This window comes from Poecilia reticulata, chromosome 10, assembly GCF_904066995.2.
Source record: "Poecilia reticulata chromosome 10, P_reticulata-male-v2, whole genome shotgun sequence".
Lineage (NCBI taxonomy): Eukaryota > Metazoa > Chordata > Actinopteri > Cyprinodontiformes > Poeciliidae > Poecilia > Poecilia reticulata.
This window is the reverse complement of record NC_088839.1, coordinates 12945531-13087925: the sequence shown is the minus strand read 5'-3', so window position 1 is coordinate 13087925 and position 142395 is coordinate 12945531. Positions and strand designations below refer to the sequence as shown.

The window sequence follows — 142395 nt, the reverse complement described above, 5'->3', positions numbered from 1 at the left end:
ACCAATTAGGCCTTTCCCTGGTTGACAACAATTTCCAATTTACTTTTAGGTCTGACCTTCCAAACATTTATAGCACTAATTTTGCAAATAGGAGGGATGTTTGCAGTAAATCTCCATGGGAAGGTGATCCATGAACATTTGGAAATAATTTCAAATTGGAACCTTGTTGGAATTAAATGAAAATCGTGGCCAATTTTATGCAATGTAATCTTACCCCTGTCATTGGCCAACATAAACATAAATGTATCGTTTGTCGTAGGCAAAGATCCATGCAAAATAATGCCATTAAAAAAAAATCAACAGATGTATTTATTTGCAAAACCTTATCAAAATTGAATTATTTTACTGGTCATTCAGTTCTTAAGTTGAAGAAAGAACAAAATAGGAATATCAATAACATTATTCAAGTATGGAGAATGGGGCAGAGCACATTCAGACTTTTTAATGGATAGCTTTTTTTTTGGCTCCCTTAAAGTTAAGAAATCTAAATGTGGTCACAATTGTAGCATCAGTAGTACAAGTTTATAAAGCTGTGTCTATGTGAAGAAGGAATGTGGCGACATTTGGGCCTAAACCCCAACAATATGCAGTATGCCATGTGCATGTGATTTGAATAACATTAACTTGCTCAAGATTAACGGCATTAAGTCTGGTTGTTTTAGTCAACGTTGTGCCAGAACCTGCTTTCCTCGACTATATTTAAAATCTCTATTAAAGCGGTGGCCATGCATGCTAACCTGAGCATTCATGACAGACTCTGCTGACAAGAAGAAGCTGTAGCACAGCAGAGAGAAAGCAGGAGGGTGTGAGCAGCACGTACACAAGGATGATTGACAGAACTAAGATACTGCACCAGACTGTGAATGTTTTGTTTTATTTCTGACGGAGCAGCTTATTTGTGGACTTGACAGCCTTCTCCCTTCTCTGCGAAGGGAGAAGACAGAGAAGTTCATTATGCTTTCAGAACATAATGTTAGTTTGAACAAATATGTAAAATACTATACACGTGTGTGTATGTATATGTATATATATACATATATATATGTATGTGTATATATATATATATATATATAAACCCTGTAGGCCAGCCTCCAGGGTTTATATATATATATATATATATATATATATATATAAACCCTGTAGGCCAGCCTCCAGGGTTAATAATCTTGGAATGGTTCCAGATCTAAAAATTTCCAAATTATGCATCCCTATCTTAGACTATAACAAGCACTAAGTGCTGTATGTTGCTTAAGAAGCAACAGTTTTGAATCCAGCAGAAAGTAATCAAATGCAATCTTAAAGGTGTCTCCAGCTTTTATCACTTTTGGGAAACTTTTGGGAAACTAAAAAAAAAAGTGCATCAGAATGTCGGAGTTAAATCACAAAACAAATATGTTAGGAGTTCTTATGTTTTTTTTATTGAATATAAAATAATGGGTTTGAGTTTTTGTTTTTTGTTTGTTTTTTTGTAATGCTTGAACTTCTGATTACCAATCAAATCCTTTCACAGGAAAACCAACAGATGAATTAGTCCACTCTTGTTGACTGCATTGCACCTGCTGACTTGACTGTTGAGCAATTGTTTCTGTAGTAACGGGGTTCGGTTACTGGGTAAATAAAGGGCTCATGTTGGGATTACGGCTCCTAAATTCTGAAAACTGGATGTTAATGGCTTCTCACTTCTCTGTGGAATGAATTATTTTAGTTTTTTTTTTTTTTAAACTTCTTAGTGCTAACTTTACAAAGCGACCGCACCACATCATTTGGCTGTGCTTTTATAGCAAAAACTTTAAGTGAAATGGGATTGATTAATACTTGGATAGCAAGCAAGGACAACAAGGGCTTTGGGAAGGTTGCACCAATTCGAAACAGACAGTGAAATCCTCTCGATTTTCCTCAGTCTCAAAATAACACAGTCTCTCAAATGTCGCTCGCACCTATCGTCGCACATCTGAATATTAGAATAATAGTCAGCAGTGTTGATTGCTTTCGTTAAGCTGATTTATGTAAACTAATAACTCCATTGAAGGAAAAAAGAAGAAAAAAAAAGCCATATGGCTAATATGTCTGAATTAGCTTTTGTTTAGAATCTGAGCTATGCAAATAAAAAAAAGCAAAGACTTTGATGTTTCATGTCTGAGTGCAACAAGTGCACCATGATCACAAGGCATTCCAGCGTCTGTGGCGTGACACTGAATACTTGGGGTGTGGCGGCGGCGGGGGAATTTAGTGATTGTGTTTAAATTAGAAGAAAAAACTCACCTTTGAGAGTTTCTACATAAATCAGTAACGTCCCGAGCCTCTAAACACTAATCATTCCCAGGTCTTTCCTCTACGCCGAGCGCACAGACAAAGGCTTTTGTAATCTCAGCCTTAGATGTGTGCTGTTTTGTGTGCATTTATGTATGTGTGTCCTTTTTCTTTCTTTTTTTTTTTTTCTTTTTTTTTTGCATGTGTGTGTTTGTGTGTGTGTCTGCAGCGCTCCTCTAACGGGCACCAGATTCCAGATAGGGCTGCTCGTTAAGAGAAATCTACGCGGATGCATCCAGTCATTTAGCCAGGGGAGAAACGCCGGCCCATATGTTTGAGGGGGGACTCAAACTGTGAGGTTTTAAGGTTAAATGGCCTTTGTAGTTCTAATGACATGGTAAACATGCACAAAAGGGCTTTTTGAAAGGATTCCTCAGCTGAGCATATATGTACGTGCGCGCATTTTAACTCCGGAGCAGTGACATCGATTCCCCGTCGAACATCCGGACGTGTGCGGCCGTGCACGCAACGGCGACGCAGGGCACGGGGGCTGGGGGCGGGTCGGGAGGGGGGGGTTGGTTGCCGGTGGTGAATGTATGCTTAAACAAACCCATGCACACATGTACACACACTTTCATCTGTGTTCTCCATCTGGGTCTAATTCAAAGAAAAGGGATTTTGGCAGGATAAAGTATCTCTCTAATGATCTTCTCCAGTTCCACTGCCTGCGAATGCTTAAGGCACTTGTTCATACAGAGGAGGTGAAACCGCACTTACAAATTACTACACTACGAGATACCGCAGACTGACATACCTCCACTCCAGTGGGTTTCGCCGCGCACCGTCTGAATCTGGGAAACCCGATTATGGGATACCTGCGCAGAACGAGGCGGACGCTCGGGATGGTGTCCAAGACGGTGATTGTTCATGAAACTATTTCGGGAATAATCATGCTGCTGTTTTTTTTGTTGTTTTTTTTTACTATTTCAGAATCAAATGGAAAGGAGAAGAGGAAAGAGAGGAAAAAAGGTACTGTGCCTTGCAAGATGTCTATTGGGATTTTGTGTGATGGACAAACACAAAGTAGTGTAACACTAGAAGGAAAACTAGATTGTTTCAAACTTTTTTACACAAATGTGTGAAATATGTGTGTTGCATTTGTATTCAGCAATCTTTCCTCCGATACCATTAAATAAATCCAGTACAACCAATTAATCAGCTTACTAGTAAATAGTCTACACATATTTACCAGTAAGTTAAATACTGGTAAATATTTAACTCTAGTATAAATAGAGTTGTTCTGTGATGACCTCTGGGGTCATGAATAGGTCAGGTTTGGATTTTCTTTAAAGTGGTTCCAGCAGGCTTAAAGCAGGCGTCATCCCCAGCTTTTAGCATCTCACTGGACTAATTCTTCATTTTAAAAAATGAAAAGATCTTTGGACAACTGCAAATGTAACATTAAAAAGGCCGTCAACATAAACAGAAAGGCCTGGCAATCTGAGAAACTGTCGCCGTGGTAACTCTGGAAGAGCTGCAGACATCCACAGCTCAGGTGGGAGGATCTGTCAACGGAACGACCTGTGAGAGAGAAGAGCAGTTGTTGAAAGAAAGCAATGAGAAGTCCAGCTTTTTATTTGACACACATAAAAATAAATACATAAAATTAAGAAAGGCTATGTTGAAGAGGTTTTAGCCAAATGAGGCCAAAAGTGAACTTTTTACAAAACATGCCAAAGTCTGCGTAGCAGAAAACCTAGACCCCAGCGCTCCATGCCCACAACGAAACGTATTAAAAAATCTGGCAAGACATGAAAATTAACATCTCCACTCACACTCTCCATGAAGTCTGACTGAGTTTCAGTGATTTTGCGTGTCCTCAATTAAACTAGAACTTTTAACTTTATTCACTTTGAAGTTATTTTATTAACTGTTTAAAAAAAAAAAAAATATGCATCTTTTTTTTCACTTCCAAATAAACACAAGTTTGTGTTGATCTATCACATAAAAAAACCTCGTAAAATACAGTGAGGTTTGTGGTTGTAACGAGACAAAATGGAGTATTTGGAATATGAACATACTTGCGTGTATTTTGTTTTATGCTCTCCATCAAAACCTTCGTGGCTCTGGCCCGTCTTCATATCGCCACATCTCTTAAGATCACGAAGATTAGATTCCAACAAAAGTAACTTTATTGTCTTTCTCTTTCCACAGCGAAGAAAAGGCCTGGACCGCCTGGTCTCCCGGGTCCCCCGGGGCCACAGGGCCCGCCGGGCATCCCGGGGATCCCCGGCATTCCAGGAAGCAACGTTGTGGGGCCCGTAGGACCTCCCGGGCCCCCTGGGCCACAGGGACCTCCAGGCCCTCAAGGTCCGGCAGGTACAAAGACTCCGCGCAACATACGCTGAGATAACCGAGAAAACAGAGCTCGGAGATTTTCCACCTAGATTACAGTGCTCCCCCATCACATCGCCGCTTTCCCACACTAGAGGGGGGCTCAAGTTGTCAAAATTGATTAACTCATTGCCTCCACTGTGAGGCTGTCTGATTCAGGTTGTCAAACATTGTGCAGAATAGCAGTGATTTATCCTTAAACTATGTCAGTGTTTGTTTTGTTTAATCACCGCTCCTCCTTTTGTTTCTCTCCAGCATTGAACTGCAGGATTTAAAAAAAAAAAATCATGTCTGTCTTTTATTGTTGCAGGGGTTTCTGATAAGTCAAAGAAATTCCAGGTAAGAGTACACCCTTCATTGAATTAAATCTAATTCTACAAATATTTATCAATGTGAGGGCCCGCCTGCCCCCCTTGCAAATTATTCACCTGGGGTTCTTTGCTTTCCAGCCGGCAGTGGTTCACTTACAAGGACAAGAAACAACAATCCAAGTGAGGGAAGGTGGGTGCCTTGCTCATGCTCACTCGGAGATATACTAGCGTGTTTGACACGAAGCAATAAGCACGAATTATCCCTGTCACTGCTGTTTGTCAAACACACAATTTTGGAGTTATACCAAACAGACGGGCCTGCCAAACATTGAAATTACAAGAAAACAAATGACATTTCTTTAGATTGTTGGCACGCCTTTGATGGTTCGCTCGAGAGATCCAGCACGCCACATCTGAGGGGATTATGGTCTTTATGTCGAAATACGGAATCGTCTACAAGCCCCTGTTAAAATGGAAAGCTTGTGCTATGTAAGAAAATAAAATGAAATAAATCATTTCATTTTTTTACACATATCAGGCAATGTAGTGCGTTCCGATTAACTAAGAAGAAAAAACTGCAAAATTAGTGCCAATCCTTTACCTGATACTTAGTTGAAGCACATTTCCATTCTTTGGCACATACCTAAGATCAATTATAGTCAAATAACCTAACTGAAATGAAGTCGACCTGATTTACAACCTCTAGCTAAAGGCATACATTGCAGGAAGGTTACAAAGGATCTCATTGTACAAAGATTTGGGTGAGGACAAGAGTGTAAGAATTCACAGTAATGTATCTTGGCACAGTAAAGAAAATCTTTAGTTATTAGAGAGAGAAAAAAGGGACAATGGTTCTAAAAGCTGAGGGTTTCTCGAAAACTAAAGCTACACAACAGAAATCGAGGGAGGCTGCTTGACCGCAGCACCGAAGAAATCTTCAGGAATTTCCACTGAACGCTCCTTGTGAGAAAAGTCTTATGTATTCTCCATATGTCTGGACTAAGGAATAGGTTTACATGAGAGAAGCCTTTTTCTTTTGTCCAAAGAAAACATCCACGTCTGACTAAAAGCTCTCAAACCGTGTGGGGAATCTTTATAATCTTTACAAACTGAAACCTTGGGCAAATATTTTAGCACTAAAAGAACGTCATGCTAAGTGAAACATGGTGATGGCTGTATCATGATCTGGGATTAGCTGGAAAATTTTGTTTTGTCAAGATGGATGAAGATATGAGTAGCTTTGACCCAAGGACTTCAGGTGCTTGCGAGAAAGATGAGGAGCAATTTTTATTTTTTCTGTGTCAAACCAAGTCCAACAAAATAAGAAAATTCAGGATTTGGTACGGATGAGCCTTTTTTCAAAAAGCTTCAGTCAGAGTTGCAATTTTTTTAAGCTTTATTTTTGCCTTTGTGTGGTTTTACAGAAATAGTTGGTATTGCTGCACATAACTTCCCCAAAAAGGACAATATTATACCATATTTAATAATTAAAATGGAAATGGCATTTTCAAGTAATTCCACCACTCGTAATTCATAGTAAAATCATGTTCTGGGGAGTTGTCAAAGTGCAAAAGTGTAATTCCATATTGGTCAATCAAGTTAACATGAACTGTATTTTCAGTATAAGAAAATCCTACAAAACATCTCAAAGGTTTTTGCAAAAAATAAGACAAAAAAAGGCAAATGTTACCGTTTAGCATCACATGCTTTCATCTTGCAGGTTCGACCTTCACAAGATGCCATGAAACATGAGGTTGAATTAGAAGTGGGCTAAGATTATTGGTCAAAATCCAACAGAGCTGCAGTGATTAGAGACGTTAGAGAAGAAGAAAAGACAGAAAACGTTAAATTGCTCGGAAAGATTTGCAGAGAAGTGAATTTGTGAACGATGAGGTCATTTGCGACAAGTTTCGACATCACAACTTCCTGAACACTGCCAAGTGAAGGAGTGAGGCGCTCACAGACCGCCACCGATGAAGACTGATTGTTCACAATATTCAAACAAATTTCATTGTTTCACTTTTGGTCCTTTACACAGATTTATTTCTTATTCAGTTGAATTGCGAAGGATGTACGTCAGAGCTGCTGTCAAATGAGAAAGTAAATTTTCCAGCTGGAGAAATGTGTGATTCCGCGACTTTAACATTGTGCAGGACGATAGTGGCCTAACTGTAATCTCACTGCTGTTTCATGTTCATTCAACACATGTAAGCCTGCTTTAAATGTCAGAGCCATGTGGCCTGACGTCAGGACTGAACGGCTCGCATGCTACCTCAGTCCTTCTCCTAAGACGGAGCACAAGCATCATTAAGCAGGTTTATATTCTGTCAGTGCCAAGATCTGTTTTTCGTTAAAACATCGCCACGAGTTGTTTATGTTGACCGTTTGTCTCGCCCTGTGTTTGTTGTGACATGTTTAGATCTGTCTCAAGGCGTCCTCAGGAACTGGAAGATGGTGTCCATCAATAAAGACGTGTTCAGGATGAACCCTCGCACCGGAGAGCTGGTGGTGCTGCTGGACGGTGTCTACTTCATATATAGTCAGGTAGAAGTGAGTACGGTCCTTGACGTAACTCCTTTAAAATTACAGTCGAAAAGAGCTGGCAGCTGATCTTAAAAGAAACCCTGCCTGCTTTGTTAATGTCTGAGTCATTCTCTTCCCTCTGTGGCTCAGCGTGCAGCTCTGGAAGTCGTGCTTCTGCTGCCGCTCAGGCTCTCAGAGAACCCCCTAAATGCTCTCGCCGCCCTCGTTTAGATTACCCCTCTCAGTCTCGTGCGGATCTCCTTTCTTTTCTCACCAGGTGTACTACCTCAACTTCACCGACATTGCCAGCTATGACGTGATGGTGGACTCCAGCCCGTTCCTGCGCTGCACGTGTAGCATCGAGACAGGCCAGCGCAAGTTCAACACCTGCTACACGGCAGGCGTGAGCCTGCTGCGCTCGGGCCAGAAGATCTCCATACGCATAGCCCACGAGTACACGCTCATAAACATGACCAATCACACCACCTTCCTGGGCAGCGTCAGGCTCGGAGAGGCTCCATCTGCTGGACAGAACGGTTAACTGCACTCGCCGTCTGCTGTCTTTTTTCATCCTGCCTGATGTGGGATTGCTGGGTTCATTTTAAGGCCAATGTCTAGAGGACACTCGGCGAGCTTTGGTGACTTTTGTTCACTTTCAAACGTTTGCCTTTAAAAAAAAAGAAAAAAAGGACTCTGAACACTTCAAATACTTCCCTTCCACATAAATATGTGCAGAAATACGCCTTTTGGAACCAAATATCCTCGTCAAACTTCAAAATCTCTATTTATAGTCACCCTCGATGCGCAGCAGCTCTCTTTATAACAAGGAAGGACACTGTGCTGATAGGTACTTAGTAATTACGTACTTTTACGTGCTGTTGAACAATGACAAAAAAAACACCAGTGACGGTGCCTTGCAAATTTATTCATGGTTCACACTCCTCCTCAAACCTTTCATCACGTCACAGCCACAAAAATGAATATATTTTATGAACATTTTACGCAATACACCAACATAAAGTTGTCCTTAGATCTGAAATGGAAGGAAAATAATTAAGTTTTTAGCATTTTTTTTTTGTTTTTTACAAATAAAAACCTGAAATGTTTCTACCAGCTTTAAAATGTTAGCTACTTTGATTTTGCAAAACATGTCAATCTCACAGATTGAATGAAGAGCATCTGTAAACAACAGGTTTTAAGTGTTGCCACAGCGTCTCAATTGGATACAAGTTTGGTCTTTGGCTCATTTATGCATTTGGCATGAATATGCTTTGATCCAGACCGTTCCATTGGAGCGCTTGCTTTGTTTGGGATTATCTTGATAAAAACTGAACCTCCGCTTACTAACTAGTTTTCTTTCAGAATCGCCTTGTACTTGGCTTTAGCCAGCGTCCAATCAACTCTGACCGGTTGTTCTGTTCCTGCTGGTGGGGGAGAAAAAAAAGTCCTACAACATGATATTGCCATTGGGATGACATGACATTTTTATTAGTAAAGTTTAAATCCGTTGTACAATTTTCCTTCCATTTCACAGCTCTTTTTCAAGGGCCATCAAATAAACTTCCAATAGCAAAAAAAAAACCTTAAACGTTTGTGATTGTATTGTGGTAAGATATAAAAAAAGGTACTTTAGCGAGGCACTGTTTCTCTCATGATTTAGTTTCTGTTTCTATTATTTAAGCCTTTTCTATAAGTCATGGAAGGAGGAGTTGAAAACTCCACGAGATGCAAGGACAAAGGAAGGTATTCAAAGAGCAACAGCACTATATATATATATATATATGTGTATATATATATTTTTTTGCGCACATTTGCACTACAGCATCCCTGCAAAATACCAGTGATATGTCTCCCAGTGCTTTTGTTTAGTTACCTTATGACTGAATCCATGTAGAGAAACAAGTTGTTAATACATGCTTGTACATAATGTATATAAAATGGAATATACTTTTGTAAATGGAGTTGATTGATGGATTAAAATGTTTTCGTTTTCTGCCTAAGTGCGCCTCCCTCGTCTTCTGTGTTTGTGCAGCCGGTGGTGTTCATTTAAAGGCCTCCAACCTCCCTTTCATATCAGCCCGAACTGGCACGAGCGCTGACAAGGATAAATGACGCTGTGCGAGCGGGGTCTTTGTTTTTATTAAAATGTGGCTTTTTACGTTGTCTGCGAGTTTCACAACAAGCCATGGAGTTGGCTTTAGTTTCAGCAGTTTAAAAAAAAAAAATGAGCTCCATCTCCGAGAGGCAACAAGAGGACAGTTCCTCATTTAGAAACTCATTTTGAAACTGCAGGTTTCCGGCGTGCACTGATGTGCGACCTCACCCATTTGAGTAGCTGGGGGGGGGAACATCCCGTCAGCAGGTCTCACTATGCTCTATAATGCTTTATTCTCGCTAACGGCGATCATGTTTTGTCTTGGCCTTTTCCTCGCGCACAGGGTCAGTGTTTTAGATAAAGATTTTCAGAAACTCCGAGGGGACGTAAGTCAGCAATTAAATCAGCAACGTTTTGAGGGAGTCCATGGGAAACCGGCCAAGACGTCTAAAACAAGGGAGGTATGTCAATGATTACGCATTATGGCGTCATCTTGGACACTGTACTACTGAGATTTATACTATTAGCGAGTGTTCAGATAGTGCTGCAATAATAAATTTCCTCTCAATGCTTTGTTTTCTCCCAGGGCATGAAGCAAAGTGTTTTCCAAAGAGCTCAGAGTTCTCTGGAGAGCTTTTCTAGGAGAGTAAAAAGAGAACAGAGCAGCTGCGGAGGTGGGTTTGGAGCCGAGAACGAAAAAAAAAAAATCAAATGTGCTTATTAGCTATGCTCTGCACTGTAAAACCCAAGTAGTCAGGCGAAAACTCCTCTTGCTTCAAAGCAGTTTATTAACCAACATGCACATACACTTTTGATATGATTACAATGACACGCATTGTTTGATTTCAAAAGTACTTACGAGTGAATCAAGCTAGAACCCAACTTCTCTGAGTAATTTGAGGTAGCTATACATAATATAGCCTGCTGTTAAGGTGTCTGTCAACTTGCCAAGTTCACAAAACTTTAGATATTTTCTAACGTAGAAATTAATCATGTCTACATTAAGTGAAGCCAACTAAAATTGTTAGTTTGTATTTTTTTGAGGTGAGGTTCTTTGACGTTATTAGCTTTGGTTAAATATTATGAGTAGTGTTTAGCTAACAGCTAGTCAGATGGCGGCTGCTTTAGCTTAACTGTTTAAAATAACTGAATGAGAAACGTGTCAGTGCAGTACAACACTATGGTAGCAAATATTAACGTTTACAATCAGCAAACTTATGTTTGTTGCTGTTTTTTAAGCCAAGCACTGTCTGTTTTCCAATATGGAGTAACTTTGGGTTACCTTACTTCAAAATGTATGGTTAAAGGCTTTTTCTTTTTGCCTTATATTTAATTTTAAATAATTGTAAATTTTTTAAGAACACAAAAAAATCTTTTAACAGACTTGGTAATCATGTATGTTGTCTATTGTATCATACTTACTGAATCTCATCAGTTGTTTTTTTTTCAGATATAAAACAAATTAAGTAATATTTTTATAGTTGCTAATTATTAAAATATATGAATTATTATAAGCACAATCAACTTTTGTTCCATAACTTGAAAGCAAGATACTGTCTCCAAAGTTTTATAATACACTTAAAATGAATTAGTCAAGACAACGCATTTAAGTCATGAAATGTAAACATGTGCAAAAGTTAGTTTTTTCAAAACTAAGTTTTTTTTGTTTTTTTTTTTATCATTTTGATGGAACATCTATAGACTTTTTGTGAAAAGCCAAGTTATGGTAACTTATCTCATTCATGAGTTGAGATGTGTTGCTGGGTTTTACAGTGTAATCTGGTAGTGGGATCAGAAATGATATCTTCACAGTTAATACAATTAAAAGCATGATTTTTATCTGCCTCTCTTGCCAGCTCCGTTATCATTCCTACAGTTGAGAGCTAACACTAACAAACAGCCAGAGAGAAGAGGTAAAACGAAACTCAAGTGCTTGGCCTCGGCTCTTCTCCTTTCTGCCATTATTTTTGAATAAATGTGTTTTGCCTTTCCCCCCAGGAAATATAACTGTGATCCCCTGGACTGTTTCTGCGCAGCGAGGAAATACAATTTCACAGAGGGAAAATAGGATCGTTGTCCAAGAAGATGGTTATTACTTGGTGTTTGGACAAGTATTGTGTCATTCCAAATGAAGCGTAACTAAGTTGATATCGCATATGATTTATTCCAAGTATTCAGCTAATGTTCTATTTAACTCACAGGTTTTGTTTCAAAGTCAAAGCACGGTTATGGGTCATGTCATTCAAAGCTGGAGCTCCACTGAGGCAGAGACGAGGCCCACAGAGCTCTTGCGCTGCCTGCAGGATGGAACAGAGGAAGCGTATGACAATACGTGCTACACCGCAGGTCAGTAACAAACAGCTGCTGCTTTTTGTTACATGTGAGCAGACAAATTCAAGGGTTCACTAAGAATTGCTATATTTTATAGTAGGCCAATATTTGCAGGCCACAGTGCTTTACAAAGATCAATATATATATATATATAGAGAGAGAGAGAAAGATAGATAATACGCATGAAAGACACAAATCTTTTCGGAATTCAAAGAATTGAGGAAAACAAATGGGTTTTAGGCAAAAGTTTATGTGGTCAACAGTCCGAGCTGCTCCAACGAGGGCCGTCCTGCCGCCGAAAAGAACAGGTCCAACTTTCCAGAATGTCAGAATAACATATCACAAGTCTAACTTCTTCCAAAGCCAATTTTTATATCAATATTTTATGTGCAGGACTTTTACGACGTGAAACTGACTTATTGTTGTTCTGATCGTGAGTTATTTTGGATAGCCCACATGAAAAGTTAATGTGGTTGTTGAAAGTACTTTTTAAAAAAAATAAACACCCCATAACTTGTAATTGTAAGGAATGTGCACCTGCAAGAGTTATTCTGAATACCACAAGCAGCATTTTAGTTAGAAAAAGGAACAAGTTGGGAGGTCGCTTTAGTCTTATTCCAGGTGAAATTAAATGAATAGTAAAAAATTTTTTAGATATCTGAAAAGTGTTATGTCAAATACCCACAATGCTAATTAAAGGAATTATCCAATTATGGTTATGTGGAGCTGTGATCACCCACATGAGTTAGGACAAAAGTCATTTGTTGACTAATTTGTCCTGAGGAGAAGAATAATGGTTGAAATATGTAAAATGTTGTGGGATAATTAAAAACTCCTGCTGGATATCTAAGAGGTTCCTTTTGACCTGGAAAAAAGATTCCTGAATACTGGACTGAAATAACTATAAATTCTTAGCATTTGTAGACATAATAATGTTTGTATTTCCAAATACAATTTTAGATTTAGAAACTTTGTTTTACTTTAAGTTTTACTATTTGGAATTTGATTTTAGGTACCGTTGATTTTAATTCTAACCAGCAGGACGTCTAAGCAAGAAGGATAAGATAAGACTGTGCTATGATTACAGAAAATGACCTGTCACTGTCGGTGTAGCTATCAAACCGGAGAATAAAAAAGCTTTTACCTAAAAAATTGGTTCCTATTCTTTAAAACCTGAACCTCAGCTCGTCTTTCAGCACCAACCCACATATTTAAGTAGTTACACATAAGAGTGAGGAACCATAACAATTACTCTTTTGGGCAGATGTTTTCGCTAAATGATTTAATGCGTGTCGAAATACATATACACTCTTCTTTGAACTGTGTTGTACTCAGTTTGTGTCAGGCCAACCGCAACATGATATACGTGGATAAAATAGCAGGAATCACAGCCATTTATGAAGTTAAAGGTAAAACTTTAAAAGTATTCAGAAATAGTTCTAGAGCCATTTTTCACGCCGCCCTTGAGCGTGAGGTCAAGTTGTGAAATTTCAATATACTCTCAAAATAAACCATGTAATAAATATGTATGTTAAGCAAAAATATAAAGTAGATCGTTATCATTTTTAATCATTTTTAAGTATGATTATCCGGTTTTAGGTACGTGTCTAACCAAACGATACAAATTTCTTTATTGATGAGAAAGCAGCCTCAATAAGCCCCTAAATTATTAAACACACAGTATTATGTAAAGTTGATGTTTTTTAGCTTTACATAATGTTAGAATGTTATTTCCTCATCAAAAATATACTTGGAATGTTGCCTTGATTCTTTTATGCATGTTTGAGAAATCCTCTAGTCTCCCGTGGCAACCACTGAGCTGTGCAAAACGCCTGGGTGGCCCAAGCTCTGTCTCGGAGCTCCTTCAGACTAGCCAGCAGCAATTAGCAAACACCTGGTGGAACTGAGCTCGTACTTCTCAGATAATGGCAGGTGAAAAGTTGTTAAAGGGCTGATAGGGGAGCACTGTTGTGATGACTTCCTGAAGGCGGAGTTTCAGAGAGAGCAGGAGTTTTTAGAGACAGAGCATTTTCATAACTGAATGTAATAGAGTTACTTAAAATGCTACTGTGCCCAGAAAATACACAATACCACCCCTTTGAAGTTGTTGAAAGCCTATCCAGACTAGTTCAAGAATAATGATAAGTTGTTCATCAAGTTATATTTTGTCCGTTAAAAAAAAATACTGAAAAAATGGGAAAACGTATAAAGAATAAAAAACCATTTCAGTTTGAACTTGTAGACAACCTCACATGTTTCTTTGTTCCAGGCACCGTGCACTTGCTTCAGGGTGAGGAACTGGAAATGCTGATCCCTTGTCGACCGTCGACTCTGATCTCTCTGGAGGCTGACTCGACCTTTTTTGGTGTCGTACAGCTAAACTGAAACAAGTCCACATAAATAAATGGCGTTACTGCAGGAAGTGGGGAAACTGCCACAGAGCTGTGTGAAAGGATGCAGATAAACAACTATCAGCAACTGGAAAACAGCTGGAAATGATATGCATACAAAGCTGGACATTTAATTTGAGCACATTTATAATGTTGGGAAAATAAAACTGACATTAAGAAGGATTTTTTTTTAACCAAATCAAATGAACATTTCAATTATTTGTATATTCACTGTAGATTATTTGTATATAACGTCGCACAAGCTTGGAGCGTATGCAGAAAGAAGGATTTTTGACCATTTTCAATCACCCAATCCTGAGTCTTCTCTCAGCTCACCCCACTAGTTACCCACAGATCAACTCAGAGGAAAGGGGGATTGTTGATTTGTGTCCAATCAACAATTTCTGTGTTGATGTTGACATAAATTTGAGATAGCTTTGCTAGGACGTGGTATTTCAAGAAACACATTAGGCTATGACAGATCCTTCACACTTAACAGTAGGAATGTTTTAGAGAGTTTTTGTTTCACCTCTCTCACCTTTGTGCTCGCTGTGTGTTGCGGCACAATAAATGTGGCTTAAAGAAATGAACCTTTGTGAAGTTATAATTATACCCCACAGAAACACAAACCTCCTGGATAAGTAAAAAATAAAATGTTCAGCATAAAAAAAAAACTAATTTGAATTCTTTATCCTTAAAAATGTATATTTTAAAACTTTTTCCCCCTGTGTGGTTGTCTGCTGCTGCTCTTTTTTTTGCCCCACTAGGATCTTTCATCACTCTATTTTATAAAGTGTCTCTTTATGCCTCGCCGGTCCCTCCTGCTCCACCAACGCGTTGTCTGTTTATTTGTTCCTCTCCTCTATTTTAGGACTGATTTCCGCTTTCCTCAGACTTTGGCAGGAACAAACAGATGTTTAAATTTATATCACTTTGTAAAGGCTTTGCTTGGTTGAAATGAAGCTGCACAAGGCAATGTAAATGCTGCAATGTCTTTAATCAATTAAAAATTGAGGCAATAATTCAGCCTATGCAAGTGTCGTAATTGTTAACCTTTTTACAGCTCTTTTTGTTTTCCCTAACTTGCAAGAAACTAAAACCAAAAGTATGAGCCTATGTGTTGGAAATCCATATATATATTTTAAATTAAAGGAGATCTGTTTGCTTCATAAAAAGAGACAGATAATCGGTAGCCTCTGTCTAAAAATAGAAACCACGCTGTCTGTATCTATTGTCCACAGCTGTTTACTCTGTTGCTTTTTTTGTGAAGCATGGGATATAAGAGGTGGTGTGTGTGAGCTCTGAACACAGCAGCGGTACAATACAGCAGAGCAGACACAATGGTTAGACATACGTTCTCTATTCTCATACTTCTTTGGTCAATTACCCATGGCTTTTACGGACCTGGAGGGACTCATCATGCTTCAAAGGTAGGTTCAACAGCAAATTCTTAAAAAAAAGTCCATTTAGGCCTGAGTTTTCTTGGGACGTCTAGTTTATTTTAACCATGATTAACGTTCATTTCATTTCAAGAGTCAGTCCTGGAACAATCAGAACCTTTCCTCTGTCCCCTTGGATCTGGATGGAAGGCTCCGAAGGCTTGACCTGTCAAATAACTTCATCACACAGTTACATGCCTTTGCTCTGCCGTGCTTGGAGGAGCTTGACCTGAGCGGCAACCAGATGGACCTTATCTCCGAGGCGGCTTTTGGAAACCTGGCTCGGCTTGAACATTTGAATTTGTCCAGGAATCGACTGAGCGTCAGCCTTGGCAGCAACAGCAAAGCCCTCAGATCCCTCGGCGGACTCAAGAGCTTGGATATATCAATGAATGGCTTGAGCAATGGCGCTGCTGAGCTATTGCTGAGAAACAAGTCTTCCCTTGATCAACTTAAGATGACTGGTAATGTTTTAATAAAACTGTCACCCAGCCTGTTTGGAGAGAGCAGAAGTATAAGGAGTCTTATTATTGAGGATAATCTGATATCAGAAATAGCACCGCAGACGTTTGAACCACTAAGCCGATTAGAATCTCTCAACTTGGCGAGAAACAATCTTGCATTTATCTGTGATTTTACGTTGCACCAGGTGAAATATCTGAATCTCAGCAGAAATTCAGTGGAGTTCTTTGTTACTCCAGAGGATGCTGTGTTGTACAATATTGAAGTTCTTGACCTCAGTCACAACAAGCTGTTATACTTCCCAGTTCTACCAAAAATGAACCGACTAAAGTATCTACATTTACAGAACAATTTGCTTGGTGCTCTGGATTCGGAGGCTGCGATGGTAACTGAAGTAAACTCTCTTTATCAGGACGTTGTAAATGAGACGACAATTCAAAAGAATTATTTTCATGCAAACTGGAGGCTGATGCCGTTGGTTTACATTGACCTGAGCTTTAACCGCTTTGCCTCTTTTCCTCTTGAGACGTTGAGCTTGCTTAACTCTTTAGAAACGCTCAATTTTAGCCACAACTGTTTGCAAAACATAAACTGGGATGTTAGAAATTATAGTGATCCGAGGCAAGTTCGTCAGATAATTTTCCATTCCTTAAAGCACCTCGACTTACATGGCAACATCCTGACCCGTCTGCCCCTGCTCTTCCTCAAGGCGCTCGCACAAATCGAAACACTGAATCTACAAGACAATTCATTGCAGCCTTGCGGCATGTTGAGTGGGTCTTTGTCAAAAAATCGTATAGATTTTGATCATTTCTGCACTGCGTTTGGGCAGCTGAAGACTCTTAAACACCTCAATCTTGGAGAAAATAACATAAAAATACTTCCGCCAAACGCCTTTCAGGGGACCTCACTCGTTTCCTTAAATCTTGCCAAAAACCTCCACATGCTAATACATGAGATGGCGCTGGAAGGTGTGCAAACGACTTTGCAGTCCCTGATAATCAGTGGGCTAAACATAAATAGCTCAGGTCTGTCTTTACCCTGCATGCCTGCACTGACTGAGATCAACATATCAAACAACAAACTTAATGCAACACCTAGCAGCTTAGGTTGCTCTCCTCTTAAAGTGATCAATGTGAGAAACAATGACTTTATGACCCTAAACTATTCTTTGGTTGAGGTTGTGTCCACAAATCTGACTACAGTGTATATTAGCGGCAGCCATTTCAACTGCTGTGACAGCAGATGGTTGACAGTCTTGATTGACATGAGGGTTAAGCTGCCTGACATTAGCCAGGCCGATTGCTTTACACAAGCGAGGAACTTGACGATGTCAGAATACCTAAAAAGTCCTTTGTTTTACTGTTCCTTTGAAAGAGATGGGCAGGGAGTTCATTTTGGAAGAATGGTCGTAACATTGTTATTTGTGACTGTATTATCAATAGTGCTCATTTTTTTTAGCAGGAAGCTTTGTTGCACTCAAGGATCTTCTGTGGTGTGATATTTACAAAGTCTGCACTGTGTAAAGCTCCAGCTAAATGTTTAAATGCTGCTCTTTTTACCACGTGGAATGATGATGGAACATAAAATTGCAATCATGTTCAAAAAACAAGACCTGGGTGGTTTGAGATAATTTGTCCTTGATGTTCTTGAATCCATAGTGTCAACAACAAAAAAAAGTCTATGTTTGTACAGAAAGTATAGTCTGTATAGCTTTAACCAATAACTGATCAATTTTTAAATACTTTTTGATTGTTGCTTTTATCCTGATTGGCCATGGGCAAAACACTCAAATGTTGTTTATAAAAAAAAAAATCCCTGAAATTGTTTGTTGTTGCTTATAAGTAGGTATGATTTTTAGTTTTAATCAAAGTTTAAAATGACAGTAATGTCTTTGATGAGTGCATGTTTAACCTCTGGCCAGAACTTTACGTTTAAAGTCGGCAATCAACACTCAAAGGCAAACTGGACAACAGATCAGCTTTCCTGATAACTCCTGGGAGTTTCACTTTGCTTGACTCCGAAAAGTGTCTGCGAAAACAATTGTCTTCTTTTGAACTAAAGGAAGCAAAATTTCCTGTATAAATTGGCACATGTGAAGCTTTCTGCACATCTTTACAAAACATGTCACTTCACATCACCAACTCAGTGCAAAAGTTGTGCTTTGAATCGACACCAAGGCTCCCAATATGTGTTGACTACAGAGGGACAGATCCGCTGCCCGAACTTTGTGAAACATTTGTTAGCATATCAAACTGCAGCTTGAGCTGAAATACTTTGGATATGAAGCCTTTCACAAGATTCCCAGAATAAAGAATGGAGAAATCCAAGCAAGAATCATCAAAAGGAAAATTACAGTAACACTTTCAGCATGAACCCTTGCGAAAATGATATACGGTTCCCTTCAAACATCAAACATCAATCTGAGTTTTGTAACTGACGTAGATTTAACCCTGGAAGATGTCATTCTGCATCAGTCTTGCTGCACTTAATAAATATGCTGTACTTAATAATTACCACAATATGTTGGCAGTCTTTATTTAAGAGTCTGAATCTTCTGGTTTAATACCTACAGATAAATCATACGAAGTTGGATGTGGATCAGTTTCCCTTTCTGTGAATTTCAGCTTCTATTTAGTTGTTTTTGTTTTTTTTAGTCCAGCAGATGTTCTTCCTGTAAACCATAAAATACGGTAGCGTAAAAAAAAAAAGAACAGTTGTGTTAAAACGCAAAGCTTTTGTGCACTAAAAGAAATGCAACATAATAAATTACTTTAAAAAGTTGTTTCCACCTATTATATGACATGTCCTGTACAGTTAAGCCAAAACAAGAATAAAGGAATTCTGCTAACTTGGAAAATGTAAAGACCTGCTTGCATAACTTTGCACACGCTGAAGCACCATTTAATGGATTTATAGCATTCATTCATCTTGTGTTCACACATATTATTTTTAAAGAATTGAATTAGCATAAATAAAATTCAGCTGTGCTAGTGGCATTCCCTGACTTTTTCTTGGCTGAGTCTTTAAAGCTTTGAAAGAGGTTGCAAAGAATCAGAAGAATCATAGTTTAAAGGCATCAACCAGGAAAGAAGAACCTCCTCAAAAGAAAACCTGTTCTGAAACCTGATGGGCACAGTTTCATGTTCTTGGATTATGTGAAACATTATTTATTTATTTTTTTATGTCAAGAAAGATGAACATTGTCAAATATCCATCAGATTAAGCTCAACAACATGAAGAGGAACTTTATTGTCCATCATCACATTGATTTTAAATATACATCCAAGTGAACAGAAGAATGGTTCCTTCTGTGAAAAAAATTAAGCTTTAGAACGAAGTAGAGTCCAGTACTAAACTGACCATAAATAAATCTTTGTGGTAATCTGGACAGACCTCGCTGGAACTGGAAAACGTTATTAGTTTCCAGAGAAGGCAAATTTTGCTAAGTCAAGATCTGGCATGCTGGCCTGGCAGAGCCCTTTGAAAGAAAATTTCATACTAGAAGTAAACCAAAAGGTGCTTAAACAAAGTAATTATGTCAGTAATCTTAAGCAACTTATTTTCTTTGGGTCTTTCTCCAAAGAAAAGGCTTTTTCTTTTCACTTTAATAGTGCAGGATTTGTGTCAGATTAACAGAGCTTTAATCAATAATTTAAGATAAATTATTTATTGTGGTCTTATTTTTTTTTTCCATCATTCAAAACCTGCCATTTTAACAGGGGTGTGTCGACTTATGTGAATCACTTGGGTGTTACCGGAATTTGTCATTGTCACTTGAACCGTATCATATTTACTCAACTAAGAGCCCATTATTCAACTTTAATTATATACTACAGAAGCATAAACAATGGAGTTTAGCAGTGTTGCAGAACATTTTGTCTTCACCTCTCCCCCTGCTAACACTGTCCTTCCAAATGGTGTAAATCAGCAATATAACGCTTTCTTTTTTTGTGTCCTTTGAATTTTATCCACCTCTAGTGCTGAGTCACTGACTCCAGCAGGAGCATCAGAATAGCCAGAGTGCTTATCACTCAGGTCTTGAGCCACATAACAGCCCCACCCCACAAGTTTTCTAGATCAAGTAGCAGCTTGACAAGTTTGAGCAAAGAGGACTCCGAGAACACAATACGGAGTGGATGTTAGGTGTGAAACCAAAGGAATGCAAGTGGTAAATTACATTCATTCTTCTTGGTGGTTGTAGTAGCATGGCATTTAGAAATGCTGCAGCTTTTTTAGTAGCACATGAGAGCAAGCAAGTGAAACCTAGAATCCCAACTAAACTGCTTATTGCTGAAAAAATGTCAACACAAATCTGCAACTTATTTATCCAGTAAACACTTTATTAATGAAATCCTTCACATTTTATTAATTTTTTTATTTTTTGTATTTGTACGCTTCTGAGAGAATCCAAGCAGGTGAGTGGAGAAAGTCTATACACAAAATGCCAGACATAAATGCAACACTGACCTAAGCCCTTTTCACGCATTGGCTCCATCTTATCAGCGCGAAAAATATGGCCTTGTGAAGCCATATGTTTTTTGTGTTAGTGGTGGATCAACTTCCAACTCCCCATTTCGCTGGAGTCGTTTCACACATGACAGAGATTCAGTAAGAAGGTGTCTCGGGCTGGGTTGAAAGCCTCGTGCGGAGAAAGCTTCAGATATAGGCGTGGAGGGGCTGGGATGATATGCTTCATAAGGCTGAACACTCACTAGAGAGAGGAAGGGCTCCCTCGGAGGGCTGAGGCAAGGGATAAGTCCTCCATTTATCACCACCTTTATCCAGGGCACCGCAGAGAGCAACCTGACAGGCTGCATTACATCTTGGTATGGCAACTGCAGAGCAACTGACAGGAACACTGCATCCTGGTGGGGTGAGAGTGGCTCGGGAGGTCACCGCTTTAGCCAATCTCGGCAGATAACATTTTTAAGGAGGGATAGAAGAAGAAAAGTCCTAACACAGAGGCAGATCCAGTTCACCTCTCCTATTGTCTTTTCCAGGATGAATTACAAATAACCAGAATATAAAACAACAGCGTTCCTCTGGACCATATGGTTGCTCAAGGCCCAGTAACATTCAGAAAAGAAAACTGTACTTTAATTTTAAAATCCATCCATCCATCCATCCATCTATTTTCTTACACCCTTGTCCCTCAGTGGGGTCGGGAGGGTTGCTGGTGCCTGTCTCCAACTAGCGTACCGGGCGAGAGGAGGGGTTCACCCTGGACAGGTTAATTTTAAAATAGATTTTATAAATAAAACTGTATCTAATTATCTGAGTTAACAGGTCATTTGAACAAATGATGATAATCGCAGACTTCAATGGGTTCCCCTGTTTCTATATTAAACATATGTCATGTTTTAAATGACGGCATGTGAAACATGCCGCCGCCATGTCATGTTTTAAATTGCAAGGTCAAAACAATTCAAACCAACCGCTTTCTGAGCCAGTCACGTGGTACAGCCACCTTACGAGGCTCGTCACCAAATCCTTCCGGAGCCACAAGCCTTCGTAAAAATCTTTCTGGATTACTCGACACAAGCCCGGTCCATCAAAACTCGTCAGAAAAACCAACAGCACTCCGAACCTTGTTGCTCATGGTTCAAGTCGAACTAAAACTCCTCAAGACGAAGAGTGAAAACCAGCAGCTGCTTTTCATCATGGCAAACACCGAGTTATCCGGCCAGAAACCAACGGCTGCTGCTGAGAACTGAGAGGAGGATTACTTGAGGGAAATGAGCAAGAAACCAGCGTGGGCAACCAGCAGACATTCAGAGGGACTACAGTGGCGTGGTAACAGTTCGCACCACGAGGAAGTTGTATTTTTACACTCGGAACAATATTTTTGTTCTAATTTGGCAAATTGCTCAAGGAAAGAACGTTCTGCCGAAACTTGCAGCTCGTCGAACCGCAGTGCGCACACGCAGGAAAATAACGAAGAAAAGCGGCAGGGTCAGCATGGCTACTCAGCAGATTGCTGTCTACCAGGAACCGCAACCGTCCAGAATCATCCAGAAAGCGCAGTTAACCTACAAACTGTACTTGCTGGAAAAGGCTCGAAATAAGCTGGAGGAAGAGCTTCGGGACTTCACTAACCAGGTATGAACTACAGGGATGAAAAAAAGCTGACGCTCACAAATCACCTTGGTGTTAGCTAAACAATTTTACTTAATGTTGTCGGCTATGTTAATGCTTTAAAAAAAACTATTGAAGTCAGAATGGGGACAGAGTAATCAAATGAATACAACATAGATAATGGTACTCATTAGCAAAATTCTTAAGGATAAAAAAAAATGACTCATAGTTGAGGTGTATTTCAGATGAAAAATGCAGACCTTTTCATTCTTCTTAGGTGGGAAAATTAGAAAAATCATCAGTGTGGGTTTTTTATTGTTGTGATTAAAATCATGACAAATTGCACTGTAAACGTTGGGATTGAAATTATTGCTGTATCACCTCACCCTGGTATGAAAGGGGGAAAAAACAGAAGTACAAAAATGCCTCCAACTCCTATAGAGATGTGGGGAACCATCTAAATAGAAAGTGTATTTAAATATGATCTTTCTCAGATAATGCAAGTAGAACAGCTAACTAATTTGGCAAATGTTAACTTTTTTAGACTACATGTTTTTACGATCAGTTACTAAGAACATAAAATTAACATCTGGCAATATTTTTATTTTGTGCCTTCAAAGGCCAGCCAATGTCACTGGTATCTCCCATTTCTGCTGCAAAATATACACAAACCCAGACAAGTTATGGTCTTCCTACAGTGTGATGGAACCCTTTAAACTAAAAAAAAAAGATCCCAGGAAACAAATTAATCCACTCTTGCTTCATAGTTTGATCCAAGATGGAGAGATTTATGAGCAGCTGAGTTCAATGGGGGCACTTTGCTTTCCACTTTTTTTTTTGTTGCTTTAGGTCTGTTTGTTTTGATACAATTTATGACTGGTGCTCAGTATTTTCTTCCTAACAATATTAGTTAATTCCCAGAACTTTTTAAAATCTTTTATGTTTCTTCTTTTCAGCTCATAAGACAAACCTATTGCCTTTCTCCCCCCCCCCCCCTCTGATAAACCCCTGTGTCCTATCCACCAGGCCTATGAAGATGCACATGGTGTCCTCAACTCGTCTATCCCAAACCTTTGGTTCAAAGATGTCATAAAGGCTCTGGACAGAAAGTGCAATGAAATTGTGAAGCTGTCGGCTTTGTTAAAGAATCACAAAGCTGGTAAGTCAAGTAAATCAAATCAAATCATTCAGTTCTTTTGAAGGTTGAAGTGAAGGGAATCCTTTCAGGCTTTGAAGAATAAAATCTTTTCTTGTTTCCCCTATGTTCACAGACTACCAATCATTTGATAGGGTGAGCTTCAACTACTTTCAGCCACTCAAAGCCATTCTGTCCCATCAGCAGCTTAAAGTTTCCCACAATTCCCTGCGCCCTTTAAGGCAGCAAGATGGTGGCAAGTCATCAGACTTGGTCAATGCTCCTCTGACTCCAAGCTCCTCCCGTTTAAAGCCGGAAAAGGAAAAGGCCACGTTTGAAGATAAAAACAAAGATGTCTCCATGCACATCCCAGCTGCCATTCTTCAGAGCAACGTGGTGAGTGAGGGGAAGTCAGAAATCCTACTACCTCCTATCCAAGATGCATTCTCAGAGAAGTCACAGTGCAACCTGAAGTCTCAAGTAATCTGGGGCCACGGCGATGACGTCCAGGTGCTGCACCAAAAGCAAACGTCCTCCCAACTGCTGCACTTTCTCAAAGAGAAAGCTAAAACCAAGGGTTCACTCAAGGTCACTTGTTTGGAGCAGACTAAAGGCAAATACAAGGCAAACAATTCAGGGTCTCTCCTGCGGTCGTCGCCTACCGTCAAAACAAAAGGCTATCAATTCAGACATGTTGTGACAGACGACTCTGTAGACGAGCGGGGTCCTAAAACGTTGCACGCAAACGTTAACCAGGCTCCGGTTTTCCAAGTGAAAAGAGTCCACTCCTGCGGATCTTTGATCTACAGTTGCGTCATCGCCACAGAAACTGAATTGTGGGACATCGGAGACATCTTAACAGAGGTTTTGCTGGAGGAATCTGTTCATAGCACTGTTTTGGATACTGAGAAATGGCAACAAGCACTTGCTCAGGTGGAGAACTCTAGTATCAGTATAGAATTAAAGCCCCAAACCCCGCAGCACACGCAACCCCGACTCGAAAAAAACGACTCGGATCATCCAGGTCGCCTGGCAGCTAATATTGTAAACATTCCCGAATTTGAGATCCGGAAGTTTGAAGAGACCGAAGTGGTGGTGTCTCATGTTGTCAGCCCCAGCCACTTCTACATCCAGCATGCAGACTCCCATAGGAAACTGGAGGCTCTTTTTACAGAGTAAGTCATTTGTTCAGTCAATAAGTCACGACCCCCACGTCATGTTTACATGTTAAATACACTTTCACCTTATCGTTTTTGATACCTTGGATCTTCCTCATGTAATTGTGTCTTGTTTTTGATTTGCAGCCTTAAAGTCGGTCATTTATACGCCGAGCAGAACTGCATCCCAGACATCGGAGCTCAGGTCGTCTACTGGTCTCCGCAAAGTGAGCAGTGGTTCAGGGCTCAGGTGGCTGGGATTTCTGGAGTGAGCAGCAGTGAGTCTAGTTGAATGTGAAATGGTTTTACAAAGACTTGCCTCTAGATGGTAGCACTGTCACTCAGACAGACTGTTGCCTCTTGGGAATTTCAGACTAACCTGTTCTGTCTTGGATGATATAGATGGGACTGGGAAGAAATCATCCATAAACGTGGAGGTGAACAGGCTGGACTACGGTGACAGCTCCTGTGTGTCACTCTGCAATATTAAGCAGCTCTCCCCAGAAATGGCGGTGCTTCCACTTCAGGCTCTGCAGGTCTCTATGGCAGATGTGAGTGGTCCAATACTCCAAACCCAGCAGCTTTCTCTTGGGGTTCACCCAGCTACATCACTTTCTGGAACTAATGTCTGCAACTTGTATTCATGGAAAAAGTTAACCAACAGCTCTGTGACTAAGAGAGGCTAATTATTTCCTTTACTTAGTCACAGTTTTATCTATTGCTTCATAATGAAGGAAATTCACTCAGCTCACGGTAGTTATTCTGCTTCCTCCCCTTCAGGTGATGCCCATTAATGGCACAGATTGGACTGAGGAGGCAGTGGGTTGGTTAAAAGCAATGATACATGACAGGACGCTGTATGCCAGACTGTATCCACAGGGGCCCACGGTTACAGTTGAGCTGTTCCTGGAAAAGGGCAAACTTGGAGCTATGAGGTACTTAATGATAAACCACTCATTAATTAGGGAAATGCCCTAATTATTTTTTATTTAAGCAAGCCTATTCTACCTCCACATGATTTTTATGATGCTGATTTTATCTATGATTTTAGTTCTACTGTGTAGCACTTTGAGATTTTTGCTAATGAAAAGTGCGGTACAAATTAAATTGATTATGATTATTAAATGCCATAAGTTTGTCATTAGGGGGATAAAATGGTGTTTTTAAATTGGGGAGCCAGATAGAAGTGGTGGATTAGATTACAAGGTAAGTCCAAATCATCTGGAACTTATAGTGGCTGTGTACAGAGCCTTCAAAAGTATTCATGGTCCTTCACATTTTTCCTTTGGTCACGTTATAAACACAAACTTGTGTTTTCTGGGGCATTTTTTATGTCTTATACCAACACAAAGAAGTGCATAAAGCACAAAGGTGTATAATTGGCTAAATAAAGCCTTAACATGAAAATGGTAATACCCCTTAATAAAGCAGGTAGTGGACGTTTACAAATTACTGACCTGTTTCTTTATCTTAGTTCTCCAAGAAGAGAATCTTTACAGATGGATTAGATGATTAATTGAGAAACAAAATTTTTTCTCGAAAATCAAAGCTATATCATAAAAAATATCCACATTTCCAGCATTATTGGTATTGGTTAAAGAAATCTTGAAACGCTACAATAAAAAAAAACAGTATGTATACTTATAGACTAAGTATTTATACGATTGATCATTCCCAACTTACATGGTATTGCATCAGTGGTCGGACTGAACATGGCACTAAGTTACCAAACAAAAAAACAAAAAAAAAAAAAAAACGGTTAATTAGCACAAATGGGTGAAAACAAATAACATCCAAAACAGTCTCAAAGAGACTGAAATTTATATTACTTGCAAATGATACCAATATTTTGTTTTTCTATGTAGTGGTTAGCGTAGAGTTAAGTGAAAATAACATCAGAAATGAGTAAATAAGTTAAAACAGTGGGTTGGTGTGAATAAATTATCTATTCACTTAAGTAAAAAAACTGAAATAATGGAAATCAGAAAATAATGAAACAAATAAAAGTAATTGTTAATATGTACTGAACAGGTATATTTATATAAATTATAAATGTATAGGTGTTGCACTATAAGATGTGCTGACTCGTGCACAAGCAAAAAAAAAGCAAACAGTCAATGTACTAAAGCAGGAATTCCCAAACATAGTACACTGCTCCATGGTGTTATCATACACCATTGATTATTACCGTAGGAAGATCTCAGAAAAGCCATACAAATGCACTTTATAGTGGCGTGGTTTCAATCACAGAACCGACATTTTAGAAAAGCCTAATTAATGCCCAGAACCAAGTCCAGTTAAGAATCTGTCAGTACATCACAGTTGCTCTGTCCAGTCAGGTTGAGTTTATGTAAACTTGATAAAAATGGACAGAATTTGCCTTTTTTTTATCTTTTTTTTTTTTTTTTTTCTTTCTTTCCCCAAAGCAGGTAGAGACATCACTTAAATGACTTGGAACTAACAGCATGAAAGTGATTTTTACAAAGGATTCACGCTGGCTTAAATACAAATGCATAACACTTATCAGACTTTTACAATATAAAAAGACTTTGTAATTTTCCTTCTACTTTACAATTACGCATTGCTCTGTTGATCAGTCACATAAAAAAAAATCTACTAAATACGTTTCATTTTCTTGTTGTAAAGTGATACTTAAGCAAGTAACTGTAAATACGTGAAAACACCAGCAAGTCTGTGTTTTTTAGGAGGGGTGCATCTCTGTCTTTGAGATTAGCCCAAAATGGACATGCGAGGCACAGCAAAGTGAAGAACAATTGTCTTCTGAAAAAGAGTAAGTAGAGCAAGTGAATCTCCTCCCAGTTGTGTTGCTCGCATTGCTTACGATTCTTATTTTTGTCACCTTTTTTGATTTTTGTGCGCAGGTGCTATTCAACGTAAAATGAAGGAACAAGAATCTGAATGGGAAAAATATCTCATCTCATGCTACTCTCAAAATAAAAAGTAAACCGTGTGAGCCGACACTGAAGGAGATTGTAAGCTGGTGTGAGAAAGTTTGCCATGTCGTAAAAGAAGCTTTTAATGTACGCAATCTGTAGCTCTGAAGTATTGATTGATTTGCAGTGTGTGAATATATACGGTGGATTCAAAATGGGTTTCAAAAGCCTTTTAACTTGGAGAACTCACTCGGGGTTCAGTGTTTGATCTGTGCATCGCCTTCCGAAAGCGAGTGTTCACTATGTGTGTAATTTTTATACAAACTGCAGTGATTGAATTAATATATATTTTTATTTTAAATAATTAAATCCTGAGTAGAAACTTCACTTTTTTTTTTTGACTGGACTTGGTGCAGAACTACATTCTTTGCAAGTTTGCCTTTAAATTGAGTATTTTATTTTTATTTACAATTTTTTTTGTTTACAACGAATTTTAGTGAACACATTGTTGAAGTGTGAAAATCTACTTGCTACTGTCAATTAGCCTCCTCAATAAACAAATCGACCAGCAAATCCAGCTGGGTTTCAGACTTGGAACTGGACCTTTATGAAGTTCCAACTTCAGAATTCTTTAGAAAATGGCATAAATTGGTTCACTACATTACAATTGATAGGTTTGTACTTAAATGTGCTAATAGTTTTTGCTTTAGGATTGTGTCCATGTGCCATTAAAAGCCAGTCCAGCAGTACTGTATTGTATTGGTGCCTCCACAGAGAAACGCTGACCTACATAACGGACCTGATTTCTTCCCTCAGCATCTTGTTCTATTCTTTTTGCTGAAAGTTTTTAATGTTTGTAACTCATATTCTCACAGACTGAGATTTAGTGTTAAAAAAAAAAAAAGCATACGTGATATTTAGGCTGAAGGAGGGACATAAGGTGCATAATTAAGCAAAACTAAAAAAGTCCCCCTGGATCGTGTCTGAACTGATGGTGCACCTGGATTCTCTGTATTATAAAATTCTACTTGACGTGTCTGTACATCAGATTTATTTTATTTCTTAAATTCATTTCAAAGTTCCCTGCTTAAGATCAAAAAGCCACATTGGCTTTATGTCCAATTGCATGTCGATTTCCATGTGTGTTCCTGCTTTTGAAATAAAGTTACCATCATTGGCACAGTTTGTGCTCGTCTCCCGTCATTTGAATGCAAATGAGTTTTTCCGAGTTCATTCAAAGAATCGGCTTCTCCACGCAAACCCTCCCACTTGCCCTGTCAGAAGTGACGCAGAAATGGCACAGTGTCCTGCTGTAGATTATTTGGATGTATGCGAGTTGACAAACAGGCATTGTTTTCCGCTGGAGTTCAGTTTGTTCCTCTGAATCTTTTTTTTTTGTTTTTTTTCTTGACCAACTGTAAGGAATCGCTTCGTGGAGCCATAAAAGTTTCTGGGTGGGTTTAAGAGCCCGAGCAACGAGTGATTCATCTCGTTTCGCTTTCAATTCGTGTGCAGCAGAGACTCTTTCATAGACTGCACAAACTGTGCTGTTGTAAATTACTGATAATTTGTTATAATTTAACAAAAGTGGGCTAAGAGTCTGGCCAGGGTTTCTGCCAGGATGTTTTGAAAACAATTCAGGAACGGCACTGAACTGTGTAACGCATTAAAAGGAATGTGCTGGAACAGTTGAGAGGATCATCACGTTATTTATCCATAGATTATCTGAACAGTCATGCTTTTTGTAAACTGCCAACCTGACTCTCCGCAGCGGTGGCCCAGGTCAAAAGCTTCCTTCACGTCACTGAACCGCCAAGCACAATAAATAATGTGGCGAAGCTGAGGCCTTTTGTGTCCACACAGATTCCTTCTTTTGCCCCGGGGTGGGCGGAAATCGAGGCGTTTGATCTGAATTCTAAAGAGTCTTGTTGCAGCCTGATAAAGGCCACCATTGTATGTAAATAGTTTATATAAGAGCATATGACTGCTACGGTGCAGGGCAGCGGCTAGTGGCGGAGGGATGATTTGCATTTTCCTAACGCACGGTGTTTTCATTCCAGCCTTTTGGCTTGCTGTAAAACAAAATATTTTATTCATTTTCTTCTCGTTTTGTACACATTTTTGTGTACCACCACAGCTGAAGGTAAAATACACACTCTGGTTTTAATTTTGTATAGACTAACATCAATTGAGAATGGAGATGTGATTCGATGTAGCTGATGTGCTCCTAACATCCAACTAGAAATTATCCTAACAGATAATTCAGGATAAGTATTTGTGTGGCATATTCTTTGTATTGTTTGAAAGGAAATTATTGTATTTTTTGTGGTATTTTTGCCTTAGGACAATGGTTTTCTGGCTCCTTGAAGGAATTACAGCTGTCCTTCTGTCGGTCGGTCTGTCTGTGAATGGGTGGTTGGCCAGTTTTGGAGTACAGTATTAATATGGGATCAGCAAGCCACGTGACTCGGCAAAAGTTTTGCAATTGGCTTCGATTTCTTGCGTCTTGTGATGGTGCTTTGTGTTAGGCCATCGCCCCTGCTTTTATAGAGCCGGCAGGGCTACTTTGGCATTTCTTGTCAGCCTGTGTCCGACGAGTCCAGCTTGATGTTCCTGTCTAGCCTCAGGATGGTGATCTTTGGCCCCGGTGCTGCTTACGCCGCTTGCACAGCCGGATGAGCCTGGTAAGGCTCTGAATACTAGATTCTTTCAACAGTTTGCTTTGATTTAATCAAGATAGTCGGTGATGGAGGGTGGTTAGGAGACCAACTACTGGCAGTGTGATGGAAAGTCTTATGTTGTTTTATTTTTCTTGAGGGGCTTTTAAAAAATTGAATGCATTCCTTTTAATTGCAGTGTAATTAAATAACTAGAGATGTACTCTACCTTGACCTTTCTGCAGACCTGGAGTCGAAGATGAACTGGGGAACCTTTTATGCCGTGATCAGCGGTGTAAACAGGCATTCCACCGGCATCGGACGCATTTGGCTCTCCGTCATCTTCATCTTCCGCATCCTGGTGCTGGTGGTTGCCGCCGAGAGCGTTTGGGGCGATGAAAAGTCCGGCTTCACCTGCAACACCCAGCAGCCCGGCTGCAACAGCGTCTGCTACGACCAGTTCTTCCCAATCTCGCACATCCGGCTGTGGGCTCTCCAGCTCATCCTGGTGTCCACCCCGGCGCTGCTGGTGGCCATGCATGTGGCCCACAGGCGACATGTCAACAAGAAGGCCCTGAAAAGGTCGGGCCGCGGCAGCCCCAAGGAGCTGGAGCACATCAAGAACCAGAAGTTTGAGATCACAGGAGCTCTTTGGTGGACATACATGATCAGCATCGTCTTCAGACTCATCTTTGAGGTGGCGTTCCTCTACGTCTTCTACTTGATCTATCCTGACTTTAAAATGGTGCGTCTGGTGAAATGTGACTCGTACCCTTGCCCCAACACGGTGGACTGCTTCGTCTCCAGACCAACAGAAAAGACGATATTCACAGTGTTCATGCTGACCGTGTCCGGGGTGTGCGTGCTGCTCAACCTGGCCGAGGTGGTTTACCTCATCGCGAGGGCCTGCAAACGGTGCATGAATTGCCCCGAGGACGAGGCCAAAGCAGCTTGGATAACTCAAAGGTTGTCTTCATACAGACAAAATGAAATCAATCAGCTGATAGCAGATCATTCGCTCAAGTCGAAGCTAACTGTGACCAAAAAGAGCCCGACCGAAAAGGGCGAGAGGTGTTCTGCCTTCTGAAGCTTCGTTAAACTAATAAATCATGCCTGTGATATGGTATTCTCTGCATTAACGACACCTTAACTGTATATTTGTTTATTTTACTGTTTATTTATATAAATGCATAATAAAATCATTTACTTGTTTTCTTTTTATATTCACTTAATTGTGATGTTTTTTCTTGCCTAAATCATCGGCAGCATATGAAGACGTAGTAATGATTTCTTACAAATCTGACATAACAATGCATTAGGTTGTGGCGCTCGGCGTCTCGCACTCGTTCCCACACGAGTCGACACTGTGGGAAACCTGGCTGATTTAAGAAAACCATAAGAATTTGTTTCGTTCACGGCTGCATATTTGTTGCATGACGGAGCACTACAAGCAGGATGCATTTGATGGGCTCTTGCAGGTGCAGTTGGTCCAGGCTCTCAAAGCTTCCAGTTTACTGCCAGCATAGTCGTATATATGAGCTGTGAAATAGAGGGACTTCTTCCAGAACACAAAAATATGATAAAAAAGTAGGTGCTGTGGAACATTTACATTGTAAATGTATCACTTTGGAAGCCAGTCCTCGATCAGTTTGCACACAAGGGTATGGTACAGCAGCTTCTGTGATATTTTACAATTTTTTGTTGTTGACACTTTTAAGGTTACAAAACTACAACCAAATAGTCCTAAATAAGGATGAACATCACTAGAGCAATCATAAGCCAGATGAGGAAATATGCTTTTATATGTAATATTTATTGGTGCCTTTCTCTAATCTGGTGCAAGTGTTCGGAGACAAGGCTGTTTACTCTCAATGAAAATGTCTAACTTTGTGTAGAAGCGGCTGCATACCTTAGATTGTGTTAAAATAAAAACAAATTATTGCTATAAATTCAGGTGGGGTGTAGACTCGGTCAGACTCATGTAACAAAAAAACTATTATATAAAAAGCTAGAAAATGGCCTGTAAAATTAACATGTCATAAATAAACCATATTTTGACCAAATGCTTTTAAACACAGGATTTATTCAAAAGAAAAATTAGAACATTACTTTTAATCTTTTGGGGGTCCCCCCGCCCCCCGCCGGGTCACCCTTAGTTGTTATGCTGCTGTACTGTAAATATTCATCTAAGAAAACTCCTTATTTGCAGCCGGCTTAGTGTGTTGGTATTAATTATTTATGAGGTAAAATAAACAATCTGTGATATAGGGTTAATAAATACAATAGTAATGATTTTTTTGCTTAATCACAAACCTCTTGAAACCTTGCAGGTCATAAACTAATGGGATCTGCTCAATAAAGTGCAGCAACCAGGCTAACTGCTGTTAGCAATAGGAGCTAACAGTCTTTCTGCATTTTGTGTTTTGAAACATCCTCAGGAAAGGTTGTCCAATACTTTGTATGAAACATTCAATGAGAAACAATCTGCCAGAAAGGCAGTTAAGCAGTTTTTATTTTTCCTGTTAGGATTTATAAGAAATCAGACACTTTGAATTTTGAGTTGGTGTGCAAACATCATCTAACTTCAACTAGTAGGTTAAGTTGAAGAAGTTCTGCTCTGTTAAATATTCAACATTTGAACTGGAAATTTTGACTTCTGAGTAAAAATTACAATTTCTTTTATTTTCTCTTATGACCAAACAAACTGAAAACGTCAAAGTTTAGTTATACTAATGGTATAAAATACTTGGAAATAAAATGAAAATCAAATTTTGCATTTACTGAGGTGGGTGTTGCTTTCTTCTTGACTCTAATAAATGTTTGACGTTGACCAGCTTTTCAACTGATCCTGTTTAGAACGTGCATCTGTATATTGCTTACTTTGCATCAGTCGAGGTCTGAAAATTTCATGTCAAAAGACACCATCATTGTTTTCACGTTGTTGTTGTTGACTCAACACATTTTTATGCTCTCGAATGCATAAATGCACCGGTTCACACCCAGGCAAAAACCCTACATGCAGTATGTTGGGTTATTACGCACTGTGTAATAAAGAAACAAACTACCTGATCAATTGACTTGTTGTCATGTCATTTTACAACCAATAGCTGGCTTTTTTCCCTCAGGCTGCAACACAAGGATACCACAGGCTGCTCATCTCCCAGCCATGTCCCCCACCCACCCTCTGTGATAGGAGATAGGCCCCTGTGCTATATTTAGTCCCCAGGAGCTCTTTTGGCTAGACAGGCATAACGGACAAACATCATTGGCTCGCTTCCCTGTCACTCAGTGCAACAGCTGAGAAAGAAGGTCTTCAGAAGTTTACATTAGAGAGAGCCCACTGTGCCAAATTTAACCTCAGAAGGGAGGGGGTGATGTGGAAGAGCGAGCTGGACATGGTTAAGAGGGTTTCCAATGCGCTAGGTGTCCATGGAAGACCCCTGGGCCGCAGCCTGGGTCCTGATTTCTGTTAGCAGGCTTTGAAGATGGACGACTGAGTCGGATGGATTTTTTCAGTGTGGAACGAAGCGTATCGCTAGACGGACTTCGCTTTTCCTGTCCATTCAAGGGCATTGCTTGAGGGCCCTCGGATCAGGCGCCACACCGAGGCCTGTCTGCAGAACATGACGGCTCCATGGACCCTTCAGGACGTGAAAAGCTTCACTCCATGAGATGTTTTGAGTTCACAAAGTGGTTTTCACCAGTAAATGTGAGTTGTATCATTCGAGTGTTTGTGACCTTTTATGTTTACAGTCAACAGCTTAGATTTATGACCAGTTTTTCAGTCATTTTAAGACGAGCTCTTTCTAGCCTTTAATCGGCATCAATTATTTGAGCTTCTGTTTTGTTACCTTGAAGTAAGCAGGACTGATATTCATTTTTGTTTTTAACAAACTGCTTTACCTGTAATTGTTAAAGTATTTAAGAGCTGTCTTCGCAGTGGCTCCCAAAACATCAGTTCAGTTCACAGAAGCATCATTCTGCTGAACATTAAATCTATCTGAGATGGGAAACATTTATAGCACAGCTTTTATCAGAAGCCGACAGTAGCAGCATCACTCAAATGTCTCCGGTTTGGACCTCCAACACATGGCCAGTGTTTGATTTCACCTTCTTAAGGGGATCATGTTGCCATTGCTTGGGCCATGAAGGCCAGGACATGCAGAATCATGCCCGAAAACTGCCTTGCTCCTGTCTGCACCCACCAAATATATACTCTCCTAAAGTAAATATAATCTTGTCTATATCCACATGGATGAGGCCACTCGTTGCTCAGCTCGTCAGGGACTTGCCTGTCTGTTTTGAGTTTCCTGTAACTCCTTGTCCATTTAAGACAAGGAAAACATACTCTAAACTCTTCATTTCTATCTTAGTGACCTGTCACAGCCATGGGAGACTGGAACCTGCTGGGGAAGCTTCTGGAAAAAGCCCAGGAGCACTCTACTGTGATCGGAAAGGTCTGGCTCACTGTCCTGTTCATCTTCCGCATCCTCATCCTCAGCGCCGCCACCGAGAAGGTGTGGGGGGACGAGCAGTCGGGGTTCACCTGCGACACCAAGCAGCCCGGTTGCGAGAACGTGTGCTACGACATCACCTTCCCCATCTCCCACGTCCGCTTCTGGGTGCTGCAGATCATCTTCGTGTCGACGCCCACCCTCATCTACCTGGGACACATTCTACATCTGGTGCGGATGGAGGAAAAGCAGAAGGAGAAAGACAAAGAGAAGCAACAGCAAGTCGACAAACAAGCTCCCTTTGTGGATGCTCATCACAAGAAAACTCTCGTAAGGGACGAGAAAGGACGGGTGCGGATTCAGGGGGAGCTCTTGCGCACATACGTCTTCAACGTGATCTTCAAGACACTGTTTGAGGTGGGCTTCATCGTAGCCCAGTACCTCTTGTACGGTTTTGAGCTGAAACCCATGTATACGTGCGACAGACCACCTTGTCCTAATGTGGTCAACTGCTACATATCCCGTCCTACAGAGAAAACCATCTTCATCATCTTCATGCTTGGGGTGGCCAGTGTTTCGTTGTTGCTGAACCTCATAGAGATCTACCACCTGGGGTTCACCAAGTGCCGCCAGGGCATCACCTTCAGGAGGGGTCAACAGAACCTGCGGAGCATTTCCAAGGGCCACAGGGAGACTCCTGTGCCTCTGGTACCAAGCTACGACGACTACTTCCGAGAGCACAGCCAAGTCCAGCCATCTTACCCTCCGGTACCAAGCTACAACCTCACCCCCCTGTCTGAGGGAACAGACTCGTCCTTCCACCCTTACCACAGCAAGGCTGCCTACAAGCAGAATAAGGACAATTTGGCGGTGGAGAGGAGCAGCAGCAAACCAGAGGAATGTGACGCGAAGGGAAAAAAAGGATCAGTATCAGCCCCCGGGTCTCCTACGCAAACTAGGTCCAGTCATGGCGGCAAGCACAGCAGCAGCCGGACTAGAATAGAAGACCTGAAGATATGAGGAACCATATGTTTCTTGGAAGGGTCTTAAAACAGTTGTGAGGGGAAACTTACATTGTCAGGAAAGCTGCTGTATACGCTGAACTCACCCTCTCACACAAGACGACTCAGGTTTGACTCATTCCAACTTTGGGCGTGGGGTACATTTAAGAGTAGAGTCGAGTGTATTTCTACACTCAACACACGTGGGTTATCTTTTTCAGATCAGCTTTCTGCTTTGCTGCCATTAAATTCATATTTTGTGAAACTTAATAGTTTTTTTTTTGTTTTGTTTTTTTCTCATCCCAAATCACATTTGTTTGTGGGACACAAATTACACAAATGCATTATGATGAAAAATTGATTTGTATTGGAGATTATTGAGTTGGGTTACATGGTATGACTCTTTCTGCATTAAATTACATGGTTTCATCAGGTTTAATTTTGTTTTTTGTTTCTTTCTTTCCTTGAAGTTCAGAAAGTTCTCAGACTTCAGAGCAGGAATGTGTTTGGGCTCTGGCTTGACTTCAGTGAATGAAATAAGATAGGGTGAAGAGTTAAGTTTAGCTTCCTTTGCCTGTTTTGAGGTCACAATCAAGTTCACTTGCTCTGACTTGAAGCGAAGAATTGTGCAATACGTGACAGCTCATTGAACGGGCGGATTGGCTGTCTCTGATTCCAGAAGAAGTTGGACTGGTGTCATGAGTTCCCAGATTTGTGCTGTCTCTTTTGTTTTTGTATTTTATTTTGACAGCCATGAAGTAGATAATTGTGAACACATTTATTTTTTATTTTTTTGTGGGGGTGGTGGGGTCGATTCTTGTTTGTATGTGTATTTGTGTTTGTTTCCTGTAAAGCACTTGGTGACGACTGTGTTTGTTTAACTGCTCAAAATAAACCTGTCTTAAATTTGCACCGCCGGCGGTTCGTTTGTGTTCCAGCTCCGAATTGAGAAAAAGGGGAAGTGATTACATTGGAAAATGACCGTGGCAGCTGTTATTTTGTGTACTTTACATTACCTCATGATTGCTCATCCTGACTTTTACAGTGCCTCGCAAAAAAAATTAAATAAACTTTTTAACATTCCATTAGATTACAGCCACAAAATTCATTGCATTTTATTACAATATTAACTCACCCCTGGCTGCTCATGAAGGCAATAGAAAACTCGGTTAGGGCACAACTTATACACAGAAGTTATTTTTTATACGCTGAACTTGAGCTTCTCTTTCTAATGCAGGCCATCAACTGCCCAGACGACCTTCACTACGAACCGATACTTCCCCTCTGCGTAATTTAATCTTGTTCTATGAAGGATTCAATGGAACAGATGAGTGAACAAACTGCAGATCTACAAATTACAGATCAAGAAACTATGTGTTGACATGACCTAGGTCTAAGCTTAATAAAGAATCTGAGGTAATTCTTGAAATTTTCTGTTACTGAACACTCTCAATTCAATCTGAGCCTGAGCTTTTTCGCAAAGAACCTGAAGAACATTAGATTCGTCTCTATCACTTCAGATTTTTGATTGTAAAGTATGCAATCAAAAATGGGTCATTTTCGTTCTACCTTACATTTTTGTTGCAAGTTTTACTCGTCTGTCATAAAAAAAAAAAATCTATTTAAATATTAAAATGTTTAAAGAGTAATATTACTTTGAAAGGTAGTGTAAATGAATTGGGATCAAGTCCAGAATAGAAAAAACAGATATCATTGCTTCGGCCTACAATGTTTTATTTAATCCATTTGAAATAAGAACCCGTCAAGTGCGATGTGGGTCATCTATATATCACTGTTTCAAAACGACATGGCTATGCGTGAAAAAAAACACATCATGTTTAAAGATTCGCGCTGTTCTGCAGACGGAGCACAGAACAACACACACACCTCCAGGAAAACCTTCAGACTGCATGTCCAGGACGATGAACCACTCTCGTTTCTTTAGACCGATCATGAATTCCTTTCGGTTTTGGCTCTGTCAGCAGGAAAAAAAATCAGGTTATTTTCTTTTTTTCCTGAAATATTAAAACCAAGAGTCATGCCTCTCATAAATCATGGTTTTCCCAGTGTTTTCACATACATTTCAAATTCTGGCCAGGTTTAAGGGCTTAAACCTGGCCCTTGTTGGGGTGCCAGACAGCTGGGAGGGGGCAAGTCAGTAAAATATAACATTTGAATACTCAGGAGTGTTATTTGCAATATAAAACACCATAAGTCAGCAAAGAAAAGAAAATATTCGACAATATCTACTTTTGAAATGAAGATGAAAAATGAAAGTTAGTTTTACACAGAAAAAATGGCACGTGTTCTTATGTTTTATTTTTTTATTTTAAAAAAGGGGTATATGTTTTTAAAATGATAACAGATGTGCAGATGTAAAGCCATGATTTCATGCAGCACATAGAAACAAAATTATTTACCCCAAAACTTTAAATCACTGCACATCACTGCAAATTCTTACACGTATTAAGGCATTTTTATCGCAGAATTAATTTACACCTGCTACCCCAGATTTAAAAAGAGAAGCAGAAGATCAATTAATAACAGATGAACTGTAATTCAGGGCTCTGTCAACTATAGAGTAGCATTTATTCTGGGTTATATCAGTACACTTCCTCTTTATACCAGCTTGTCACTTCTGCCTTTCAGCATTCTTTAAACTGCAGAACAAGTGAAGGTTTTCACAGAGAATGCTCTGAGTGCAAACGTTTTGATTTGATCTCAGAGCATCCTGCGAGGTTTGGACTTCACGAGGCGTAGTTCGGATGCTGCATCTTAGACAGATTTAGCTCTGCATTGCCTTTTAGTATTAGTTGTCAAATGAATGAAAGCTGACTGCCAAGACCAGGACAAATCAAACAACTGTACTTCGTCCCCATAATGTAATCTTATTTTCCTCATTAGTATTCCAGCGAGGCGTTTCCAACATGCCAGCGTGAGTGTTGTTAGGATGCGTTAGGAATACTATTGTTTTGTCAGTGATTATAGGCTCTGCTTCATAGAAGATCAAGTGTTTGCTTGTCCTGCCTAATTGCTCACATGGCTCCAGTTAAATGTTATATTCTGTGGAGAGCATCCCAATCAAGAAGCATGAGATACAGACAGTTTCATTTGATCATATCCACCTTGAACAATAATTATTCACCTAGATGAAGTGAACAAGCTGGACTGAGCTCCTGCAGCGTGACGCACTACTCTGCTGCCCTCTGACTTTACTTTTATTTCAAACCTCTCCTTCTGCTTGTCATTTGTGCATCGACTGCGCCATCTGCTGGACATATCAACTTCCTCTTTACTTTTTATTTATTAATCTTGGTCAGTGTTTATTTTAGAATAAAAATGTTATTGATTTTTTTTATGTCTATTGAGCTGAAGAACCAGAACCATCAGATGTGATATTTTTTTTAATGCAAAACATAAAACATGGTTGATAATCATTGTAAAAAAATTAGCTTCCAGTTTTCATGTCCATCACTTTTACAGATTTTACCTGTGTGCCTAAAAAAAAAGACTTTGAAACCACGTTTACTCTCAGTCACAATATTAGATTTTTTTTTTCTATGATTGTCAAATATTACAATGATGATATCAGTTTGTGTTATTTGACATTTTGTTCAAGAAATTGTTTTATTTTTCCAAGATTATATATATTTTTATAGACAGTATAATGTTTGGCTGCAATATTTCATCAAAAAAAGATCTGTAGATGATATCACAAACTCACATAACGTCACATGACCAGAAGGCTGAATTGACATTATCTTGGGTATTATGAATAAAAATGGAGAAGTTTCCACAGCATTGAAATGACATATTACATTTGTCTCCAAAAGCAGCTAACTAGCGCACTGAATTAGCAGCAGGCTTTAAGGTTTAAGAGGAAGAATTGTAGGTGGTTCAAGAGTGTGTTTTAAAATCCCAGACACAATTATCCTCACTCTGACTTCTTTTCCATCACGCTGAGCTGCCCTGTAAATGTGTGATGATGACCCAGAAGCAAAGCCTGCCCTTGCACCAACCCGCTGGTGCTGCAGGGCCAAACTCATAAAATATCAGCCAAAAGGAAAAAGGGGGCAGACTTGTGATGTCCCATAGCCGAATCAGTCAGTCTGCTCACAGGCCTGTCACCGCTAACGCCGCCCTCTGTTTGTTACCAATTTATCTCCGGGTTCGCTACCAGCAGAAAAAACGGAAAGTTAGAGGGAGAGTGGGGGAGATGACCTGAAGTCAGCTGCTGTCACGGTTTCCGACGCAGAAAATGTCATTATGGCATCAGATTTGTCTGCGCTCCTCTCGGCCTCCTTATGGGGATACATATGGATGCTCTGACCATTTGCTGCCACCATGTGACAACTCCAACCCTCTGCTCAACTTAATAAAGCATCTCATGGACTCTTGAAAGATTGTGTTGTTATCACGACTCAATTGATTCACTCCACTGCAGTTTTTCTGCGGCCACAGAAAATCTGGGATAATTTTGTGTGAAAGTTAAGTGTGCTTTTTAATTCCGAATGATTAGAATGTTTTTTTTCCCTCCACGTTTTTCTTTTGAACTAATCCATTTTGGGTGTGAATACAAGTTGTTTTTATGCAGTGCTAGATTACTGCCTGGTGGGTTTATTAACCCTCCTGTTGTGTTCGTTTCTGAGGTACAGCAATAATAACTCCGTTGAGATCCAGATCTCATTTTCAAGAGGGTCTCCCTTTGTCTCAAAGGGGAAAGGGCACCCGCATTGTCAGTGTGGCCCGCTTTTTAAAAAATATATATATCAATTTTTCCATTAAGCTGTGTTTGCACTTGTTTCAATTGATTTACACTTAAGCTTCCCCCTTTAGGAAAGTCATGATTCTGTTTTCAGCATGCTAAACAGTCGTTCCCTTTTTTTAATTTTCATTTTTGCCATTAGGTCATAATGGCAATTTGTTTCTTTAGGCACGAAAAAAGAACAAAAACACCACTATCTTCCGATAGTTACTTTTTTTACTTTCTCTCTTGGAGGTGAAAAATAATTAAAAATACCCACTATCTGCCTTTTAGTTACTTTCTTTCGTTAAAGGTGAAAAAGGAATGTAAACAGCCTTTTAGATAGCTACTTTCTTCACGTAAAGGTGGAAAAAGAATAAAAACACCCACTGTCTACTCTTTAGACCAGTGGTTCTTAAGGAAAACGGTCCCAGTAATCAACTGGTTGATAAATCAGTTGACCAATGAATGTATCCTTTTGTAAACGTATGTAATGTAAACAGCACTGCCAGAGATGCATTAAGTTTATAGCGGGTGTGTGAATAATCTGATCTGACTGCTGATTGCAGCCATTCCGCATTACTGTCCAATACTGAAAAACGAAATGTTATGTAAGTTGTAAGACTTCTACAACTATCTTAAACACACATTCTTTTTATATGAAAAATATACTATTGTACTCTTAGGCTACTCCAAAAAAATAAAAATAAAATAAAAATAAGAAAAACTTTTTTGCAAATATGCAATCTTAGGATAGGAGGGTTGATGGGGGTGCGGGTTAAGAGGGCAGTCAGAGTTAAGAAACACAATGTAGAATCTGTTAATATAATTTTAGTTATTTATTAATTAAGTACATTGCCTAGATCAGATCGTGGATCTGCAACGGACAAAATGGCAGCAGCAGCCGAAGCACCAGAGCAGACAGAGTGAAAGCCCCGAAGGCTCCACAGATTTCATCTTCATGACAGTTTAAGACTAAAATATCGGAATATGTTGATGACAGGAAAAAAAGTGTAGGTCTGCATCACATTGTCACAGTTATGACTGGAAAAAGCCATCGGCTTTACAGACTACTGATTCTCATGTAATAGATAGACTTACATAGTTTTTAGACTATAGATAGGGAGGCTGCACAGAGCAGTAGATGACTAGAAGACTACAATATGTCTTATCCTGCTGTTACATGCAGCACTGATGTATTTTCCATTGAAGCTATCAGTAGCAACATTTTAAAGTGAAATTGTTGTAATTTTATTGTTGTATCGTTTAGTCTTGTGCCTCTAACTGCGATCGATTTTTCCAGTTTTCTGCTGTGTTGCCTCTGTGAAGCTGTGGAACACTCTAAAAGGCAATACCTATTCTTACTTAAATTAGGTTTGTATGCTTTACTCAAGTCTCACTAAATTGTTTATTCAACTCAAGTAATGTGAGCAATGTACATGTTTGGCCTGAGAAAAGTACAACACTAAGTTATTTTGAGTAAACTGGATTTGACTATTTTTGTCACTGGAGTGAATGCTTCAGCTCAGCGGTGCGCAGTAAAGTGCGGGAAGCTTCCATTGGAAGAAACAGAGCTTCTTTAAAGGTGAGTTATTCGTCTTCAGTATATTTTCATGTGCCATGTATGCCTTTACTACTCGCATATATGGATACAGGTTAATTTTTCTTTGAAAAGATGACGCATAAAAGTCTTTGCAGGCTAATATGCTAATGTTAGCATTGGCTCATGGGTCCAACATTAGCTAAAACTGCTACGCCTTTTACTTGAGAGCCTTTAATGTTTTTGTCCATTGTGGAAAAAAACTTACCAAGCACTGTTCAGGTACAATCACTCAATCAGATTTATTTATGAATTATGCACAATACAGAGAGCTTGTAGGACAATCAATCATGAAGCAATTCTGGATGGAAAGCTCTGCCAGGCAGAGACAACACATGAGTCTTTTACACACATTAAAGTTAATTTTAAATTGACTTCTCTTATGTCTAGAAGAATGAATTTTTAAACTCTTAAACATCCTTAGGAGTCAAACAACTAAGAATGATCATAATTAAGCTACCCAATTTCATGGGTTCTCTAGAAAACCCAACAAAACAAAAAAATTACATCAGTGCAGTGAAGGTATAGATAAGTGTCCGTTCAAAACCCAACAAGAAAGCGCAGATTTTCCATCTGGAAAGTAGGTAAAGCGTAGAAGCAGATGGGAAGAGTTGAGGTCAGAGGTCAGATGCACCGCGCGAGGCTCAGACAGAGAGAAAGAGAAAAAGCAAATCGAAATCAATTAGGGTTTGTTTTGTCATTTTCCTTGTTGTTTTCTATACATATATATTTATGAATCTTATTTTAACCTTTTACGTGATCATATAGTTTTAGTCATTTATTATCCATCCAGTATTATGGCTCCTGTTTGTGGAACAGTTTATTATTTCCAATAAAGGTCTTTAGGATTCCAAAAAAGTTTGGTTCCTTCAATTTAGAAAACTCAAGGAATCACCTGCCTTATTTACCTTCCCTATGACTCGTGTCTAGTCAGAATGCTAGATTTGGGGTGGAGCCCTCCACGGATGGTCAGTAGTTTCCGAGTGTCTTAACATCGGTGGTCTTCATCTCCTCCTTTGGCCAGTTGATTATTCCTGCAGGGTCTCTGATTACTCTGGTGAGTAGCTGTTTATCGCACTGATCTTGTTCTTGCCATTAAGCTGGCTTCTCAGGACTTGCCTTATTCGCTGGAGGTACGAGGGGGTACCCAAAAGTTTCCAGAATGACGCTGCTGCACGCGCAGTTTTCGTAGTACACGATTCTGCCTCTAGGTATTTGTTCAACCACGCCTTCTCAATCAGTGTGCCAAGCAGCATTGATGTGGAAGGTTTCATCTACCCACAGTGAATTTTCTTGTAAGAGCTGTTTTGTCCAGCTGTCGTTTTTCTTCATGGAGAAGAAGTTCTATGAGCAGCGCGCGGCTGAAGCTTTGCTTCCTGCTCGGGAAAAAAAGCATCGGAAACCATTCAAAGGTTGAAGACCGCTTACAAGGATGACGCTATGTGTCAAGCTCAAGTTTACTCGTGGTTCACCCGCTTTAAAAATGGTGAAATGTCAATTGATGATCAACCACTTTTTTCCGGCTTCACATCGCGGCTGAGAAGTTTTGCTTCCTGCTCCGGATTAGATTAGATTAGATTAGATTAGATTAGATTATATCATATTATGGGCTGCACAGTGGCGCAGTTGGTAGAGCTGTTGCCTTGCAGCAAGAAGGTTCTGGGTTCGATTCCCAGCCTGGGGTCTTTCTGCATGGAGTTTGCATGTTCTCCCTGTGCATGCGTGGGTTTTCTCCAGGTACTCCGGTTTCCTCCCACAGTCCAAAAACATGACTGTCAGGTTAATTGGCCTCTCCAAATTGCCCCTAGGTGTGAGTGTGTGTGTGCATGGTTGTGTGTCCTGTGTGTCTCTGTGTTGCCCTGCGACAGACTGGCGACCTGTCCAGGGTGTACCCTGCCTCTCGCCCAAAACGTTGGCTGGAGATGGGCACCAGCAACCCTCCCAACCCCACTGAGGGAAAAAGGGTGCAAGAAAATGGATGGATGGATGGATATTATATTATGTTATGTTATATTATTTAGATATTTAGGAGAACAGCAGTGTAGAATGATGTTGAAGAAAGGTGAAGAAGCTCTGGTGAGGTCTTCATTTAGTGTGGTGAAATATGTATGAATTGTTTTTAATTTTTAATTAAACTAAACTATTTTATTATGAGAGGAGCAGGTCAGTGAAGACATAGGAGAGTCAGGTGGAGTTTCAGAGTGTGAAGATATAAAAATTATATTAATTACAATAAAACCAGAAAGGAGAACAGATGAAGACTGATGTCAGGTTGATTTCTTTCAATGTTTCAATTTTTTTTCATTATTTCCACACTATAAGGGTAATGGATAGGAGAAAATAAGAAAAGTGCTTGAGGAGAGGTTTAAAAATAGTGGAAATGTTTGCTACAGAGTAAATAGAGTTGAGATGTATAATAATGTATACATCTGAAAATGAAGTCGTTTAAATTCTCATTCTGTATGATAAAAACATACTTTTTATATTTAGTTCACATTCTGATCCTGTAAATTACTGTAGTGTCTGTTGTAAATCCATGAATCCATGCAGGAACATCAGGCTGCAGAGAGTCAGAGGGAGGCAGAGACAGAAACACATATCTGTAGATATTTTAGTTAAATGTTTGCGGCTGAAAATGACAGGAGAATAAAAACATTTAGGCTTTTTGCTTCAGTGTTTTTTATGGCTCATGTTTGGTAAGTTACTGAATGCAGAGCTGGAAAGTGAGACTGAGTTAACAGTGAGGAGCTAAAGGTCTGTTAGACGTGAAAAGTATCATTTTTATTTATTTTGTAGATCAAACTGTTGCACTGATGTAGAGAGTTGTTCAAGAAGAACAAAACTTGTTTTTTAGATTTTATTTTTGTTGGTCAAACTGCTGTATTGAGTTTAAAGCTGCTGAGTCCTATTTTACGAGCTGTTTTCTACTTTGGTTTTAGAAAGAAGTAGAACCAGTTCAATTACCAGTCAATTTATATCAATGCATTTTGACCAATAATCAAATGTCTTTTGACCAATAAAATATATCAGAATCTGTTAGCCTGTCTGTGCTACTGAGTATTTAGCTTGCTAGTTGTGAGGCAAATGCTAAAGTGAGTGTTCATCCTGGAATGACGGTCATTATACTATGCATAACTTTAATCTGATTATTGGATTGTAAATAGTAACATGTTAGAATACTTGTTACTGAAACAAGGGTCAGATTAGAGTAACACATTACTGATGTGTTGATGGCATAATTGTTTATGACATTTCTGCTCAAGCTATTTACTGATCTTTCAGGTTGCCGATATGCATCCCCCCCAATGACAGACTCGTTTCTACGCCCTTGCACCGTACATTAATAAATATTATACATAAAGATTAACCTTAAGAAAAACAATTTATTGTAAGACTTTGAAGTTTGTTGTTGATGTTGCACACTTAATAATTAATCAGTGTGGTTCTGCGCAGGTTCTTTTATTTTGATGAGCACGGCTGAGACATGAGAGCGACAGCGAGCGCCTTCGCTGACCAGCCGTTACTGCGCTTAACTGCCGTTGGCTCGCTGAGTCAGGAGCGGTCACTGTGCTCTATGTGCCCACTAGTGGTGAACCGTTGTAACTGCAGTACAGCGCATCTCAGTAAGAGATGCGCTGTACTGCGCATCTCTTGCTGCGAGCTCATCCGCAAACTCAGAGACGAGGGAAAAGTAATCGAACCTTTGAAAGATTTTCATTTTCATTAAAGATTTTCAATTTTTCTCTGTAAATGAGAAAATTTTTTCTCATTTTTCAGCATGAGAAAAATGAAAGCAAATAAACAACAACAAAAAAAAGGGAGGGAGTGTAATTATTTCTGATGTCCATTCTGTCACATTGAGATGAAAAATAAACACAATTGTAGGTTTGCTTTTAGGTTTATTCGCACATTAATTATCCTATCTCAAAATGCTGACTTATAGATATGAACTCACCCAGCCACTCTGACACATCCTGTTATATTTGTACTGTTCACTGACTAGACATCCTGTGTTATATTGTGACATGGTTGGTATTTTTGTAAAATAAAGTGTGACACATCCATCTATCTTTTCATAGAGGTGTTTGATTGTGAGTGTGTGAGATTATTTTGCAATATCTACCTAAATTAAGACACTAATTATACAGAAAATTTTTTTACTAACACAGAGTATAATGTAGTGAATAAAACAGCTGGATTTGACCTTTAGCATATACATAATGGAGCTGTTTCTTAAACTTGAAAATACTGTTCTGTTACCCTTATTATTAGCCAGAACGGTCTCTTCGGTAACACTTTGATGGGTTTTGAATAAGACTGTCATGACACCGTCATAAACATGACATAACACCTGTCATGAACATGAGTAAGTCTTCATGAATATTTATGACTTGTCATAAAGTGTCATTCAATAAATTATGACACTTTTAATATAAAGTTGACATTATTCAAAAATGTCTTTGTTATGACAACTTGGCAGAAATCCTGATTGACATAAATTTGTTATGAAGGTATTACAGATTAAACTTTAGCTTTAATAACATAAAGCTGCATATTTTTTTATAGACATTGAGGAATGAATGTTTGAGAAATTAATATTCTCAAACAGGCAAAAACAGGGGACATTTAACATGCTATAAATCTCAAAAATGGCAATTTTACATACTATGCCCCCTTTAAGACCGAGTTTTATTTTATTTTAATAAATAATAAATTTATTTTAACAATTAAATTAAATTGGACTTAACATAACCAGGTTTTTGTGGGGTAAATGTAGAACACAGGACTAAATCCAATCAACTCCAACCTTATTATATTTCCTCTGGAGTTGTTTCAGTAAATATAACATCTTAATTGTATTTTTCATTTTACCACCAGACTGTAATTTCAAACTGGGTATTCTAGAAACTAGAATAATTTTCCTTATGTTCAGTAGGGTTAGGTTCTGACAAGGTTCAGTTCTAGCCTTTGTCCACTAGAGGGAAGTGTTGCATCTGATTTTGGGAGCAGCTCTTGAGTAGCTCAAGATTCAAGAGCTCCGGTTGAAAAACTGCATTTATATCTGACAGGTTGAAACTATTAAAAGTGAAATGTCTTATTGTAAAACACTTCCTTTCCAGCTTCATCATTTCATTTCGGTTTTCCTTGTGCTTCCAATCCAGAGTTTCACAAGACTGGCTCATGAACACAAGTTGTGACACAAACCTGGGCTGAGAACCCAAAAATGTCCCAACTAATACCAAGTGAATGCCAGCCGCCCAATTTTTTGTGTGCTGACAACAGTGAAATGTCACTGCCAAAACAAAGAATATGCTAAATCATGATATAATCAGTGAGTAGGCCTCATGAATCATTTGCTGTTTAACTTTTTTAATAGATATTTCTTGATTTGTACCAATTGTTGAATGATGGTGAGAAGAATCAACATAAAGACCAGCCAAAGCAATAAATCAAGTTCATGATCTGTCAAAAACATATACATTTGTCTGTATTTTTTAACAAAAGCTGCAAATCTCATAGTTGTTTGTGATGTTTCTTCATAGCTGCAGGAAGCACTTCATGAAACATACAGTTTATGTTTGTATAATAAATAACATAATTATTTATTCTTTTAAAAACCTAACAAATTGCTTATAACAGACCTGGGTTAAATTGTATCTGCTGAATGGTTTTATTAATCTCTCTCAGCTAGACGCGTTTTCTTTAAGACGGTGAACAGTGAGGCAAAAATGATCGCAACATTTTTTTACTTTTACTGTGATCGACTCAGTTGCTATTAACAACACAGATTTTAGCCTTTGCTTTGTAAATCTACAGTCAAATAGACTTGTAAACTGAAATGCTGTGTTTTCAGAAGCTGTGGTTTACAGTGCATCTGTGGTTTGGGTCCACAAGCCCGCTTCTTTGTCCTAATATGAAATTTAACACATCGTAATTCTTTTTCCGATATAAAATGTTGTGGATGGCCTTAAAAATAATCCCTTAAATTACACATTGCAGCAGGGCAAATGTGCTGTCTGAAGGTTTGGGGCTAATTTTATTGTAGTTTTGTGGTTTGATTAGGCTGAACATAATAAAAAATGTAAGGAGAAAGCTGAATTCAGTGAAAGTTACTGGATAGTACCTCCTAATTCCTTTTTAAGCACTAAGTACTCAATTGCAATAAGAAAGGACTAAAGTTCCTGTTAAACTAAGGCTGTTTTATAAAAGTGATCATTTGGAATAGAGAGAATATTAAAATACAGTTTAAACTAGCAAGAGATTCTACTTATATGTAACTTTCAAATTGCATTAAATTTACTTTTGATTAGCGATATCTTGTGGTAAAGTGCCAAACTGCAACCGACTGAATATTGTTCACTTCTCTTTCCAAACATCTGACAATTATTCAGTTCCTTCAGTAGAGAAAAAAATGCACTATGAAAGACATAAAATTGTTCTGTCTTGTGGGTTGTGGTCATTTGTCTTTGAATGCTATAAACCTGAATCACTGCTTAGTTTAAGTCTGGTTGGATTCCAGTATTGTTCTCTTATCTCAATGGCAAAACATTAGCAAGGTAAACAGCCAGTATGACTTGCATAGATGGGATGATGTGAAAAAATCTTTACAGCTCTAATATTTTATTCTGTTTTTGCTTTTATGTCACATTTAAACGTATAAAGCTATCAAACAAATTATCCAACTCCTAAATCTTTGTTTTGTTTTTGCAGCCATTGAGTGGCAGACACTTCAGCTTATCGTTTCAAACAAATGGCCGGCTTTCTGGTAAAAAAATGAATTCATGGTGCCATCAGTTTGTTAGTCAACAAGTTATTCAAGAAACAGGAAGTTTTACACCATCACGTGTTTCTTTGTGGAAATGCCGTTTTAGTTTTGTGCCAAATGTAAACGGATGCATACTTCCTGAAAAGTTCCACTTTTGTCTTTCAGTCCAAAAAAAAAAAAAAATCCCCCCAAATTTTGGGCATCATCAAGAACATCTGTTTGTAATTTTCTTCAGATCACAGTTGACTGTAAATCTCTCAATCTGTCCTCTGATGGCTTATTTCTTTACTGAGCAGGTTAGTAAGTAATTAAGCCTTGGTGGAATGAGAAAAGCTGAATTTCAAAGGTTGTTAATCCCAAGCATTAATAATCTATTAAGAAGAAATATCATTTTCACATAGGACCAGGTTAGTGTAAACAGTTTTTCCATTACAAATAAACTTTTGTGTTTGTATTTATTCTGGCTATCTACTTCCTTGACGGCCCTCAATATGTAACTGTAGCAAAACATAGAAACATAAGGAAACTAATTTCTTTTACACAACTCTATTTTACTGACTAATTACACCACACAATAATATAACTCTAATTTTAAATATCTGGAATCAATTTATATTATACATCTGATTGCCAATAAATTCTAATAAATGTAGCAAACTGACCAAGTTTTGCAGCTCTTTTAAACTGTACGGGTAACGGTTTTTACTAGGAGAACATTTCTAATTTACAACTATAAAGTCTAATGCCTTAATAGTTGCAAAAGAACACATGTACCTCACCAAACTGCGTTTTTTATAAGAACAACAGCTGATTAAAACCCCTTCACTATCATGTTAATACTTCAATGGCTAAAACTACTTGCAGATACTCTTTGACCCAGTTCTGGTGTGCATACATGCAGTCCTGATACTTTGACACAGACAAGAATAATTTACTTTGTGCAGAGCGTGAGAAGTCATTGGTGATAAGTTATGTGCAGAAACACGCTGGACGGCATTTTAATGCGTCCATCTACATCGTGTTCTGTGTGCCAGGAGTGAAGACTCACTCTATGGGCGAGTCTTCACTCACCCACTCACCCGCCCTTTTTAGGGCGGCTGATCGCACACACACACTCCGCGTTGATCCGAATGAACCTCCAAGCCACCGTTGATTCGAATGAAGTCATTGCTCGGACGTATATATGCGTGTTCATGCAGTGGGAGTTCCACTTCTTCGCGTCAATTCCCAAACATCTCGTGTCTCCAGATGGGATGTAACACGTCGTCTCATAGAAAAGCTGTTTCACTTTAACATTGTTTACGGTCACATACTCGAGCACTGTCACCTCCCTTCCTGCCTGGTCTGTGGCAGTGGTTTTGTTTTGCACCCAGTTACTAACACTGTTACACACCGAGAACACCCCCCGTTGTGGAGGATGCCTTCGAATCCTCCCGCTGATGCTCTGTAGCCCTGCTGGCTCCTCATCGGGGGGATCTGCGCTGAAAAGCACCCTGGGTGAGAGATAGCGGTGCTTATTGAAGAGCTTGGGGTCCACAGAGGGGATGGAGGCGTCGTCATCCTGTTGCGCTGTTGTGACGCTGCACAAGACCCCTATGATGGGGAGGACGAGAAACAGGGCCAGCATGGATGACCTCATGGGCACACAATCTGAGATGACCAATGAGAAGAGCGAACACAACTGTTACAACACAATCAAAAAACATCCAAAGGACAGAAGAAGTCAGCTTCTGGTACGTTGATGTGAAAACCACTGTTGTTGTAGTTGTTTATGACTACTGATGTTTCTGTAAAGTAGCTACAAACAGAAGTCACCCTTCAGCTGTGTTTTCTGCTTGTTTTTAGCCAACTCTAATGGATTTAAAACCTTTGTGTGTTCACTAGTTTATTTACTGCTTGGTCGTAGGCAAGACCATCTGAATAGCAGCATTTATACAAAAGGTGACTCAATCTGCTTCACAGAAGAGTAAACAGATGAAGATAATCAAAAACATGACACACTTAAAAACAATGATAATAAAGTTTAAGCTTCACATTAAAAAAAAGCAAAAATTAAATTGGTGGTTTAATAAGGTAATAGATAAATACAATGACCTATTAAAATAAAACTTGACCTTTATGTGCAGAAAGTAGCAGAGAAACTATGTTTTGTCCTTCTTGTTTAGATTTGGTTCTGGGATTTCCAGGTTAACAGGTTTCAGATTATTTTAAGCAGATGTGTCCAAACTTTTTAATCAAATAGGTCAGCAGTTTCAAATGTAATGCACTTGGAGGCCACTATAGTCAATTTGTTCAAAATAAAATCTTAAGGATAATTTCTTTGTGCTTTTTTCTCAGTAATGTATTTGTGACTATAAATTGCATATAAAATAATATTTCTTCTTGGCAGTGATTTTTATTAGTTGGAAAATCCTAGGAAAGCAGCAGAAATAGTTCAAGACAAGCATGAGAAACACATTGCTGATGTTACCTCAATGGACTTCAAATTATCTTCATCAAGTATTTCTGTACGACAAAGACAAATTTTTATATTCTTTTTTATATGCATATTTTTACACTTCTTCATATTTGGCTGAATGATAAAGACTAACAAGTGTATAAGATCACAGCTTTTTAGGGAGGATTTTACCTCTTCTGCAGTAATTAGGACCCAATGCCCACGTTTCAAATAAAGTATAAAAGTAAAAACTGTCTGAAGTACATGGTGAACAAATACCCATGTATTTGTAGTAGTTTATAAATGGTTTATAATCTCCCCAACTAAAAGTAACCAGTTTGTCATTCAAGTACTTGCCACAGTTTTGATGACAACTAAAAATAATAAATATGTAACTAATTAACAATTTTAAAGTCAGTCATATCTGTAGAAACAAAAAATTATACCATTTTAGACTTCTTAAAAAAATCTATATAAAAAAGATTTATTAAAAAAGCTGTTGGAGCAAAGGCTTAGCTGCATAAACAACAAATCTGGCACTGACAAAATGGATATTTAACAGTAATGGAAGCACATACCTGATGATTCCATTTGTGTAATTTAATTTCACCTCAAACTATTACATTTTCAAGCACATACATGGCAATGATGTTATTAACTTTGGTGAAGTATTTGACCGGGAGGCGTTAAATAATTCAAAAATTCTGCTTTGAATGTTTCTAATTTTTCAGTTCATTCATTTCATAACTATCTGGTCTATCCTTTATAACTTATACTCTATTCCAGATAGAGTGGGTCACTAACAGGGGCAACACACTGGACATGCTGCCAGATCTTTAAACGACCAAGACAAAGACAAACAACCACGTAAACTCATTCATATGGTTACGATCTATAATCGCTTATTAACCTGCAACACTTTGCAGGCCCAGAGGAAGACGGAGCACTCTGAGAAAATCCCTGTAGGCACGAAGAAAACATGCCTGGTCCAAACTCCACGTACTCTTAAATTTTAAGAGTATAAGAAGTTCAGCCTTAAGAGCAACAGAACCATAAACAAAAATACTTCATGTCAACTTAGAGGCCATCTTCAAATAGCCCTTTAAATCTATTATGCAGGAAAAAAAGTACAAGAAACAGAACATTTATCTTCTTTGTCAGCAGTGGTTTAGCGCACCTGGATCAAATGATGGCTCGTGAAGCCTAAGAAGAACATTGACTTGCTGAAATGGTTCTTATTACCACCAGGGAGAGAACTAACACATGCAGGATGCCAGCCTCCAAGACCCACTTTGGGCATCACTGGTCTACAGTCGGGCTGCACAGTGGCGCAGTTGGTAGAGCTGTTGCCTTGCAGCAAGAAGGTTCTGGGTTCGATTCCCAACCCCGGTCTTTCTGCATGGAGTTTGCATGTTCTCCCTGTGCATGCGTGGGTTTTCTCCGGGTACTCCGGCTTCCTCCCACAGTCCAAAAACATGTGGGTTAATTGGTTAATTGGCCTTTCCAAATTGCCCCTAGGTGTGAGTGCGTGTGTGCATGGTTGTTTGTCCTGTGTGTCTCTGTGTTGCCCTGCGACAGACTGGCGACCTGTCCAGGGTGTGACCCCCGCCTCTCGCCCGGCACACCAGCTGGAGATAGGCACCAGCAACACTCCCGACCCCACTAACGGACAAGGGTGCAGGAAAATGGATGGATGGTCTACAGTCTGTTTGCCTTTCCACGCCTTTAACCTAGGGGAATAGGGGCTACGCAGCGCCCCCATTCCGGTAACTTTTGCTAAAGTCTGCAGTTTCTCTTTGATTAATTATTTACATTTTTATACAATACGAGCTGTCTGAGAAACTCACATAGTTGATCTTTCGTTTTTTTGGAAAAAAACATTTTTGTCACGTGATTGCAAGTAGTGGACTGACCGCCTGTAAAAGTCATTTCAGAATAAAGAATCGACTAGTCGTTGGTGCAACCTCTAATACATTAGCATTGTTAATAAATATAATCGTCATGGGATTGGGGTAAAATGCCAACTTTGCATTAAATTATCATAATTTACTTTTAATGGACTTTTAATGCAACTTTTAGAGCAACTTTGCATTAAAAGTGTCATTATTTACTTAATGACACTTCATGACAACTGTCATAAACATTCATAAAGACTTCTTTATGTTCATGACAGATGTTATGTCATGTTTATGACAGTGTCATGTTAGTCTTATGCACACCCCTTCAAATAAAGTGTTACCGATATTTTTCAACCGAGAGATTTAAGAACCGACATGAAATTCATCTTAATAATACAGTTATGCATCTTAAACTAATTCAAACCTAAAAACAACAATAATATCAAAGTGAATTAATATTTTGAAAATATTTCACACAGCATAAAATGAACGCCCGAATCTATGCTTTACACGCAGATCCGTAGCGTGAAGCATTAATATTCAGCGCCAAAAAACGCAAACATTTTCCACACACAGAAAATATTCAGTCCGTAACAGTTTGTTTTTCTGGCTGGAAATTTATTTTTGCGATTACTACCAGTGAACACATCGTGGTTGTTTAGATAACTTGGGAAAAACTGCTCAACTGATTATTTTAACTGAACCGAAACGCACCGAACTGCGCAGCACGACATGTTAAGGTGAACATAAAGGAGCTGCTTCCAACTCCCTCGAAATGTTTTAAAAATTAAAACCTTTTACTGACCTGTGAAACGTTGGGGCTTGTTTTGTAGCGTTAGCAAAACACTGTGCTCCTTTCCTGTACAACTTGACAGATAAAGTCGCTGTTGCTGGCAAGCCGGTCTTTTTGAAGGAGCGGGATCTCGTTTGAATACTGAATGCTGATTGGCTGTTTACTAGAGGGGTTTCAGCTGCAGGTTGTGCGCAGACAGACAGACAGACAGACAGACAGACCGCAGCCTGCCCAGCAGGGTGCGCTGCAGAGCCTCGCATAAGGGAGCTGTGGTACTATTTGTGGCAAGTTTCATTTGAGGGGGCAAGACGTTTGTTTGAGGGGGGACACTGCCCCCTTTTGCCCCAGCGTATAAGCCGGTGGGGGAACACATTTTAATAAACTCTCTAAAAAAAATGACCACAAAGCAGTCAAGAAAATTATTTATCAAATTTCACAAGGAATCCCATTGAAGATTTCATCCTTTATTAATAACAGTTAATGCAAAAATAATTTATCCAAAAGTAACAATTATTACTTTAGGATTTGTTTCCCTTGTACTGTCAAGCCAGTTTGATATTAAAATTAAAAAAGTTTTAATGTGTATTTTTTGTTGCAGTCTTAAAAATGTATTACAATCAAAGCATATTGAACAACTTGCACAGACAAGCATGCAGCCTTTGAAGTGACATTTGTAGAAATTATAAATTGAGGCAACACAGTACTAGTATTCTGTATGCTGTAATAACTAAACAAGTTCCTTAAAATCAATTCCCATTTTTGACAGGCATAATCTTACAGTACCACCAATTGTCTTCAATTGGATAGTTACTTTGTTTCTTTAGGCGGAAAAAAAGAACAAAAGCACCACTACCTTCCGATAGCTACTTTCTTTACTTTCTCTCTTGGAGGTGAAAAAGGATTAAAAATACCCACTATCTGCCTTTTCGTTACTTTTTTTCGTTAAAGGTAAAAAAGGATTAAAAATACCCACTCTCTGCCTTTTAGATAGCTACATTCTTCACGTAAAGGAGGAAAAAGAATAAAAACACTCACTATCTATTCCTTAGTTAACTTTAGTTCACTAGCAGTCTGAGCCTGTACCAGCAAATATGAAGAAAAAAAAACCCAACTGAAGCAGTCCTCACCCAATACATTTATTCAGGTTCCTATGGATCCAGTCGGTCGGCAGTCGCAGAGACGAGACCTCGGTCTCCCCTCGTTCAATTTGGAGGTGAACTGAAGACAAATTCTTCAGGTTGGCCGATGCATCCGATCTCTCGTCGCCCTTCACCTCTCCAACTCGCCGAATCCTGTTTGTGACGCCAAAGTCAATTCTGATCGCATAGTTTGATAATCTACTTGGTTACAGGACAGACAGCAGACTGGACAACAGGCACATTTGTCTTCTTCACTAAGAGCCAGGACAGATAAAAGAACAATTAAACGACTTCCTTGTAATGTTAAGGCCAGAGAACCTGCTTCAGAAGTCTCTTTCATGAGCTAATGCATCACACAAGGATCTTAATACTGCTATGCAATGATTCCGCTGATAATCATAGTAACCTTAAAGTTTCCCACTACAAGCTCCACCAACTCGGACAGAAGATGGTGGGACCAGTCCTCCAGCACCAAGGAGTCTGATGGTGACCCCAAGGTGTCTGAAGGCCAAGTATGGTTTTGCCACAATCTCCACGTAGTCCTTAATTGTAAATATTAACTCATTCCAACGTGCAAGGTCCATGGTGTAGATTTTTATTATTTTTTTCCTTCCTCACCATAGTTACTTTTAGTTGTGTCCTTCTGTCATGGCATACGGTGGAGGTGGTCAGGTCTGAACATAATCTGTGCAGCTCTACACACACATTCATGACATTCTTTGATTAAATTAATTTCTCTTAAGCGTAACTCCAACAGCTAAAGAATTTATTTATACCAGGTGAATCTTTCTCCCTTGAGAATGTGGACTGGTACTGGACTGATTCTGAGCCTTCAAATGATTTTAAAAGAAGTTTCACATAACTTAGAAGTTGATGTGGTGTTTTGAAGCCAAAAATACCTCAGAAATATACAGAACTAAGCAGGAGAATCAACTCATTTAAAGTTAAAACTCAGTTTCACACAAACCCTAGTGTAAGACTCGTGGGTGTCCAGCTACTGTGATTCTCCTTTGTAGAATAATCCACAGAAAATAATTGAGCTCTTTCTCAGTGTCGAACATCTAATTTTTTCCCACTACATCATCAGCTGTACTCAAACTCAGCTGACCGGCACTCAGCTGTTCCAGAACATTCGTTCCTCTCCCCCATCCGGGGAGCCTTTCAAAATAAAACATTTTACATTCTCATAACTACAATTTTCACGCTTACACTACTTCCCCCTTAAAACAAAAGAAGCGTCCCCGCTTCAAAAGATAGCAAATAAAATGGGGTGATTTAGTACAAGAAAACAACCATTTTCATAAACTAAAATTAGATAAATATACTTTTACAGGAATGAATTGTTAACACAGGAAACAAAGAAGAGAAAAAAATAATCACAATGCGACTTCAAAAACCATTCTGAACAGGGCATCAGAGTGAAGAAGGAAAAAAAAAAAAGTAAAATAACCTTTCAGAAGTCAGGGGTATACCTGTTTGGAGGACGAATGGGACGCCCGGACCTAGTTTGTTTCACTGGGGTTGGAACTGCATTGTTTGGTGGGCCTGCTACTGCAGCTGCAATATTGCCCTTACTTTGACCTCTAGATTGAGTAACATGTGCCATGTCAGGTGTTGCCATACTACTATACTCAATTCTCCAAGGCCTAGAACCTGAGAGGGCGGTTAGAGTGGGGGGCCCAATGCATGGTGGAGGATCTGTCACAGATGACCTTGGTACAGGGGACCTATACGGCTTGAGATGGTTGTAGTGAACAACTTTTGGTTTAGCTCTGGGGTCAAGTTGATCTAACACCTCATAGTCAACACCCATATCCGCCTCAAAATCCAGCCGTTTTAAAACTTTGAAAGGACCAGTCCATCTAGGAGCCAACTTATGTCTAGACAAAGAGGGGATGTCAACCCACACTAGATCCCAAGGATCATAAGCTTCATGTCTCACTTGCCTGTCTTAATAGTGCTTCTGCTGTATGGCTGTAGCAGCGATGTTAGCAGCTGCAGTGTCAAAAGCAGAACACAGTTTTTTTAGGAGACTAGTAGCATACTCATTAGGTGCACATGTAGGCGTTTGCTCATTGTTAGTGGGAGCACTAAGGAAAAGATCAGCGGGTAAACGAGCCTCCCTACCATGAACCAAAAAGAATGGGGTGAAATTTGTAGTGGAGTGTACACAAGTGTTGTATACAAACTCAACCTGTTTCATGTGTTTCTCCCACTCACCCCCTTTTGAGTAAAGGTACTTGGCTAACTGGTCTTTTATTGATCTGTTAGCCCGTTCCACCATTCCATTTGACATTGAATGATATGGAGATGTCCTTGTTTTGTGTACACCCATACTCAAACACAGACATTTAATAAGGTCTGAGTCAAACTGGTGTCCCTGGTCAGTATGTAGGCTGTGGGGAACACCATGGCGACAAATGTAGTCCTCAAACAAACACTTGGCTACAGTACCGGCTTTCTGGTCAGGAAGTGCATACAGGTTAATGTACTTAGTGAAATAGTCCATTACAACAAGCATGTATCTGTTTCCATAAGAAGTGAGGGGCAACTCAGTGAAATCCATTGCTATTTTTTCAAATGGTTTTGAGACAACAACATGTTTCAAAGGGGCCTGCTGACGGGGCGTTTGCGGCCGCCGTGCCTCGCACACCACACATTCTAAACACCACTAAGTTATATCCCGAGACATGTAAGGCCAGTAGCACCTAGCTTGAGCACACTGTAAAGTCTTTACTGCATCAAAATGTCCAGCAAGAGAATGACCATGTAGTGCCCTGAACACTTCCTTTTGCAGACCATTGGAACAACAATCTGCACAACAGGATCGCCAGGGGGATGCCAAACCTGCCGACAGAGAAGAGAGTCACTAACAATTAGTTTTGGGAACTCCCTTCAAAAGTGTCTATGCTCTGCAGAGCACTTCTTTATCTTTGCAAAGGGAGGCCTGTTATTTGTAAGAACCCGTTCCAGAACAGTTTTTAACACAGGGTCGTTGTTCTGGGCCTGTCTAAGATAGTCAGTCTCTCTCTTCAGGATAGAGAGGTCAATAGGGTGACCTTGAGCCACCTGGTGGACCGATGCAGTAACATCCACAGAATTTGCAGTCACTGTTGGAACAAGAGGAGAGTTTGAGGGATTTGAGGAGTAGAACAGTCAACCGCAGCGAGAATGCGGGTACAGCGGAGTGCCGGTCAGCTGAGTTTGAGGACAGCTGGTGGCGTAGCGGAAAAAAATTAAATGTTTGACACTGAGAAAGAGCTCAATTATTTTCTGTGGATTATTCTACAAAGGAGAATCACAGTAGCTGGACACCCACGAGTCTTACACTGGTGGCAGCGGTGTCGAGTTTGGGACTCTTCTCACGGTTTGTCGGATTTTTTTTTCATGCGCGAGCTAGTCGTTACTTAAATTCAGCATCGGCGGTTGCTTTCCGTTTTTGTTTTAGCTATCAGTGTTACATAGGCGTTTTCGCTCAGATTATAGTTTCATTTACCGTGTCAGAGGACGACAGGTCAGCCACATCCAGCCGGGAGCTTCAGCGCGGGGCTGAGGACAGCCTACGTTTTCCGGTTGTTTCGAACAGGGGAATCCCGTTCCCTCCGCCCTTCTGCAACAACGGTCGTGAGTCGTTTACACTGTGGGCTCGCCGCTATGAGGTTATTCAGCAGGCTCGTTATAAAGACAGTACTGTGGATTTGGACGCTAATCTAGCTCTGGAATTACCCACCTTGTTGCCGCCTGAACTTTTTATAGTGTGGGACAATTTACCAAAGGAGACACAAAGTTGATTTGAGGCTACCAAAAAGCATCTCCAGGACGCGTTCGGGCAGAAGGATGTCATTGCCTCTTTTCAGACTTTTCCCAATGCACGTCATCGTCTGCCAAATGAAGCGATGGAAGTCTATGCTGCGCGTGAGTACATGAAAATGTCCTGTTTCATTGCTGGTTTGGATCAGTGCCACGAGAGTGGGGTAAAGACGTTTCAGGAGGCATTTGATGTTGCAGCACGAGCAGAGCGAGCTTGTCAGGCTGCTCATTTAATATCACCATTATTGCCGGGTGCTGCAGCACAAGATGTAAACGCATCTTCTGTAAATTCTGTTTCAAGCAAGCGTATCTTAAAACTGCTATACAGGACCTCACTAGTACTGTAAAGGATCTCAGTAAAGAACTAGGGACACTAAAGTTGAAGTTGGATAAAAGAGATTCTCGTTCACCAACAAGACAGTTTCGCCAGCCCTCCCCTGAGTATGGACACAGATCTGGGCGCAGTCCAAATGAGAATCTATACAGCAGGGGGTATAGATCTGGTTCCACTTCTTTCAAGGCCAGCAGTGGAAAATATTCACGGTCCAGTGGTTTCTACAATGAGGACAATAGAGGACGTCGCCAATCACCTGGGAGACACCAATATGAATGGAAGCAGAGAAGCCAAAGCCCTCAACGAAAACATGTCTCATTTCAGGACCAAAAATTCATGGCACCTCCACCTATGTATCATCGCCAGCCAGCTGACTACCATTCCGATCATAACCATCCAGACTACTCAACTGATGGCTCAATAGCTACGAACAGTAGCTGTTGAGGAGGGGCGCTCATCAGCTCACTCAAGTAAAGCCCAAAATGACGGTGGAATTGCTGGAGTTGAAAATGGTGTGTCACTGCCACATGGTGGTTCCCCACCTACCGCGCTAGAACTTTCAGAACCTAGCACAATGATGGCACCAGTAAGTGAAACACCTTTTACCTCGTATATTAATGGGATCTTAGAGGGGTCTGACACACACATTATGTTGGATTCAGGATCCCACATTTCATTTATAAGTGAAAATACCAGAATGACTATTCCTGCACTGGCTGAAAGACCCTTGAAAAAAACCTGTATCTTATCAAAAGCAGTGACGGGCCATAGTTTAGACACATTAGGCACCATTGAAGTGACTCTTAAGATGGGGTCACATACCTTACACCATTATGTGCAGGTGATGAGGAATGTTAGTGAAAACACTCTTCTTGGTATGGACTTTCTACAACTCCATAATGCAGTTCTGGATTTTGGTCGGGGAATCTGCAATTTATATGGAGCAGAGATTCCTCTCCTCAGAAAAACCCAGTTGACTCCCTTAAACTGTACAGCATGTATAACAGAATGTACAGTGGTTCCACCACATTGTGAGGTCAACTGTGAAGTGTCATTAACACCTCCGACTGTAACTGTGGACATTCCTGATGTCTATGATGGCTGCCTTGAGCCTTACCAGTTGGACTTGGTTGGCATTTTGGTGGCCCGTACTCTATCTACAGCAAGAAATGGTTTTGCTGTTGTCCCCCTTCTGAACCTAACCAATGGACCTGTTACTTTACAACCTGGGATGAAAGTAGGCCAGTTTTTCCCTGTCTTTAAAAAGGACATCGTTGTGAACAGTACTCCAATTCAGCCAACCCCTACATGTTGCGTTGACATGGACCAAACCATCAACTCAAATCAGTTCAATCAACAGCTCCAAGTGCCATTTGATCTGAATGAGGAACACTTATCTCTTGCGGAAAAGTCTCAACTTAATGACCTTTTGCTAAAGTACATGGACATTTTTAGTAAAAACCCCAACGATTTTGGACGAACAGACATTGTAAAGCACAAAATTGATACCAGCACTGCACCCCCTGTTCATAAACGAGCTTACTGCACCTCACCACAAATGCAGGAGATCATCAAATCACAGGTGAATGAAATATTGGATAAGGGACTTATTGAAGTTAGTCATAGAAGACTGGTTGCTGTGCTGGGAAGGACATTGTGGGTTGTGGGTGACTTTTGCTGTGCTGATGGAGGCTGAATAAATCACCTTTGTTCATGGTACAATCTACTATGCTGAGTTTTGAGTTTTTTCTTCCACACCACACTTCTCAGCGTAACACAAGACAAAATGAAAACAGCTTTCACCACAGGTAGGACTCTCTACCAGTTTAATGTAATGCCAATGGGACTGGTAAATGCTCCACCTACGTTTCAGTATCTGATGCAGTTGGTTTTACAAGGTCTGTCATGAAAAACCTGCCTTGTTTACCTTGATGATGTAATTGTACACAGTGCTAACTTCTCTACTCATTTGGAACACCTAAGAGAAGTCTTTGACCGCTTCAGAGCAGCCAATCTGAAACTGAAACCCTCCAAATGTCACTTTGCGCAAAAAGAAGTGGCTTTTCTCAGGCATGTTGTATCTGCTGGAGGCCTTAGGCCCAATTCCAAAAATGTTGAAAAAGTAAAGCAGTGGCCCACCCCAAACAGCCCCACAGAAGTGAGAGCCTTTTTAGGTTTGTGCTCATACTACAGACGGTTTATCTATCAATATGCCAAGCTGTCTCAGCCACTTCATGTACTCACAGAAAAAAGGGAAACTATTTTGTTGGACAAAAACTGAACAGAGTACCTTTGATGCATTGCGACATGCCCTAATGTGGTATGTTGGTGCAGATTCACCTTTAAGGTGAGTGGTGGGTGGCACCAATGTAGCCTTTAAAGCCAGGTGTGTGGGTTGCGTGCTCACATGCAATTGTTTTGGGCTGTGGAGATGGCGTTGTGTGAGCTCCCGTGATCCTGTCCTTCTATAAGCATCAAATAATGGTCTCCAGGATGAATGTGGTTGTGTTGATGGTCCCGTTTTGCTCTCTGGGAGTGCGTGTGGTCAGGCACGCGTCTTGGGCGTGGAGTTCTTAACCGAGATCCTGAGGTGTTCGGGACTTGGCGGTGGATTGTTGTGTGGTTTCCCCGCTCCCTCCTCCTGCCGCTTCCTGGTGCGCGCACCTGGCCTAATTGTTTGTGGCGCAAGGGGAGCGCAGCCACGCCAACGCCGTTGTTTTGTCCATGCTTTTGTTTCGTCTTTTCAGCTGGGTGTCATTTACTCAATTAATGAGTTATTCTTTATTTTGGCCAGGGTTCAACCGTTTCTGGTGAGTCCCTCTATTATTTTTCAGTACGTTTATTTATAATTTGTATTCTTTTTTTTGTTTTGTTTTGTTTGCATGTATGTTTAATTTGTCAATTGTTTGCATGAGTTGTTTTGTTGTTTAGCCTGTTCGTTGCTTTGCTTGTTTTGTTTTGCTGTTCATCTGCTTTGCATGTTTTTCTTTGTTTTCTGGATTAATTTCTTGTTTAGTTATTAATTGGGTTGGAAAACAACTTGCCGCAGAAGAGTTAACGTATAATAGGTATTTTGTGAAGTTTGTAAACTGTCTCTTTTAAAGTATCTATTCCATTGTAGGCCTATTTTAAATTTTTGGTAGAAAATAAATCATTCATTTAAAAAAAAAAAACATTATGATCCACCTCTCTTTGTTGTCCCGACCTGGCGTGGCCTTTCTGTAGATATTTGAAGCTGATTAGTCCTGGTTCTAAGACATCAGGTGGCGTTGTTGGTTGCAATATTTAAAAATTTAATAGCAGACACCGCTTTCGCCACACTAAGCAGCGCTCCCGTTCTCTCTTATCCAGACTTTTCACGTGGATTTCTGCTTTTTACGGATGCTTCAAATGTGGCCATTGGTTGTGTACTATCGCAGACAAATTACAATATGGAAAATGTCATTACCTATGGTAGTCATGTCCTCACTAAAAGAGAAAAATGTTGGTCGACCTATGACAGAGAGCTATGGGCTATTGTCTGGTCTATGAGGCATTTTCGCCAATATATAACTGGACACGGCTTTCGGATCATCACTGACCACAAACCTCTTAGTCTGAGGAAAATGGCTTTGGACTGTGACCCAACAGGACGTAGAGCCAGGTGGGCCCTTGAAATAGATCCATACGACTGGGTTGTTGAACACAGACAAGGACACAAGCATGCAAATGGTGATTCAATGTCACGCCGACCATCAGCTACACCATCAGCTGTCCTCGAACTCAGCTCCACTGTTCCCGAAAGTTCATTCCTCTCCCCCATCCGGGGAGCCTTTCAAAATAAAACATTTTACATTCTCATAACTACAATTTTCACGCTTACACTAGCATAAATGTTTGGTTGTTGAACTGGACCATTCCAGGTCGCTATCAAGCTAATTTTCTGTTAGCAGCTTTACTAATCTTTTTCATTACATTACATTACATTACCGAGGCACATTAAAACAAACCCTTATCTTGGCTTTTTTCTGTTCTTCCTCTTTCGTTTCTCCCTCTCTGAAGAATAAGTCCTTTTTGAGACATTGTTTTGCTTACTAAACTTCTGACCGGAGTTTTGGAAGCTCTGCTCTCTCCACGGCAGCTCAAATTACAAATTACCGGTGAAGCGTGCAGTCCCGACCGCGGCCATCAGGGGGACCCAAGAACAATTTATTTTTTTATCCATAAAATAATGATTCCTACATGGATATATATATATATATATATATATATATATATATATATATATATATATATATATATATATATATATAGAGAGAGAGAGAGAGAGAGAGAGAGAATTTTTTTTTCAAGTGTATATTTTTGCAAAAACAATTCACTTCATATTGAAATTGTGTGATTTTGATATAATGACAGAAATTATTACTTAAAAAAATGAATCAGCTCCACTGAGGGTGCCCCTTAATGGCCTTGGGGCCTTTAGCAGCTGCTTAGTTCATGAAAGAGACTTCTGAAGCAGGTTCTCTAGCCTTAACATTACAAGGAAGTCGTTGGCCTTAGCATTACAATGAAGTCATTGAATTGTTCTTTTATCTCTTCTGACTCTTGGTGAAGACTCATGTGCCTGCTGTCCAGTCTGCTGTCTGTCCTGTAACCAAGTAGCTTATCAAACTATGTGATCAGAATGGATCCTGGCGTCACTAACAGGATACGGCGAGTTGGAGAGGTCGAGGGCAACGGGAGATCGGATGCATCAGCCAACCTGAGGAGTTTGTCTTCAGTTCACCTCCAAATTGAACGAGGGGAGACCGAGGTCTCGTCTCTGCGACTGCCGACCAACTGGATCCAAAAGAACCTCAATAAATTTATCGGGTTAGAACTGTTTCAATTGTTTTTTGGGGGGTTTTTTTCTTCATATTTGCTGGTACAGGTTCCGACTGCTACTGAACTAAAGTTAACTATCTAAAGCAGTGGTTCTTAACCTGGGTTCGATCAAACCCCAGGGGTTCGATGAGTCGGTCTCAGGGCAGGGGTTCGGCGGAGTCTCTGCCGTGGAGGTAAAGAAACACTTGTGTAAAGTCGTGATGACGCGCCCCACTTGCTGCAGGGGATCACGTTACATTGCTTAGCCAATCAGTGATCACTTATTGAAGGAGTTCCACTCTCAGTATGGATTTGAACTTGTGTCTTTAATTACTTCAGCAAAGCACACAGTTGTTACCAAATTCTGTAGCTATATGTGTACTTCTAAATCTGCACCTTAGTCGCATCTTTTCGGGGTTGCTACTATGTTTTAGTTCTCTCCATAGTGGTTGTAACAACCTCTTCATCAAGTCAGTGTTCTGCTTAGGCCTTCTAATGAGCCATCATTTGATGCAGGTGTGTAAAACCAGGGAGAGAACTAAAACATGCAGGATGCCGGCCCTCGAGGACCGACTTTGGACACCCCTGCTTTAAGGTGTAGAAATGCGAAAACCACTTCCTTCCCATGGATAGTTACTTTGTTTCTTTAGGCACGAAAAAAGAACAAAACCACCACTTCCTTTTGATAGTTACTTTCTTTACTTTCTCTCTTGGAGGTGAAAAAAGATTAAAAATACCCACTATCTGCCTTATAGATACTATGTTTTGTTAAAGGTGAAAAATGATAAAAAATACCCACTATCTGCCTTTTAGATACTATGTTTTGTTAAAGGTGAAAAATGAATAAAAATACCCACTATCTGTCTTTTAGATAGCTACTTTCTTCACGTAAAGGTGGAAAAAGAACAAAAACACCCACCATCTACTCTTTAGATAGCTAACTTTAGATCACTAGCAGTCGGAGCCTGAATATGAAGAAAAAAAAACAAAAAAACAATTGAAACAGTTCTCATAAATTTATTGAGGTTTTTTTGGATCCACAAAAACCTCAATAAATGCATCAACTCCACTCAGGGGGCCCCTTAGTGGCCTTGGGGCCCTAAGCGGCTGCTTAGTTTGCTTATGGTGGAGCTTGTAGTGGGAAACTTTAAGGTTACTATGATTATTAGCGGAATCATTGCATAGCAGTATTAAGATCCTTGTGTGATGCATTAGCTCATGAAAGAGACTTCTGAAGCAGGTTCTCTAGCCTTAACATTACAAGGAAGTCGTTTAATTGTTCTTTTATCTGTCCTGGCTCTTAGTGAAGAAGACAAATGTGCCTGTTGTCCAGTCTGCTGTCTGTCGTGTAACCAAGTAGATTATCAAACTATGTGATCAGAATGGACTTTGGCGTCACAAACAGGATTCGGCGAGTTGGACAGGTGAAGGGCGACATGAGATCGGATACATCGGCCAACCTGAAGAATTTGTCTTCAGTTCACCTCCAAATTGAACGAGGGGAGACCGAGGTCTCGTCTCTGCGACTGCCGACCGACTGGATCCATAGGAACCTGAATAAATGTATTGGGTGAGAACTGTTTCAGTTGTTTTTTTTTTTTTCTTCATATTTGCTGGTACAGGCTCCGACTGCTAGTGAACTAAAGTTAACCTGTCTAAAGAATAGATAGTGAGTGTTTTTATTCTTTTTCCTCCTTTACGTGAAGAAAGTAGCTATCTAAAAGGCAGATAGTGGGTATTTTTAATCCTTTTTCACCTTTAACGAAAGAAAGTATCTAAAAGGCAGATAGAGGGTATTTTTAATGGTTTTTCACTTTTAATGAAAGATAATATCTAAAAGGCAGATAGTGGGTATTTTTAATTACTTTTCACCTCCAAGAGAGTAAATAAAGTAACTATCAGAAGGTAGTGGTGTTTTTGTTCTTTTTCGCACCTAAAGAAACAAAGTAACTATCCAAGGGAAGAAGATTGGTGGTACTGTAAGATTATGCCTGTCAAAAATGGGAATTGATTTTAAGGAACTTGTTTAGATATTACAGCATACAGAATACTAGAACTGTGTTGCCTCAATTTATAATTTTTACAAATGTCACTTCAAAAGCCGCATGCTTGTCTGTCCAAGTTGTTCAATATGTTTTGATTGCAATACATTTTTAAGACTGCAACAGAGGAGTAGGAAAATACACATTAAAACTTTTTAAAATTTAATATACTTTCAAACTGGCTTGACAGTACAAGGGAAACAAATCCTAAAGTAATAATTGTTACTTTTGGATAAATTCTTTTTGCATTAACTGTCATTAATAAAGGATGAAATCTTCAATGGGATTCCTTGTGAAATATGATAAATGATTTTCTTAACTGCTTTTGTGGTCATTTTTTTAGAGAGTTTATTAAAATGTATCCCTCCACCGGCAATACGCTGGGCCAAAAGGGGGCAGTGTCCCCCTCAAACAAATGTCTTGCCCCCTCAAATGAAACTTGCCACAAATAATACAACAGCTCCCTTATGCGAGGCTCTGCAGCGCACCCTGCTGGGCAGGCTGCGGTCTTCTTTTTCTTTTATGAAGAAAGTAGCTGTCTAAAAGGCAGATAGTGTCACGTTCGGGTTTAGCTTTCTGACCTGCACATGCAAGAACTCTGCGCAGAGCTCAGATATCAGTAAAAGATGTTTATTATAATGAGCAGGCAATAATCAAAAGTTCAGGAGTCAGGGGATCAGCAACCAGGGGACTGGACTGGAAGGGAATGGGTTGATGGTGAATTCAAGGTCAGTGGGAAAATTGCAACGTAATGTCTTGACTGAAACATTCTGACTTGGGTGGATTTCAATTTGAATGGTGGAGAGATCTGAAGGTTCCTGAATTGAGGTTTTGATGGACGGAGGTGCTGCGGGCCAACTGAAGGAGCTGTTGAGGTAGATGGTGTTGGAGAGCGGACAGGTAAGTTCTTCTTTTCACCGGTCTTCTTTCCAGGCAAGGGAGTCAGTCAACATGAGTTCCAGAGGAGTGTGAGAAAACGAAGATGTGAGTGGAGCTTGGGCAACCGGCTGGTAACTTCCGCCGGCGTCACAAGGAGAGGGTTCACAGAGGAATAACGCCAGGAGCTTGACAACTTTGTGTGGATGGATCGAAAATGTCGCAAGGAGGCTCCTACAAAGGTACAGAACAATTACTAAGAGTTCAAAAGAAACAGGTTGTCACAAGGAAAGCACTGGTAGCCTGCAGTACCATTACTGGCTAACAAACTGGCATTGAAGTGTTGACTGCTCCCTCGTTTAAAGCTCCGCTGATGAGATAATGAGCTGCACAGTCCACGCCCTCCAAACACCAATCTTCCAGCTGCCTCTGGTGGACAAAGGAAAAAACAGCACTCCTAACCTCCCAGGATCCCAGGGGGTATTTTTAATCCTTTTTCACCTTTAACGAAAGAAAGTAACTAAAAGGCAGATAGTGGGTATTTTTAATCTTTTTTCACCTTTAACGAAAGAAAGTAACTAAAAGGCAGATAGTGGGTATTTTTAATTATTTTTCACCTCCAAGAGAGAAAGTAAAGAAAGTAACTATCAGAAGGTAGTGGTGCTTTTGTTCTTTTTTCGCATCTAAAGAAACAAAGTAACTATCCGAGGGAAGATAGTGGGTGGTACTGTAAGATTATGCCTGTCAAAAATGGGGAATTTATTTTAATGAACTTGTTTAGTTATTACACTAAACAAGTTAGTGTTATTACACTAACACAAAATATTAGTACTGTGTTGTAATTTGGCACTACCATCATAAGGTGATGGATATGGGCTTTTGAATAAATTATTTTTGCATTACCTGTCAATAAATGGGATTCCTTGTGAAATATGATAAATAATTTTCTTAACTGCTTTGTGGTCATTTTTTTAGACCCCGGCTATACGCTGGGGCAAAAGGGGGCAGTGTCCCCCCTCAAACAAACGTCTTGCCCCCTCAAATGAAACTTGCCACAAATAGTACCACAGCTCCCTTATGCGAGGCTCTGCAGCGCACCCTGCTGGGCAGGCTGCGGTCTTCTGTCTGTCTGTCTGCGCACAACCTGCAGCTGAAACCCCTCTAGTAAACAGCCAATCAGCATTCAGTATTCAAACGAGATCCCGCTCCTTCAAAAAGACCGGCTTGCCAGCAACAGCGACTTTATCTGTCAAGTTGTACAGGAAAGGAGCACAGTGTTTTGCTAACGCTACAAAACAAGCCCCAACGTTTCACAGGTCAGTAAAAGGTTTTAATTTTTAAAACATTTCGAGGGAGTTGGAAGCAGCTCCTTTATGTTCACCTTAACATGTCGTGCTGCGCAGTCCGGTGTGTTTCGGTTCAGTTAAAATAATCAGTTGAGCAGTTTTTCCCAAGTTATCTAAACAACCACGATGTGTTCACTGGTAGTAATCGCAAAAATAAATTTCCAGCCAGAAAAACAAACTTATGGACTGAATATTTTCTGTGTGTGGAAAATGTTTGCGTTTTGTATCGTTGAATATTAATGCTTCACGCTACGGATCTGCGTGTAAAGCATAGATTCAGTTCATCTTTAACATTCAAAGATTAAAGGCGTGGAAAAACTTTAAATGGATGTTTTTCACTAATTTTGAATTTCCCCTTATATTTTCACCTTAAGGTCATTCAGTCCTACCTGGCACCGCACATGAGCATGGCTGCAAAACTGAGCGGTAAGAAAATATTTTTGGTGCTTTCAGTTTCTAAGCAAAATAACTTGCTTTAGACATAATGTTATGCTGTGTGAAATATTTTCAAAATATTAATTCACTTTGATATTATTGTTGCTTTTAGATTTGAATTGCTTTAAGATGCATAACTGCATTATTCATCAAATAAGATTAATCTCATGTCGTTGGTTGTTAAATCTCTCGGCTGAAAAAATATCTTTAATTTTCTAGATTTTAGAAGTTTTTTTTCGTGGGGGTGAACGCAGTTTACCCCAATCCCATGACGATTATATTTATTAACAATGCTAATGTATTAGAGGTTGCACCAACGACTAGTCAATTCTTTACTCTGCAATGACTTTTACAGGCGGTTAGTCCACTACTTGCAATCACGTGGCAAAAAAAAAAAAAAATTCCAAGAAAATGAAAGATCAACTATGTGAGCTTCTCAGACAGTTCGTATTGTATAAAAATGTAAATAATTAACCAAAGAGAAACTGCAGACTTTAGCAAAAGCTACCGGAATAGGGGCGCTGCGTAGCCCCTATTCCCCTATTCTAAGGTTAAAGGCGTGGAAAGGCAAACACAGACCAGTGTTCACAAAGACATGTATTCCAGTCACATTCTTTTATACAAAGATGCAATTTCTTCAGCCAAATCAACATATTACTCCACTTTAATCAATTCTAACAAGGATAACTCCAAAACTTTATTTTCTGTACTTGCAAACATTACCAAACCACTAGATTCCCTTCCTCCCCACCTGTATAACTCTGATTTTTGTAACACTTTGGTATCATTTTTTTACTTCAAAGATAGAAATTATCCATCAGGAACTTATACCCAGTCTCGCCTTAACATCACCTGTCCCAGTTTCAGTTGTTCCTACCAATTCATTCTCGGTCTTCAGCCTTCACTCTGTTGATGATGTCACCAAATTAATTCAACAATCTAAATCTTCAACCTGCCATTTAGATCCTCTTTCCACTGTTCTTGTTAAAGTGACCCTCCCCTCTCTGTCCCCTCTCATCACTAACATTATACATTCTTCCCTTACTACTGTTGTTGTTCCCTTGGCTCTCAAAACTGCAGCAATAACCCCAATACTTAAGAAACCTGGTTTAGATCCCAATGAACTCAATAATTGTCGTCCTATCTCAAATCTTCCATTTATTTCAAAAATTCTAGAAAGACAGTTGCTGCTCAACTCCATTCTCATCTTTCCAGCAATAATTTATATGAACAATTCCAATCTGGCTTCCGTCCACTCCACAGTACAGAAACAGCGCTTCTTAAAATTACAAATGATCTCCTTGCTGCTGACTCTGGTTTATTATCGATACTCCTTCTCCTTGATCTGACTGCGGCTTTTGATACAATTTCACATAACATTCTTATTGACAGATTATCCTCTCTTGGCATTGTAAATACACCTCTCAACTGGTTTCGTTCATATCTCTCAGGCCGCTCTCAGTTTGTTCAGTTAAAATCATTTTCCTCTTGCCCAGTTCCCGTGTCCTCAGGTGTTCCCCAGGGCTCTGTCCTGGGACTCTTGTTGTTTATCATTTACCTTCTCCCCCTTGGTAATATTTTTCGCAAACATAACATCCAGTTTCACTGCTACGTGGATGACACCCAACTCTATGTTTCAACCAAACCTAATTCCATGCTTCCATTTTCCTCCCTCACTGACTGTCTTCTTGAAATAAAACAATGGTTTACTCTTAACTTCCTCAAATTAAATTCCAGTAAAACTGAACTTCTCTTAATTGGTACTAATTCAATACTAAGTAAACTTGATAATTTCTCCATTTCAGTTGATAACTCCTCCATTTTTCCCTCCCCTCAGGTCAAGAGTCTGGGTGTCATCCTCGATAGCACCCTCTCTTTTGCCTGCCAGGTCAATAATATCACTCGGTCAGCTTATTTTCGTCTCCGAAACATTCGCCGTCTCCGTCCTTCTCTCACTCCGCACTCCACTGCTGTTCTGGTCCACAATTTGGTCACATCTCGTTTAGACTATTGTAATTCTCAACTTTTTGGTCTGCCACAGAAAACTCTGCATAAATTACAATTGGTTCAAAATTCAGCTGCTCGTATCATTACACAGACCCCTTTAATTCATCACATCACACCTATTTTACAACAGCTCCATTGGCTTCCAATCACATATCGCATCAACTATAAAATACTTCTTCTAACTTTTAAAGTAGTTCACAACCTCACACCTTCATATCTCTCGGACCTCCTTCACACTGTCACACCCACCCGTTCACTCAGATCCTCTTCTTCTGTCCATCTCACCGTCCCCCATGCTCGTCTTGTCACTATGGGGAGCAGAGCATTCAGCCGCTCTGCTCCCAAACTCTGGAACTCACTCCCACCTGATCTCCGGAACATCGAGTCTCTGCAATATTTTAAGTCCAAACTCAAAACCCATTTGTTTGAACTAGCATACAACCTTTAATTATCTTTGTACTGTCTTAAAAATCCTGTTTGTGTTTTTATGTTTTTTATTACCAGTATGTATTTTATAATTTGCTTGTTTTTATGTCAAGGTGACCTTGGGTGTCCAAAAAGGTGCCTACAAATAAAATGTATTATTATTAACCTATTATTATTAACCTATTATTAACAGAGCTGCACAGTGGCGCAGTTGGTAGGGCTGTTGCCTTGCAGCAAGAAGGTTCTGGGTTCGATTCCCGGCCTGGGGTCTTTCTGCATGGAGTTTGCATGTTCTCCCTGTGCGTGCGTGGGTTTTCTCCGGGTACTCCGGTTTCCTCCCACAGTCCAAAAACATGACTGTCTGGTTAATTGGCCTCTCCAAATTGCCCCTAGGTGTGAGTGTGTGTGTGCATGGTTGTGTGTCCTGTGTGTCTCTGTGTTGCCCTGCGACAGACTGGCGACCTGTCCAGGGTGTACCCCACATCTCGCCCGAAACGTTGGCTGGAGATGGGCACCAGCACCCATCCCGACCCCACTGAGGGAAAAAGGGTGCAAGAAAATGGATGGATGGATTATTATAACAGCTTTTTAAATAAATCTCTTTTATATAGCTTTTTTAAGAAGTCTAAAATGGTGTAATTTTTTGTTTCTAAAGATATGTCTGACTTTAAATACACTTGCTGCTAGCAAAGATGTTTTTGTTAGTTGGTGCTGAAATGCTAAACAGTTATATTTACTAGAGATGTGCCGATCAGGTTTTTTCCTGCCGATACCGATCACCCATGAGGGCCGATCACCAATACCGATCACATAATTATTATTTATTTATTTTTTTTTCTATTATAAACACTACCGGTTACATTATGTGGAAAAAGGAACCATGAATTCACCTTAATTTAGACAAAAACTTGTTTTTAATAACTTTTTCCTAGAAGAAAACTAAACAAAACAGGCATTGTGCAAATTGTACTGCTATTGGTAATACTATCTTTAACAGACTGATAACATATGAAGGCTCTGAAGAGGCTAAATAATGCAAAGAGCCAAAATAAAACCTCTCAACATTTCCAAAAAAATTCAAGTATAAAACTTAACATTCAAAGGCAAAAACAGGATCCATTACAATAAACAATCCTGAGTTACTGAATGAAAACTTCCTGATAGCATGGCGGCTAGCTGATTACTGCTAGTTCTGAGTGACTGTTTCTGACTGAACGGAGTAATTATGCAAAGCAGGGAGGAAATCGATTATTTTATTAGAGATTATCTGTCTCATGTTAGGACAGCGAAAGTTTTAATACATATGTAAAATGTATTTTTTTAATTTAGATGCTGCAGCTTTAGTAAACAGGTTAGGTGTGAGAGTCACTACCAGGAGGAGCAGAAGCGCCGCTTCTGCAGAACCGCCGCGAGAACAGAACCACATCGCAGCTCGAAGACTTAAATAATTTTGCGGGTTATTTGTTTAGCTTTCTGACCGTCATGCTAATCCCGGTGAATGTTTGTAGCTGTGCGCTGCTTTACCTGCTATCTGATCCTCCATATGTCTTTTTTACTGCAGTGAGCCTCAATGTAGCCAAACTCCATCAAGTATGGCATTGTTTTTATGCCATATTAGATTTGTCGTGTTGATGCATTTTGACCTGCTTCACCCCATGTGCTTCAATTTTCCGCCGCAACACGCAAACGTCCCCATTCACTCAGTGCGTTATAGTTCCTCATTGCTTAGGATTTGTTGCTGCGCGTTTGCGCAGTGTGAAGGAAAGAGGAGACCAGTTGCACAGGGAGGCTGCGAAATGAGATGCAGGTGATCGGTTTGTGTGATCGGCAACAAGGGACCGTGATCGGCGATCACAGATCATACACTTTTTCCCGGAAATCGGCCGATTATGATCTGTGGCCGATCGATCGGCACACCTCTAATATTTACTGTTTGTTTTTATAAGAATTGTTGGCATTTTGGCTTTTAATGTATTTTTGTTTGTCAGTTAATTACATATTTATTATTTTAGTTGTCATCAGAACTGTGGCAAGTACTTGAATGACAAACTGGTTACTTTTAGTTGGGGAGATTATAAACCATTTATAAACTACTACAAATACATTGGCTATTTGTTCACCATGTACTTCAGACAGTTTTTACTTTTATACTTTATTTGAAACGTGGGCATTGGGTCCTAATTACTGCAGAAGAGGTAAAATCCTCCCTAAAAAGCTGTGATCTTATACACTTGTTAGTCTTTATCATTCAGCCAAATATGAAGAAGTGTAAAAATATGCATATAAAAAAGAATATAAAGATTTATCTTTGTCGTACAGAAATACTTGATGAAGATAATTTGAAGTCCATTGGGGTAACATCAGCAATGTGTTTCTCATGCTTGTCTTGAACTATTTCTGCTACTTTCCTAGGATTTTCCAACTAATAAAAACCACTGCCAAGAAGAAATATTATTTTATATGCAATTTATAGTCACAAATACATTACTGAGAAAAAAGCACAAAGAAATTATCCTTAAGATTTTATTTTGAACAAATTGACTATAGTGGCCTCCAAGTGCATTAAATTTGAAACTGCTGACCTATTTGATTAAAAAGTTTGGACACATCTGCTTAAAATAATCTGAAACCTGTTAACCTGGAAATCCCAGAACCAGATATAAACAAGAAGGACAAAACATAGTTTCTCTGCTACTTTCTGCACATAAAGGTCAAGTTTTATTTTAGTGGGTCATTGTATTTATCTATTACCTTATTAAACCACCAATTTAATCTTTGCTTTTTTAATGTGAAGCTTAAACTTTATTATCATTGTTTGTAAGTGTGTCATGTTTTTGATTATCTTCATCTGTTTACTCTTCTGTGAAGCAGATTGAGTCACCTTTTGTATAAATGCTGGTATTCAGATGGTCTTGCCTACGACCAAGCAGTAAATAAACTAGTGAACACACAAAGGTTTTAAATCCATTAGAGTTGGCTAAAAACAAGCAGAAAACACAGCTGAAGGGTGACTTCTGTTTGAAGCTACTTTACAGAAACATCAGTAGTCATAAACACCTACAACAACAGTGGTTTTCACATCAACGTACCAGAAGCTGGCTTCTTCTGTCCTTTGGATGTTTTTTGATTGTGTTGTAACAGTTGTGTTCGCTCTTCTCATTGGTCATCTCAGATTGTGTGCCCATGAGGTCATCCATGCTGGCCCTGTTTCTCGTCCTCCCCATCATAGGGGTCTTGTGCAGCGTCACAACAGCGCAACAGGATGACGACGCCTCCATCCCCTCTGTGGACCCCAAGCTCTTCAATAAGCACCGCTATCTCTCACCCAGGGTGCTTTTCAGCGCAGATCCCCCCGATGAGGAGCCAGCAGGGCTACAGGGCATCAGCGGGAGGATTCGAAGGCATCCTCCACAACGGGGGGTGTTCTCGGTGTGTGAGAGTATTAGTAACTGGGTGCAAAACAAAACCAGTGCCACAGACCAGACAGGCAGGCAGGTGACAGTGCTCGAGTATGTGACCGTAAACAATGTTAAAATGAAACAGCTTTTCTATGAGACGTCGTGTTACAAGCCTCCAGTTGGAGGCTTGAAATGTTTGGGAATTGATGCGAAGAACTGGAACGCCCTCTGCACCAACGCGCATACATTCGTCCAAGCACTGACTTTATTCGAATCAACGGTGGCTTGGAGGTTCATTCGGATCAACGCGGAGTGTGTGTGTTCGATCAGCAAAAAATCGGGGTGAGTGAAGACTCGCCCATAGAGTGAGTCTTCACTCCTGGCACACAGAACACAATGTAGACGGACGCATTGAAATGCCGTCCAGCGTGTTTCTGCACATAACTTATCACCAATGACTTCTCACGCTCTGCACAAAGTAAATTATTCTTGTGTGTGTCAAAGTATCAGGACTGCATGTATGCACACGAGACCTGGGTCAAAGAGTATCTGCAAGTAGTTTTAGCCATTGAAGTATTAAAATGATTGTGAAGGGGTTTTAATCAGCTGTTGTTTTTATAAAAGAGACAGTGTTTTGCAAAAACAAAACAAAAATTTAGGAGTTAGATAATGTGTTTGATAGCTTTATACATTTAAATGTGACATAAAAGCAAAAACAGAATAAAATATTAGAGCTGTAAAGATTTTTTCACATCATCCCATCTATGCAAGTCATACTGGCTGTTTACCTTGCTAATGTTTTGCCCTTGAGATAAGAGAACAATACTGGAATCCAACCAGACTTAAACTAAGCAGTGATGCAGGTTTATAGCATTCAAAGACAAATGACCACAACCCATAAGACAGAACAATTTTATGTCTTTCATAGTGCATTTTTTTCTCTACTGAAGGAACTGAATAATTGTCAGATGTTTGGAAAGAGAAGTGAACAGTATTCAGTCGGTTGCAGTTTGGCACTTTACCACAAGATATCGCTAAGCAAAGGTAAATTTAATGCAATTTGAAAGTTACATGTAAGTAGAATCTCTTGCTAGTTTAAACTATATTTTAATATTCTCCCAATTCCAAATGATCACTTTTATAAAACAGCCTTAGTTTAACAGGAACTTTAGTCCTTTCTTATTGCAATTGAGTACTTAGTGCTTAAAAAGGAATTAGGAGGTACTATCCAGTAACATTTTCACTGAATTCAGCTTTCTCCTTACATTTTGTATTATGTTCAGCCTAATCAAACCACAAAACTACAATAAAATTAGCCCCAAACCTTCAGACAGCACATTTGCCCTGCTGCAATGTGTAATTGAAGGGATTATGTTTAAGGCCATCCACAACATTTTATATCGGAAAAAGAATTACGATGTGTTAAATTCCATATTAGGACAAAGAAGCGGGCTTGTGGACCCAAACCACAGATGCACTGTAAACCACAGCTTCTGAAAACACAGCATTTCAGTTTACAAGTCTATTTGACTGTAGATTTACAAAGCAAAGGCTAAAATTTGTGTTGTTAATAGCAACTGAGTCGATCACAGTAAAAGTAAAAAAATGTTGCGATCATTTTTGCCTCACTGTTCACCGTCTTAAAGAAAACGCGTCTAGCTAAGAGAGATTAATAAAACCATTCAGCAGATACAATTTAACCCAGGTCTGTTATAAGCAATCTGTTAGTTTTTTTAAAAGAATAAATAATTATGTTATTATACGACCATAAACTGTATGTTTTATGAAGTGCTTCCTGCAGCTATGAAGAAACATCACAAAAACTGTGAGATTAGCAGCTTTTGTTAAAAAATACAGACAAATGTATATGTTTTTGACAGATCATGAACTTGATTTATTGCTTTTGCTGGTCTTTATGTTGATTCTTCTCACTATCATTCAACAATTGGTACGAATCAAGAAATATCTATTAAAAATGTTAAACAGCAAATGATTCATGAGGCCTACTCACTGATTATATCATGATTTAGCATATTCTTTGTTTTGGCAGTGACATTTCACTGTTGTCAGCACACAAAAAATTGGGCGGCTGGCATTCACTTGGTATTAGTTGGGACATTTTTGGGTTCTCAGCCCAGGTTTGTGTCACAACTTGTGTTCATGAGCCAGTCTTGTGAAACTCTGGATTGGAAGCACAAGGAAAACCGAAATGAAATGATGAAGCTGGAAAGGAAGTGTTTTACAATAAGACATTTCACTTTTAATAGTTTCAACCTGTCAGATATAAATGCAGTTTTTCAACCGGAGCTCTTGAATCTTGAGCTACTCAAGAGCTGCTCCCAAAATCAGATGCAACACTTCCCTCTAGTGGACAAAGGCTAGAACTGAACCTTGTCAGAACCTAATCCTACTGAACATAAGGAAAATTATTCTAGTTTCTAGAATACCCAGTTTGAAATTACAGTCTGGTGGTAAAATGAAAAATACAATTAAGATGTTATATTTACTGAAACAACTCCAGAGGAAATATAATAAGGTTGGAGTTGATTGGATTTAGTCCTGTGTTCTACATTTACCCCACAAAAACCTGGTTATGTTAAGTCCAATTTAATTTAATTGTTAAAATAAATGTATCCATCCATTTTCTTTACACCCTTGTCCTTTAGTGGGGCCGGGAGGGTTGCTGGTGCCCATCTCTAGTTAAAAGTGTCATGATTTATTGAATGACACTTTATGACAAGTCATAAATATTCATGAAGACTTACTCATGTTCATGACAGGAGTTATGTCATGTTTATGACGGTGTCATGACAGTCTTATTCAAAACCCATCAAAGAAAGTGTTACTGAAGAGACCGTTCATCCTCATTCCAAACACATTCACTTAAATTTTCACTTTATGGTATTCACATTATTTATTGACTGTATATCAAATATATTTTAAATTTAACTGAAGATATGACATAATACAATATATAATATTCAATAAAATACAAAGACTTAAATCTTATTGTATGGACAAGGTCATCAAATCACTACGTTGCCTTTAGGAATTTTTAATGTCCGGCAGGTGTCAGTATTGAGTGACACAGAATCGACACAGTTTTGCTATGTGTTGATACATGAAGCCCCATCTACCCATCATGACATTTGTTCCCTTTTTTAAATTATTTTTGCCATTAGGTCATAAATATAATTGCTAGGGCCAGGAACTGATATTTTCAGTGAGACATCTCTCCACTGGCTTTCTCTCCTTTAATGTGTAGAAATGCGAAAAACCAATTCCTTCCCGTGGATAGTTATTTTGTTTCTTTAGGCGCATAAAAAGAACAAAAACACCACTACCTTCCGATAGTTACTTTCAGTGAAAAATAATCAGAAATACCCACTATCTCCCTTACTTTCTATGTTAAAGGTGAAAAAAGATTAAAAATACCCACTATCTGCTTTTTCGATAGCTACTTTCTTCACGTAAAGGTGGAAAAAGAATAAAAACACCCACTATTTACTCTTTAGATAGTTTACTTTAGTTCACTAGCAGTCGGAGCCTGTACCAGCAAATATGAAGAAAAAAAAACAAAAAAACAATTGAAACCGTTCTAACCCGATAAATTTATTGAGGTTCTTTTGGATCCAGTTGGTCGGCAGTCGCAGAGACGAGACCTCGGTCTCCCCTCGTTCAATTTGGAGGTGAACTGAAGACAAACTCCTCAGGTTGGCCGATGCATCCGATCTCCCGTCGCCCTCGACCTCTCCAACTCGCCGGATCCTGTTAGTGACGCCAGGATCCATTCTGATCACATAGTTTGATAAGCTACTTGGTTACAGGACAGACAGCAGACTGGACAGCAGGCACATGAGTCTTCACCAAGAGTCAGAAGAGATAAAAGAACAATTCAATGACTTCATTGTAATGTTAAGGCCAACGACTTCCTTGTAATGTTAAGGCTAGAGAACCTGCTTCAGAAGTCTCTTTCATGAGCTAATGCATCACACAAGGATCTTAATACTGCTATGCAATGATTCCACTAATAATCATAGTAACCTTAAAGTTTCCCACTACAAGCTCCACCATAAGCAAACTAAGCAGCCGCTTAGGGCCCCAAGGCCACTAAGGGGCCCCCTCAGTGGAGCTGATTTTTTTTTTTAAGTAATAATTTATATGTCATCATGATAGCAAAAACACACAATTTCAATATGAAGTGATTTGTTTTTACAAAAATATGTAGTTGAAAAAAAAGTATATATATATATATATATATATATATATATATATATATATATATATATATATATATATATATATATATATGTAGGAATCATTATTTTATGGATAAAAAAATAAATTGTTCTTGGGTCCCCCTGATGGCCGCGGTCGGGACTGCACGCTTCACCGGTAATTTGTAATTTGAGCTGCCGTGGAGAGAGCAGAGCTTCCAAAACTCCGGTCAGAAGTTTAGTAAGCAAAACAATGTCTCGAAAAGGACTTATTCTTCAGGGAGGGAGAAAAGATAGAGGAAGAATAGAAAAAAGACAAAATAAAGGTTTGTTTTAATGTGCCTCGGTAATGTAAAGTAATGTAAAAGATTAGTAAAGCTGCCAACAGAAAATTAGCTTGATAGCGACCTGGAACGGTCCAGTTCAACAGCCAAACATTTATGCTAGTGTTGGTGTGAAACTGAGTTTTAACTTTTGTTATGTCTCGTTATTGCATGAAAAGGACAGCAGGGGGAGCTCTGACTATGTATGTGAGATGTTGTGAGAAGAAGAAGAAGAAAGTAAATAGAGAACTGAAGCTGAGCTAAGTCTGATGCCTGCTTATTCCACTATTTCTACATAGCACACCACAACAACTTTAAATGAGTTGATTCTCCTGCTTGGCTCTGTATATTTCTGAGTTATTTTTGGCTTCAAAACACCACATAAACGTCTAAGTTATGTGAAACGTCTTTTAAAAATCATTTGAAGGCTCAGAATCAGTCCAGTACCAGTACCAGTCCACATTCTCAGGGGAGAAAGACTCACCTGGTATAAATAAATTATTTAGCTATTGGAGTTACACTTAAGAGAAATTAGTTTAATCAAATAATGCCATGAATATGTGTGATTGCAGTTTTCTGGCCGATCCCTGGTTACCGATCTTTAAAAAGCCTGACCTGCCAAATTTTTTGTCTGAAATGTTGCTAAATATAGCAAGAAAGTCGGTGAGTTGGCAACAGCGGGGTGAATACTGTTAACTGCAAACGTTCAGACCTGACCTGGTGGGCCGGTCTGTCAGTCCTCACTGCAGAGCAGAAGAGGACAGAGGCTGATCTTTAAACCTTTGCTGACAAAGATTAGATTTGGGGATAAGTTGGGCTTTGTAGTGATTTGGCTTTTTTGTGTGTTTATTTAGGTTTCTGTGTTCTGTTGAGTCTCTGTGTTTTCCCGTCTACCTTTTGTTTGTCCCCAGCTGTTCCGTGTTTCTCCCGATTGTCTCCCTGTGTTTAAACCCACCTGTGTTCCTTGTCGGGTCCTTGTCTTGATACATCTAGTCTGCCGTCAATCAATCAATCAATCAATCAATCAATCAATCAATCAATCAATCAATCAATCAATCAATCAATCAATCAATCAATCAATCAATCAATCAATCAATCAATCAAATTTTATTTGTTTAGCACATTTCAGCAGCAAGGCATTTCAAAGTGCTTTACGTAATTAAAATAAAAACAGCATGTGATATTAAATAAACAGTGAGAAAGAGATAAAAAAAAAGGATAAAAACATTAAAACCCACACCCCTTTAGGACTTCAGTTAAACGTCGTTTAACTGGGACGTTTTCCGGGGGCCTTTACATCATTAAAACGTAGAAAAGAAAAAGAAATTAAAAACATTAAAGACATAAAAACATGGAAGACATCAAAACCCGCACTCTAACCCTAATTTAGCCAAAAGCAACTCTAAACAGGTGGGTTTTAAGTTGAGATTTAAAGGCACCCAGTGTTTCAGCTGGTTTACAGTTTTCTGGACGTTTGTTCCAAATCTATGGTGCATAGAAACTGAATGCTGCTTCTCCTCGTCTGGTTCTGGTTCTGGGGATGCAGAGCAGAACCAGAACCAGAAGATCTGAGGGGTCTAGACGGTTGGTACAACAATAACAGATCTTTAAGGTATTGTGGTGCTAAAACGTTCAGTGATTTATAAACTAACATCAGTATTTTAAAGTCTATTCTCTGAGCTACAGGGAGCCAGTGTAGGGACTTTAAAACTGGTGTTATGTGCTCTATCTTCCTGGTTTTAGTCAGAATGCGAGCAGCAGCGTTCTGGATCAGCTGCAGCTGTTTGATTGATTTATTAGTCAGACCTGTGAAGACGCTGTTGCGGTAATCAATGCGGCTAAGTCCTCTAATCCTAGAGATGTTCTTCAGGTGATAGAAGGCCGACTTTGTGACCGTCTTAATGTGGCTCTGAAGGTTCAGGACAGAGTCCATCACTACTCCCAGGTTTCGGGCTGATCGCTGGTTTTTAAGACTGTCATTAGTTTTGTCTTACCAATTGCTACCAGTTTTGAGCCTTAGCCTGCTTCTCTTTCTGTGTTGCCTCACCTTTAACCAAAGATAGTGTCTAAAAGGCAGCTCGTGGGTATTTTTAATCATTTTTCATTTTTAATGAAAGAAAGTAACTAAAAGGCAGATAGTGGGTATTTTTAATTATTTTTCACCTCCAAGAGAGAAAGTAAAGAAAGTAACTATCAGAAGGTAGTGGTGTTTTTGTTCTTTTTTCGCACCTAAAGAAACAAAGTAACTATCCAAGGGAAGAAAATTGGTGGTACTGTAAGATTATGTCTGTCAAAAATGGGAATTGATTTTAAGGAACTTGTTTAGTTATTACAGCATACAGAATACTAGTACTGTGTTGTAATTAGGCGCTACCATCACAAGGTGATGGATATGGACTTTTGGATAAATTATTTTTGCATTTCTTGTCATTAATAAAGGATGAAATCTTCAATGGGATTCCTTGTGAAATATGATAAATGATTTTCTTAACTGCTTTGTGGTCATTTTTTTTTAGAGGGTGTGCATAAGACTGACATGACACTGTCATAAACATGACATAACATCTGTCATGAACATAAAGAAGTCTTTATGAATGTTTGACAGTTGTAATTCGGTTAATAATGACACATTTAATGCAAAGTTGCTGTAAAAGTCGCATTAAAAGTCAATTAAAAGTGCCAACTTTGCATTGATTTCGTAAATTATGATAATTTAATGCCAAGTTGGCATTTTACCCCAATCCCATGACCATTATATTTATTAACAATGCTAATGTATTAGAGGTTGCACCAACGACTAGTCGATTCTTTATTCTGCAATGACTTTTACAGGCGATTAGTCCACTACTTGCAATCACGTGACAAAAATCTTTTTTCCAAGAAAATGAAAGATCAACTATGTGAGTTTCTCAGACAGCTCGTATTGTATAAAAATGTAAATAATTCATCAAAGAGAAACTGCAGACTTTAGCAAAAGCTACCGGAATAGGGGCGCTGCGTACACTCTAAGAAATAAATTTACAGTAAATTTACAGTAACATTCTGGCAGCTATAGATGCCAGAAGTTTACTGTAAATGCACAGTAGCTGTACTGTAATTAATCTTGACAGCAGATTACAGTCAATGCAAGTGTAACCTGGTTGTAATTCTCTTTTGTTATAATTACACAAAATGTCTTTTTTTTTATTATTTGTCTTGTTCTTTATCTTACTGAAACACCTCTGTCATTGTTTTAACCGTGTTACTTCAAGGTAGGAAGCCCCTCCTTTTTATTTCTTCTTCTGTGGTATTGTCTTGTTTGCGCTCCTTAGCCCCTCCCCTTTTGTCATGTTGTCCTGCGGGAGAGGTGTGTGCTTTTCATTTTTCCATCTAAATACATTCAGTTTATTTATAGATCTATTAAGTTAATTTTTGTTATATACTTTTGTTTTGTGCAGGACTTGGAGCGGGCAGCCTTTAACATGGTTGTTTTGTCTTTGTATTCTCGTCAGGTATGTTGTACAAAAATGTCTATTTAGCTTTTTTGTAAGTTGTGAGAGGTGTCATGTTGTCCTGCGGGAGAGGACTTGGAGCGGGCAGCCTTTAACACGGTTGTTTTGTCTTTGTATTCTCGTCAGAAATAAACCGAGAATCATCTGTTCGAAAGATAAACTGTGTCACGGTCCATTCACTTGATAACCAGCACAACGCAGAAAAGGATCCGGTTACACAAGTACGGTATAGATACTGTGAAAGAACGGTAAACTTCTCGCGTCTATAGCTGCCAGTAGTTTACCGTTTTTTAAAAGAACGGTAAAATACTGGCGTCTATAGCTGCCAGTAGTTTACCGTTTTTTAAAAGAACGGTAAAATACTGGCGTCTATAGCTGCCAGTAGTTTACCGTTTTTTAAAAGAACGGTAAAATACTGGCGTCTATAGCTGCCAGTAGTTTACCGTTTTTTAAAAGAACGGTAAAATACTGGCGTTTATAGCTGCCAGTAGTTTACCGTTCTTTCGAAAGAACGGTAATCTACCGTTTTTCTGACAGAACGATAAAAAAAATGCTGGTACGTTCTTTCAGAAAAACGGTAAAAAAAATTTTTTTTAAAAAGCTGACATCTGTAGATACCAGTATTTTACTGGACATTTACCTTTTCAATCCTGTAATTACCTTTTAAAGTGTTAAATACTGTAATGACGCCAACACACCGCAGATGTAGCACCACCAACAGGATTTATGAGAAATAAGAGCGAGCTGCTATTCCTTAGGTTGCAGCTGTGGCTCTAACAAACAACTAAATAGCTCCACTGCTAACACACACTGAACTCTCCGCTCTTCCGGTGTTCTGTCAGATCAGCATCGGTCCTGGTCCTCCCGCTCCCCTGATCCGTCGCCCACATGTAGGTCCATCACATGTGAGTGGAAGTCAGCAGTCAGACAGGGGAAACCCTTAACACTCTACACATAACAGTGATTACAATTCAACTTATAACAAATACACACAACCATATGGACCCCAGCAGAACTAAAATACAGAATCGTTAAAATACTACGGTGGTCGACAGGTGCAAACGCGCAGCAAACAAAAAAGAGATGCAAACAAATATATAAAAATAAGTGTTACAGACCACTAGAGCTTTGTGTCCGAATTCAGGGTCTGCATCCTTTCAAGCTCATTCTTTCATGGGCTTGAGAAACGACCCGGTCTACGGAAGAGGGGTCCTGTGAAGGCAGAGAGCATTGCAGAGAAGCTGTAGCCTTCAGCTAGCTGCCTAGCCTCCACCTCGGCGTTATGCTGCTTAGCAGCCGTGACACAACATGACGTAAACAATGTTTGTAGGCGAGAATGTAGATATATAAATCTCACATTTCTGCTCAGTTCATCAGTGCATCACCTAATTGCAATATCTGTTCGACGTTTTCGGTGACGTCTGCTCCCGCTGTATTAACACGCAGCTCCCCTCGCCTGCTGCCAGCTGGTCCAGGTTTAGCATACCACGGGAGAACACCTGACTCATTTGGACTTTCCCAAATGACAGTTAAATACAGATATTAAGTCAGGTAACATCTAGTTGGAATATTTTGGTTTACTAAAATATTTCATTTATTCTTGAGCAAATCGGTTTGACTGATTAAAGTTAAGCCTAAAAACATAATAGTTTTATTAAACTATTATGTTTAATAAAACTATTATTAAACATAATAGTTTAATAACTATTATGTTATTAAACATAATAACATAATAGTTTAATAATAACTATTAAACATAATAGTTATTATACATTTGGAGTGTATTTGAAAATGAATTCTTTGCTTACATTCCTTGTGTAAATGAGGCTTGAAATGTTTGGGAATTAACGCGAAGAACTGGAACGCCCTCTGCACCAACGCGCATACATTCGTCCAAGCACTGACTTCATTCGAATCAAAGGTGGCTTGGAGGTTCATTCGGATCAATGCGGAGTGTGTGTGTTTGATCAGCCGCAGTTTTTTCGATCCACCCACTCTATGGATCAACCCAATCATTGGGTGAGTGAAGACTCACCCCATAGAGTGAGTCTTCACTCCTGGCACACAGAACACAATGTAGACGGACGCATTAAAATGCCGTCCAGCGTGTTTCTGCACATAACTTATCACCAATGACTTCTCACGCTCTGCACAAAGTAAATTATTCTTGTGTGTGTCAAAGTATCAGGACTGCATGTATGCACACCAGAACTGGGTCAAAGAGTATCTGCAAGTAGTTTTAGCCATTGAAGTATTGAGGCAGTGTTTTGCAAAAACAAAACAAAGATTTAGGAGTTGGATAATTTGTTTGATAGCTTTATACATTTAAATGTGACATAAAAGCAAAAACAGAATAAAATATTAGAACTGTAAAGATTTTTTCACATCATCCCATCTATGCAAGTCATACTGGCTGTTTACCTTGCTAATGTTTTGCCCTTGAGATAAGAGAACAATACTGGAATCCAACCAGCCTTAAACTAAGCAGTGATTCAGGTTTATAGCATTCAAAGACAATTAACCACAACCCATAAGACAGAACAATTTTATGTCTTTCATAGTGCATTTTTTTCTCTACTGAAGGAACTGAATAATTGTCAGATGTTTGGAAAGAGAAGTGAACAGTATTCAGTCGGTTGCAGTTTGGCACTTTACCACAAGATATCGCTAATCAAAAGTAAATTTAATGCAATTTGAAAGTTACATGTAAGTAGAATCTCTTGCTAGTTTAAACTATACTTTAATATTATATCAATTACAAATGATCACTTTTATAAAACAGCCTTAGTTTAACAGGAACTTTAGTCCTTTCTTATTGCAATTGAGTACTTAGTGCTTAAAAAGGAATTAGGAGGTACTATCCAGTAACATTTTCACTGAATTCAGCTTTCTCCTTACATTTTGTATTATGTTCAGCCTAATCAAACCACAAAACTACAATAAAATTAGCCCCAAACCTTCAGACAGCACATTTGCCCTGCTGCAATGTGTAATTTAAGGGATTATTTTTAAGGCCATCCACAACATTTTATATCGGAAAAAGAATTACGATGTGTTAAATTCCATATTAGGACAAAGAAGCGGGCTTGTGGACCCAAACCACAGATGCACTGTAAACCACAGCTTCTGAAAACACAGCATTTCAGTTTACAAGTCTATTTGACTGTAGATTTACAAAGCAAAGGCTAAAATTTGTGTTGTTAATAGCAACTGAGTCGATCACAGTAAAAGGCCTGTAAAAAAAGTTGGCACAGCATCACATTAAAATTTTTTGCAATCATTTTTGCCTCACTGTTCACCGTCTTAAAGAAAACGCGTCTAGCTGAGAGAGATTAATAAAACCATTCAGCAGATACAATTTAACCCAGGTCTGTTATAAGCAATCTGTTAGTTTTTTTAAAAGAATAAATAATTATGTTATTATACGAACATAAACTGTATGTTTCATGAAGTGCTTCCTGCAGCTATGAAGAAACATCACAAAAAACTGTGAGATTTGCAGCTTTTGTTAAAAAATACAGACAAATGTATATGTTTTTGACAGATCATGAACTTGATTTATTGCTTTGGCTGGTCTTTATGTTGATTCTTCTCACCATCATTCAACAATTGATATGAATCAAGAAATATTTATTAAAAAAGTAAAACAGCAAATGATTCATGAGGCCTAAATAATTTCTTTTCACATGGCTTTTTTCTGGGAAATTATTTTTGATGATAAATACAGAAACAACCATAAAAATCAAAACAACAACAATAATGATAGTAATGTTAACAATAAAATAATATTTAGTGCAAAGTAGCCTACAAATTCTTTGATGGGGCGGTGAGGGACCTGGATAATGGACAGGTGGCACTGGCCCGAATAAGGTTGAGAAACACTGCTGTACACTGTACCTGTGGTTTATATATTCAATTAGCCATGATAGAGTCACATAATAGTATTTATAGTCATGCTTGTTTATGTCGCTTTGTAAAATTGGAGGGTTGCTAAAAACATCAGTGCCCCTAGGCTGTGATGATCTTTAAAGTTTTGTTTATGAACCCCGTCTGAATACACCGATTGCAGCTAGGTCCTTTACTTAAATTAAAAACAAACTTGCATCAGCACAGGAAAAGTTCTTTCCTCCTGTTTATGTTATTTATTGCAATTGCAAGCCACATGAAGAGAAATAAAGAGCTGAGAACCTGATCTGTGAACAGACAGAGACCAAAGCTGAGGAGCAGCCTGGGGTATCCAATGATGATACCCGAGATCCAGGAAGAGACTGTGATAGTGCTTGATCTTGTTCCTGTTTCTCATCCTGTTGTCCCATCCTCCCAGTCTTTTCAGAAGAAGAAAAGACCCAGAAGCACCTCTCCAGCTTCCTCTCTTCCCACTCCGTCATCTGTCTCCCCCCATAGATCAGCAACACCTGCAATCATGTCATCTGCTGCCCAAGCCATCTCCTTAAGTCAGGGTACACATTTTCTTACACCCTTGTCCCTAGTGTGGTCAGGAGGGCTGCTGGTGCCTATCTCCAGTGGACATTTGGGGCGAGAGGCGGGGTACACCTAGGACAGGTTGCCAGTCTGTCGCAGGGCAACACAGAGACAGACAGGACACATAACCATGCACACACACACACTCACATTTAGCGAAAATTTGGAGAGACCAATTAACCTGACAGTCATGTTTTTGGACAATGGGAGGAAGCAGGAGTACCCGGAGAAAACCTACCATGCACAGGGTAACATGCAAACTCCATACAGAAAGATCCCAGGCCCGGAATCGAACCCAGAAGAAAACCTAACTAAAGACTTAAGGAGTCCAGCACTAAAATGTCAAAATTCTCAGAAACAGAAAACCTATATAGACCATTTATAAGCAAAGAAAACTTGTTTTGGGCTTAGTTTCCATTTCTGTGGCCATTGTAAAGTGGTTAAAATTAATATCAACCTCTGACCTAATTTGAGAAAACGTGTAAATCCATGTAAAGAAGAGTAAAGTTTAGAAGGATTATAAAATATGAAAGTCACCACACAAGTTTTCAGTTTTCTAGTGTACACGCTTTGACTTTATTTCTTATTTTGTTTTTAGAATTGTTTTTTTTTTTCCCTTTTCTTGTTATTTAGGTTGGCGGAAATGTAGTAGACAGAAGGTGTTCCTGTTTTAATTACTGACCTACCAGACTACTTTTCTTCTTTTCTATTTATCTTTATTTTTTATGAGGATAAAAAGGGGCATTACAACAGGAATCAGTAGTACTTATACCACATAAGTCACAACATCTTCGGGCGAAACAAATTCACACAAAAAGTCAGCATTTGCACAGAAACATAGAAATAGAACTCCAAATATCATAATTAGACCGTTTATCAGCAAAGTAATGTTGATTTGGGGATTATTTGGACTTTTCAAAGATAGCCTATGATTCAACACTTATTGTTCTTCAATAATGTGTGAAAACTGCTTCAACGCTTAAGCATTTTAGAAACTTTATGGATTTGCTTTCTGATGATTGCTTTAATTAATTAATTTCTCATTTGTTTTATGTTCTGTCTAGGAAAAAGATTAAGTAAAAATTTATTGGTTGCCATGCTCTGCTTGGTGAGAAGTGTTTTTTTTTGTTGTTGTTGCACTTACAAATATTTTGCTATTTCTGGGGGAAACAAAATGGAAAATCAACTTTTTCATTAGATGTATATCATGTTATAATGTTATCAAACTTTTTGTGACTTTTCTGACTCTAGCTGAGATAACGCCTGACAAAGCATACCTCCCTCGTACCTCCCCGATGCAACCCCTTAAGACTAGTGGCAGCAGCAATTAGCAAACACCTAGTGGAACACCCCGTCTGCTGAGCTCATGTTAGGGATTGCTTCTCAGTCCAAGGCTACTAAGAATGGCTGTAAATACTTAATGGAGGAGTGATGTTGAGGTGACATTCTGAAGGCAGAGTGTCAGAAGAGCAGGCGCTTCTTAAAGAGACAGAGACCCATTTTAAAGGGGGTTTATTTGTATCTCCAGTAGCCATTGCCTTAAACGTGGCTACTCTTCCTGAGGTCCACAATTTAAAGTGTGTAAATGGCAAAGTGACATTTCAAGTCATGTTTGATATGTGCAACACTTTTTATAACAACTGAAGGTTGTTACAGTTACTTGATTGTATTATGAAAAGGCACTATGTTTCTAGAAAATATTTAACTGTGCCTTTTATAATTCATATAAGGTGGAAATTAAATCTGAAACTCACTTTTTTCTGTTTTGATTTTTAGACTTTTCTAAGAAACTGAAGCACTATGAGAAAATTTCATTGTTTGTGTAGTGGTAAAAATGACTGTGCAGTCAGTTTATCAATATAATCTAAGTCAAGATAATATTGTATCTTTGGGACAAGACAAGTACTAGCTGGCATTTGGGTGGAAAATACTTTGGCTACATAACCTCGTTTTTAAAGTCAGGTATACGTCTTAGAAAGAGATTTGTGAATCTTATAGCTTAAAAAATCCACATTCTGATTTTATTGTTCTTCTTTTCTAGCGGACAAATCTGGGATGATACGTGGGAACCTGCAAGTAAATCCTCTAATGTTGCTGTCCTTCCAGGATGTTGCTTTTTCTTTTTTGTATTACAAAGTATTAATTTCCTTTTTGTTTTTCTGCAGTTTGACCATTTTACAAAGTTTTCTGTGTAATATTGTTTTCTGCCATTGACTGTTTGTAATACAGTTTTTATATAAGTTTATGTTGGGCTGTTTTTTGAAACATTTTTGTAAAAGACTAAGTGAGGCTGATTGAGTCACTGCATCAGGCCAGGTATTGTGTCTCTATCAAGGCTTGAAATTTAGAACATAATGTTTGTAGCTTTTGTTCAGTAAATGTCTTAAAAACTTTAAACATGGTATTGTACACATTTTTTGAGCGTTTTTAATGTTGATGTGGACGTACAAAGTAAAGTCTATTAAAAAACGGCGCAAGAGGAAAGTAGAGGGGCTCCAAAGACGAGGAGAGTGGGGGAGATGAACTGAAGTCAGCTGCTGTCATGGTTTCCGATGCAGAAAATGTCATTATGGCATCAGATTTGTCTGCGCTCCTCTCGGCCTCCTTATGGGGATACAGGAACAGGCTGACCATTTGCTGCCACCATGTGACAACTGCAACCCTCTGCTCAACTTAATAAAGCATCTCATGGACTCTTGAAAGATTGTGTTGTTATCACGACTCAATTGATTCATTCCACTGCAGTTTTTCTGCAGGCCAGAAAAACTGGGATAATTTTGTGTGAGGCTGCACAGTGGTGCAGTTGATAGAGCTGTTGGCTTGCAGCACGACGGTTCTGGGTTCGATTCCTGGACCCGGTCTTTCTGCATGGAGTTTGCATGTTCTCCCTACGCATGCACCTTTACTCCAGTTTCTTCCCACCGTCCAAGAACATGACTGTCAGGTTAATTGGTCTGTCTAAATTCTCCCTAGGTGTGTGTGCATGGCTGTTTGTCCTGTGTGTCTCTGTATTGCCCTGCAACCTGTCCAGGGTGACCCCCGCCTATCACCTGGAACGATAGCTGGAGATAGGCACCAGTAACCCTCCTGACCCCAATGAGGGACAAGAGTGTACAGAAAATGGATGGATGGAATTTTGTGTGAAAGTTAAATGTACTTTTTAATTCTGAATTATTAGAATTTTTTTCCCCTCCTCATTTTTCTTTTGACCTAATCCATTTTGGGCGTGAATAAAAGTTATTTTTATGCAGCACTAGATTACTGCCTGGCGTGTTTGTTAATGTTGTGACAGTTGAATATGCTTGTGGGATAATCACTGTCAGAAAGCCAGTGTCAGAAAGTCAAATCTCACAAACACAGGACTGATATTTGTGCGGTTGCTTTTTCAGGCTTGCTCAAACAGATGCTGGGGGAAGAAAGTCGATGCCTCTTGAGGTGGTACAGCTTGTTCATCACGCGCAGACCTAAAAAAAGTTCACCCAAGATTTTAATCAGCAGATCCTTTAAAAGATAGAAGGGTTTTTGTGAATCCATAGACATGGTTTGTGTGGTTTTTTTTTTTATTTAACCACAAACTGGTTCCTTTTTCTTTTCTTTTTTTTAACAAGGCTCTTATATTTTAACACAAGTGAATAAAAATTTTCACAGGAAGCAGCGGTTGGACAGGGTGCGCCTCCAGTGACCTTCCTGTGTGAAACATGATTTGAAAACAGGACATTCCAGGAGTCAAAATAAAGTAAAATGGTGTGAAACGCAAAATATTACAGCAATTCATGTGAATCTTGTCTTACTATTTAATGTCTTTTTTTTCTTTAGGTAGTTACTTTGATCATAATCACTTTTCCTGTTTCTATCAGCAATATAAACCTGCCTACAGGTGTATAGGTTCCTAAGGCTCAAATAAGGTATACAAATAAGAAACCTATCACGGACGTCCTGTGAATAAATCTGCAACAACTCTTGAGCTATCAATAAACTAGTAAAGCAAAAAATAGAGGAAGGTTTCTGACAACTTGTTGAATCAATGCCATAAAGAAAAGAGATATAAAGGTCTGAAAGTATTAGTGGTACTTTCAGCCTGGTATTAGCAGAGAGTGCCTATTAAAGAGGCCGGTAACTGAGCTGCAGTGAGGTCTAGGTGGCAGCAAATAATTTCTGACCTGGAAAAGGAATAATTACACCTGTAGCCCAAAGAAGATGCCTTAAGAGGTAGGTAAGATATGAATTACTGTCCCTTTAACTGAGCGTTGCAGATTCCCATGAGAATAATAAGAAAACATACCAAATAATTTCAATACAAAATCTCAAATGTTAGTGAAATTTAATGACATAGAATAAGAAAACATGCAAAAAGTAAAAGCTTCAAACTTTATTTGAGCAATTCAACAAACCCTACTAGTATTACACCAACATTACGTAACATCTCCAGGACTCGTTTAAGTAAAAAGCAACAATTTCTAATGCATGTTTTACAACATCACCTCACTACAGCGGACAAACACTTTCAAATGAGCGACGGAAGGAAACGGAGAGATGAGGTGATTTTAACAAATGAGACACCAGGATAACTTTGTTCCAAAATACAGAAGGAAAATGTTGATGTATTCGGACAAGGACTGAAAATTCAGGACAGAGTAATCAGTTGTTTTCTTGATTAAAAATTGATCAAACTCAAATTAAATAAAAACAAAAACATGCTGTGCAGATGAATTCTGACATAAACACTTTATGTGGAGAGACTCAAGAGCCCAAAATCAAAAGGCATCTGAGGACAAATTGTTTCAAAAACTGTTCTCAGTCAACAAAAAGAATCATTTTGTGTGAGAGGGAAGAGAGGGGGGGGGACAAAATTATGCCTGCTGGGGCCTGGCAACAAAATTGCACCCTGCGGTCTTTCCACCCCTGCGTCAAGGAAAATACACTACTTCCTGCTTATAACCCTGGGGTCAAAGCCTGAGCCAAGCCAGATTCCCCCTGACGACTTGTCTGGTTGGTAGACGGTGCAGCAGTGAGTGTTGATGCCCGCGGGAGACAGGACTGTGGATCCCTGCCTGCAGTCTGACCATCTCCAGCGGCCTCAGAAGTTGATAAGGGTACGCCTTAATCATGTTTGCCCTTGCTTTTAGGCGAGCCTTCGTTCCAGGCGACGTAAACAAACAGAGCCAAGACCACGTGCACGGCGAGCACGGCTACGATGGCTGCATAGAAGTAGCTGTCAGAGCTCGACATCTTCATCGAACCTGAGAGGAGGAGACAGTGGATTAATGCTAAAAATGTCTTGGTGATCTTACTTCATTACAAAGAATGCATACATGCATAACATGTTAAAAAGTTATGGCCAAAAGTCTAAAAATGTCATGGTTTTCTTTCTTCAAAATTCCTGAACAGGAAACTTCAGCATGGAGATTAGTGCGAAACAACAGATTGAAGTGGGTAAATAAAAGAAAACATCTGTATAATCTTGTTTGTTCAATAAGAATTTTTATTGTTTCTTGCAAATTAGAAAAGTCTGTTCAGAAATGCAGCTCTGCCCTGGTGTTTGGATCAGTTTCAAAATTCCCCCCAAAGTTATTCTGACTTTAGCCTTAAATCTGGAACTTCAAATGGTTTTCTGAGGTTTAGAAAAACCTCATTCAGAGAAAAGTCAATTGATCTTCATTAGCAGATGTCAAAAAGAAAAGAAGTGAGAAACATAGGGTTCTACTGTATATGTCATTTCTACAGTCAAATTTTATTTTAAATGAGCATAGCCCTGTTTAAAGCCCTTGTGGAAAATGAAAAGTGATGCAGACTCAGGGAGCACTTTCTTTTCTTTTTTTGTGCTGAAGTCCCTTCTTAGGGACTTAGATGGATACCAAACTCAGATTCTTTTAGTTTTTATTGCTTGCTCTCATTCATTTTATTTACCTCATTGCTGTTTTAGGTGTCACTACCTGCATTTATGCTGTTATTCTGCAATTCCAAAATGCTTAATAAATTAATATATTAGGGTGCATAACAGTTGAAACCAGACATTTACATTCACTGTAGAAAAAGGGAACCTTTTTGTTCTCACTGACATTAAATCCTGTTTGTTAGAATGATCAAAAGCATTTATATTTGGTGAATTATACGTTTGTTTTTATTTCTGCTTTCCTTAAAGCATGGGTGTCAAACTCCAGTCCTGAAGGGCCGCTGTCCTGCAGTTTTTAGATGTGCCACAGGTACAAAACACCTGAATCAAATGGCTTAATTACCTCCTCAGTTCTCCAGAGCCTTGCTAATGACCTAATTATTCTATTCAGGTGTGGTGCAGCAGAGGCACTTCTAAAAGTTGCAGGACACTGGCCCTCGAGGACTGGAGTTTGACACCCCTGCCTTAAAGTAAAAGTTTGCATCCTCTTTTTAGCTGTTCAGTGCAGGTCAAACATTGCGGGCGTCCTTTCACTGGCTTGGTTTGCTGAAATTTTGGCGCATCAATCCTGACAAAACGGGTAGAACTGAGTCGGATCCGCAGGCTGTTTCGGTCACACACTAATGACCACATCTGCTGGAGGTAGGCAGCAGAACCCCTGGCGACCCCACGAGGACAAGCATGTTTAGATGACGGACGGAGAATCCATCACACCCTGAATGGCCTGAATGTGTTTGTATCTATATGTAATTGTTTAAAAACATTAATGTGACATCTTCAGGCATTTAAAACAATTGTATCCAAGGATAAACCAGGCTTGTGGTGGTCCGCAATTATCTTGTCGGTGTTGGTTTGATTTTTATCCATGACGCCACATAATGATGAAGTACGTTTAAGGTGTTACCACCATTGCACAGTCTCTTGTTCTTAACTTGCTGCTAATAGTTGCTGAATTTTCCTACTGTGGGACAATAAAGCACATTCTTATTCTATTCTAAAATATATCCAGAGATGTATTTCTCTTAAACTCAAAATGTTGTTCAGTCAAAAGCTTAAAGTGCAATGGCTTCATTACCTGGGCTTTTCTGGCTTATTTAAAAGTATAGTATATAAAGTTCAGATTGTTGAGAAAGCAACAAAAAGTTGCGCTCTAATTGTGCTGACACTTAGCAAATAGAGATCATTTTGATGATCATAACTGACCTAAAACAAGAAAGATTTAATCTGGTGGAATATCAGGCAGTGAGAAAAAACTATGCCTTTTTATTCAGTGTATGAAAACAGTTGGTATAAACTGAAGCTGCCTGGGTATTAAAAGATATAAGAGCGTAGAAAATGGTTCACGCAACATTTCCAAAAATGTCAAATATACTTAAATATAAATATCTGAAGATTCAAGCTATTTATTAGCAGTACTTACTGTCTATTGTGTCTTATTTCATCTAGATTACGCCACTGCTGCATCATAGAAGTTACTTTTATATGCATTAAAGTAACACAGTAATACTGTGTGTGGATTCATGGAAAGGGCCTACCCCAAAAAGCCATCAAATAACATGCAAAAAGACAGTCTGCAGAAGTCTCGTCGTTTCTATCCAAATTGCTGAATAATACACAAACTGAACACAGAAAAAGTGGTGACAAACTAATGAATTTTACCCTCAAAGATGTAAGCCTTGGTTGCGAAATACAATCCAATGGGCAGCGTCACCATGAGGATCGTGAAGAACAGCAGAGTCTTCAGGGCAGAGACCAAGGAGCCTTCATTTCTGCAGGGGCAAAAGTTCACATTATCCAACAGAAGCGAACACAGCCGAGCTACTGTTAGATTTAACACCGCTGCTATTGATGTGGCTTTGTCCTTCGGCCATGGATAACAATGCGGTGCAGGATTTACGACATATCTAACAGGGAGCTCGGCTACGCACATCCCCCCTGCTGCCTGTCTGTTCAGGCTGCTTCCTCACCCTCTAAAATACGGTGGAGGTCCAGCAGACGAGTCTGACGATGCTCGGACTGAGCCGTCCATCTCTGCGTCGATGAGAGGAGAGAAAAGGGTGGAAACGGGGGAGAATTTAAGCCTTTCCTTGGTGTTTTACTCTCGTTCGTGTTGTTATGAATCCCCTTCTTCCGGAATAAGTCACGAGACCGTGACGTCGCTTAGATTTTGTCGTCAACAAGTCTCGCGATGTCAGACTCTCCTTATGAAGACATAAAATCTGTGAATGAGCGCAAATTTATGATTCTGGCCTACGGTATGGCACAGTTCCTAGAATAAGAAGAGTGCAGCTAATATGTTCTGACATTTTCTTTTAAATTTCACCAGGAAACTTCCTGTATACTTTATATCTAGAATCTGGAGAATAAGGCTTTTCATTCTTCTTACAATTGAAAGACACGCAACAACGTTCATCATCTTGAAATAAAAAGCTGGACCTGAATTTGTTTACAGACTTTGATCTTTCACCAAATGGGCAAAATGTATGCAAAAATATCAGACAGTAATATTTGTCTGATATCACTGTCTGATATCATATCAATTTATTGCTTTTAATTTGATATGAATTTAGTATTTTGTAAAATGTCTGTAGAAAATTCAAAGTATACACAGAACTATGAACATACAATCAAGGTCACATGAAACTACTTAAAAGTAAAAGAACAAATACGTGGATGAAGCTACTCTGGTCAGAAAAAAACCTGATGTTGTTATTGCACTGTTTGATAGGATCAAATGGAATTTATGTGTGATTAAATTAAAATAACTTTTTTTGTAAGTTGGAGCTATATAAATGAATTGAATTAAATTTAATATAATTCATTTGAAAACCGTATTTATTAATATCTTACAAAAATTATCTTATCCAGAATAAAACTGAGATATTTTTGCCATTTTTTTAACGGAGAGCTTCGCAGACTCCAGCTTCCTAGAAATTTAATAGAGTATAACTCGATAAAGTATAACAACTTACATAGTTAGCTCCACTTTAATTTAGCAATTGAACATGTTTGTTGTCCTTGCATGCAGGAAAACACAAATGACACGTAAATCCCAAGAGCCAAGGTTTCTGGGCTAAAAATAAGCCAAATCATCATCCTTCCACAACTCTGACTTTTAGGATAAGATGTTTATGCTGGTGAAGTGTGTTTATTTTTCCTCAGACATGACTCTGGGCAATATAGGAAAAATGTCTCCACTTTTTTCCCCTGCTGTCCAAAGGAGTTTGTTTCAGGGGTCTTGCGGTTAGTTCATATGCAAATTTAAAAAGCAAGCTGGGATGCTGTTATTTTTAGACTAGAGAGTTTGTTTTTTTGTTGGTTTTATTATTAGGTGGGGGCTCCTGACTGACTTTCCAAACATGCCATAACTTGATATATATTTTTTCTCCATTTTAAATTCAAAGGACGTCAAATTTTATCTTTGTATCTAAGGATCTTCTCAGCCAGAGATATGCAGTATTTACAGACGTTTCTCCATCTCTTGAACATTTTCCCATTGTGTCAGGTCCCAGGTTTTTTTTTTTTTTTTTAAATAAAAGTTACATACTCCAGTCTTGTCAATGCACTGGTGCAGATTTGGTTTCCAGTCTGACAACAACCCTACACATTCAGTCCGAGTTAGATTAAAAATACCTTTCCAATCACTGTTGTCTCTTACCATTTAATCTTCCAAGCACCAGTGAAGTTGTCTGGTGTGTGACCTTGGAGGAGTTTAGCTTTCTGGCCCAATTGGCGAACAAAACTCAGACTTACTTGGAAATGACTTCATAACTTTTAACAGATTGATGAGCAGCACTGTAGCTGCTTAACAAAAATTACATATTGAAGCAATGGAAACAAATATACATATATGAGAAATATTCTGAAAATGTGACACAAACTAGAACTGAATGATAAAAGATTAACATTAGATCATCCTCATCAGAGAACATGCTAGTGCTCTTGCTCCACACGAATAACGAGTCCTTTCTTGCTGAGCCTCAGAAGTGAAGTCATTTAATCTGTTCCATGCAAGCTGTGCGCTTCGTGTCGGTGCGCCGGCTGCGTTTCAGGGCTGATGTCTCCCAAGCAGAGCCTCTCAGAGTGACCCTTTCTGCTCCAGTTGGCTTCACGCTCCGTGATCCGACGCTCAGCAGGTTGCCCAAAACACACTTAATTCGAAAAGACTCTTTAAAGGGGCCAACCAAACGCAGGAGGAACAATTCATTGGGGTGTGTTCAAAATAATCATTTTGCTTTGTGAAGCAATTTCACTTGTGTGTTAGTAATGGCAAAAAAAACAACAAAAAAACGCCCAGAACATCACAGGCTCTGGAGACAGGAAGGGCTGTCACGGTGAATCATATCATTCGTCAGCCATGTTGCTGGATGAACAAACAGGAACAATCCGAAAAATAATTTTCTGTTTCTGCCCATTTTGTTCTCAACGATGATGCACACTTTCAACCAAGGAGACACGGCTTTCAGCATTTAACATCGCTTTCCGTGTTTATTTGGGGTTTATAACTTAAATGCATCACGCCTCATTCACCTCCATTCATCATGAGTGGCAGGGTCGATTTTGACCTGCAAGAGAAGCAGCGCGGAGCGACTGAATGTCGACATGCAGCTCGCACAAAAGAAAGGGAAATGAGATGTTGGAAATGTAGTCCCTGACCTGCAGCTGTGCGACACACGGCTTTGTGTTTCACAGCCTGTTATTTATTTTTTCAAATAAAATCTCCTTTTGTTTTCTGTCTATCAGCTTCAGATGCCTATACTTTACTTTGTTTCTGTTACATTTCAGCTTTAATGCAGTCTTTCTTGGGTGGATTAGGCATTTACTACTCTGTTGATTGCTCTCACTCACATGAAATCAGTTTGGCTCTCTTTGTTTCAATAGTCCAATAAAGCCGCCAGTTCTGGTTATTTATGTTACTAAAAGCACAGTGATGTTTAATTTCCCTTGAAATTTAGCTAGAACCTCATTGTTTTCGCAGCACCACATAGAGAAAGATGTTTTTCCTGATGCAAAATTGTCATGTGTTTTTTTCTGATTTAATTTGGAGAGCCAATAAAATCCTTCCTTAAGGGATTTGGCTGTTTAAGAGATTGTATTTCTTTTTTTCTGATGTTTTTTTTTGTCTCAAAAAGTCGGTAACACTTTATTTGAAGGGGTGTGCATAAGACTGACATGACACTGTCATAAATATGACATAACATCTGTTATGACCATAAAGAAGTCTTTATGAATGTTGTCGAAAAGTGACATTTGGTAAATAGTGACACTTTTAATGCAAAATTTGTTTAAAATTAGCATTAAAAGTCAATTAAAAGTGCCATCTTTGCATTAAAGTGGCATTATTTGCTAAATAATGCGCTTTCAGTTGACTTTTAATGCAAATTTTAAAGACATTGTGCATTAAAAGGGTCACTATTTACGGAATGACACTTCATGACAACATTCATAAAGACTTCTTTATGTTCATGACAGGTGTTATGTCAGATTTATGACGGTGTCATGTGCTGATCTTTCTAAAAGTATATCCATAATTAAATATATGTCAGATGTCATACCGGGTTGTTTCCAAGCAGGTTTTAAATGTCATCTCCACGCTTCATGTGCAAGCAAGCATATATGGAAAATTCTATTATTTTACTTCTTATTTCTGAGGGGGGTTTTTCTATTACTTTTTTCAAAAATTTATACTTTTACCTCCTTGTTGCTTGAGTAATTATTTCAGTTAAATCCCAGCATTATACTGTTGGGAAATTCTCTCTCTGGTGTAAGTCCAAATACTTTGACATGCAAAAGACTCTCATGAAAGAAGTTCTGCCAATCAAAAGAGCTGGGATTAATTGTAAAATAAATAATGACCCCTTCTCATAAACAGGTCATCTGCAATCACTCCAAACACAGAACCCATCATGGGAGAGACTTTGATTATGTATTTTGTCTGAAAACAAAAAACGTACATGGAAATAAATCAGACGGATTATTGCAGTGAACTTTGGGAATAAACCATAACTTACAACAGATGTAGCCAGATAAAGAGGCACATTCTTACCCAGTCATAAAAGATAAAAGGAGGAATTTTAATGGAATAGCTTGATAGAAAGAAACCCTTTGCATGGAATAAATTAGACGGTATTTTTTGCAAGGTCCACGCAAACATGTCCTTCCTAGTTATCCTTGTCGTTATTCTCCTCTCGGCTTCCTGGGAGTTTTTCCACGGCCTCCTCTGGACTCACCAGGTTATGCTGTTTGCTTCGTCACAAGTTGTGCGTGCCAAACGCGGGACGCCGTGCGCTCCGCACCTGTTGTTTATCCACACAAGACCGTGACCTTCCGAAGATATTTCATGTGTGGTAACCAGGATCTGCTGCTGTTAATGGACTTTCCATGAGAGGCTATAGCAGAGCTTACAATGCTCTAGGGATAGCTTACGGTATTCATAGCTTTATGATCTACTGCTGGGACAACCACTGGCAGACTGAAACGATTCTTGAAAGCAGTCATTCATGCCAGTCAGTATGTTGGTCCTGCACTGCGACCGTAACTCTGTTTGTCAGAGTCAGCATGTGGGCAGGAGGAATGGTTGGGTCCGGATGCAGATCGGAGCCCAATCAGAACAGAGATGGACGTGTGACGGGTTTATTTGTAGGGAGCTGCTGCTTCGGCTCCAGAGGTTAGTTGGAGTTTGACAGATCCTGTGATGTTTCACAGAGAGTTAAAGAGTCAGTGAAACATGATAAGGAAAGTTGTACCATCATCACCCTGCAGAGTTCGATACGTAACACATCCCTCAAAATGCTGATTGGTCCTCAGCCTTTTATTTACTTATTTATTTATTTCTTTGCCAAAATAATCAAAGTTTTTTGGCAATGACCCTAATGCAGACAACAAGATTTTATATGTTGGTCTGTTAAACAACATTAGTTTCTTGGTATTTCAAGCGGTGCTGGAGTTTTCACTCACATGTAACATCTGTCTTTTATGTATCATTCAAGTTTTAGAAATGTTGACACGTCAGATTTTATTTATTTTTTTTTGTTGTTTAAAAGAGTCAAACTATTCTATAAAAAGTTTCTATATGAAGATTAAAACTGCTCTGCGGTGACTGCTTTCGATTCCCTTTGTTGATAATACAAATAACATCACTCACAGCAGAGGAAATGACTTTTGAATGTTAAAAACTAAAATGAAAAAAAAAAATCAGAATCAGATTAACTTTTTTCAGAGCAGATCAGCTAGAAAAGGTCGGACCAAAAATCTTTTGTGCATTTCTATTAACCATCAGCTACTTTTTCCTATTTAAAAAGCATTTTATTTCATTTAGTTTACAATTTTAATACCAAATTTGCGGTTGATATAAAAGAAACAATTAAACATGCAAAGAGAACACAAACTAATAAAGACAGCTGCTATTCAGTATGAAGATTCCAGCGATGAACCAATAATTTTGAAGCAGTTTTAGAATGTCAGTCCTAAGTGTTTATATCTCATGGTTTACTTGGCTAGAAATCGAGTTCAACAAACTTTTTCAAAGGCAAAATTAACAGAGAATCAAAAGTATGAACTGAAAGGTCGTTTTTAATTAATAGCAGATTCTTCTTCTGCTGGATTCTCAAACATTCTAAAAACGTAGAGCTTTTACACATCTGGACTAAAGTGTAGACCTAGAACAACTATTGAAATGTGAGAGACTACTGCATGAAAAAAAAAGCATGATCTAACATGGAAACAAATTAAGACGTTCCTCCATTCAAGAATTTGATTAGTATAATTAATGCCTGTTTATAAGGCTGACTGATATGGTGACTGATTAGTATATAAATGTCATTTCATTTTTGTAATCAAATAATAAGTAATAAAAGTCATGAAAAGGTAGTTATCAACATTTTACATTTTGAGTTCACCTTCATGCAAACAAAGAAAAACTAGATCTTACAAAAAAAAAAAGTTAAAAGTTGAAGGAAATTATTTTGAATAAAAAACAGAGGAAAGGCAATTGTTCTCCGAATGTTTCTAGCAGAAAGGAGAGCCGAGTTAGAGGACGTCTGAGATAAGCATAGACAAGTTTAAGCACTTGCTGCAAATATTGTCCTGCTTCAGATTCAGCAGCGTGGCGCTGCATGACTCTGGATGACAGAATTAGAGCATAAAAAAGCAAAGGCGCCGTTGTGTTTCTGTAGGTTTCCTGTATTGCTGCCTGGGTGTCGTGCCGGAGGGTGGGCAAGCAGAGATGAGGGTTGTAGACTGACCTGATGAGGGGATGATGATGATGAGGTCTGCAGGCACCATGGTGGATAATGCCTATGCAAGGAGCAGCAGGAGGAGACGGAGAGGAAAAATACTGGAGCATGAACAGTTATGACACTGGCTGTAAATGTGCTATTGTAGTATTTTTAAATTGTATTTCATATGAGGAAATGGATCTTTGTTGGAATTATGCATTTTTTTTAGGATCCTTATGGATCTAGTGTAGCAAACCAGAGCTGTGTAAGTTTGGGAATATGTTCGCATGCAGACAAATTAATGTTTAATCCCCTCTGTTGTCTATGATTCTGTCAAGAAAAAAAAAAAAAAAACGATATGAAATGTTTACCCTGTCTTGTAATTCCAGCCTTCATTGGCTTCTCTGGACCTACTGCACCTTAAAGCCCCTAACATCCCTTCGGGAGATGTAGCAACCCATCATATGCATGAGAACACAAGCGTTCCTAAACCTGATGCAAAAATCCATTAGGAGGCCTGCTCTTGTAGCAGTGGACTCACAATGAAACCCTGCTGGTGTAAAGTGCAATGAAGTGCAAGAACAGTAAAAATTCCTGTGTGCACAAGCAGGAGCTAAGTCTGGTTTTCATGCAGCTGGCAAAAAAACACCCCCAAAAAAACCAACAACAAAAAACACCATTGCACGCAAGCATTGGGCTATATAATGCCTCATTGCTCATTTATCTTGTGTTAACTGCGTTCACGGTGAGGTTTTGCTGCTGGTGTGGAAATAGCCTTTATCTCACTCAAATAATTAGTTTCTTTGAGACTTCCTGTGCAAACAAAAATGGCTTGTGGAGGAGAATGAAATCCACAGAGCTGAGTTTTATGTCATTGGGGGGAGAAAAAAACCCCAGATTCACACCCTTAGTTCTCTTGGTCCAAGTTTTCCACATAATTATTCAGTGATAAAGAGGACAATTTAACTGCAGCTAAAAAAAAAAAAAAGAAAGACATAAAACTCACCAATCTTTACAAATAAATATTAGAAAAGAACAGAATTGACATCACATTATGAGTTTTTCACTTGGCTCTACTCTTAAATTAAACTGAAAGAAAAATTATGTAAAAATTAAAGCTGATATTACAGCGCAACAGGGAGACCTTGGAGACGGTTTTAAGACAGTAATCATAATTTTCTGATTGCTGTTGGATAGATCTTAAAAATTCCCAATTTTTGAAAAAAAAATTTTAAGCAGTCAATTTATTGTTCACCAAATTCAAAGAAACATTCGTCCTCAAAATTAGAGAATAATCCTATCATACAAACTTTTTGCAATCTTTGAACTTAAACTCCTGGATCAGTGCTTCTGTGGGGTTTTTTTGTGCGTGCGTGTGTGCGCGTGTGTGGGGGGGGGGGTTGCGTGTCTGTGTGTGTGTGTGTGTGTGTGTGTGTGTGTGTGTGTGTGTGTGTGTGCTCTGTGTTGTCAAAGACTGCTCTTTTGGACCATGTTGTTGGAAGGACTTTTTTAAAATGCAATTTACAGATAGTAAAAGCCAAACTTGTGATTGTAATGTCAGATTGTAACCCTAACCCTAAATGAGAAATTATCCACAAGATAAGAATAATTTTCCGAGGCACCACATCTAAACCAAATAGGAAATTAAAGTTGGCAGCTTCCTTAAACGCTCGGATTAAACGCTGGAAATTCTTGTAAACTGAACAAATGACCCTTTTATTAAATGATCAGCAACAAAAAGGATGGTGCCCAGCACCCAAAAATCTATATAAAAAGCAAAAGAACAAGAAACGAAAAAGAAATAGCAGCAGGAGATAAGATGGGAGGAAGGAAAGATGACCCATTTGTGTATAAGTACTTGTTGTGGTGGAGCTGATGCTGTCATATCCCCCCGAGCCGCTTTAGCTACCAACCAGTAGCTGACATTTCCCTGGCATGTGTGCCACGCATTTCTTTTGCACGTCACAGTCACTTATTTGTAAGGAGCAGAAGTGAACGGTTATGTGCCCCCCTTTTGCAGCCCGGAAAACCTGACAGCACCTGGCTCTTTACGCTCGACTCGCTCGACTGACATCCAACAACCCATCTGAGCTTAGAGGCTTTAAACCACAGCAAAGTGTCAACAAGTCAGAGGATATGGATCGCTGAGCGAACGTGAAATGCAATATACTCTCTTAGAAAGTTCGTACATCCTGAAGACGTCGTTTGAAACGCGTAATCTGTTTAATACGTCAACAAACTGCATCACTTCAAGAAGGTGTCACGCAGCCGTCTCGGAGCCTCCCTGTGAGGTGAAATGCTTCCAGTTTGTTTTGCGGGGTGGAAGTTATGCTGGGAGCCTGTCAGAGCTCATCTTGGGTATGGGTGACATGCGCCCAGGCACACTTGCATTATCATGAAATTACATCTCCTTGGCTTCTGGTGCATATCGTGCCTCGCAGACATTTAATAAACAAGAGGGCCGGCTTTGTTTATCAGCTGCTTTTCCTCTTTTGACAGTTTCTAAATCATTTATAATAATTTTGAAAAAACGGCTTCAGACCTGTCGGTTTTAAAAGTCAAAGCATTTGGAGAGTTGGTAGTGGTTAGAAGAATTTTTTTTTTTTTTTTTTTTACAAAAAAAAGCAACTTTTCATTCACACACAAAGCCTGTTGGAATTTCTTTTTTTATTATTTATTTGAAACCATAGCAAAGGTTTCACAGATATTGTATGTGTTTTTGTTTGTCTTGTTTTTTCTGGGTGACACAGTGTTGTGGTGAATTAACATCTCTACATTCTCCATAAAAAATGAGCTTGAGATGTTCTCACAAACCGAGGATGACGTATAACTTCATCTTCTCTGCAGCTTTGATAAAGAAGACTTATTCTCCAAATTGGCACCTAGCCCTCTTCTAAAACTCTAAGCCACTTAATCCCAATAAGACCATTAAATTCTTGGTAATTGACTGAGCATCAAGGCTTAAAAGGATTGGATTTACGGGGAAATTACAAACATTGGGGCTTTTATTAATGCTGCATTTGAGAGACCAAAGAAAATGTAGCAAGAAATAAAACAACTTTCTTGTAGTGTGCTTCTGACTAAATCAATCAGTGCAAATAAAGGCAGGGAGTCTTTCTCTTGCTAGATGCACGGATGTGACAGAAAATAAATCCTTACGGCTGTAATGAAATTAAGTAGAAAATATTGAGGAAACTAATTTGTTTCCACTCATTTACCAAAACGTTTCAGTGGATTGTAATTAGTGCATCTTTGTGGTTTTATCTGCCTTCACCTAGTTAACCTGCCTGCACTTCAATGCAGCGTAGCTCGACAATCGCAGTTAAAATTGTAAAATGAACTTTTTTTAGCTTTTTATTCCCTCATCAAAAACATGCATGGAGTGTTGCTTTGATTCTTTCGTGCATGTTTCTTAATCCTTGAATCTCCCATGGCAACCATTTGGGTTTGAACCAGGCGCTGCCTAAACACATAACACTGCCTCTTTAAGAGGAAACATAGTCCTACGTGACTCAACTGTTGTTCAGCATTTTTGGGGTCACAGAATATTGTCTTTTGATGTTCGATGTTCTTTGCAATGAACATCGATATTTGGGAGAGCACACAGAGATGCGTTTAAATAGATTACAAAAATATTGAAAAATATAATTATTATATTCATTTGGGACTAAAATAAGCTTATATATTTTATATATTTATATATATATTTGTTGCACAATTGAGTCGAGTCTTTGTTGTTTAGAGGGCTGTATCCAAGCACACTAATGGAAAGTTGAGTGGAAGGAAAACGTGTGAAGGAAAAAGTTACATGGATTCCCACTGCTTTGAGAGGAGTGTGAAACAATGGTCAGTACTTCAAGAGCCTCCAAGACACGAGTAACTACTGTCACAGTAAAATCAGTTTTTCAGAGTCTTATGGAAAAAAACCCAGAGGCACAGAATCATGACTGACTGAGGTCAAGTGTGACATTTCCTCTGTGAGAGATCATTAGAGGAGTCGTGTCAACTTTGGTGATAAACTCAATGCCAAACTGCATAGATGCAGAAATTCCTGTAAAAGCAGCTGTGATCAAATATTTAGTACAAATACTGTACATTAGTTGGATATAATTTTAGTTTGACCTACATATCTGTGTTGCAAATGCCTTTTATCAGTAGTCTTATATAATTTTATAAGAATCTAAGAGTCTAAGATTTTGAATTTTTATTCATCATAAGCCATAATCAAATAAAAACCTAAATCTAGTCAGTGAGTGATGGACCGTGAAATTATACGTTATCAAGAGGCACTGAAATGCTTTGAAACAGAGTACTTTATGTCAAGTTTCCATAGTGTATAGATTTTGGGGGGACATCTGAATGACTCCACACTTAAAAACAAGAAACAAAGATAAACATCCAAAACAGGCACTGAGTGAAACATGGCACCATTACTTGTCCAGTGTAACATCAATTTATACATTTATTTCAGCTATATTATTGTTCGTTATAGCCGGTGAAGGCTTACTCTTTAGCCCCTCAGTGGCACATCTGGATGTCTCCATGAGGAGCAAACGTGGGACGCAAAGGGCAAGGAGGATCGTCTTGTACTCCTTACGGAAGTTTTGGTTCAGCAGTCCGTATATGATGGCGTTGAGGCAGCTGTTGAAGTATGCCATGAAGTAACTTGTGACAAAGAGCCACTCGGGTATGTTGGGCGCCACTTTTGCGGGATTTATAGCCACAGCCAGACCTATGAGGTTCAGTGGAGCCCAGCACACAGCAAACAACACAAACACCATAAACATAGTCAGGAAGTTCCTCACGTCGCTGGGCTTCAGTCTCGTCCTTTGTTCTGGTTTCACCCGGTGTTTCACTTGAATCACCAGGACCCATATCCTCATGTAGCAATAGGACACCACCAGGAGCGGGATCAGAAAGTGGATGACCACCACTGAGATGGTGTAGTACGAGCTGACGGTCTGAGCGAAGGTGCAGGAGTAGACGCGAGGGTCGTACTGCAGAGAGCCGACGAAGAAGTTGGGCACTGTGGCGATGGCGGTGAGCAGCCAAGTGAGGCCCAGGTAGCAGCAGGTGTTCCTCAGGCTGTACAGGCGGTCGTAGTGGAGGCTGTGGCAGATGTAGCAGTAGCGGTTGATGGCGATAGCCGTGATGTTGAAGATGGAGCCTATGACGCTTAGGCCCATGACGAAGCCACTGGCCTGACAGTGCAGGTCTCCCATGGTCCAGTCATTGTGGAAGATTGCTGTCAGCACAAGAGGGTATGGGTACAGCGCCACCACCAGGTCCGCTACAGACAAGCTCACCACAAAGATGTTGCCTGGAGAACAAAAGGGAGGTAACAGGCAAAGCGTGAGTCATGCTGTTTTGCAAAGTACCGGGCGTCAACATAATTTGGAGCGTTCACTGATGTATTTTAGCTGTTTATTTTCCAAAATGATATGATTGCACAATAAATAACCTCAACGATTGAAAAAGTTTCTAATTCGGTTTCTAGTCTAATATAATAACTGCTGCCTTACAAATCCCAAGAAAAGTTACAGCCATCAACAAGATCTTAAAGTTAAGCTTTAGTTTCATCAGTAATGGTGGAGTTTGTTTAATTGGTCCGTCTTATGACAGTTACCTGTCTTTAAGCATAATTCTTGAATTTCCAATGGGGTGAAGGTCAGAGGTGTTCAGAAGCGTACTGAAGTAACACCCAATTATGTCAAAATATCAACAACCTGAGCCGAACTCTTACCCTCACATGAAAGGAAATTGGTTAGAATATTCAAAAACAGCACAGGAACCAGAAAGGTTTTCAGAAACTCAATGAAGCCTGTTTTACATCGCCATGGACTCAAAGAGCCACTCGGGTATGTTGGGCGCCACTTTTGCGGGATTTATAGCCACAGCCAGACCTATGAGGTTCAGTGGAGCCCAGCACACAGCAAACAACACAAACACCATAAACATAGTCAGGAAGTTCCTCACGTCGCTGGGCTTCAGTCTCGTCCTTTGTTCCGGTTTCACCCGGTGTTTCACTTGAATCACCAGGACCCATATCCTCATGCAGCAATAGGACACCACCAGGAGCGGGATCCTATTGCCTTTTTTTGGAGCTCCACTGCTCCAAAAAAAGCATCTTCAAACTTGACTGATGCAGCCGCCCACATCATCAAACCAAATGCATTCAGGAGACACCTGAGAGAAGGACGAGCTATTTAGACAAAAATAATGAGAAGAATGTCTGAAGTAGTCAAGTTAAGGTTTTCAAACCTAAAAACACTATTCCACCTGTCAAACGCGAGGATGCTGATGTCATGTTGACTGTCTGCTAAGCTACCAGGGACCCTGGTGCTTTCCAATAAGTGGATGAAATAAAATAGAGGAAGGTCCACTTCAAATTCTCCAACATCACTTGGTTAAAACAAGAACCAAAACAAGGGAATACAAAAAAAAAAAATATGACTCAGTAGTAGTTTTGAAGTGCACGGATCAGAACAATATTGAGTTTCTGGAATGACTCTGACCTCTCTTGAAAACATGTCAAAAACCAAAATAAATAAGCTCGTTGTTGGGTAGAAAAAGCTTCTGGTTGAGGTGGAGCTTGCTCACATTTAATCAAGATCAGAATGGGTACGCTTCGGCAAAGGTGTGGATTAGAGAAGAACTGATAGCAGGTGCAAAATGACTCAACTTGTTTTTGAAAATCACTGAAAAATATGAATAAATCACACATTGTTTGAGTTTAATAGAGTGCATTCTACTAATGGTGAGTGGCACTTTTTCAAGTCCAGAGGACCTAAAAGCACTTCACACTACATTCAGTCATACACGCATTCGCACACACATTCACACACTCTTTCACTCGCCCATTGACCACTGGAGATAGGAACCTGCCCCAAACCACCCTGCAAGGATAAGAGGGGATATAACCAGTGGATACTGGGAATTTTAAAGCAACAGTAATATAAAAACCTGTAGACCTTTTAGAAGCAGGTAACATAAAACACATTGATTTTTAAGAGTGGTTTTTTTGTAGTCTGTTTTCTGGTATGTTTAAGGCATTACTCATTTGAACCTAGTTCCCTGTCTTCAAGTCTGCATGCACTGCGCATAGCAGCAGTAACGCAATAAAGAGATAACCAACGTAGAGCAGTGAACCGATGTGAAGCAGCGCCTGACTTAGGAAAGCAGTGCATAACAAACCGTTTGAGAAAAGCAGAACATAACTGCGTTATGAGAGTCTGTTAGTGGTTTTGTCTTTTCATCTTGATGTCTCATTATCAATTGTGAACCTTTTTCTTGACTGTATGAGATTCATCACAAAACAACGACTAAAACGGACTGAAATAATTTCTTTTTACTGTCCATGTCCATGCAAACGGATTAAAGTCTTCTCTGTCACAAGCTCCTTTTCTTTTGTATGTCTTGCTTAGTGTTGCTATGTCATCATAGTCAATACGGACATTTTTTATTTATTTTAAGTCATCTACTGGTCTGTTCTTTCAGTACCATCCAAAAAAAATAATTCAGTATCCTTTAAATGACAAAGACTGATATTTGTCTTCTGTCTGACTTTGGTGATCCTCTCAATTTTTCCTTATGAAACAGCAATCTGACTCTCTGCTGCCGGGAACATTGTGAGCTTCAGTGAAGGTCAGAGTATCCATGTGGCCGGGCATGTCGCAATGTGTGAGAATATCTGTTTGTTTTTTTGTTTTTTTCAATGTCCTTAATGAGTTCTGTAAAACATTTCAGCTGCCTTAAAAGTAAGTCTGTAGGTGTACTAAAATCAGAGGCTAACGTGATACGAAAAATGCAATGTTTTAGCTGCACATGAAGGACCGTTATATTCCCATGCTGCCATCACAAAATTAATCTTATAAGACACTATAAGATATAAAGATATAAAATGTTCTTGATATGTCTGAAAAAAAAACATTTCAGATATATAAAATCTGAACCCATATATTCATGAATGTCAGAACTACCTTTTGCTGGAATTACAACTTGATTTCTTAGGGAGGGAAGAGGTGTCTCTGCCAGCTCTTCACATTTGGAGATGGATTTTTTTTTCCAATTTCTCTTTGCAAAATAACTCAAGTTCTGTCAGATTGAATGGAGAGAGTATGTGAAAATACATTTTCAGATCTTGCCACAGGTTGTCAGCTGGATTTAAGTTCGGACTTTGCTTGGTGCATTCTAGCACATTAAGTGCTCATGTTGTATTTCTGGCTGGTTGTTTGGGGTCATTGACACGGCGGAAGATGAACTTCTGGTCCAGTCCCAAGACTGCACAAGCAGTAACAGATTATTTTTGAAAGACTGACCTGAATTCGCCCAACCCATAGGAAAACATTCCCACAGCTTGATACTCCCACCGCCAGGTTTCAAATTTCAAATGGTATGTCCAATGTGATATTTAAGGTGTTTCTCCTATCGGCTTTCTATTTCATATTCTTCTAGGTCAAGAAACTATATATGTATATATTTAAAAAAATTTAATACTTCCATGTTTTTCAGTTTTTGTCAGTCAGTTCTTAACTTAGAACTATCCAGCCTCTGTTTGTGGTTCTCCTGAAACTGCAATTTAGCGGAAATCTGATTTTCAAATCCTCTGTGATTTTCACTTGGGAACAAAAGACAAGCGTACTGAAGGATGTCTTAGGATATCTCACTCATTCGACCTCAAATAAATATATATACTTTTTAAATGTTGGGTCTCGGAAGTAAAACATCATCTGAAATTTACTCTCCAAACTCTTCAGCTTATTTTTTTACTCCTGCTATGTAGCGCTGGTGGATGGATAACATGGTTATGAGGTTAGTGCACTGAATGTGGCACCTGCTCAAAAATCTATTCAAAGCCATTCTGCTCCATGTAGCAATATCCTTATGCTAAGCTGACCAAAGCGCAGGTGGAGTGCAACTCCTTCGGGTTGATCTTACTCACATTTCTTGTAGCTCAACTTGGTACCTGATCCTAACAAAACAAAGGGTAAAATCCCCGATTTCCCTGCTGCAGTGTCTGCGTAAGGTATCACTACTGAATTTGTGACTTGTTGTAAATATTTTAGTACTTAGTAAAATTCTAGCTTTTTTGTCAAATTTGCAACATGTTCTAAAAGAAAACCCAAATACTTACGTTTATAGAAATAAAACGATGGTTCTCATGTAATGTGAAAACCAACATGTCTGTCAGGGTTCCTGTGTGTGTGTGATGCATCTTTTCCAGTGAGGATCTTGGTGGAGAACCTGGGCAGTCTACACAGGTGGAGCTCATCAGCCTCATCAGAGAGCTGGGAATAAAAGAGCAGCAGAGAACCTCACTCAGTGCTGGATGATTACCGGGAGTCTCTCTGGCCCCCTCTTGTAGTTACCTGTTACAAGCTGTTGACTATCTCCTGTGCATTTGCCAGACATTTTATAGTCCTTGTGTTTGCTGCCTCTAGGTTGTCTCGTTGGGTTTCCAAGAAGAATCAGTTCCGCTGTTTCTCCTCTTGCCTGCAAGCTGCCTGCCTGCCTGCCTGCCTGCCTGCTCTGCCGTTCCTTGTTTCTTCACCCTGCTTCATCAGACCCCTGGCTCTCTGTGTAACCACCCTCCTCGCACTGGTCTAAGGATTCACCACTGGCCATCTTTTCCTCCATGCCTTTAGTCATTCTAAAGTAAACTCTCTGTTATTCCATCCCTGCTCAATCGTTTCTGGCCACCATTAACTAACCCTAACACTCTTTGAAAATAAAACCAATTCCTTATTTGGACTCTGTTTATTCTGCATGTGGTTAAATCCGAACACGTCAATGACACAGTCACCTTTTTACCTCGCACTGATTATGGGAACATTGTTTATGAAATGCAGCTGTTGGCTCTTTATGATCTTATTATAGACCACTGAGCTTTATTACAGGTAAGGATTTAAACCTCTTGACCACCGTTGCATTTCATACTCTCTGGTTAACTGTCCACAACCATACTGCTGCATTAATATACTTTTATTTATGAGTGACTCTGACTTACTATATCATCTAAAAATAAGCAATTATGTCCTACAACAAAGTGTCTCCTACATTCAGCTTTTCTTTGTATTTTTCTCTTAATTTGTTGTTCAAATCACACTGACTACAATCTGTACAACAAAATATTGTACAAAAGATTTTCTATTTAAAACAAGTCACTGAGAGCTTGTGTCTCAGTAAGATCTACATTTCTAAATAAAGGTGAAATACAAAAAGAAATATGGTTGTATGTCATGTTTTTCAGATCTTTCTAAAAAGAAATGGGAAAAAAAATCACTTCCACTTCCAACTCATGCACCATTTTATATTGGCTTGTCACATTTAAATCCCAAAATAGATTGAACCGTTACAAAATGTGGCCTACGTTTATGTACATTAGAAGTCAATGTACATCAAAATGAGTTGAACGCTAATAACTGTACTCATGACTTTGCAAACTATGTAAAAATGGTATTTATGTTTGAATGTCAGACCCTTCAGACTTGAAGAGGTGATCCACTTTCCCAAGGCAAAGACATTTTATTTGCATAACACATTTTCAGCAACAGGGCAATTCAAAATACTTTTCATGATCAGCTGGCAGATGAAACAACAAACAAGCAAAATTTGTCTTCCCTTCTTTGCCACTTTGCATTGGTAATGTAAAGAGAAACGATGACAGATTGAAAAACACGCAACGCTTTATGACGTTCCAGATGTTATCAATCAAAGGCAGCGCCAAACAAATGTTTTTTTAGCCTTGATTTAAGGAAACTCAGTGTTCCAACATTTTTGCAGTTTTCTGGGAGTTTGTTCCAGATTAGAGGATCATAAAAACTTAATGTGATTTGCTTTAAGCCTCAGTGAGTTTGGAGTTGCTTAGTAACAATGTAATGTAGATCTGTGTATCATCTGCGTAGTTTCTAAAGTTTTTTTACATTTTTTTTATTGGCTCTAGTCAGTGGTGCAAAAAGTGGGTATGCAGGGCATGCAACGCATAGGGGCGCAGCACCAGAGGGGGCGCCAAAACCCCGTCTGGAGGGGGCGGCGCGCCAATGATGTTTTCTCATACACTTCAGCGCGCCTTACGCTCCTTCACCTTGCGCACATAACGTTTTCGCATCCACCTGAATAATTTGTAGTTACGCCACTGGCTCTGGACGCCTTTATTTGATAGTTAATTGACAGGAAAGTGGGTAATGAGAGAAGGGGGAAGACATGCAGCAAAGGTCACCAAGGCAGGGAATCGAGCCTGCAACAGCTGTGTCGAGGAATAAGGTCTCCATATGTGAGTTGTGCTTGACCCCTTCGCCACCACAGCACACCCTCATCTGCATAATTCCAACTAATTGTACAATTTGTTCTTATCTGATCCAGCGGAAGCATGTCGATATTAAATAGGGATGCTCAAGTTCAACCAAGGGGATCCCCACATGTGACTTTTGTCTGAGAAGTCACCTATTGGCTCAAAGAAGTCTCTGTTCATTAGTTAAGACAAAATCCAGCCAAGTATTGTACCAGAGCAGCTCTACGGTCAGATGATAATTTCATCTTTCTCATATATTTGTTGACATTGTCTTTGTGATGTGAGCAGATGTTATTTTCTTCCCTTTGTCTCAGACCAAGGCAGAAAGTCAGCATGATCTCGTCTCATCCTGTTTCTTATAAAAAAAAAAAATTGCGTCAATGTTTCGTTGTGTGAAAAACCTCAAATCTCTCATGGCTTTCTGCCAGCCATGCTTGTTTCCCCACATAAAATTCACAGGAATTTTACTAAAACCGATTACGAGAAAATCAAAACACAGCCTTGTGTTTAAAAAAAAAAAAAAAAGCATCACAAAAAAACGCTCAGTTAGTTTCACGGGTGGAAGTGCAACTGGATGATACGCTCCACTAAAACAGCATCAGAAGAACCGGTGCTGGTATGACACTGGACCTTGTCACAAGACACGAATAATCGAAAACGACGTTTAATACTGTTACAGCGCAGCTGCTGTGTTGTGGAGGGGAATCAAACTATAAACACCGTGTCAGATGAGAAGATTGATGGCTTAAACATAAAGCGGTAGGACAAGCCGGGTCTGCTTTAAAAAACACAAATCGCTGTATGCTGTGAATGGATGCTGGGAAATAAAGACCGCATTCTGTGAAGCTGCTGTTCATATTACAGGTGAAACTCGTCCTGAAATAAAACACGTTGCCAATGCAAATAAATGATTTACTGCAGCTGAACAATGTCTCACAATCCGCACGGGACAAGAAACAATGTGAAAAGTGAATGAAGATTTAATTAGATAGAGCCTGTCGTAGTCATTATCCAGAATTAATTTTCCCATGCAGCGTTACATGAATAAAAATACGCTATCTGTAAATAATATATGCAGAGTTCTAATTGAGTTTGTGAAGTTGGAGAGACTCCATGCAGGTTGGGTCATTTGGACAGCTGGGACAGCAGCACTCACTGACGGATATGATTTTATGTCGATTTGAAACACATGTCAAGTATTCGTCCATAGGACCCAGAGCTTGTTACACAACCTGCACCGCAGGCACCACTGGACTAATTAAAATGTACCTTCCTCAACTCAATTAAAGAAAAACAGCAACTGAGTGGTGTTATAATCCTACATTCCCAGAAGGACTTCCCTTCTTCATCATATAGAAAAAGAAAAGTAGATGTTTATCATGCTTTTTGTTTTTTCCCCCCCAACTTGATCAAGTTTTTCCCGGTCAACTTGATCCGTCAGGGACTACAAATTTTCAGCCCCCTAAAAGCCATCTCTAAAGTCTACTGAGATAAAAATAAAAGCATTTGTTCCTCATCCTCGACTTAGCTCAGTGGGCAAATCTGTCAGATTGCATTTGTGATGCTGGCAGCACTCGCCGTGTGCATTTGTCACTGCGCAGAGGTTTGATTCCTTGCTGACACCATGTGACCCAATGCTATCATGCTCGCCTGCTGCACAGGGCATGCTCCAGCTTTGCAGGTCTCTGCGGCTGAACCGCTCTCCAGCACTTATCATCTGGAGGGTGAGGTAAGTGCTAAAACACCGCCGAGAGGATCGCTGTGCAGAGGCCAGATGACTGACTTTGTTTTTTCTGGCATTCATTATGAAAAAACATTGGACACACCATTACCTCCCTGCGTGGTGTCATTAGTCAAGTTGGCCGGAATGATGCTCATCACGCCCAGAGCTGCAGTTTGCACTCAGGCAAACTGTTGTTTTAGTGCAAAACAGGCGACCGACAAACTTGTTCTCACACCTGCATACAAGGAGGGAGTCGTGCCCGCCGACCTCTTCCGGAGCTATAATTATCGAGTGTGAGTTGGACGTGGCTCGGCCCCGAATGCTGATTTGGTACAGTCCGGCAGGGACAGCTGACACGGAGCCTTTAACTTCTCTGACACCGCGCTGTAATTATTTGATTTTACAGCGGGCTGCACTCGCACAAAAAACTGTCAGCCAAATGAAATGTGCCATCACATCAACTGACTCTTGCTTTTAGTGTCTCCTGGGAGCTGAGGGGGTCGCCCAGCCAATTTCCCCCGGTGAACGCTCCTTGTTTGGTGAATGAAAACAATAGTTCTTTCTCGATCGTCTCTGTGTTTGTGAAAGCAAAGGGCTCTGCAAAAGTACTGCTACCCTTATGCTGTTTTCACACGTCAGCAGCTTAGATCCACAAACTTCTATGTATCTGATTTGGATTTCTTGTTGTTGTTGTTGTTGTTTTGACAGACCAACAGAAAGCACTAAATCATTTTCAAGGTAAAGGAACATAAATATCTGAAATCATAAATATCTGGGGTATCATTTTGTGATATCCCAAAATGAAATCCAGTGCAACCACTTTCAAATCTCCTCAAATTCTCCTACATATTACACATACCGTTCAGGGTAACACTTTATTTGACGGGGTGCACATAAGACTGACATGACATTGTCATAAACGTGACATAACACCTGTCATGAACATGACAGAGTCTTCGTGAATGTTTACGACTGGTGTCATGAAGTGTCATTCGGTAAATAATGACACGTATAATGCAAAGTTGATCATTTTAATGGACTTTTATACAAGGTTTAATGCAATTTTGTATAAAAAGTGTCATTATTTACCAAATGATGCAATAATGACAGTTTTAATTGACTTTTAATACAAGTTTTAATGCAACTGTGCATTAAATGTGTCATCATTTATCGAATGACACTTCATGACAACAGTCGTAAACATTCATGAAGACTCCATCATGTTCATGACAGATGTTATGTCACGTTTATGACAATGTCATGTCAGTCTATGTGCACCAGAAAAAGAGTTAGAATAGTCACTCTTTAGCTCATTTTATCAGAAACTGTAGATTACTCGCTATTTAGATGCAGAGATCAGAAGCCCAGAGGAAACTTCTGGACCAACATTGTTAGACTATTCTTCAGTCTCCTGTTCTCCGAACCCAGAAGTGGAATTAGACCAGAGGAAACTTAGTAACCCTGAACAGAAGCTAAAGTTTAGATGTAATTTACTTTAGATGTAAATCTAAAGTTTACATACTTTAGATCAACATTAGATTCTCTTTCTTCTTTTGCTCTTTCCTTTGGTTTATTTTGTTTGTATTTCCTTTTAATTCATGTAAATCACTTTGAATTGCCTTGTTGCTGAAAATGTGCTACATAAATTACCTTACCTTGCCCCATCAAATAAAGTGTTACCAAGTTAAGATGAATGCTATTTAATCTCAGTATTAATTCAGCTGCTCTGTGACAGCTAGTGAGGAACACAACACAGTAAGGGATAAAATTGTGGGGGAATTTAAAACTGGAAACATTCTCCTATTTATCATGTCACAGGGCATCCGCCTGGGCAAGAAGGGGCATATATCTGATAAGCAGCCAAGAGAGGCAAGATGAGATTCAGAAATTCGCAGCTCAGGAGGGAGAATCTGACTCTTAGTCATGCACTCCACAAATCTACCCTTCAGTTTCAGAAAAAAAAATTGCTTTTAAAAAGCCACAATAAGTTCTGTTTGCAGCCTCCCCAAGTGAAGGAATGCTGCAAATATGTGGACAAAGTTACTCTGGTCAGATAAGATCATAATCGTTTTAAAATTTCACAGTTGATTAGATAATTGCTGTTCAAATGCAGTTCAACTGACCTTGAATCATTAAGCAAAACTTCAGTCTTTAAGTGTTTGAAGCTGATGGAGCCGAACCCAAAAGACTCGCAGGTGTTATGAGAGTGTGAGCTCGTTTTGACCCAGGAGGGCAAAGAAAAACGCACACCACACTTTTCAGATTTTACATTAAATCAAAACTATGTATAAGTTCTATTCACTTAATATAAACTAGCTGTATTTTTTTGTGTGTCGCATAAAAAAAAAAGACATTTTCTGCAGTGTAAGGTTTTTGATAATTAGAAGAGTCAAGCAAAATCAGATTCAACTTTTCTGCTTATTCATATTACAAAGGGAACAACAGGAGAACACTGGAGATAACTCCTAATGCAGAAGAGCGAGACAAACGGAAAGGCTGCCAGCCAAGTAGCTTTTCATTCTCGTCGCTCCTACGGCTGCCTGCTGCCTGCACACGTTGCACTCCGGGGGTCTTTGTTCCTGTGTCCCACCCACCATCCGCGTCCCGTCACTCTGACCGCTCGCGCTGGAAACGTGACACGCCGTTACTGTGCTTTGATTCACTCGGCTATATTTAAACACCTTTGAAGGAAAGATGAATTCACAAAAAAGAAGAAGAAGAAGAAAAAAAAGCAAGAATGGGAGGGGGAATCGTTTGGGAGTGGTGGCATTGCTGGAATCTTTCTGTCAGCAGTGCGTGGCTTAATCTCAGATTAGATTACGTTCTCTTCACTCAAGTTATGATAAATAGGCGAGAACAACCTTTCAGCAAGGACGTTAGAGCCGATGAGACGCTGGTGACTGCACTGAGTTATGTTCGGGGGGCCCGGGGATTTGGACAAGTTTAAGATTAAGCTGACTTGAGTTGCCTTGAAGTGATGCAGCCTGCGACGAGTCCGGCCAACGAAAATCACTGTCATCAGAGGAGTCCAGCGAACGAACCCGAAACCAAAGACTCAGAACACCATCAGGTTTTTATTGAGCACATCTATGACGGAAGACGTGCCGCAATTCAAAGGAGCGAGCTCTTTCAGGAGAGAGAGATTCAGATTTAGTCAGATAGTCCCAACGTGCGACAAAACGCCTGCCATGATTTTGTTGTCGGGAAGAAGAAGACGACACGCTAAGCGTAGTGTACAGAGTGATATTCCCCATGGATCTGTGCTGTCAATTTAAATTGGCTTCTGGTCTGACTCACTAAGTCCACTGACTCAATTAACCCTCCCTCTGGATTTTTTTTCCTGTTTTTTATTTTTATTTTTTCCAACAGGGTGGAGTAAGGAGCTCATGACTCTGGAGAGACGCGGGGATGTAATGCATGATTTCACAAAATTCAACTTCATCCCCCAAAACCTTACATGCCCCATGACCCACCGCTCTCAACACAGTGGCACAAACTAAACACACGCGCACACACACGCACACAGACACACACACACACACACACACACACACACACACACACACACACACACACACACACACACACACAGACATACAGGCACTGGCTCTTGCTTTGAATTTCCTCTTTCCATCTGCTCCCTTCCTCCTTTTCTCTCCTGCATTTTGTGAGTGTATTTTTAGTAAGGCTAACCCCAATGGGAAACTCCAGTATTAACATTCCATTGGCAGTCCTGAGCCCCAATATATATATATATATATATATATATATATATATATATATATATATATATATATATATATAAAACATCCTCAAAGGATGCTGAGCACGCAATGGAACGTGAGGTACCAATCCTTGCTTGTGCACAGATACAGTTTCTACTGGGATGCACCAGCGGCTTGTACAGAATGCATATGTGCACATGTCCGTGTTTGTTGTGGTGGAAGACAGAGGGATGCAGCATGTAAAGTGAAGCCGAGCGGAACGGTCCTGCTGCTGCTGCTGCTGCCGTTGTGTGTGTGCCGAGAAGCAAAAACCAGCTGCCGTAGAAAAGCGTACTACAGAGAGAAATAAAGGGGAGGGGGATGACGTGTTCAAGCCACAACAACAAAAAAAGAAATAAGTCTGAGTGTTGCTTTTACTTATTATCATATTCGATCCTTTAAGCACAGAAAGACCGCCCCGTGTCTCCTAATGGGCCCCCACAAAGCAGCCATCCATCACAGAGATGGGGGTTTTCATGGCGGACAGCTGTTTGGAGCTATTCGGCTACATTTGTTTGAAAGCTCCATTCAATGAAACTTTCATACGACGGAGGAGCCAAACACGGCTATAAATAGCTTGATAAGAACAGAGCAGAGATTGTTTACAGCTGTAAAAATTTCAGACACTCCACGGCAATAAAAAGGCATCTAACGGCTCTATCCTTCGCACTGACGGATCACCTCTGCGCTCGGACCAATTAGAGCGGGGAGGACACCGAGGTCTGCAATCACTGCAGTGTCCCACAGTCAAACAGCGTGAGGCCATTCACTCCTGCCCCATTGTCTGAGCCCGGCCAGCTATGCCATTTACGCAAAACAGAAACATTAAATTATTCTTTCGTGGACTTCCGAGCTACTCGCCAAAGGGATCTCGGCTGAATTAAACGGACGTGTTATGTAATGTGTTTAAAATATCAATTAGAAGCTCATTATTCCAAAACACTGTCCGACCTAAGCGGGCAGTCTCGTTTACATGCTCTCATTAGCATCACGTTGGGCTTGATGAGTTTTCTGCTCCTGTTTCTGACTACATATAACGTCAGCAGTGTGGAGCTCTGCATGTTTTGCCCTAACACAGATCCAATACTAAATACATAGTTTCTTTATCTCAGGTTTGTATAAGGTTGTTGTTTTTTTTTCTTTTTAATGTCTGGTTTTGTAAAAAGTGTAGCACCATCACTGCCACTAATGCTGTGAAATTTATCTTATTGGTGTCTGGGGCAGAAAACTCAAAATTGGCATTGTGGCGCTTTTTAAATCTTTCAAAAATCATTCAATCATGGGCTTTACAAATGTTCTCTGGGCTGAATGTAGGAATTTCAGATTTTGTGAAGGCTCTGAAATGACATCTGAAAATGATTAAACAGGCAGGAGCAGAAGAACAAAACCCAGACTTTCTAGAGATACTTGAAGGTGTACCTCAAGGCTCCATTTTGGCTTTGTTTTTTTGTCTTTTAAATGGCTTATATTAATGCATTCAAGCTGCACTGAGAATTATATAATCTTTTACACATGTGCTCTCACTGCAGCACAGGCGAGAGTACTTCAGACTACATTTCAATCACAATGAAAAGTTAATCATTCGATCAAAGGCTTGCTTGTAGGACTTTGACAATCTAGATTTTTTTTCCCTTGCCTCATATTTGTTAAAAGTGTGTTTTCCTATAAGTACTTGAACATGGGTTGAAGACGAGCTTCTATGAATCTGCTTAGGAGACTTACAGTGAAACCTGATTTTTATTTCAGGAATAAATCTTGTCTTTTATCGTAAACAAACATTTGCTGAAATCGCACTTCTGTTCGTTATCGCTTATAGTGAGATGCTGTACATGCAAGCAGCCTTTTATTTCAGAAGGTAAATGTCTTGACACAGCTGTGCTTTTTCTGTGACTGAGTTGGTTGGGCATCTTTAATCCTCTGTACACAACAGCGTTGATATGCTTTTATTTTTATTTATAAAGCTCTGCTGGCAAAACTTCCAGTTTACCTAAGGAACTTAAATTTTGTCTGCTCCAAATTGTTGGTTTGAAATGTTCCCAGGGTTTTGACAGATTTCAGCAAAACAGCAATTCTCCTACTACGCACAGCGTCCTTCAGACAATCTGCAAGTAATTGTTGAACTCTCAATACTCCCCATCCATTAAGAGAATCTTAAAATAATGCAGAGAGGAGGGAATGTCATTGTTCTTCATGAGAGGTCACTGTGGTTGGATCGCTCTTTGTCTTTGTTTTTCTTTGCTTTTCTTTTCTTTGTTTTGTTTGTTATGTGTTATTTATTTGCTTCCCATAGTTCTGTGTGGTTAATCTTGGTCAGGAATATGTAAATATACAGCTGTATCTTTTTATAGTTTTTTCAGTGCCGACACTGTGGGGATATTTTTGCTCAATTTCATGACAGACAGGATCCCTGGAGAGCAGGTCACGTGACCCAAATCAAAAACAGCCACCAACTCAGCACAGGTTCACACCAGAATGTGTTTTTTTTCCGATTGATAAAAATGAACATATATTTGTCTTACTTGACTGCCGTGTTTTCTTGTCTTTTCAAATTTGAAGAGTTAAAGAACTGGTCCTCTGTTACACGTCTTACTTAGACACAATTTGATAAGGAAAGTTATTTCTTGGTGTGGGATTTAAAAATGCTTGCGTTTCTTTTTCACCACCTGTGTTAACAATATAGAGAAACCTGGCATATTCTTCTTGCACTGGGTTTTCACCAAAAAACACGGGAAGCAAAGCGTCGGCTTTGGCAGCTATTTTTGGTTCATTTTTGGCGCGTGTTTTACAGAGGAGATTGACAAACGACAACACATATAATTGTCAACCCCAGATGACTTCTGGTCTGACTTAAACTGGATTCAGCCACAAAGCAAGAGAAAATGACAGAATCCCTCAGTCAGTCTGAGGTTTATTTGGTCTGCACAGTGTCTGTTACTACCCAATAGAAATCTTACAGATTTGATTGCCACTTCTCAACTTTAGAGGAAAAGAGAGTCACCGAAAAATCAGCCCGAATGTCGCAACGCTTTGCTTAAATGCTTGAACGTTCATATCCTAGTGGGAGTTGTAGCTTTCCAAATTGACGCGCAGTGGGACGATTGGGATGTTCGCTGAAACAATGTAAATAATATGATGAGGCCCTCAGAGTTCACAGTAACGTTACATCAGCAAATGAGATGATAGGCTCAGGATGGGAGCTCTTCTTGTACCTCCAGCAGAGTTCAGGAAAAAAATCTAAATCTGACCCCACAACCGATAATAAGATTTTCAGATGTCACCTGTTTTTTTTTAGCTCATAAAATAATGAACAAAAGACAAAAGCAAAGAAAAAAATAATTCTAGGTTGTTTTGTTTTCTACCAACAAAATGTAGCAAAAACAAACATCACAAGCGATATCGGACATGGCGTCTTTCGATCTCGCATAAATCCTCTAATTCCTAAAAGATCCCCAAATATCTTTACTTAGGTTCAAAAGTGCACATTTCAGGAAGCTACATTTCCTTCCAATTGCTAAGAAGGTTCCCCTGTGTTTATTATCTGTGTTCATGAAGATCAAACAAGAGATTGTGAATAAAAAGAAATGAAATAACAAGGAAAGAAGCAGAGCTGTTGTTTTTCTACATAAATGAGGACCTTTATGCTGCCTAACACACAAGACCGGAGATATTTTTAACTGTATTGCAAGAAGGGGAGGAAAAAAAATTAAAAAATACCAACAAAAATTGGACAAGTCTAGTCAGAGCGTCACAGCTGTAGGAATGAAAAAAAAGAAAGAAAAAAGAATGAGTTTGATTTAAAACATGTTCAGAGAGGCCATGGGAGCTACAGTCAGAGTGACAGTGCCTCTCACCTTGGCTGCTCATGGGACACTTCAGGTCATGATATAAGGAGGGGTGTGATTTATCTGGACGGTAGAAGCCAAGGGTACAGCAGCCAGGCAGCCAGAGGGAGTAGAGTGTTATTATAGACTGATATGAAGGCTGGCATGCAAGGCAGCAGAAAGTGCAGACGCTGAGACTGGAGGCGGATTGTTGAGCAAGGGGGTCAGAGGAAACGTGCTGGATTACATCACTTTAGTTATGAATGAAACAAGGAGAACAGGTCGAACCTCGTCAAAACATTTTTATTTATGTATTTATTTATCACCCCTATAAATAAAGTTGAGCACAAATGGCATAATAACAAATCAACTCCCCCAAACGAAATGGTATATTTCTGTCCCATCGTAAATGCACAGATTTATTCCGCCGACGTTTAAATCTCCCTCAGTTATTGACCCCAGCATTCCTTATCACGCCTTTTTTTTTTTTGCTCCTCACCTGCATTCCTCAGCTTCTTGTTCCTGTACACGGAGAGGATGACCAGCACGTTTCCCAGGATGTCCACCACGATGGTGAAGATCAGCACGCTGGCCAGCGCAGTGGACACTCCGCCGGGGGAAGCGTTCAGCTCGCAGCCGCTCTCATTCCGCGGGCAGTCCGAGGCGTTCGCATCCCTCACCTCCACATCCATCTCCCCTCAGGATGCGGCGCCCATGATGGGCAGCGCTTCTCCAATGTCCAAGGTAATAAAGAAATATATATAAAAAAGTAAATAAATAAAAAGAGAGAGAGAGAGAAAGGAAAAAAAGATCAAAATGTCTTTGCGGGAAAGGCTATTGAACTTTATTGGAGAGGAATAAAGTCCTGGGATGTCCCGCGAGCCATGGCACGAGCATTTGGATACTAACGCGCTTTACGCGCAGCGAGGAAGTAAAGTGTGGGAGCTGCAAGGTGCTGGAGTTGCTGAAGGCTCTGGTTTCACGGCGCTCCTCATCAGTCACCGTCGCTGCTGCCCCGCGTTGCCCCATACTGAGAAGAGAGCGCGTCCGGTAGGACATGTGAGCGCTCCCCTGTGCGTAATGGAAATGAGGATGAGCACGACGTGGCCAGATATTTTTAGTAAACACTCGCAAAATTCTTTATAGTCGTTTCTTGCTCAGGAAGATTAAAGGAGCCGACCATGTTTGAAATCACAAGCTGCCCAATAAAAACCGCGCCGTGCGTCCTGAACCTCTCCATTTGCCACTCAATCAGGGATCCGGAGTGGACGTGAAGCTTCCTGATCCGTGCGAGGAAGATGTTGCTCATTTCAAATGAGCGCTTTATGGGCTTTTACTACGAACGACTTGCATTAGTCAGAAACTCTTATCCATTAAAGAGAGTGGCATGTGCTTGGAAATGGCGCCTTCGTGCGTCCAGCAGAGACTCTTGCAGCAGTGGCGGCTTTGGGGGAAAAAAAAAAAAAACATGTTGGTAGGGCTGATGCCAGCAGATTTTCCTTCCTAGTCCAGTATAAAAATTCAAATGAACGGAAGGAAAAATGTCAATAACACAATAACAGAGTATTCTTCATACAGCAGGATAGCGTAAAGCATTAAAAAAAATAAAGTGTTCAGTAACTTGCAAAATATAAAGAATTTAATTATTAAATTAGTATCAACAGCTATCCCTAAATCAGACTCAAAACTGGGGGGGAGGGGAGGGACACACCAAACTAATTGTTTGATTGCCAGAAAGCTTAACTTTGGACAAACAGGCGCAGCGGAGGCCTTCCTACCCAAACAAATAAAACACTTTGGCAGGATGACGTAATCACTGCTACTAACACAAAATCGACCCTGAAATCAGAAGGACTTATTCAGTGTTTTGCTGAATCCACATCACCAAGCAACCTTCCTGGTTTTATCTGGCAATCAGGCACTGAGTACAATGTAAGAAAAATGAATGTTCATAGATCCGAGTCAGCAAATAGGAGCTTCAGCTCTCCCTTTGTACAGCAACACCACATCAGAATGACCGTCTGACCCAGCAATCATCATCATGGTATTAATCAAACATTAGCATTACTTTCACAATGAAAAACATATCTTAACATTTACCCATTAGCACTAGCATAAAAAAAACACAGCAACGTTAATAACTAAAAGAACAAAAGATGATTAACAATATTTCTTTTTTTTTCTTCTTTTTATTGTCCGGGTGTGTTTCTTTACAATATTTTTAGATTCATGAATGTTATTCAAAATTTGAATAATTTTAGCTTTCAGGGGAAAAAAACGATGTCTCCAAAATATGCTAAGAAAAAGTAAGATTTCATTAGACCTGCGGGTCATTACTGCCTTCTCTTATTTCAATTCTAAAGTTAGGGTTGCCCAGGAGCATCTGACAATAAAAGCCACTGAAATTACTTTTAGAGTATGCCTCCGGTTGTTGATGACCTGAGAAAGATTAATGTTGGGGTCAAATATAGTCCAGTTTCTGACGCCTGAGGGTCTCTTCTTGGTGATCCTGTGATAAAAAGGTTGTTTGTTATTCCCCACAACATGGCAGCGCAGGAAGGAAATGTTATTTCACCATGAGGCATAACGCAAGCTTAAATATATAAAATGTCATCAAATATGAATAATTAATGCTCTTCCAAATGAGAGCCTAATCTGAGTAAATTATAACATAAGGAAATAATAACATGGCAGCTTCTGATCTCAAAATCCCAACAAGTCCACTACAATTGCTTTAAAGTTCCCCCTTAACAGTTTACGCCTGCAGCTAAAATAGGAAAAGTAGAAAATTATACAGGGCGTCTCGTTTCTGAAAGATAAAACGAGTATGAATTTGAAACTCAAGGTTTAAGTAGCTTATATGTACCTGCTGTTGCCTTCTTGCAATGTTAAAAAAGAAAAAGCTCATACATACTGGATAAATGTTACAGGAAGTTGATAGCAGCAGGATACCTGATGACGCCTCCTGTACAACTGAGCAGCAGCTCCTCTATCCAAGTTAACGAAAAGTTAACTTGGAGGTTAATAGCAGCTATGAACTGAATATAACTCATTATGCTGCGCTGCGTTGTTCGTTTTGTTTGTAAAAGCCATTTTGGCTCGGTGGAGTCTCCAGGTGCAGCCTTACACGCTATGTTCTGCTTTTCTGGTTGTGACATCACGGTAGAGAAGCTGCCTAACACATATGTGTTGTTTCACATAACACATATGTGTTATGTGAAACAAAACACATAAGCGTGTTTTGTTTCACGCTTATGTAATGTAGTAAAATATAAGTTAGAGTCGATCAAACTAAAGCGATATTATTGTATCAGACGTGAATGTTCTACGTTATTTCTATTGGCTCCTTCATTGAAACGTACGGGAGTTTCCAACATCTTTAGCATGACCTTTCATCTACTTTGATTGTTCCCACAGTTCACCGTGCAAATATGATGGCTATCACTTCATATCTGGACAAAACATCACGTTTCGAAATCTCCAGAGTGCAGGAAAGTATGACCTTGAGTTTGACAGGCATCAAGGTGAATGAAGGTCAGAGTGACTTAAAAAGAAAAATGCATTAGAGCTCTTTGTAATTTTTAAGACAAGGGATTGGGGCTGTTTAATTAATTCATGACTAGTTGTAGTTTTAAATATTCACAATGACTGTGTCAGACATTAAATGTTTTTATTCAGTGACGATGATTTGTGGTGGTTGAACAGGACCGGAACCGCGGAGATGAGCGCGATGATTATTAATAAAGACCCTAATAACACACCAAAACTTAGACTGTGGCACTAGGAGAACAAGAGCATGGTCTTTTCATGCAAATAAGCAGCGTGTTTGAGGTTTGTCATCACATACGTAAATGGCTGCGGCTCCATTTAATAACATCATTAAGTAGTCTTTATGAAATATGAATACGAATATGAAAAGTTTCTGATCTAAAACCAAAACCTCGTGTTTGAAACTGAGGATGAAGAGGTGTTCAAATGAACAGCATCGCCGTGAAGTCATGACAACTTAACGTTTCGGTGTCACGCTTCACCTAAAAACACAAATAATTTTCTTTCTTTGCAACTTCATTTTCTTTCCCGAAATAACAAAAATTAAAATGATCCTCAGGAAGAAAAAAAATAAAAAAATCACATTTTAACAAAAAACAAACTGCAACACTTGTTTCTTAGGATTTGTTCACTTTCCAATAGATATTTTTATTAAAATGCTGTAAAGAACAAAAGATGGCTCATTTTTACAAGAAAGTATAAATCAGCAAAGCTTCATTATTCAAAAAAAAAAAAAATACTATCATGATTCTCATGAGTTCTATACTATGTTCTAGATAGGTTATATTGTAAAAACTAGTGGCAATATTTTCCCTAATAAACAGCAAACGTCTATTTCTAGTGTGTACTTCTACGTTTAATATAATTTATATTACTGTGCACACTCTAAGTTGACTTACTCAGGAGCATCGCTTACCAGCAAGGGTATGCTAGTGTTAAATTATAATTGTGCTTTTCAAAAATATCATTTAAATTAGTCTTTATGAAATAAAACTAGATCAACTGTATTTAGACAATACTGTCAGTCTCTCAGAGTGCAAAACCAGATTCTTTCCTTCTTCTTTTTTTTTTCCTCAAGCAAACTTACATTTTTCTTTAGAGCATGGCGTTTCCCTTACGTCCAGCCACAACCTTCTCTCTAACCTGCCTCTACTCTCGTTGCGTACATTCTGTGTGCCTCAAGGGAGAGCACACATGGCTATGGCTATGGCTAGGGATTGTATTTATTTATTTATTTATTTATTTGCTTTTAGAGATATCGTAACAACAATCTAAGGCACTCGAAGTCGATGGTCCACAGGTTCTCTTGGATGACATGTACAGCGCCTTGCAAAAAGTATTCATTTTCACATTTTGTCACGTTACAACCAAAACACTGAGAATGTGTTTTTGGTGTGAATTTGCGTGATGGGCCGACACATAACCATTAAGGACAAAGTAAAGGATGCGTGGTTTACAAAAACGTTGCAGAAAACAGAAAAAGGAAAAAAAAAGTGACATGCATTTCTACTCTTTACCGTGTGAATTTTAGCCCCATTCTAAGTCTAATTGTTCTTTGAAGGCCCCGCAGGTTTGTTTGCCACATGCCATGTAGAGGAAAAATGTGGAAGAAGCTTTGGTCAGATGAGACCAAAACTGAAATTTCTGGTCCACGTACGAAACTCTATTTGGGGATGGATATTTAACATTTTTAGTTCTATCCAGAAAACACCACTCACAGAGTGAAAAAGGGTTGTGGATCCTTTTCTTCAGCAGAGACAGGGAAGCTGTAGAGCTTTAGAGTTGGTCGACAGATGGACGGGGCTAAGAAAAGGCGAGAGGAAGAAAACCAGCAAGAGGTTCACCTTTCAGCAGGACAACAACCATAAACGCCGAACTGGATGCTAGAAAATCAATTGTAGAGATTAAAATAGCTAAGAGTGATTCAGCTGACGTCTAGATCTAGATCTTTACAAAATAAGAAATGTTCTTCTCTAGATGTCCAAAGCCCCATAGAGATGTGCTCCAAAAGTTTTTTAAGTCGTAACAGAAAATCTAGTGTGGTTCTACAAATGCACGCCGCACTTTTCAGTTATTTTTTTCTGTTCTTTGTGTCACAATAATGTACCAGTTTGTTCTTTTTGTTGTTGTTTTTTCACAGAAAATCTAAACTAAATGGATTGAAGTTTGCGGTTACATAAAACGTGTTCAATGTCTATGTTTTATTTTCTTTCTTTTTTTCTTTTTTTTTTGCTAAGGACTACTACATACCTAGAATGACAACAATAAGGACAAGATAGTCACAACAAAGCCTCTCTGTTTCAACAACACAGGTGAGATGATGTGGAAAAACATAAAACGGAGCACATGTTCCATCGTGTCTTGGCTGAAGTGACGGCGGTCAAACATCGAGTCTGGTCATTAATCCCTCTTAGCTCTGACTCCAGACTGCGTTCAGCCACGTGTAAGGGGAATCTAAGAGGCACAGTGATGTTCTGATGCGGTCAGTTTCTGGTTTAAGGTCGGGATTGTGGTCCAGCGAAGCCTGAGAGGAGTCGACAGGTGGCGGAGACGCGCGCAGCACCTGCTCACAAAGCGGAGCCGCCATCACGGCCGGTACGTTTTGATTACGTCTTTGATGGGCCTCCTGCATATCGGGCAGCAGGCGTTGATTTGTCTCTTCAGCTTCTGCCCGCAGTCGTTGCACAGGCACATGTGTCCGCAGGTGTAGATGACCGTGTCCACCTCCTGGTCGAAGCAGATGGTGCACTCTCCGCTTTTCCCAGCAGGGGGCAGCTCAGAGGCAGTCAGGGAGGGGGAAGTAGGGGGGCTAAGCGGGGAGCTGGGAGCAGTCACTGGAAGGAGAGAAGACAGCTTGAATGAATGGAAGAGTAATGTTGATGGAGAATGAGGTTTTTTTTTATTGTTTAATATTCATCTGCTCAGAACAATATGTAAAAGTAAGACTACTCTAAACATTTTTAACAAAATGTCCTTGCCAATGACAAACTCTTCACATTCCAGAAATGTTTCTGCAGAAGCCTCGCTTCCTATAATGGATAAAAGTACGAAACAACAAATTTTCCCCGCAGCCTGACAGAACTGCTGCACTTCTAAGTCGTCTCATGGGGGGGGGGAGCCTCATGCAGGACTCCATATATACGGTATAGTATAATTCATGCTGTCAACATCTGGCATCTTACCCAGAGAGGATTCTGAGGCAGAGGAGGATCTGTTGACGCTGAAAGCCAGGTCTGAGTCACTGTCATCTGGGCTGCTGCTCTGGGAAGTTGTGGGGGATGTGCAGGGAGGACTGGACTGCAGTGTTCCTGCTCCGCAAAGACAATTATAAATCAACAACCGCCACACAATTAGACTCCCCATCTATAAAAGGTTGGGATTCAGTTCGAGGATGTACTTAACGTAAGTTAAAAAAAACGAGTGATTTCGGAATGTCGGCGGCCCGAATGTAAAGCTGCAGGCTGTACTCTGACATGCCCGAAGCAGACAGATTACATATGGATGCTTATTCATTACAGCAACTTTTTTTTTTTGTTTCACGGTCTTCTATTCATAGCAGAAACATCGCTGGATTAAAAACAAGAGAGAACGGGGGTCTGGTCTGATGGGAGTTTATGTGGGAGTCAGACCACAGGGACTGAAAAAGGTCGCAGCTCAAGGTTAAACCGCCTAATGAAGAACAAATCTACCCAGACGAATTCCTTTAGCCTGGGAAACGAGAAATGTTGTCATCATTTCAGGAAGCCCACGTTTGGTTTGTGGAGTATTAAGATTCCTTTCAATCTAATTGCGATCAAGCAGATAGACTTTGTTTTTAGCGCTCAGTAATTTAAAACGGTCAGATTTACAAATAAATAAGGCAGATAACAGGAAGGCTGAACATGTTACAGATAAGTTGCTCCGTTTTACCGTGTTGAGCTTTCAACGTCTCTCGATCCAGAAATGTTGGAAATCTAAGAAGTAAGTAAGGCTTTACATTCGCTATGAAATACAAAGAGAGAGATGCTAATGCTAATAGCTCAAATGTAGCATGAGCTGCTAAACAGACACCACATCTGCTTCTAACATAAATAATTAGCGACCGTTGAGACAGGAAGACGTCTTGCTCCTTTACTATATTGAACCTTGAACTTTGAAGCTCCTGACTGTTTTGGTACAAAATTATGTTTCTCATCTGCTTGGACAAAAGGAGTATATCGAGTAACTTAATCGTCAACTCTAGAAAATATGGCTATGTAACTCAGACAAATTGTGTGTATAATTAAAAAGTTGCATATGGTTATTCCATGTAGTTGTCAGCAGCAGACATGATTCCAGTTCATAGCTAAAATAAATGGAAATAGGGCGTCATTTAGCGTCTCGAAAAAATAATAAGCAGAGCTCACACACGGATCAATTTATGTGAAAGATCTGAGCGTTTTTATGATTGTTTCGTCAGAAATACTTAACTAAAAAGACAAGTAAACTGATATGTACAGTCTGGTTTAAGAAACGGCTTGCTTGCAGGTATGCAGAAGGGAAAGAGATGGCATTGCGAAAAGAGAACTAAAAATTGGCCAGTTATTCTTGAATGCTTTTGAGTTATGGCCGTGAAGAAAAAAATCTGCTAATTTCTGTAGTTTGAGGTCAGAAATTTACAAAACAAACCCAGAGATCAAAAGTCTGCTGCTCTGCAACTCCGATTGTCTATTTACATTTACTTGACAACTGGAACACGAGGTGGAAAGCTAACGATAAAGTAGGGTGGATAAATAGTTTATGTATGATCTCCTCGCCCTTCAAAGAGACACATCCCATCTCATCTCACTGCGTCATCACTGTTTGCATTTAAAAACAGATGGAGAAATGGCACTAAACTGATGTGCCTCGTCGTCACAGGGCTTTATGTGCTCACAGCTCTGTCCCATTAAGCATCAGTGAACAAAATTCTCTTTTTCTTTAAAGGGGAAAGTTCCAGTGATTGCTATCCAAGTTGTTTTATTGCTTTGGCTCCTCAGACGCTTTGTGTGCTTCGTGTGCAGCTCTGAACACACTTACCGAGTATCCTGAGTCTGTTCACAGCTCCGTGCAGTGTGAAAAAGGCCCACAGGACCTGAGAGGAGTCTACGCAGAGCAGCCGGCCCCGTCCCACTCCGTTCACCCCGTGGTGCAGCTCTCCGCTGGGCAGCAGGCTGAAGCTGAGCACGTCTCCAGAGCAAGGCATGGGGAAGCCGCGGTGCAACACCCAGTACTCCTTCCGGTCCAGGAGCACCTCGGGGTCAGCCGGCAGGTCTCCAGAGTGCAGACAAGCTGGGTCGCAGGACGTCAAACCGAACGACATCGCCCCAAAGTAAGGCAGGCCCAGGTGGCCCACCTCCACATACAAAGTCTCTCCTACGTGGAGCGGCCGGTCGCTGAACACCAGAGTCCGACTGCTGTCCAGAAAGTGGATACAGGCGGCCAAACGGTCTGCGGAGAGTATCACATCAGTTCCACGGATCAGATGAAAGTGCAAGTCGTTGTCCAGCAGGGACGGCAGACCCCGGACACCCCTCTGGAACGCGGAGGAGACGGCCGAGGATGGCATGGTGGAGGAAGAAGAGGACGAGCAGCAGGGGATGAGCTGAGAGTAGTTGCTGAGCTGGAGGTTGGCCATCTTGGCAGCAGCCGCCTGGTTGTTCTCCAGCTGATTGTTGCTGTAATTGGCCGAGTCGTGGCTGCTCTGGGGGAGATAGGCACTCAGTCGGGCAGCGCTCAGGCAGCTGGACCCCACGCTCTCAGCAAACGTGCTGTCTGCGAAGCAAAATGCGCACGAAAAGGTTAATGGCTATGCCATGGCATGATATAATCTGTCCCAAAACATTTCTCTGTTCTCTCTTCTAGTTGGCACTTTACTCTTACTTTCCGAGACAAGACATGAAAAAAAAATGTACTGGCTGTCAGGAATATTAGTTCAGACTGATTCAGACAAATTTTTATAACACTTACTGGAAAGCTGTAATATTGGCAATAAAATGAACTGCAAAATCTGCTATTAGTCACAGCTCTTTTCAGAGGCTTCATTTTTCCAGGAGAAATATGAAAGAGGATAACTCATGGATGCTGCTTTTTGCCGACTGAGTTGTATTTCAGCCCTTTATTTTTCAGATGTTGAGCATGTCTCTACCAGCTACGCACATCTAGAGACTGAAGTTTTTGCCGATTTTTCCTTAGCAAGAATAGCTCACGCTTTGACAAACGGGTTGGAGATTTCAATTTGATTTAGGTCTGAACTTTGACTGGGCCATTTTAACACACAGCCAGGCTTTAATTTAAACTGTTGCGTTGTAGCACTTACTGTGTAAGATCATAATCCTGCTTCAACGTGCCCCTCTCACAGGCTTTGTTTTTCTTTTAGGACTACACATATTTCGCTCTATCCGTCCCCCTTCAGCTATTATCAGTTTCCCCGTCTTTGCTGAAGTACAGCTTCTTCGCAGCATGCTGTTGCCACTGTCGTGTTTCACAAGGGGTACGGTATGTTCTAGGCGATATGCAGCGTTAGCTTTCCACCACACACAGCATTTTATATGACCACCTTCTTCCACATGTTTGCCGCGTCGCCCACTTGACTTGTGACAAACTTCTTCTGGGTTTCTTTTGACGAGTATTGCAGCCTCATTTTGAGTTGTGGATCTCCAGGGGTTCTGAATTTCTGATTAAGGTTTTCCTTGTCTGGACTGTCAGTTTGGATTGATGGCCGTGTCTTTATAGGTTTGAAGGTAAATCTTCAGTTTTATATTGAAGTATATCAGGTAACGCTGGTGTAAGCCTGACCCGTATGATCCAATGTTCTGCCCATCCTTTCTGCTGTTTTGTCCGCTAAAGATACTCCAAACTTCTCGAGCCCCTGCAGAACAGCTGGATTTATACTATTATTTTTTGAAGACTGAGGCTATTTCTGATGAGAACGCAATGACGCCATTTGATAAAAACGATTTACAACGCGTTTCATTTTTGCACATGTTGAGGATTTCACAGTTGCTAAAGCCAGCTTAGGGTTGTTTCTGATGACAAAATATGATGATAGCGTCCAGAAATCAAAACGTAAACACATCTATGTTGAATTTAGCCTCGAGTTGTATTTACTTTACGTGGACAAACAAGCATTGTCAGGAAGAGCTTCAGCTTCCCTGCACTCCAGAAACAGATATAAACAAGTCTGCTGCTTGTAGCCCCCCTCTGACTTATGGTGCATTCCTTTACCACTATTTCTAGAGATGTTGGAGCAGTAGAGCTCCCTGGCCCCTCACCAAAGCTTCAGGGACGGACCGCCTTGACCAAACAAGGCTACAGCTTCTGTCGGGCGAAGACAAACACGCCCGATGGAGTAAGTGTAAGAGCGAGGACAGCGAGGGGGACAGACGTTGAAAGGAACAAAGCCGGCGTGAATGCAAAAACGTTACACGGCTCAGGAAAGTGATAGTAAGAGAGTGTTTATGGAAGTTGTGAATAGTAGTTGGGAGGGTGAATAGACCGCATGACATCTGTTGTTCATTTCTCCATGTCATGTTAGCCAATTTGAAATAAAGAGGCTCTGGTTTTTAAGACAAACACAGATCCGTTTTGACACACAGATCATTCATCATCGAGCCATCCCAGACCATTTGAAACCGACCCAGGGGGCTGTGAAGCCAAACTCCCAAAAATCTGTCTAATTTAGCCGTGAATATGTTGACCCTATAAAAATGTGTTTCTGTTGACTTTGGGTTGTCAAAACACATGGTCGCAAGATGACTGACTTGAATCCAAAGAGAAAAATATGGAGTACTATAGTCAGTGCCTTGCAAAAGTATTTATATCTCCTGAAGTTTTTCACATTTTCTCACGAAACAACCACAAACTTCAACGTGGTTTGCCTCTTAATAGGTAAGCACAAAGTGGTGAATATTTGTGAAGCTAAAAATAATGACACAAGGTTTTCTACTGCTCTGAAAACTCTACATAAAATCTGCTGCGACTGCAGCGTTCTGCAAAAGCCTCCAAACTCCTCTGCGTAATCTCAGTTTAAATCCAGATATTCTGTGAAACCCTCAGAGGATTTTTAGAGGAGTGTAAAACAGTTTAGGTTGTAAAATAATATCGCAAGTCTGTTCAAGCCATCATCTAAAAATGGGAAAAGAGCAAAACAGTTGCAATCCTAAGGAGACATGGCCATCCGCCTAAAACGACAGGCTGGGCAAGGAGAGCAAAATCTAGAGAAGCAGTCAGGAGGTCTGAGGTGTCCCTGGAGGAGCAGCTGAGATTCTTGGCTCAGGTGAGACAATTTGTTGATAAAAACAATGATTCAGCCCTCAACACACTTGGGCTGCGACCAACATTTATTTATTTTTTTGGCCATTTGCAAAATGTATTTGTGACATAAAACTAACACTTCACTTCACTCTGAATGGGTCATCTCAATACTGAAACATTGTGGTGCTGAAAGAAGACATGATGCTGTGGCACAAGGCTCACCTCCTAGAAATGACAACTCAAAAAAAAAATTTCTTATCAAAGCATAATTAATGTCATAATTTGTCAAACTTTTCAAAAGTTTTTTTTCTAAAAATGTAAATAAATGCATCCATTTTCTTGCACTTCTCATGTATTCACTAACTCATGTTGGTCTATCGCAATATGTTTAAATGAAAATGTGTTGAGGTTTGTAGGCATAGATATTTATGGTTGTAACAAGGGCACAGAAGGTTTTTACAAAGCACTGTACATGGCTAAATATCTTTCTATTAGAAGTTGAGTTTGCTCACAAAACCTGATCTTTTCATAATGCACCGACTACCAGCATCACGAGATTCTTACCAAGCAGTGTGACCTCCTGAGTGATGCCGTAGATGTCGATGATTGCCCAGAGCGGGCAGCCAATGCTGAGCCCACAGTGGAAGAGGATGGGCTCTCCATCATTAATGCTGTAGAAAACCCTCCCGTGGCGATCGGCCCAGAACGACAGCATGTTGTCCTTTATGGCCAGTCTCTCAGGCAAGGCCTTGGCCCAGTAACCGGGCCGCGTCACCAGATCTGGGCATGCATACTTGGGGATGTCAGTGGCCTCCAGCTCGCTTGGATCCAGACTGGTGAAACCAAAGCGCAGAGCTCCACTCCAGCCGGTGTGCACACCAGTTAGGCGAAGACGGACCTGAACACATGAAACTGCTACAACTTTACTGCGACCTTATCAGAAGAACCGTACGGAGAGATGAGGCAAACCTTTTCATAGAGGTGGACGGGGCGATGGCTGAAGGTGATGCCATTGCAGAAGCTGTTCTTGCGAGTCGCTCTTCGAAGTTGCCCGTCCAGCCTGATGTTCTTCCCCCTGGCATGCGGGTTAAAGCGCAGCGACTCCAGGTTGACGTTGACAGGCGGGGCAGACGTTCTTCTCTCCACACCTGACCCATTGTTGGGCAGGATGTAGTATTGCCTGCTAGCCACCGGGCGGGGTTGCAAAGTAGCATCTGTGTGGGTAAACATCAAGAGTTACACAGGTGGATGAGAACAGAGCCCTTCAACGATTCGGCTAACACGGCGTCTGGACTGCAAGTTTCTTTTAATTTGTTACTGCACGAGCTGAGAGGACAATGTCTGTAGATGACTGAAATCAGCTTTTTTTAAAGTGCAGCATTAGAAAACAGGGAACTGACAGTCTTGTGTATTAAAATTATTGTTAATTGACTCAAATAAATTTGTCTGTAAAACACCAGGAAACTGTCTAATTTATCCCCATTAGATCAAACTTAAAGTTTGCAACATACGCCATTAGTCTTCATCATACTTACACACCCCTGGCCTACAGCATAAATAAACCCTGGATAGCCTGCTTTATTCCTCCAGTTATCTTCAAAAGAGGAGAATGAATCACGCAGTGCATAGTCAGTGTCAAAACACCAAAATAAAAGGCCTAATCTTTGATTTCATCTGCACAGGAGGAGTCAGTGTCCTAGTTAGCGAAAAAGAACGCCTTGATGAGCATCGCAAAACAAACAGATCAGAACTGAGGAGAAGACGAATCGAGCGCCAGCCCAGATGAGACATGAATGATGAGTGTTTATGGTATAGACTGGCTGCGAGTCGACCCTCAAAGCGAGGCGGTGTGTCTCCTCTCCTCCTGCGGCCCACGGCGAGATTACGTTCCCGTTGGAAATTCACGGCGTTCTGGTGCAAAGATAATAACTCAGTGAAATGTTCCACAGCACATTTCCTAAATTAGGCATTATCACTGATTATATTCTAAACTATAGAGCTCGGAAACATCTGTAACATCTCAAACGATGTGCCTCTCTTCCCATCTGCACTTCAGCATTTTGGGATTTGAGCAAGTAAAATATACTTTGGAGGTTAGTGCAACGTAGAAAACATGTTGAGGCTTGACCCGACCGCCTGAGGCACAACTGCCTCGCTGACAGGGGGGACAAACAGGGAAGTTTAATCACATACAGTGAGACCTGATATAGACACTTGTTTGCCCTTATCAGACGAAAGTCGCAGCGAGTCAAGCGGTAACGGACGGCTCAAAGTTGGGGCCTCACATAAAATAAATAAAAATTGATGTTACAAATATGTAGGACCCATAAGGGTCCTACATAGACCCATAGACTTCTAAAGTGTTTTCACTACTAAATGTAAATTTATCAATAAACCTCTGTGTTTTTGCATCTCTCAGTTTTCAACTACAATTGGAAATTCCTTAAACAGAAGATTTTGTCTTGTTCTTGTAAAAGAAAATAAAAAAATAAGAAAATGGAAAATAACTATCAAAACAGGGCTAAACACAAACACAATCTGCTCACATTCAGATTCAACTCTTTTCAACAGCTTATAAAAGTACCATCAGCAACAACGTTCCCCGTTCGATCCCACCCTGTGCTTTTCCTGCATAGAGTTTGCATGTGCAGGTTCTCTCCAGATAGCAGATATTATGTTCTGCCCTATTAATACTTAAAAAAAGGAATTAGCAATTTTCAAGTAAAAGAAATCAACTTGGCAGAAATCAATTTTTTTTATTGAAAATCCAAATTTGTTGCTGCTAGACTATAACATCAGGATAGCTAGAGAAACGAATTGCACTTCTGCCATTTTGTACCTCAGACAAACATTTCCAATCTAGCAGTGATTTACTGTTTCTGTTTGTAGATATGCTACAATTTTTAAGTCTGCACAGAAAGTGCATTGGTACCTTATTGTGTTGCATGTAGTAATCAGCATGGTCCCTGCACAAACATGACCCAACCTCCCAGATTTTCTGATCTGCAACTGGAACAAAGTTGAAGCTGGAGATGTTGTAATTTTGCATTTAATTTGTCTAGGAAGTTGGAACTTCCATCTGGGAATGACAGACTGTAAATTGGAAAATTGTTGGGATTTGCAACTGTTGTAACCCATGACCAAGCTAGCAGGCAAGCCAACAACAAAGTGTTTTCTATATTTTATGCACTCAAACACTAGATGAATATATTTACGGACAGATAATGTATGGTACTGTGTCTGCGTGACATTGCTTAACACAAAAGAGGAAGTATGGATTTCGTATCTTCTGAGACAGAAAATGTACACAGGTAAAATGTTTCACAGGTTTGATGTCTGACTGGGCCGAGGTCATTCTCAATTGTGAGAAACTACTCACGCTACCACTCTGTCACATTTTGAGGCGAAGAAATCATTTCTCTGGATTGGCTCTAAAAGCATCATCTGACCTCTGGATTGTGTCTGTCACTGCTCATTAGTGGTCAATATATTTTTGGGGAAACCTGTCATAAAATGCTGAACCTTCAGGATTCTAAAAGATGAAAAAGCATAAATGAAATCATAAGACTGCGCAAGACTGTCATACCAAGGTCAGCTTCTTCAGATAGAAAACTGATTTTAAGCATTCTTCAGATTCTTCTTTAGCTTAACAAGCTGCGTATTTACTTAAATAGCTTAGATAAATCTAGTTTGGATGACAATCATTTATTTCTGACTGGTAAGCTTTGATGACTTTGCTGTGATGTAAACACAATTACTGCTAAAATAAACAGCCATGTTTAACAGGAAATGTACATTATAAAATTCAATTCTAAGCAGAATTAAAGCCATCACAATTATTTACATGTTAATGAAGTAGATTAGTATGCAGATGTAATGTTCGAAATCAGTTCAAATCTAAAAAATATTAGCCAATTCGTTTTGGTAACAAGTAACACTTTGACTAGCGCCGGTTCCATCAATCTCAATTCTCATGTAAGGTTGTAAGGTTGCCATGTTTATGTGAAATCTTTCATGTCTGAATGGAAATTTAAGTTTGGCACAGAAGTTGTGGTTCGTAAAGTTTGTCTCGGAGCTAGCTTGCTTCATTTAGCTTGACCAGCGGCGTTGCTAAGGTCAAACTGTCCAGCAACCCTGAGACAGACATTACCAATGTTAGGTGGGGTTTTCAAGTAAGGCTAACAAGCCACCTTAGCTAGAGTGATTTGAAAGTTAACTATTTTTACATTATAAACGTGGTGTGACTAAACTAATTAGCATTAGCACTAATGCTAAAGCAAATGTTGCTATCACACTGAGCTCCCTGCTGTCAATGTAGCAAATCTGTGGGCTTTTCAGGGAAACTGTTTAAACACAGCCTTCTTAGATTTTAACTAATTACTATTTCAGTAACATTTTAATCAAAAAATATTCCTACTTCTTGTAACTTTTATAAAAAAAAGGACAACATTTAAGCTAAATTACTTTTATAAGTTAGAATTGTCAAATTGTTAAAGTCAATTAACAATTTAACTTTTGAAGTTTTTTCCCCTCCCTAATTTGTCTTTTGTAGCTGTTAAAAAATACATCAAAAACATTGAATAAAAATGATTACGATTGCACTTATTTTATTGAGTAAATTCTTTGTTTTGACAGCGTATGTTGACAAATCAAAGCCTGACTTGATTTTAAATGGATTTCCAGAAGGAAACATTCCTGGCAAAAAAAACAAAACAAAAAAAAAAAAAACAACTAATGTGAGTTGCTGTGATGGCAGCACCCCCTTATTCAGCTGCTGAGACGGGCCTGCTGGGAGCGTGGGAGTGTGACAGACGTTAAATCAAAGTGATATAGGGGAACTGATTATCAAGTAATGGGCTCTAGGTAACATGACAAAGTGGCTCAGAGCTGAGAGCTCATTATCATGAAAAAACCGAGACTGACAATCAAGCGCATACAAGAATAAATCACTGCTAATCACTCGAGACTGCTCTTAAAGTAATAGCACTTGGAATAAAATGATATTTTGGTGTTTGTTCCGTTTCTATTCCAGTTATGTATGTATTTAACTGTTGTTCACCATGGGCTGCCTTGGTGTTTTGAGCTTTTACGAACTACTGCAATAAAACCTTGCTGAAATTTGAAATAAATAGCTCACCTTCAAAAGACAAAAAACATGCTAAATGTCTGCCTGAATTAAAGCCAAGTGCCATAGCTTTATCATTTAAATTTGAACGCGGTAGTGCAAAAGATGTGCTTTTTCATAAATGCAGAGGCTTTTCTAATACGATCTTTGTTCATGAAATTTTCATATACATTTTTTTGCTATCATCTCTGTCAAGTTTTCACTACTGATAATGAATCCTGAAGCTGATCATATGGATTTTTTTTTTTTTTTTGTGGAGCACCGCGGCTGCTGAAGGAAAGGAGCGCTTCCCAGGGAATCACGCTCATCTCCCCCGTGATGCGGAGCGCATCAGTGCACGGCGATCACAAGACAAGCCATGTGTATACACACCTCTGCCGTTTCTCCACATTAATAAGCCAAATAATGACCAAAATCGAGGAGGGAGAAAGAAAAAAAAAAAAAAAAAAGAAACCTCACCTATTAATGGCTTTGGCGCTGTATTCCCCATTATATGCTGATATTTCTCGCACCGGCTGACAACTTAATTCCGATTGCAGTATTTCTCTGCCCATCCATGTATCCTCGCACCGACGTGCACCTCCCCCGATCGACTTGTGCTCCAGCGCCTTCCGCTTCGCGATGATCCTCCCAGATGAAGCATGGACGCGCTCTTCTTCTTAATGTCAACCCCAAGGCGCTGCGACAGGCAGACACCTCCAACTGGCGCACAGCTGCCCCCTCCTTTCTTTATCGTGGGCTCCCCTCTGCACGACTTTAAAGGAACAGTGAGCGTAGATCCCACGCAGCCTCCCGATAATCAACTCAGAGGTTAATTTACGCCAATGAAACACTAACGATTGTGCAGCCAAAATAAATAAATAAATAAGGCATGCCTAATCCAAAGGGGAACGGGGCTCGTGGAGACATTTCCATACAGAGTCGGGCGGACAGGATGCTGAGAACTTTGAAAAGTCCTTGAGATTGGTGGAGAGACGCAATCAACCTGAGTACAGGTATAATAGGAGAGCCTTAAATGAATCACGCACTCATAAAGCAGGCTAACAGATAAGGACTCCACACTCCTGATAAAAGTCAAAGTACGTCTGAGGAAATCCCCGTTTTTCTTTTTTTTTGTTTTGTTTTTTTTTCCACACCCTATCCTCTGCCCTCCCACAGCCTTGACTGCTGGGCTTCTCTCAAGCTGTTTCCTGTCTTTTGGATCTCTCTGCTCTCAGAGGAGTCATGCATGGCCTGCAGGGCTCGTAGGAATGAGAACTGCATCAACGAAGGCGGTTCTGGGATGACATGTCTCCTGCAGCATGAGAGAGCTATGGAGAGAGAGAGAGGCCCAAGGTGCTACAGTAATCTGTGTCATACAGCACAGCGGGGAACAAAAGCCTGCACTTTGAAAGCAAAAACAGCACGCTGCGAAAATGTTCAAGCGTGCCCCACGCGGAACGTGGAGGTTTCTGGGCAAGACCGACTGACATCTTAGGCCAACCAAGAAGTCCTGTCAGCATTGATGTTTGGGTGATGGCAGACTGGGACTAAATATAACTCTAAGACAAAAGCATTTGTTTCTGCCTGCTCAATGCTGTTTGTTTTAGCAGGATACCGTGGCTCCGTTAAGAGTCTTAGGTGAATGGTGTTTGTGGTGAAGCGAGGCAGAAATGAAAAATGCTCCCCACGCCCCTCTCCTTTAGCTTCGGAAATAAAGAGCTGCGATGGTGAGGGGATTAACACAGGAAGTGAATATGGCTGCGATGATGTCTGCAATCAAGCTTTCCCTGTAAACACAGCAGAGCTGCAGTAACAAGTGCCGCTTCCCCCCCCTGAAGCTTGCTGCACTGCCTGAGTGCAGACTACAGGGTGTTAATGGAAGCATAATGATTGCAGATTTAGTTTAAATGCAAGCATCTGTAGCTCCAGGTTTGTTCACAGCAGTCATCTAGAGGTCCTTCAAGATGTCTGCAGGACTTTAGAACATTGCAGAGACACTGGTGATTTAAAAAAAAAACAAAAAAACAGAAAGCTGTGAAGAAGGGTTAAGTTATAAAGAGATATTGTAAATTTTTAACAGTGTTAACACTCAGTTTGGTCAATTTCCTGACAACAGAAAGCAGTGGATGAAGTTCTATGGTAGCTTTAAATGATTAAATCACAGAATGATGTGCAAAATAAAAATTTTAAATATGCAACATTAGGACTCTCAAATAGCTGAGACAGTTTAGCTAAGAAATTGTTTTTAGTTCATTTTCCAAAAACATAACAGCTTCCTGGTCCAAGTCCACATCTAAATCTAATTGAACATCTGTGGCAATACTGACAATTTAAAAGATATTCAAAAGATTATCTCCATCTTCTCTAAATGTGATTGAACTATTTTGCTTAGACAAATTGGTAAGAAGATAAAAGGGGGTTCCACAAAGTATTGTTTTAGAGGGGGATGATTGCACAAAACACTTTTCAAACCTTAACTTAGGAAAAATACAGAAAAACATGCATTATGTTTCATCCACTTAATAATTATGCAATAATTTCTTTTGATCTGTCATATAAAATCCCAATAAAACATATTTATGTTTGCAGGTGTAACATGACATTATTATTATTATATGTTAATGATTCCATCTGCATGGACGCACAAATAGACGTCAATAAAAAAACAGCACATGACAAATGATAAAATTAAAATGTTACATGTTAATTAGTACAACGCTACCTGTGTCATGTGCATGTACGTCCACAACAGAAAAACTGAAAGATAAGGCGACTGGTGAGAGGATCCATCCACACTGAGATTTATTCAAACATAGGAAAACTTTTCAGGGGAACTTTAAAGAAGCTGCTGCTTTGTTTATAATGGCAAATGTTTTTCCTTTGGACTTGGCCACAGATCTAAATTCATGTTCAACGACAGAAGCTCTAGAGTTTCCCAAACTTAAAAAAAAAATAATAAAAATGATTTAGATGGATGACTGTGCTTCTTTAACTTGATTATACGTGATTTGTGGTGTGTTTTTTGCCTTTATATCCAGAAAAAATAAAAGCACATCTCAGTAGAAAGTGTTTTTTGTTGTTGTTGTTTTTGACTAACTCCAGTGGCTGGCGTGCAATTCCAGTGGGTTAGCACATTTGGGTTTTTTTTAAACAAAGAATCCATTTACATGTATTTTTACACTGCAGCAGAAAGACATAAGCAATCCTAATCTTTCACATATTGCTTTAAAACTGCGTTAAAAAAAAATTAAAAGCCGCACTGCTTTCCAAAATAAAGCAAACGCAGACAGCAATATAATGCTCCGCCACGAAACATAATGCATTGTCCCCCTTCAGGGCATCGTGCATCTGTAATGCAGCAGTCCCTCCAAGGCCCCTCCCCTCATACCTCCCTTACGGCGATTAAAGTTATTTCCAGAAAAGGAGGGCGCATGTTCCGTTTGCTCAAGGAAAGTTGGCCCACAAGCGATGCGACGCGCAGTGACTGATCCTTGGAGAGAAAAGTGTTACATTCGCAGTATTCTCGCTCTCCTTCAAGAAGTCAAAGGCAGAAACGTTGAGCAGATGGCTGCCTGGGAAGGTTTGCGAGTGGTGGTCTCAGTATCAGGCGAGGGCTGCGGTCCAAACCTCAGCCACTGATCTAATGGATGAAGTGAGTCATACCCACCTTCAACGCGAACGCAGCCATCTCCGCGAAGCGCGCACAGGCCAAAAAGCACAATGAGCCACATTCATGCTTGCAGTTCTCTACAGTCACCTCTCCGTGTGCGTGCACTTTTCTCTACTTTCGGCTTGTTCGCAT

General features: G+C 39.7%; 8 protein-coding genes, 1 long non-coding RNA gene and 2 pseudogenes across 17 annotated transcripts in view; 7 read left to right on the top strand and 4 right to left on the bottom strand.

The window, feature by feature from the left end:
• Positions 1–9478, top strand: part of eda (ectodysplasin A) — a 17479-nt gene extending 8001 nt beyond the window's left edge. The window contains exons 3-8 of one of the 3 annotated variants that reach the window (XM_008419901.2): positions 3241–3279; positions 4465–4620; positions 4955–4983; positions 5094–5145; positions 7375–7505; positions 7756–9478. In XM_008419901.2, coding sequence (XP_008418123.1) covers positions 3241–3279; positions 4465–4620; positions 4955–4983; positions 5094–5145; positions 7375–7505; positions 7756–8019 — 671 coding nt within the window. In that variant the 3' untranslated portion in view covers positions 8020–9478. Of the gene's footprint in view, positions 1–3240; positions 3280–4464; positions 4630–4954; positions 4984–5093; positions 5146–7374; positions 7506–7755 lie in introns of all 3 variants that reach the window. The other 2 variants (XM_008419900.2, XM_008419898.2) reach the window with 2 other exon arrangements.
• An 82-nt stretch (positions 9479–9560) lies between these two features.
• On the top strand, positions 9561–15320 carry LOC103471097 (tumor necrosis factor ligand superfamily member 13B-like; annotated as a pseudogene). Its single transcript, XR_014089573.1, has 6 exons — positions 9561–10034; positions 10160–10247; positions 11430–11486; positions 11572–11684; positions 11775–11919; positions 14174–15320. The product of XR_014089573.1 is annotated as a tumor necrosis factor ligand superfamily member 13B-like (transcript).
• Positions 15321–15404: 84 nt separating this feature from the next.
• LOC103471098 (transforming growth factor beta activator LRRC33-like) lies at positions 15405–21534 on the top strand. The gene is made up of 2 exons (XM_008419903.3): positions 15405–15724; positions 15828–21534. Exons 1-2 carry the CDS (start codon positions 15635–15637, stop codon positions 17694–17696), a joined length of 1959 nt encoding a protein of 652 aa, XP_008418125.1. The 5' UTR covers positions 15405–15634; the 3' UTR covers positions 17697–21534.
• A 115-nt stretch (positions 21535–21649) lies between these two features.
• On the top strand, positions 21650–31348 carry LOC103471099 (uncharacterized; annotated as a pseudogene). The gene is made up of 10 exons (XR_014089574.1): positions 21650–22297; positions 23300–23441; positions 23545–24583; positions 24713–24843; positions 24968–25116; positions 25346–25500; positions 27271–27356; positions 27448–27585; positions 29231–29335; positions 30356–31348. The product of XR_014089574.1 is annotated as an uncharacterized LOC103471099 (transcript).
• A 2037-nt stretch (positions 31349–33385) lies between these two features.
• Positions 33386–36483, top strand: LOC103471102 (gap junction alpha-3 protein-like). Of its 2 annotated transcripts, none has more exons than XM_008419909.2 (2): positions 33386–33825; positions 34490–36483. In XM_008419909.2, the coding sequence occupies exon 2, from the start codon at positions 34505–34507 to the stop codon at positions 35588–35590; it is 1086 nt and encodes a 361-aa protein (XP_008418131.1). In that variant the 5' UTR covers positions 33386–33825; positions 34490–34504; the 3' UTR covers positions 35591–36483. The 2 variants fall into 2 exon arrangements, with proteins under 2 accessions (XP_008418131.1, XP_081468200.1); XM_081612074.1 differs by lacking the exon at positions 33386–33825 and adding an exon at positions 34066–34410.
• A 10782-nt stretch (positions 36484–47265) lies between these two features.
• LOC103471103 (nerve growth factor-like) lies at positions 47266–53929 on the bottom strand. The gene is made up of 2 exons (XM_008419910.2): positions 53822–53929; positions 47266–50331 (listed from the first exon to the last, which is right to left on the bottom strand). Exon 2 carries the CDS (start codon positions 50318–50320, stop codon positions 49757–49759), a length of 564 nt encoding a protein of 187 aa, XP_008418132.2. The 5' UTR covers positions 50321–50331; positions 53822–53929; the 3' UTR covers positions 47266–49756.
• A 14092-nt stretch (positions 53930–68021) lies between these two features.
• LOC145553126 (nerve growth factor-like) lies at positions 68022–76457 on the top strand. 2 transcript variants are annotated; one of them, XM_081611773.1, is made up of 3 exons: positions 68022–68168; positions 68573–68624; positions 74239–76457. In XM_081611773.1, exons 2-3 carry the CDS (start codon positions 68600–68602, stop codon positions 74808–74810), a joined length of 597 nt encoding a protein of 198 aa, XP_081467899.1. In that variant the 5' UTR covers positions 68022–68168; positions 68573–68599; the 3' UTR covers positions 74811–76457. The 2 variants fall into 2 exon arrangements, with proteins under 2 accessions (XP_081467899.1, XP_081467900.1); XM_081611774.1 differs by lacking the exon at positions 68573–68624 and having other exon boundaries at positions 68062–68168.
• Positions 76458–81504: 5047 nt separating this feature from the next.
• On the top strand, positions 81505–90233 carry LOC145553038 (uncharacterized). Of its 2 annotated transcripts, XR_014089215.1 has the most exons (4): positions 81505–82495; positions 86820–86955; positions 88042–88085; positions 89019–90233. It is a non-coding gene; the product is annotated as an uncharacterized LOC145553038 (long non-coding RNA). The 2 variants fall into 2 exon arrangements; XR_014089214.1 differs by lacking the exon at positions 81505–82495 and having other exon boundaries at positions 86492–86955.
• A 1093-nt stretch (positions 90234–91326) lies between these two features.
• On the bottom strand, positions 91327–95030 carry vma21 (vacuolar ATPase assembly factor VMA21). The gene is made up of 3 exons (XM_008419911.3): positions 94838–95030; positions 94530–94639; positions 91327–92217 (listed from the first exon to the last, which is right to left on the bottom strand). Exons 1-3 carry the CDS (start codon positions 94897–94899, stop codon positions 92078–92080), a joined length of 312 nt encoding a protein of 103 aa, XP_008418133.1. The 5' UTR covers positions 94900–95030; the 3' UTR covers positions 91327–92077.
• A 3198-nt stretch (positions 95031–98228) lies between these two features.
• On the bottom strand, positions 98229–123282 carry mtnr1c (melatonin receptor 1C). Of its 2 annotated transcripts, XM_081611374.1 has the most exons (3): positions 122184–123282; positions 105590–106406; positions 98229–101165 (listed from the first exon to the last, which is right to left on the bottom strand). In XM_081611374.1, exons 1-3 carry the CDS (start codon positions 122374–122376, stop codon positions 100967–100969), a joined length of 1209 nt encoding a protein of 402 aa, XP_081467500.1. In that variant the 5' UTR covers positions 122377–123282; the 3' UTR covers positions 98229–100966. The 2 variants fall into 2 exon arrangements, with proteins under 2 accessions (XP_081467500.1, XP_008418135.1); XM_008419913.3 differs by lacking the exon at positions 98229–101165 and having other exon boundaries at positions 105276–106406; positions 122184–123278.
• A 3006-nt stretch (positions 123283–126288) lies between these two features.
• neurl1b (neuralized E3 ubiquitin protein ligase 1B) lies at positions 126289–140026 on the bottom strand. Its single transcript, XM_008419914.3, has 6 exons — positions 139071–140026; positions 134456–134700; positions 134051–134384; positions 130271–131005; positions 128416–128541; positions 126289–128067 (listed from the first exon to the last, which is right to left on the bottom strand). The coding sequence occupies exons 1-6, from the start codon at positions 139099–139101 to the stop codon at positions 127820–127822; spliced, it is 1719 nt and encodes a 572-aa protein (XP_008418136.2). The 5' UTR covers positions 139102–140026; the 3' UTR covers positions 126289–127819.
• Between the last annotated feature and the right edge of the window lie 2369 nt (positions 140027–142395).

What these genes read in the sequence shown, in the direction of transcription:
- LOC145553126 (XM_081611773.1), top strand. Translation starts at nt 68,600, where the DNA reads ATGAGCATGGCTGCAAAACTGAGCG. An exon ending in CATGGCTGCAAAACTGAGCG is followed by an intron (nt 68,625 to 74,238) that starts GTAAGAAAATAT and finishes TGGTCATCTCAG; the next exon opens with ATTGTGTGCCCATGAGGTCA.
- LOC103471102 (XM_008419909.2), top strand. Translation starts at nt 34,505, where the DNA reads ATGGGAGACTGGAACCTGCTGGGGAAGCTTCTGGAAAAAGCCCAGGAG.
- LOC103471103 (XM_008419910.2), bottom strand. Translation starts at nt 50,320, where the DNA reads ATGAGGTCATCCATGCTGGCCCTGTTTCTCGTCCTCCCCATCATAGGG.
- vma21 (XM_008419911.3), bottom strand. Translation starts at nt 94,899, where the DNA reads ATGGACGGCTCAGTCCGAGCATCGTCAGACTCGTCTGCTGGACCTCCA. An exon ending in CCTCCACCGTATTTTAGAGG is followed by an intron (nt 94,640 to 94,837) that starts GTGAGGAAGCAG and finishes TTGCCCCTGCAG; the next exon opens with AAATGAAGGCTCCTTGGTCT. An exon ending in CAAGGCTTACATCTTTGAGG is followed by an intron (nt 92,218 to 94,529) that starts GTAAAATTCATT and finishes TCCTCCTCTCAG; the next exon opens with GTTCGATGAAGATGTCGAGC.
- LOC103471098 (XM_008419903.3), top strand. Translation starts at nt 15,635, where the DNA reads ATGGTTAGACATACGTTCTCTATTCTCATACTTCTTTGGTCAATTACC. An exon ending in GGACTCATCATGCTTCAAAG is followed by an intron (nt 15,725 to 15,827) that starts GTAGGTTCAACA and finishes TTTCATTTCAAG; the next exon opens with AGTCAGTCCTGGAACAATCA.
- mtnr1c (XM_081611374.1), bottom strand. Translation starts at nt 122,376, where the DNA reads ATGGATGTGGAGGTGAGGGATGCGAACGCCTCGGACTGCCCGCGGAAT. An exon ending in CAAGAAGCTGAGGAATGCAG is followed by an intron (nt 106,407 to 122,183) that starts GTGAGGAGCAAA and finishes TTTGTTCTCCAG; the next exon opens with GCAACATCTTTGTGGTGAGC. An exon ending in ACTGAGGGGCTAAAGAGTAA is followed by an intron (nt 101,166 to 105,589) that starts GCCTTCACCGGC and finishes CTCCTTGCATAG; the next exon opens with GCATTATCCACCATGGTGCC.
- neurl1b (XM_008419914.3), bottom strand. Translation starts at nt 139,101, where the DNA reads ATGGGGAATACAGCGCCAAAGCCATTAATAG. An exon ending in AGCGCCAAAGCCATTAATAG is followed by an intron (nt 134,701 to 139,070) that starts GTGAGGTTTCTT and finishes TTACCCACACAG; the next exon opens with ATGCTACTTTGCAACCCCGC. An exon ending in CCGTCCACCTCTATGAAAAG is followed by an intron (nt 134,385 to 134,455) that starts GTTTGCCTCATC and finishes TCATGTGTTCAG; the next exon opens with GTCCGTCTTCGCCTAACTGG.